We start from the raw sequence: 140775 nt of genomic DNA, 5'->3' as shown, positions 1-140775 counted from the left end.
TGGAAACATTTCAGGACTTGTCCTTGCCGATTCCAGGGAAAGAGGACCTAGCCAAGCTGCACTCTTCCATCCACCAGAATGCCCCAGCCAAGACAGGCGTATGCGCAGACACCTACGGCACTCAGGGCTGGATCGCCTACATTATGGACTCCATACGCAAGTCAGAGGGCTAATATACACACATACACATGTGTGCATACACACACACACACACACACACACACACACACACACACACACAAACACAAACGCATGTGTTTACAAACAAAAAAATAAACACATACAGGACACATACTATGCATACATATGCACACAAGCACATACACCGGACATGTCTACACACTTATACACACATGTATTTGCTAGTTTCTCCATCATGCACATCCCCATTGATACTCTCTCTCTCTCTCTCTTTTTCTCTCTGCCAATCTCATATGTTTGTCTGTGGTCTGTGGCAGGTTTGTGGTCTCCTGCATCCCCAGCTGGTTTTGGGGGCCTATGGTGACCCTAGAGGACTGCCTTGCTGCCTTCTTCGCTGCAGACGAACTGAAAGGTGTGAGGAGGACCAACACTGACTAGACTGATAGACATAAACACATACCAGTGGCTAGGAAGAGTAACACACAGGATGAGAGAGAGAGATTAGACAGGGATGGGACTCCTAGCGTGGGAAACAACCAAATGCAGAGAGTCGAGAAACAATTACTGAGATTGGGAAATAATGTGAAGAGGTGGTTGAATGAGAGAATGAATGAGCATACTTTAATACTACTCGGCATACTTTAATCCTACTCAGAATACTTTAATACTACTCGGCATACTTTAATGCTACTCCGCATACTTTAATGCTGCTCAGCATACTTTAATGCTACTCACCATACTTTAATGCTACTCAGCATACTTTAATACTACTCAGCGAGTGTAATCATTTACCTGTTCTTCTCTGCAGGTGACAACATGTACAGCTGTGAAAGATGTAAAAAGTAAGCACCCAGCCTTTTTTATGTCGGCTTTTGTGCTGATGGCAAGACTGTGCTGACTGTGTAGCGGTAGACATCAGGTTGACTGGAGCTCAGGTGAGAGTTCACCTGCTCTGTCTGATAAATGAGTGATCATCTGTTTCCACATCTGCAGGTTAAGGAATGGAATTAAATACTGCAAAGTACTAAGACTACCTGAGGTGAGTGTGCATTCATCGTCATTATACAGTTTTGTGCAGTTTTTTTTTTTATTAAAATGAAATTAACTTCTGTCGTGTGTGTGTGTGTGTTGCACTTGGCACTCAGATTCTCTGCATTCACCTGAAGCGCTTTAGACACGAGGTCATGTACTCCTTCAAGATTAACAGCCACGTGTCGTTTCCGTTGGAGGGCCTCGACCTTCGACCTTTCCTGGCCAAAGATAGTCCCTCTCAGATTACAACCTATGACCTCCTGTCTGTCATCTGTCACCACGGCACCGCAGGCAGTGAGTGAGATGTATTTGGATGTCAGATTGTGGTTTGTGTCAGCTGATGCAATAAAAAACCTCAAGGGTATTTGAGATGCTTTGAGACTGACATCTGTAGATGTGTCTCATCAAATCTGGCCATAGTTCCTATTATGTAACATTTATATTCTTCTGTCACTCTACCCATTCTTTCTCCTTCATGACATCTACCCCTTTGCTTCCTTCCTTTCGGTTTTCTTCTCCTCTGTCTCTCTCCATCTGTCTGGCGCTCTCAGGTGGTCACTACATAGCCTACTGTCAGAATGTGATTAATGGTCAGTGGTATGAGTTTGATGACCAGTACGTTACTGAGGTGCATGAAACAGTGGTGCAGAACGCAGAGGCCTACGTCCTGTTCTACAGGTGAGATTTCAGAGGCAAGCAATCACACACTGATACACACATGCGCACACACAGACACACTCTAACTGTCCTGAGAACCTTAGTTACCAGCCTTTACACGTAGCCCAAACTGCCAAATACGAGCACAAGATAATGACATAAAGTAGCCAAGACCGCACATTTGCAGCACAAGAGGCTGATATTTCACCAGCTTTGTTAAATAGGCTACCTCCAGACATGGATCAGAACAACAGCCTACTTCCTGGATGAACATATTCCTATTGCTCTCATCAATGATAGTTGTATTAGGTCTGGTGGCATTTGTATCATAAAACACAGACATCTGTGCATGGCACACTGAAAACATTTGAGGTTTAACAAAGCAATTAGTATGGTGGCTGGATGTTAGATTTTTATATTTTATATAATGTCCAATTAATAGAAATTGCAGCCATTCAGTATATGTGACATGGATTCTGTTATCTGATCTTGCCCATGGTGAATAATAGCGAGTGGGAGGGAGAATACATAATGGTTATGAGTTATGACTACGCTATCTAAATCACACCGTCTAATTTGTATTTTAGTATATTTAGCATATTCTTTATCTTCTACTGTCCTTACTGCTTAGTTGTGTTTTTATATATACTTTATATACTTTAATTACTCTTTCTGCTGTTAAAGAATGTGTTTGTGTTGTATGTATGCTGCTGCTGAGACCTTGAATTTCCCCTGGGGATCAATAAAGTATCTATCTATCTATCTATCTATCTAAATCACTGTGTAAAGTCACGCTATATTTTAATGTCTACCCAAATATTGTGAAGATTGCAGTGACCTTCCTAGCATCCTCCTGCTACAGCCTTGATCTTTTGCTTCAAGGAAAGGGATGCAAGAGTATGCAGAGTCAGTAGTTCACTTTAGCTCCCGTGATTTGTGTGGTTGGCAGTGCCCCTCGATGCTGCCCACTGTGTTCCGGTCCTCTGCGTCTGCTCCTCTGCTTCCTCTGAGCTGGCATGCGCACGCTCACTGTTGAATATTGGGTCAAAGCCCACACACTCACCAGTCTGACCATCTGTCGTCCTCTACCTCACTCCCCACATCTGTCATGGACTCTCTCTCTCTCTCTCTCTCTCTCTCTCTCTCTCTCTCTCTCTCTCTCTCTCTCTCTTTCTCTCTCTCTCTCTCTCTCTCTCTCTCTCTTTCTCTCTCTCTCTCTCTCTCTTCTCTCTTCTCTCTCTCTCTCTCTCTCTCTCTCTCTTTCTTTCTCTCTCTCTCTCTTTCTCTCTCTCTCTCTCTCTCTGTCTCTCTCTCTCTCTCTCTTTCTTTCTCTCTCTCTCTCTCTCTCTCTCTCTCTCTCTCTCTGTCTGCTCTCATTTCCTCTCGTCTCCCTCCTTTTCCTTTTTTTTCCGTTTTTTTCCTCTTCCTGTCTGTCCATGTATCACGTCTTCTCTCTCTGTCTCACTGAATTGTGATCCCTCTGCCATTGCTGCTCTTAACAAATTGATGGAAGGATCCATCAGCTCCTGCTGTTATGTTACTCTGTGTGTTCTGTTTGTCATTTGATGTGTTTGTTTGTTCTTCTTGTGGAGCTGGGACTGTTGTAGGGAGTTGTTGTTCTATGTGGTGCTGTGCCTAGCTTCTGTTTCTGCACTGGGGAACATGTGCTGATGTGTGAAAATGAATATCCCTTTAGGACAATAAAGTCCATGTATGTGTGTATGTGTGTGTGTGTGTGTGTGTGTGTGTGTGTGTGTATCTGTGTGTGTGTGTGTGTGTGTGTGTGTGTGTGTGTGTGTGTATCTGTGTGTGTGTATGTGTGTGTGTGTGTGTGTGTGTGTGTGTGTGTGTGTGTGTGTGTGTGTGTGTGTGTGTGTGTTTTAGGAAGAGCAGTGAAGAGTCGGTGCGGGAGCGTCAGAAGGTGGTGGCCCTGGCCAACCTGAAGGAGCCCAGCCTGCTGCAGTTCTACATCTCCAGGGAGTGGCTCAACAAGTTCAACACCTTCACCGAGCCCGGCCCCATCAGCAACCACACATTCCTGTGTCAGCACGGAGGTCAGGAAAACACACACACACACACACACACACATACATACATACATACATACACACACACACACACACACACACACACACACACACACACACACACACACACACATACAGAGACCTACAAGCAAAGAGGCAAACAGATACCCTCCACACATATAAAGCATGTACCACAGAAGCATACACATATATGCTGTATGCTCTCATGCACTAATAGTTTATTTTTTCGACCCATTTTGTTAACAGCACTCTGAGCTGATGCTACACGTAAAAATGTAAACATTGCATGGATCTTTGACCCAACCCTAATTAACACACATAAACACAGAAGATTTTGGTGATTCAGGCTTTATCCTTCCTTTATATCTTCCCATATTTGTAATGTTATTGCTAACTGAGCTTGTCCTATTGTTCAGGAATTCCCCCCACAAAGTACCACTACATCGATGACCTTGTGGTGATTCTTCCCCAGAATGTCTGGGAGTACCTCTACAACAGGTAACACGCTGGTGTGATTGGGATTGGGAAAGAGCTTAATTGGTGGTGTTATTTGACAGTGTTTGTGAATATAATCTGACTGCGAGGACATGCTCTCTTCTCCACATACCCACCTAATCAGTAGCCGTTTCTGTTTTCGTTTTTTCTCTCTGTCTCTCAGTTTTGGTGGCGGGCCTGCCGTGAACCACCTCTACCTGTGTGCTGTCTGTCAAATCGAGATTGAGGCTCTTGCCAAACGCAGGAAGATGGAGATTGACACTTTTATCAAGGTAGATATGCATCCATATGTGGGTGTGTGCAGGGGAATCTCACAGGCTTTTTCCCACTGTGGACGTATCTGCGCATGCAGATGACGTGATTGTTTTTATTTATTTATTTAAGGAAGGAATGTAAGAGGTGTCATTTCCTTAAAGGAGAATTCCGGTGTGATATTGACCTAAAGTGTGTTGAAACATGATACCGAGTGTGAACGTATGTCTCATACCTCATCTCGGCTTGTCCCCTGCACTCAGAAATCTGGCTCTAGTTAGCCAATGCTACCAACAGTTTTTCGATGGGGGTGCCTCGGGCATCGGGTTAGCCATGCAAATAAATCACTGTTTTACACCATTTACGAGGCTCAAAGTAGCTCCATACTTCATTGGTAGACTTCCGAGGGCCTTGACATTTAAAACGAGACATTGAGAACTTTAAAAAGCACTGGTAGTTTACTTACAAGACAATTTATACAGACAGTATCTTCACCGAGTTTAGCGTTTGCAGCCATCTTGAATTTAGTCACGATAAGTCGAGCGATGAGTATGAATGAACAGGTATGATAAGGGATCAGATTCCAAAAGTAATTCCGTGGTAGTTCACACTTGGTATCATGTTTCAACACACTTTAGGTCAAAATCACACCGGAATTCTCCTTTAATTTCAGTAATTGTGGAGGCCTTGTCTATTGTCATTTTAATGCTGCATATATTTTATGAATGTAATCATGAAAGTGGTGAAGTGGTTTAATAGCAATGTGAAACCTCTTTCTCTTTCTGTCTCTGTCCATCTGTTCATCCACAGCTAAATAAGGAGTTTCAGGCCGAGGAAGCGCCAACAGTGATTTTATGCATCAGCATGCAGTGGTTCAGAGAGTGGGAGAGCTTTGTCAAGGGGAAAGATAACGGTACATGCATCCTCGAGCAGACACATGACGCAAGCACTCACTTGGAACTGACTATCTACTTTAGCATCCCAACAAATCATCCAAATTGCAAAACTTAACCATAAATCTGTGAACTGGTAGAAGTCATAACTCAGATAAGTCATACACCTTCCCCTTTTGTTAATCATCGCCCCCCACCCAGGGCTATGTGCTAGTCAGCCAGACAAACCGTGTACTACGTGGTTAGGGTTAGGGTTAGGGTTAGGACAGTGGTTCAGTCAAATCCCCTAGCCGAGCTAGAACTGTTGCTCGACTTAACTGTGCATGTAAACGTCCTGAGTGTTAGAACAGGCCTGCCATCATCTGCCCTGCTCACTAACTGTGCTGTATCTCTCCCCAGAGCCCCCAGGCCCCATTGACAACAGCAAGATTGCTGTGATGAAGGGGGGCCACATACAGCTCAAACAAGGTTGGATTCTGTGTGTGTGTGTGTGTGTGTGTGATTAAGCTTGTGTGTTTTTGTGAGGGTTACTCTGGTCAGTACTGCTTTGTTTTTGTAACCGGCGTGGTGTTGAACCGCACAGCGCATCATTGCACTCACCTGGACTTGAACCCGCACGTACGCAACACTTTGGATCGGAAATCGAGCTCGCTAACAATCGAGCTAAAAGCCCCGGCTGCTAGCATGACGTCGGGAGGGAGGTTGACATACTGCACAGCTACGAACCAACTGGCTACCATTACATTTGCATGTGTATATATATATATGCATACTGTTATGTGTTGAGTTTAAGAGTAGATCATTATCAAGAACAGTGACTCATTTACCTCTTTCCCCTTGGAGTGTTTTGTCTAACTGACTTTTGTGTATTCAATGGTGTTTGTGTGTTTTGCATAGTACATCATAACAATATTTTCCTGTTACCGTGAAGGTGCTGTTGAACTATCTTTGTGTGTGTAGGAGAGAGTATGATGAGTTTATGCATACGTGTATGTTCCATACGGGTTTGCGTTTCCATGTATTTGTTTAGATAGATAGATAGATAGATAGATACTTTATTGATCTCTAAGGGGATTGTTTGTTTTTTGCTATGTCTTTTTTGAATAGCACATTAAGTAAACATGAAGATACTACCACCCCTCTCTCTGTGTGTGTGTGTGTGTGTGTGTGTGTGTGTGTGTGTGTGTGTGTGTGTGTGTGTGTGTGTGTGTGTGTGTGCGTGCGTGCGTGCGTGTTGTAGGAGCAGACTATGGTCAGATCTCTGAGGAGACGTGGCAGTACCTGCTCAGCATCTATAGTGGAGGCCCCGAGATTGCCGTCAGACAGGCCGTCATTTCCCAGGAGCCAGACGGCCACGGAGAGCGCAAGATAGAGGCAGAGACCAGAGCACTCTGAAAGAGTGAGTACCAGTAAACACACACACACACACACTCACACACAGACACACTCACACAAACACACAAACACTTTAATGGTTTTATTTGATCCTTAACAGAAGGGAAGTATTTATAGATACAAACATTGATGGAAGTAGGTTACATCTGGCTTGCTTAGTCCACACAGTTGCAGTCCACGTAAAGCAAGTTTGTGCACATGTCTAAGACTTCCAAATACAAATACAACGATTAGTTTGCTTTGAAATCCCAGGTTTGTGATACTGTCATCAAGTGGCTGATATTTTATCAGCTTGGAGTTGAAACAAGTGTCCATATACAAGTCAAACACACACACAAACACACAGCTCACCGACACAAACATTTATACACACTTATACATTTAAGAAACACAGCAGACAAGGACACACACAAACACACATTCTGTTATTTCACCCAAATCAGTTGGATCAATGTATCAACATGTTTACTGCAGAATAGCTTGCAGCCGCAAAATAGATGTCATCTCAGTTCCTCAAAAACTCAACAGGGCCACGTCCGGTCCTGTCTAGTATTGATATTCACTGGTAGCCATCCCCTGCAGCTCTATCTGCTGATTCAATCTCCTCTCCTTCCTGTTGGCATCACTCACAGGCCTACAAATGATAGGGATTGCAGAAGAAGGTCTGTTGGAGTTCTTTTCCGGATGATATAAGATTGTAATGAATAATTTATGAGAATGTTTAGGTGGGAAATACATGGATTATGTAGTTATTTCATATTTCTTAGTAAAATGTATAGAAACAGGACAGGGATTTAATTTTAGGGGTAATAAGATGGTTTTAGCAATGTTGTCAGTAGCGAGCAGATAGTTGTATTAGCCACACTCATTTTATGCACACATCACAAACGTTTGGAAGTGAACAGCTACAAAATGAGGTCATCCACTAACCCAGTGGTCATGGAATTGGTCCACCGAAGTTTCAAAAACACAAGGTCTAAGGCAGGTCTGGGATCAGTGAAATCATTGGAGACATCTTTATTATATAGATCCCAGGCCAGTCTGCACTAGACGATGAGTAAGCATTTTCAGAACAAAAGGGTTCATTGCCAACACATGTATCATACAGCTTCGAGTTACTACAAAATGGAAACTGTGTGTGGATATCTCAACTGTGGTTTGTGAATGCATACATTCGTGCTAATGACTTCCCATGAAGGGTCAAGAAAACCAGGGAACATCTGGAGGAGCAATTACACACACACTCTCTCTCTCACACACAGACACAAACACACTTTGAGATGACTCAACAGCTGCTACTGATCAGAGGCCGTTTCCCAGAAGTCTTTACTTCATGATTCAACCGTATCCCACCAACCCCCCCATCTCAGGTTGTTTTTGTTTAAGGCTGCTGACGTCAAATTTCTGATCCCCCATGATTATTCCTTTAGCTCCCCCTACGCTGATATAAACCTTCTGCTGGTAAAACAAGATCCTGGATCCAGTTGTCCTTTTCAACACTCCTGCTGAGAATACCAAGCAAAATTCCCTCAGCATTCAACGTTCCCTACCATTTCAGTCAGCAGAATAGATGTGTGTGTGAGTGTGTGTGTTTGTGTCTGAGTGTGTGTCTGTGAGTGTGTCTGAGTGTGTTTGTGTGTCTAATTGCTGTAATTAAGCCTGTTATTATTTCTTCTGTATTTACTCCATTATAATTCCATTAATGTAATAACATTGTTGTTCGTGATTGATTTTTTCCCCAGGCAGGTGGAGGCATGTTAACCCCCGCCCCGCCCTGCCACCACCACCACCCCTCCTCTCCCTCACTGAAGCCTTCACTCCATAGCATCGCTGGAGCACCCATCCCCCAGGGGGTTTCTCACCTGCACGAGAGGAGAGGAGCCGCAGCTCGCTAAATTACTCCTAGATTAGGCGACGGTATGTTGTTTCATAGGTGATGAATACATGTTAAGGTAGCGAGGAGCATCTGAAACCACACTCTGGGAGGAAGAGCGGAGAGGGAGAGGAGAGACTTATCACGCAGAGGCCAGCATGTTGAAAGTGAGCCGAAAAGAGGATTTCTACCAAGACACTTAAATGTATATACATACAACATGTGGGCAACTTACAGAGCACGCGCGCACACACACACACACACAGTTTCATCTGCGTTTGAGGAGTCTACTGTGAGGCTCTCAGAGGGTGGATGATGTAAGCTATAAAGCTGCTGCCTGATGACTGCTGCGCTGAACATTAACCCCCCCCCCAATGCGTTAAGCATGTCTGCACAAGGGCACAATGGCCTTCAGTTATGAGTGCTTAAGGGTGCTGTACAGTGGGAGGCAAGTAGAGCTACTGTCCTGAGGGGTGTGTCAGAGTACGGGTAAAAATGGAGAAAGGGTTCTGTAGGGCATGGTGGGCTTTTTATTCTAGCATAATTAGGGCCGTTTTCAAAATGGCAAATTATACATTTATTGTGTTGTAAAATGCCGAGATGATTCAAAATCTGGCCTTTCACAGTTGTGCAAGACCCCTTGTCCCATATTGTGGAAGTCTGATTGCGCCACAGGGCCAGTCAAGTGTCAGTTGTTCAGTTCCTCTTGCCCTTTGCTACCAGCTCCGGTTTTGTGGTTAGTGATGGAACGTTCAGGGCTCTCCCTGCATTGTTTGTGTCTTGCTGTCATTTTAATTGAATTTTTACAGAACACTGGAACCTAATGGACACATCATCCTCAGCCATGGGGTTCTATAGGCAGGTTGAGGCTAGTCAATGGCTGACTCAGTGTACGTTTTGATTAGTTTAACTGTTTCTCCGCCAACAATGAACACACCTCAACAAACCAGCGAGACTCAACCAAAATAGAAATTCAAAGCCTCGTTCCTGCCATTTCTGATCTGATGTTGAAGACCGTAGTCAGTTGCTGGCCACTATTTGGTTGAGTTCACCAAAGAAAAAGTTCAACATCTGGTATTGATTTCCAAAACTTGCCTGGAGAATATCTGGTGTTTTCTTTTTTTTTTTTTTTTTTTTTTCTTCTTTTGTTTCAATCACATACTGGGCACGTGCAATGTTGGTCAATATCTAGTATGTATAACTGAAAAGAGTGTGGCACTAAATTCTACTGTTATTAAAGAGCTTAATTAGATTGATCTTTGTTAAACTTATTGAGTGTATCTCTCTATCCATGAACATTGATGACATATGACATAGCCATTACATTTCAAATTAATGTCAAGACTTGACCTAGTGAACTAATAGATATTGTATAACAGTGTCTTTGGTTGAAGTCCCAGGTGATCACAGTTTTAATGCTGGCATATTTGCGTCAAGGTTGACTAAGCTTCTTTTTGAGTGTCTGTTTATTGTCTGTTTAACTGTATTGAAATTGAGAGTGAATAAAGCCTGTTCTTTCATCTCTCTCTCCCTGTCTCTCTCTCTCTGCCTCTCTCTTTCTCTCTCTCTCTCTCCCTGGGTGGTTCATCTTTGCTTTTTTAGCACACTCAGAGTTGTGTTCTGTCTTTTTTGACCCTTTAAAGAGAGTTCCATTATCAGCATCATAGTTGGCCCCACAAGGCTTCCGTTTTAACATTCCATATGTTATCTTAATGCAGAGGAAGTAGATTGGGAACCAAATAGAATGTTCAAGCATTGTTTTTGTTTTTATTATTGAAAGGGTCTATAGCTTGTTTGCTTTGGACCAGGGATGAGCCATACCCCAAGCTTTACTCTGACTCCAGACTTAGCCATACGTGTACGAAAATGGGGAATGTCACAGTTGAAATCATATGAACTGGGTCGGCGCCTTCGCCCCTTGTTTTAATGCTGTTGGAGGGACCCTCCGTACAACATTAACTTTTGTTTATGATTCTGCATTGCTGAGTGCTCGACGCTGCCCAGATGGTGATCTCATTTCAACAAGATCATTTGTTTTTCTCCAAAAACAACTGCCAGCTCTTCCAAAATGGAGAAATCGTACAGACTTTCACAGAGTAGAAGGGACAATCCAATAATGGACTAAATCATTCTCTAAGGGGCAATAAATAGAGATCGTCACCATCTGCCTATTCATGTATCTGGAATTACTTAGTGTCTGAGACTGATTATGTCTGAGCTCATAATGGCAGTCCTGAAATCACATTGATTAAACTCAGCAAGGCCACTGACCTGCATTGCATGCTGGGAACTCCAGCTGCAATCATCCATCTCGTGCTACCCCACCCCCATCACTCTTCTGCTACACACACCACCCCTGTCCCCAGCAGCATCCTTGGAGGATCACGAAAGGGTGTGTGTGTGCACGACTGCGTGTGTGTGAGTGTGTGTTCACTCACACAGTGTGTCTGCTGTGTGTGTGTGTGTGTAAGCAGAACAAGAAGGGGGGCGGGGTATCAGGGTGGTGGTGATGTCATTTTGAGTCCCCTCTCCTCCAGTAGCAGGATATGCAGAGAGAGGAGGAGGAGAAGAGAGCCGGTACAGAGACAAGGATGGAGGGAGGCATCGAGGAGGTCGCAGAGAAAGACGTGTTCTCAAAAGGTAGGACCCGTCCTGATTCTGCAGAGCAGGTGTTAAATATTCCTCGGGCACTTTTTTTCCCTTCTCTTTTTAAATAAAAAAAAAATACTGTCTGTTTGTCGGAGGCATCTGTCTCCCACTGAGTGATCCAGCTGGCTCTCTGCACCCAGTCAAAACATTAGCATGGATGGTGCTAGCAGGCTGCTGCGTGCTCTGGTCCAGACCTGCCGCTCCATGCTCTGCATGAACCCATTTCGTCCCCTGAAGGGATTCAGAATATTTTTTAATTTACCAAAGAGTGGGTGCAAATTGAGATCAAGGATGAAGATGAAAGCTTGTCACCTATCAGAATGTGAAGTATTAGAAGAAAAATCTATACCAGATGCAGGGATGCCTGAATCCCTCTGTTCAATGAAGTCACAGATTACATGGATGGTTAAAAATTTTTTTTTTTCTGGGGGCTGACATGAAACTGAACAAAGACCCTTTCATCTCAACCCAAAAACAGGATATTGCACAAATAGCCTAACCCTAAACTCAAATGTTTTAACATGTCATGGTTGAAGCAGAGAGGGTTGAAACAGATTTTTGGTTGAGGTGGAGCGGAAATCTCCACAGAATGACCTGATTGTGGCAGGCTATTACTGGAAGCTATTTTGGCTGGGTGGGGCGCGCACCCCCATCCCCACACCCTTAAAATGCAAATGATGCACACGAAAAGAGCGCCCGGGACAATACTGTGGCGTGTAGGAAACAAGAGTGTCGTGTGTGTGTGGGGGCAAGGTGAGTCCCTCTATTGTGTCTACAGGGGTGGGTGGGTGTCTCCAACCCATCCATAGCCTGACAGACTCATGCTATTCGGCCTCACTACAATGAATCTTTCATGGGTGTCATTAATGCCGGCTCGCTGGCTCTGACATTTCCTCACAGAAAAAAGGCCGCCGAAGTGCATTGGTGCAGAAGGGATAGATGTTCCAACAAGAGATTACACATGCAGGAGCTGTGTTTGGGCAGCCCAGTGGGTTTGGTCCTGTGGTAGTGGTGACCTCTTTGAAAAAGGTTTTGGAAATGTGATGTAATGAGATTAATGTGAGATAATATATGATTGCATGATGCACATTCTTATGGACATGCACAACAAATGGACATTTTCCACATGCTGTAAATTCTGGAGCTAGTGCAAATATATAATGTGAAATCTGCTGGAAATGTGTTCACCCAAAACTCAACGTTCACCCAAACGTCCACCTATGTTTGCGAATGTGAACGCACCTCTGCTGTCACTCACGCAAGTCCTGCATGAGTGTCCTATTGACCAAAATGTGTGATGTCAAACCAGACACTGAGCTTTTGCTACTACTACTGATAATCTGTATGAAGCCTCATCTCTCTCTCTCTCTATTCTTTCAATTTCCCAGACAGGAACAGGACCTCAGAAAAAACTCTGGATGTCTTCTAAGAGGCTCTCCCTCCACTGTCATTCTTGCCGGACGCTCCATTGACACTGCAGGACTGTTCCTGGGCACCCAACACACAGGAGAGGGGGACACGGCACTCTGAGGGCACCTACAGTCCAGCTACGGGCTGGATGACTCACTCTCATCACCCAGTCCCCACCCAACTACTACTGCAACAGTGAGAGCTTGGATGTGGTGGACGCTGATTTTCTGCACATGGGACAGAGCTGTTTTCCTTCCCTGTCGTGGATGGTGAGTGTGTGGCAGTGGATGTGGATGTGTGTGAACATTTAAACACTCATAGCATTACCAGAGAGAGTAAAAGAGGGAGGTTACAGAGAGAGAGAGAGAGAGAGAGAGAGAGGAGAAGAGAGGGCGTGAGAGATATTTGATCCACAGAAGACTGGAGAAGATGTGGTGGAGGAGGGGATGTTTTCGTGGCAGCACCGCTGGTGGGGATAAGCTCTTGTAAATATTTACCTCGCGCGCTCCGGGAGCGGTGCCACTGAACCCGTGAACTCTGAACTCCCGCCAACCTTCTCCCCCTGGGCGGCCTCAGGCGCTGCACCCAAGCGAGGCGGCTACCTGTTGCGTTGGAGACGCACACAAAGCAAGTCTGCCTGGCTAGCCGCCTACCTTCCTGAGTGACTGATGCCTCTGATGCCCCTTTCATCGTCCCGCTCGCTCACTCTCACTCCTCTTCACTGCATCCCCATTCAGTCACCCGTCTGTGTGTGAAACCCCAGGGCAAAAAGCCATGATGTCAGGAGAGGTCTAATCCCCACTGGTCAGACAGAAGACAAGTCATACTATCACCTTACACCAGTCACTCAGACTTTCCCAGACTTTCACCAGTGTGTGTGTGTGTGTGTGTGTGTGTAATGTCTGAGCGCGTGTCACCGTCAGATCATCAAGGTGTTTATGGCTCAGTGCCGAAGGTGAATCAGTGGGGATGTGGCAGTGGTTGAATGTGTAAAGACTGACAGTTTTTTTTTCTGCTGCGGTATCTTGAACATACTTGTAGTTGTGCTGAAACGGATGCCATTCTCGCCAATGTGCCCTGAAACACCAGATATCCACATAAAAGATGTCTGTGAGTGCTTATCTGCTGCTATCAGAAGTCACACCAGAGGCTGTTTCATTTTCTACAGCAAACAGGAGCATTTGTGTGGAAGGGATCTGATGTGTGTTTAAGACTGCATATCGAGAAGATCAGTATATGTGTGTGCCTGCGGGTGTGCATGTCAGTTTGTCCAGTTGTCCAGTTTGTGTGATCGACACCATGGGCTGTGCCATCTGCACTCAGCTGGTGAACGCGTGGAGCGGGTTCACATGGAAGGGAGGTCGGAGCGTCAGGCAGGCCTGTCCAGAGGTGCCCTCGCAGGAGTACCACCGGCTGTCCGGCCTCCATTACACCTCCTCCTTCTCCGACGCTGAGGACTGCTGCGATGACCTCTCCTCCCTCAGCACCTCCTCGTCCTCCGATTACCTAGAAACTGAATACTTGGACGATTTGGAGGCATGACATACCCGCGTCTGAGAGGATGCCGGGTTTTTATTACTATTAATATACTGCACCAAAGCTTTCCTTGATTCAGTTGCTTGTCATTTGCATCTTTATGCACCTCACTTGATTAAATGCTGATGATGAAGATTGTGAACTGGGTCGGGTTGGTTTTTGCTGTTTGCGCTGATACTGTACGAAACATACAGTAACTACACAAAGTGGATTATCAGTGGCCATTCTCTCTTTTCTGGTAATAGTGGTCCAACTGAAAATGCTCTGTTTTAATTGAGCACACAAAACAAATTCTTTGTATAGTTTTTCTACACATATAGGAACAGCTTTCAAGAGAGGGCTTTTATTCTCACTGAGGGAAGAAGTCCACAGTAGTTAATTAAGGCCAACAGTAGCTTCCTAAAATAGATGATTGACATCAGATTAGTTAGTCCTGAATTAATTATGTTATTCAAAATCTGCCATTGACTTTTACACAGGATTTTGAACATCGAATTTCTTCTTTTGAATTTTGATACCAGTAAACAAGAGATCAAACTTAAATTTGATATTTTCTACTGTAGAAAAGATGGAATCCCCTGAATGACGTCATATTTACACAATAATTTCTCTTGACTTAAAGAGTCATCCTCCCCATTAGTAGCGATAATGTGAAGAAGGTTTTGACATAGCAATGACTAAATAAGTTCTTGAGGATTTAGTGAAATTATCTTCCAGGGATCATCAGTCAACAGAGTATACAGCACTGACTTAGTTTAACATGTTTCCATTTTAAATCTATAATTCATTAATGAATCAATCTATTTTTAAGTGATTGCCTCTGTTAGACCCATTCTGGACAAGTTTATAATAGTTCCATTATAAGCCAGTCTATTTATTAAACAGCAAACAGTAGCCTTATAAGCCTGTCAGCAAACAGTAGTCATGCAGGTAAGTCATGAGATCAATCACAAGGTAGCCTATCTTTCATGCATACATGAAGCCAAACGCGACTGGTGAGAGGACACTCACGGAATCTCACGCCTGGTCAAGAACACCACCTTCCAAATGACAGTGAGCGAAAGTCTATTGAAGAGTATAGCCTATGCATGGACGGATTATGAACTTTCGGGCCCCTGGGCCCAGATGTATTAAGGGCCCCCCACTAATTGTCGTATATGTGGGAGGGGGGGGGTTTGGGGGTCCTCCCCAGAAATGTTTTAATTTGTTTAATGGGATTTCCTGTATTCTGGTGCATTTTGGAGATGGCCAATACTAAATTCAATCAGATTTATAGCCTAAATGCTGATGTGCTGATATTGAGGGAATGATTCCATGCAAAGGCTTGGGCTTCAGGGCCCCCTGACCCCTTGGGCCCCTGGGCCTGGGCCTGGGCCCGGTAGGCCCGTGCAGTAATCCATCCCTGAGCCTACGTGGAATCACTGTGACATGATCCAACGCATTTACCTTACAGTGCAAGAGACGGCAAAATGCCCAAAAAGAAAATATCGGTATCCTTTGAAATGTCACCGCATAGCGTGCACTGTAAATGCCCTCCACTGGAGTGTGGTATAACACAAATTCCAAAAATTCCATGCCTGCAGGATAAAACGTGCACGCGCAAAAACACACACACACACACACACACTTTCACTACTGAAGCGTCATGATTTATCATAAAGTTGGGCCCGTGTCCAAAGAAAAAGTCCGCATTACACAACAAGCGCAAACCCCTTAGCCCTCTGTGAATCCTGTGTAGAAAGGTAGGTTGGGTAAATTAGTAGCCTGCATTTGTAATGCTCACACGCAACAGGAAATGAAATATGAATGGGCAGTAACTAGCCAGAGTCAAATGAAAACTTTGTGAACTGAAGACGATGAGAATGCCACGGCGCGTGCACAGCAGTCATATAAAGTGCGAGTCGCTTCGCCGAGTGCAATCATTTCAAGTCCAATAGCCTTCGGTCAAGATGTTAAGGAACGAGGTTTTCGCGTGTTTTGTTTTCTACAGCACGCTGCTGATCTTAAAGATGTACACACTGGCAGTTATTACGGGACAAGTACGACTTCGGAAAAAGGTGAGCGATAATACCATTTTAGTATGTTTAACGCCAAACGGTTTGCATCACAAGCGTAGCTTAGACTCGTGTTTTCCTTATAATAATTGAATTATTATTATCATCATCATCATTATTAATAGACATATTTCTTGATGCCGATGTTTAAAATCAATTATTATTATTATTGGCCTTATTTATATGAGGTTTAAACGTTTAGCTTTTGAATGAAAATAAACACATAATCCGTTACACAGACTGTAACCCTGAACAATGAATAAACACCTCTCATTTATTAAATTGCCCTGAAAGAATGTGATATTAAATAATTTGGGTAATTAAGGTTTAAAAGAAAGCTTAATTTCTCTCTGTGTATGTCTGACAGGCGTTTGCAAACCCAGAGGACGCTCTCAGGCATGGGGGAATAGAGTATAACCGGGAAGATCCGTACGTGGAACGGTGTTTGAGGTGAGTTGGCTGAAAGTGGGAGTGAATGTTGCAACCGCTTAATTGATGGATTTCTCTTCTCTTTTGGCTGTCATTGCTCTTACGAATTCCTTATTTACTGCGTAAAACATCTGTTTGGTTCTCCAGGGAGTGTGTGCTGTGCATGTGTTGTAGCATGCTGGAGATGATCTTTAAGTCCAAGAGGGGTTAGACAGACATCTGTTTTCCTACCACTGAAAACTCCTTCTCAGAAACACACCACAACACTTAGAAACATAAACTAGGAAGTCACCACAATGGCTTGGTAGACTCACACAATAAACACTTAATTTTGTGCTCATGTGAACGGTTGATAACCAGGGCTGGCCATGGACTATCAAACCTCTGCAGGTTTTCCTCTGGCTGAAATCTCTCCACCTTTTAGTGCGTCTCTGTTCAATCCCTGTCAAGCCTCTGCTCAACAGATCATTTTCTTCATCAGTGAGAGAGAGAAAGAGAGAATCTGGGCTAACTAATGACAAGTTGTCTTAGACAGTGTTGACAGCTGACAGTGGAAGACAATGTTGCCTTACATGCAAATGTATCTGTATGTGTAGTCACTGTAGTGATCCCATGTAATGGACTGGGTGTGCCTTGGTCGGTACATGCTGCAATGCATGTGTACCCTATTTGCGTGCATGCATGAAAGGATTTAGTAGTTTCTGGTTAATATTAGTTAAATCCTTGGGAGGAAACCTCTCATCTAGTGTGTGAAAGGCGTTATCGGAGCCAGTGGAGGTTACTGAGCAGAGGTGTTTGTTTGTGTTCTCTCACCTCTCCTCCAGCCATAGAAAAGGGTCTTGGTGGAGCTAGGGCTAGGGGGCCCCTTTGCTTCCATTGGACGACATGCAGAGGAAAGCAGATTGATATCAAACTGATATGGCGTCCATATTTTTCCCAAGGCAGACAGCTAAGGAAGATTACATTACAACTGACAGGTCTGAACAGAATCATATTGGAGAGAGAAAGAGAAAGAAAGAGAGAGAGAGTGAGAGAGAGTTTGAAAAGTTGTGTTTGAACAGCTTCCATCAGTGGTACAGTACTTTTGACTGATATGAAAACAGAGAGGCACCCGTGTGCACGTTATTTTTTATTTTATTTTGATTGATGTTTGATTGATCTGTGGATTTTGTAATGCACTATATAGAGGTGCAGACTGAGGAAGAGGCCCTATGGAATGTGTAGGGTATGGCACAGGAGGCCTATAGCGAGAAGTAGACTACACATGCAGAAAAGATATGCGTAGCTGAGAGACAGTGTGAAGCTGAGAGTGAAAGTTTCCACAGCTGTGAGCGCTTTACCACAGGAAACAGGAAGTCACATTGGGCAATGCAGGAATTGCACATGTAATAAGTGGTCATGATGAGGCTTATCCATAGAAGTGAAAGGGCTCTGGTATGATGATGTAGAGTTCTGATTCACTGTGTCTTCCACTGGTCCTGAGTCAGTGGGAGTAATTAATCATGCTTGCGCACGGCCACATATGTTTGACATTCTAGATTGTTGTAGTTTTTAGTGTGTAAATCCGGTGGATGGTTCTCCATGGTACTGTTTTCAGTGGGGCATATTAAAGTTGTTTTGGCCCCTGTAAAGGTTGAGTCAGACACAATATAATGAAATCCAGATGTCTTGGCTGTGTGTGTGTGTCTGTGTCTGCGTGTCTGTGCGGTATTCTTAATGGGGGGAACTTATAAGGAGTTATGTAAGTTGAAGTGTATGTGAACCTTCTGCATTGGCATTGCCTATTAGACCAATTCTATAAAAAAAGCTACTTTAATCCTCACACCTCCAGCGGCTGTTACACTAGCTAAATATTTGGAAATATTGTTTATGCTTGTAATGAGGGAATAGAATCATCTCTATGGAATGGAAATATTGTGTATAGTGCATGTTTCCTTTGTTTAAGTTGCATTTTATATTTGCTATTCTGTTGGTGTTTTGTGTTTGCTCGTAAACTTGGATGACCTTCGTGGAGTATTCTTGTCTTGGTTTTAACTTGAATTTTTTTTTTTTCTTTCTCAGAGCGCACCGAAACGACATGGAAAACATCTACCCTTTCCTCTTCCTGGGCGCTATCTACTCCATGATTGGTCCCTCCCTGTCAGTGGCCAGAGGTCATTTCCTGGTCTTCTTCCTGGCTCGCATCATGCACACCATCGCATACCTGTTTGTTTTTCGAGCACCGATTCGATCGCTATCCTACACCATCGCCCAGTTGCCTTGTGTCTCCATGGCAATTCAGATCATCATTGCCGTGGCTGCATACGCATAACATCTCAGATCTCTGTAGCGGGATCCCACCTAGTTTGTACTGTTGCCTTTGGAGGCAAAGATCTGCTGCATGATAGACTGAAGATCTCCCCATCGGAAACATGGCCACACTACAAAGCAGCAGATCTTGTCACCATTATTAGACTTGACATTAGGCTAGAGAGTAGGTAGTAGATAGTATCTAGTAGATAGTAGTATACTAGATGTTAGCCTCATCAGCATTGTATCATCCACTGCTGTTTGATTTTTGTACTTGCAATAGAATCCTAACAGGTCATTTGAAGAGACTATCAGAATGTAATGTTGTATGTTGTTTTTTCGATTTTATAGCTTTTATATGATGATATGAAGGTCATATGAAGGTAATTTTTATCTTCTCAAGTTACACTACAGTATTGATGTTGCCACACACATTAGCCAAGAGTTGGAAGTTCATGTTCTTCACGGTGCCAGCATGACCATGTGTTTCCTGTCAACCTGTTTACAATGCACTTACCACCACCTTATGGAAACTCACCAAGCCCATAAATGGCCAGTTACCCTACTGGAGATGTTGACACAGCCCTAACCCCCTGCTTTTGTGCGTCGGGGCTGCTTGGTTTGGCCTGTGAAGTCTGCCCTTTGATAGTCAGTGGAGCATTCAGCCTGCATTCCCCAAACACACACACACACACACGTACACACAGACAATTGCTGGCAGACCTTCATAATGGGACTGAATCATTGGAGTCACACGGACACTCAATGCTCCATGCTAAGCATAACAATACTGCATGGCCATGTAAGGTTTTGGAAAAACCATTTGTATTGTGTCAAAAAGAATCAATCTTGTGGTGTCTGAATGGAATCTTAAACTCTGCCCAACTTTGTTGGTGCAATTGTGTTAAGGTCTGTGGTTCAGTTATGAAGAATCAAGCTTTTAAAATGTCATTCCCATTTCTCTTTTGTGCCTTAGATTGTGGAAGATTTAGGAAATGAACAGACTGAACTAATTCTGTATTTAACTGATATATTTATATGGTTTATATTGTCAGACATTTGTGCAAATGACTCCAATAACATAAATTATTTAATTTTTTTAAACCTGTGATTTCTTTGTTATGACTAATTTTGTTGAATGTAAAAAGAAATAACACAGTTCATGTTACAAAGTTATTTAAATAAAAATAATGTTTGAAAAAGTGAAAGTGAATATGTTTTATAATAATAATAATAATAATAATAATAATAAGTTTTATTTATATAGCGCCTTTCTCAGACTAAAGGTCACTTTACAAAGTCAACACAAACAGAGCCAGACAACACAAAAAGAAAGGGCATTTGCGATGAGTCTAGTTGCCGTGGCGGCAGGTGAAAAGTGTTCCTGAAACAGAAAGGTCTTGAGGTGAGCTGTGAAGAAAGGAGAGGAGGGGAAGTCACAGGAGGGAGTTCCAGAGCTTGTGGCATGGCGCTGAAAGACCTGCCACCTAGGGTAGGGAGTCTGGTGCGGGGGACAGAGAGGAGATTTTGGTTAGAGGATCTGAGGGAGCAGGAAGGAGTGTAAGTGATCAGAAGGTCACAGAGGTAAGGAGGAGCAAGGTCATGGAGGGCTTTGACAGTGAGTAGTAGAATTTTGAATTTAATTCGGGACAGAACCGGTAACCAGTGAATCTGAGAAAGAATAGGGGTGATATGTGCAGATCTCTTGGTATGAGTGATTAGTCTGGCTGCGGAGTTCTGAATATATTGTAGTCTTTGAAGTGATTTAGTGGGGAGGTCAATGAATAGGGAGATGCGGTAGTCTACGTAGGCGGTTGCTAGTTGCTAGTAGTTTTGCTTACCATTGCTTAAATTCATAGTCAGCGATTGCGCAGGAAGTCTGTTTTTTATTATGTTTATGTTTATACTTTAAGCAGAGTGATACCAGAGTGGTAGCTCCCCCCTTCCTTCAACAATAAAAACAAAAACAATGCTTGAACATTCTATTTGGTTCCCAATCTACTTCCTCTGCATTAAAGGTGCGATTTGTAGGATTGTTACCGAACGTTCTGTAGGCCAAAATACTGGTGAACGTTCTCAAGACTACCAGACGCGAGCCTCTTCTGGGTTGCCAGATGTAATGAAGACTTAGCTAACGTTAGTTGACCTGCAGCTGCTTTAACGTTTCTCCAACCATGACCCAGCTACACATTAAGGAAACAATGAAAACAAAAAATACCTCTCTAACCAACGTAACATATTTAGCTGAAGTCAGCGATGCAGATCAAAGTCAAAGTCAAAGTCAGCTTTATTGTCAATTTCTTCACATGTTCCAGACATACAAAGAGATCGAAATTACGTTTCTCACTATCCCACGGTGAAGACAAGACATATTTTACCAATTTAAGTCTACAGACAAACATAACATTCAAGTAAACAAAAAAGTAAGTAAATAAGTAAATAAGAGGGCACATATAATAATGAAAAAATAAGAGCAGCAAAATTTGGTTGAAATTGTGCATAGACAGTCAATAAAATACTAGTGCAAAGTCAGGCCAATAAAAGGCTTGGGTAGTTCTGTTTGACATAAGTAATAAAGAAAGTGGCATAGTGGTGCAAGTTATGTAAGAGCAGCAGAAGTGTTGTGTTTTCAGGACAACAACACCAAGTTGTAAAAGTGTACAAGTGTGCAAGTGTTCAAGTGTGCAAGTGGAGTAGTGCAGGCGGCCATTGTGGGTCCAATGTCCAGGATGTTATGTAGCTGAGGGTGGAGGAGGGAGAGAGTTCAGCATCCTTACAGCTTTGTGTATGAAGCTGTTGGTGAGTCTGGTAGTGCGGGAGCGCAGGCTTCTGTACCTCTTCCCAGAGGGCAGTAGATCAAACAGATTGTGAGCGGGGTGACTTGCATCACTCACAATTTTGGTAAGCCTTGCGGGTGAGGTGGGTGGTGTAAATGTCCTTCAGGGAGGGGAGTGAAGCACCAATGATCCTTCCAGCTGTGTTCACTATCGCTGCAGGGCTTTCCTGTTGTATTCAGTGCAGCTTCCGCCCCCACACAGCGATACAGCTGGAGAGGATGCTCTCAATGGTGCCTCGGTAGAATGTGGTCATGATGGCTGGTGGAGCACTTGCTGCGCCTGAGTTTCATAGGAAGTACAGGCGGAGCTCTCTTAAGCCAGTGATGCAGTGTTGGTGGTCCAGGAGAGGTCTTCACTGATGTGCACTCCCAGGAATTTGGTGCTGCTCGCTTCCTCTCCACCACAGCACCGTCGATGGTCAGTGGCAGGTGTTGGGTGTGACCCTCTGGAAGTCAACAACAATCTCTTTGGTCTTGCTGACGTTCAGCAGGAGGTTGTTGTCCCTGCACCCACGTGGTCAGATGGTCGACCTCCAACCTGTATTGAGTCTCGTAAGCCCTTGGTGACCAAATTTCACTATGTGATTGTTGCTGTAGGTTGCAGTGCAGTCATCGTCCAGCAGGGTGAAGAGCAGCGGACTGAGCACGCAGCCTTGGGGGCCCCTGTGCTCAGTGTGATGCTGCTTGAGGTATTGTTGCCAACACGTACTACTTGGGGCCTCTGACAGAGGAAGTCCAGTAGCCAGTTGCAGAGGTAGGTACTGAGTCCCAGTTTGTCAAGTTTGCAGATGAGTTGTTGTGGTATTATGGTGTTGAATGCAGAACTGAAGTCTATAAACAGCAATCTCACATATGAGTCTCTTTTTTCCAGGTGGGTGAGGGCTGGGTGGAGGGCAGAGCAGATTGCATCCTCTGTAGACCGCTTGGCTCGGTATGCAAACTGGAAGGGGTCCAGGGTGGGGGGGAGAATGGCTTTGATATGTGACATGACAAGCCGCTCAAAGCACTTCATGATGATGGGTGTCAGTGCCACAGGGCGGTAGTCATTGAAGCAGGATGGAGCAGTTTTCTTCGGCACAGGTATGATGGTGGCAGCTTTGAAACATGATGGGACGATGGCTTGCTTCAGGGAAGTGTTAAAGATGTCTGTGAAGACAAGCTTCCTTAAGATGAAGTTTAGCCTAGGCTACCTGTTGTGGAGAAATATGGCCAGCTCTGCGTCAGACTTGATATTCTTCGTTTGGATCTAAGGCGTCACCATCTCAGGAAGCTCCTCCGATGTCCACTTAATTTGTTTCTTGTTTTAATTTTGGAAATTTGCCTGCCTCTCGTAGGCGTTCATGACTACAACTGACAGCTGTTGACAGTTGGCCTTTGCTAATTTGGCAACCCAAATAGGAGGACGTGCTAGCCCATTATTAATACGCTATTCTAAATTGAATTGTTCAAAACATAAACGAAAATTCCAAGAGATTCCGCCCCATAACTCATTTTTCATGGGTTTTACGGCTTAGAGTAATGTTGTCAAATAAGCCATTACTTCAATTCATCGTGTTTCCTTACTCTCTGACAACATATGGTGATAATTTTTGGAATAGTTACAGTTTATTTTCCATTATTTCCTACATACGGGACCTTTAAGATAACATATGGAATGTTAAAATGGAAGCCTTGTGGGGCCAACTATGATGCTGATTATGGAACTCTCTTGAAAGGGTCTATTCCCAGAGAAACTCTACACAGGGTTTTGTTTTTGTTTAGGGGACAGGCTACCCCCACTTGTTTGTTTGCAGTTTTTTGGAGTGTCTGACAAAAACATTTATGGGCTTGAAATTGTGCGCAATCACTGACTGCACCTTTAAGTCTATGATATAGAGGATACTGATGCAAAAATCATAGTTGGGGATTTGTGTGTGTATGTTGGTGTAAGTTTCACAATAGAAGGTGTGTGTTCAGTCAAGTTGCAAGCTCTCTTTTCAGTAGGCAGCCATTGTTTCTTGACCTGGGAATCCTGTTTTGGTGGTCATTCCATAAAACTGAACTGTGCAAAGACTCGTCAAGATAGATCTTTTCCACCTGACTGGTCGGTAAGGGGGCTGAAAGGGTCGGTTTGACCACTGCTGTTTGTCTAGGCACCAGCAGAAGAGGAGGCCAGCATACCAGCATACCTCTGTCAGTTATGACACAAGGGCAGTGAAATATATTAACCCACTCTTAACCTTAAGGGGTACAGATCAGCCGTTGAAGATCATGTTTGCTTTTCCTCCCACGTAACAACTTATAATACGGATGTTTGGATGTCATCACAATGACAGTGCAGTTTAAATTGCTTGGTCACAGGAAATCGATTAATTACTGTGAGGGAAAGCATTTCCATCATCAGTTCAACAGGCCAATGAATGAGAGTTTTCGAAAGAATGGCTGTGAACATGCTCTAACCTGTTATGACTGACATTTTATGCTCTCCTGGTGTGTCAGTAGGGTTACCACACGTTCTGGTTTTCCCGGGATTGTTCTCTTTTTTTAATGTCTGTCCCGGAAAATTGATAATCTTTGCCGGGACACCAAATGTCCTGTTTTTTGGTGCAAAGGCACTTCTATTTTTTTTAAGTATTCCCTAGTTTCACTTTCAAGAAAACCTACGTTCCGCTCCTGCAATCCTACTATTTTTCTTAAGTTATCTTGATTGTATCCAGCTGTCGGAGGCAGAGATGCGCTTATTTGATTGGTTGTAATGCAGACCTGCGAAACGAAAGTTTACCTTAACCATCAGCATCATCTACAACTACCGGCCGCGCACAGCAAGCATGTCCAAGAGAGTGAGTGCGTGCGGGTAGGCAACAGATTGGAGAGGGTAGCCTAGTAAGAAAAAGGAATTTCGGTTCGATTTGGTTTGATAAAATGGGGCGCGAGACGGAGGAGGATATAGGCCTACAATCAAAGTCAGGGCCAGCGGCGAAGAACACAACGCCGACAGGGTGAAAATGGGTATAGTATTGGTGCATAGTATTGTTAATGTTTTATGGATTAGCCTTATATCTTAAAAGAGCTGGTGAAAGAGCATTATAAGAACCGTTTACTCAGCAACCTTAAAGTGACAATGAATGCACCGTTTATAGTTAAACAATGTAACATTTGCAGCATTTGTTAATAAATTATTATTTATTTAAAAATATTTATATAGGAAGGGAAGTGAGACCAGATACAAAGTTGGCTGGTTAATTTCACTTTCATCATGCCTGCAGCAGATTTTTAGTTGAATGAGGAAGTTACACTGATAAACTGTGCTGTGATAAAGTGCTAAATCAGTTCTACCAATTATAATGTCATTCTACTATAGAGTGGAACAAATAAAAAACAGAAAATAATCTTTCTTGCTTTCATGAGTCCTACTCTGTGACTTCCTTTATTTCTTTCTGTCATGCATGCAGGAAATTCCCACTCTCTGCCTGCTGAGTACCGTTTACCTTAAGATAGCCCTATGTGGATTAAGGTGTGAAAATCAATGCAAAGGTATCTGCTTGCAGCAGCTCAGATTATAGTGACATATTCACCATAAGCAATATCTGATGTCTTGATGCCAACACTGACAAAACTGCAATATATTTATTATGACCGCCGCTGTGGCCGGCGGTCATATATGTTTTTTTTTTTTTTTTTTTTTTTTTTTTTTTTCTTAGATGCCCAAATTTCCGTCAATGATTCCGGGACACTGAAAAACCGGGTACCGCGAAACTTGGTGGGCATGTAACCCCACATGGATAGCATAGCCCCCAGCTGGACTGGACCCCGAAAGGAGGGTGGGGCAGACACAGTTTTCTGTGAATATCTCGAAAACCGTAGGGTTTAGGAGGACCATTTTTTTGTATGTTGATCTCAAGGGGCCATGTCAGCCCATTCCATAACCACTCATTTCATGTATAGCACCACCTAGTTAAACACAAAAAGTAAAATGAGGTGTTGTAATTGAAGGTATCTGTGACCTAACATAGTCAAAACTGCACGAAATTGGAAGTGTAGGATCATTATGACACCCTCTGTATGCATGCCAAGTTTTGTGGAATTCCGTTCATGGGGGGCCACACAATAAATTAATTTATGTTACTATACCCCAACTGGCCTGTAGGTGGCCGGAGACAGTTTTCTGTGAATATCTCGAGAACCGTAGGGCCTAGGAGGTCCACCTTTTTTATGTATGTTGGTCTTAAGGGGGCATGTCAACCCATCCCATTACCACTTATTTCATGTATAGCGCCACCTAGTTAAAAATTAAAAAGCAAAAAATTAGGTGTTTTCATAACAATATCTCTGGCTGACAAGGTCAAAACTGCACGAAATTAAAAGTGTAGGATCATTATGACACCCTCCGAATGTTTTGTGTACTTTCGTTCATGGGGGGCCTTACAATAAAATAATTGATGTGTACATTTAGTGACGTACACCAACAAGGATTCCCGGGACACTGAAAGACCGGGGTACACAAAACTTGGTGGGCATGTACCCCCACATGGATAGCATGGAACCGTCATTTTTCGTTTTGATCTGTAGCCCCCACGCTGAACTGGACCCCCCGAAAGGAGGGTAGGGCAGACACAGTTCTCTGTGAATATCTTGAGAACTGTAGGGCCTAGGATGACCATTTTTTTCCGTATGTTTGCCTCCAGGGGTCATGTTAACCCATTTCATGTGCACACATGTGCACAAACAGATACACACACACACACACATACATTCACAGTAATCATACGTATGACACATACTCACACAGTAGACATATGTACGCTTGCATGCACAGGCACATACGCAGGCACACACACATGCACAGGCACACACACACAGGCACACACACACACACACCCACACACATAACATAAACATAACACAAACAATCAAGAATTTCTCAGAATTATGAACAGGCAAGATGGAGGTGGGGTTGTATAAAATGAATTTTACATGTGAAATCTATGAACTAATCATGTTTTGGTACTTGTTGTCTAGCAGATACCAGTGAGAATTGAGTGTGGATAATGCAATTTAGTGAGACAGTTAGAATCATATAGGCCTTTCAGCGTGATTTCTTTTTGTGGAAAAAATGTGCTGGACTGGGCGGCGGCCATATTTTGTACCGCTCTGCGGTACATCTAGTTTAATTACATATATTCTAGAACTACTAATTCTAACAAGAGGTAAGTGATTGCAAAAATAGCCGAGTTCAAGAAAGGTGTGGCTAATTCGAAATTAGTTTTAACTTGAAGAAAACAGCAAACTGATGCACTCCTTATATTGGTGTGACATGAAAGACAAACACAACAATACCAACCTGACCCTTTGTATTGTGCAAACTGTCAAATTCTGCACATGTAAGAATATTCATTTTCATGAGCAATAATGTTGTTTCGTCGGAAGACGGTTAGCCACATCAGACTGCCTTCATATTTTTCCCTGACTTGTTATATCACGCTGCAGGAGTTTCAAATGGCATTGTAGTGCCATAAGTCCTCCAAAATGCTATCAAATGACTGAGATGTTATTACATGAATGTAACAGGAGTCCAGTTGGGCAGTCAACATCCCGAGGAAAGCTATTAAAGCAAATTATTAAACCTATTTATTTGATTGGCTCTGCTTGCATATGGTCAGATGCAATTAGGAATAATTGAAGGGTTTAGGAAACGTTTTAGAAAAGTGAGCCGAATTGCTGCCTGCCGGTCTGTTCTGCACAGAGGGTTTTGTGTAGAGTTCATGGTGTCACTATGGCCCGCTATGGGGAGTTGCTTTAAACATGAAGAGATGGGCAGTGTGGCACGTAGGCTGTGTGCTTAATTGATTCTGAACTGAGGCATCTATGGAGCCCTTCAGACGCATTATTCCAGCTCACTAATGACATGAGCAGACACAACCGGGAGGGTGGACATATTATCATGGAATGGAAACTTGGCTGAGACTAAAACGATTTTTTTTTTTTTATTGGAGCAAGAATATCATTGAGAGGAAATGTATCAGCACAGTGGAAAGGAGATAAAACAGTAAAATGTTTTAGATGTTGAAGAGGCATAACTTTGTTGCCGTGGGAAAGGGAAAGGGAGTCAGTTAGTCAGAGAATGCAGTAAAATATTTTGGCTATTTTTCCATTTTCTCGCCTAAAAGGTTAGATTTGAATGCCTCTGCTGGTGCTGAGATGGTATTATCTAAGCAGTTTTATCACTAATGTAAACTCTCCTGTCAGGAAAAGCAGTGAAATTGGAATTATACAACAGAGGCCAGACTGCATTAACTCAGGCCTGGCTTTAGCGGCGGTCTCGTTGGAGGAGAGCCCAGGCTAAACAAAGGAGGTAGAAAAAATGAGGGGCGTAATGAACTGAGTTATCTAACTCCAGCGAAAAACATGGTTGTTTACTCAATGAAGTGCATATCATGACAAAAACATAACTGTACCCTTTGAAATTGTTTAAAGGACAAAGTTATTTTTTGACAGCCCAGTGTTGTCAACATAAATAGGAGTGTTGAATGTGTAAGCCCACATTTAGGTCCGCCCATGGGTCCGATGTTTTTCATGGCACAATGAAGGGAAGTTAAGGACAAGGGTGATGAAATACAGCATTAATAAGCAGTCTGCTATGTTAACTCACCTTTTCCTCCACCAAGGCAGTAGTGCTATGGCAAGCACACTCATCCTACTTCATCACTTATCAACCATCTGCCATCTTTCTCAGTGGGGAGTAAATGGGAGGTGTTTGCATGGTTTCATTGTACAGTTACCTCTTTCAGCTACCCAGACAGAGACCTTGTCACTTTGTCATTCTGCAGATTCAGAACCTGAAGTTAAATTTGTCAGAAAAACAAAACAGTTTCTAAACAGTAGTGTAATTCTGAAGGCAGGACTAAGTGATGTGTGCCTTTTATTACATGTATTGCATTTGTTTACAATTATCTGGACCAAAGAAACTGAAAAAAAGAAAACAACTATTATCTTTCTTTCTGGGTATAAGGGGAAAAGACATTGCAATACTTTATCAGGATTGGGTTTAAAAAACATTTCAAGTTTATGTCAGATTCTGTAAATTTCTATCTGTGGCTTCACTTAAGCAAGGTCAGACAAGTTTATTTAGCCCCAAATGTGTGTGCACACACATATATTCCTTAATGGCCCAAAATGCCAGAATAGAGCCGAATAGTCTCACAAGCCCCAATGGGACTTCAGAGAAGCCTGATGGAGCCGTATTCTTTGTGGAATAATAGGAGGCCTACTCCACAGAACCCTTTTGTCTAAGAAAAGCAACCGTACTACAAGGAGCAATAGTAGCGTACTCACCGAAAGAATGCTCTTTTAACTGTGTAATGAGGTTCTTACCAAAAGTATCTAGATTTGAAACAGTCTACAGTTTATGTCAACCAGAAGTTGATTCCATAGCTGAACCACATACCCTACATAACCTACGTTTTCCGGGCTAAAACATCCCACCTGTCAAAACTCCCGTAATTTGCATATAAAATCATTGATCCATTCATTTTTTGGTCTGACATCTCCCAGGTTGCCATTTCCTACAGACTTTTTGTGCCTCCCATGCACCCTCGCCATTCTGCCTTTGTGTGTTTTGTTATTTGGTTAATGGAAACCCTTCTGTGATTGGAGGATTGGATAATTGGGGTTGATTGCCATATTTAAATCCTGGTTTTTCTTAGTCTTTGCTGAGTTTTTGATCCATTAAGTACCCGTTCTTTGTTTTCTAATTAGTCTTGTTTTGATTTTGACTTCTCCATTTTTGAGGCCTATTTTTTGTGCGAAATACCTTTTTGTTGGAACTTTGATTTTTGATGAAACTTTTGTTGTCATTGGACTGCTGGCTGTGAACTTTTGTTTTGGGACTTCCACTGAACTGAACTGAACGGAAGAACTGCATTTGTTGTATCCTGTGTTTTTTAAAATTTCTTAACTCATTGCTTCTCTGCATGTCTGTCCAAGATCCACCACCCAACAAAGTTCCTGACAGCCAGATTGTGTATGAAATACACCCTACACAAACCCTTAGTTTCAAATAAGGCTAAAACCTGGCAACCCAAACCCCAAATAAGGAAGCGGATGCCGAGGGAAAAAAATATTTCCAAAAATAATTCCGTGGAAATGCATGGATTCTAGTTGTTGCTACTGGAAGCAATTGAATCCATGCAGAGAGGTGCACAGGAATTTTGAGGGGCAGTTGCTCTGACCTGAAAAAAAAAAAAAAAAAAAACCTCACGGGCTATATGCAGGACTAAGAATAGAATAACAGCGTCTTTTTTTTTAAAATATATTCACAAAGAAGTAAAACACTGAAATACAGCACTCAATCACCTTAACTTATCATTATTATTTTCATGCCCACTAGTGGTATTTATGTTCTGCTCAAGCAAGATCTTTGAAATTACCTTTAAAATGGCCTATGTTTTTTTTAGATTACAATTATTTAGCATGCAGCTCTTTAATCCTGTACTTTCTAGCATGGTCCTCTCATCCAGAGTGCGAATTACCCCACCATAATTGGGGGGTTCTTCTCATTCACCTCTTCTATGACTATCAAGTGCAAAATGTGTTGTGCAACACACATACAAGGTCTAAACATGCGACAAACTGATAATCAGTAGGCTACAGAATATCTCATTGTTATTATCCAAAAGAGAACTGTTTTGATCAACTCCCAAAAGTTAGAAGTTAAGTGCACTGAAATACCATTCTGTATAGTAAAAGAAATACCTTTACAAAAAGCCACCTTTACAAGAGCTATGAAAGAACAAAACATGTTAATACATGAAGGTTGTAAAATAGCACATTTTCAACGAGCTAGACGTCTGCTAGCAACTTACATTTACCCATGCACGTCAGCAGAATTTAGCCTACTTGAGGAATTTACCTAGCGTTTTGTCATTCAACGTTGACACTTGAGACAACTTGAATTTCCCCTGGGGATCAATAAAGTATCTATCTATCTGACACTTGCTTGAGAAGTTAAAGTCGTTCTCTATCTCCGTTGCATTGCGCGCCACGGTGGTTAAAAATGGTACGGTCCATAATAGGGGTGTCTGAAATCGCTTTACATTAAAATGTTCCTACAGTGAAAATAAGAGTTGACTTGTATTGTAGCCAACTGTAATGATATTTTTCATAATATCAGAAAAATTATCTGACCCCCCAAAACTGATATTTCTGTCTCTTTGGGGGGTACTGGGTCTTCATTGGGGGGTATAGTACCCCCCAGTACCCCGAACTATGCTCTCATCTCATCTTGTGATCACTTAGGCCTTACTGTCCTCTGTGCCTCCTCCTGGTCCACATTTTCCTCACGTACAGTAGTCTGGAGGCTTATGACTGCTCCTCATCTTAAATGTAATGTAATTATGAAACATTGCCATTAGTAGGCTAGGCTAAAATATGAGTCTGATTAATTAATCAATTCGTCTACACAGTGTCATGTCATCTTTATCACAGTGCAAAGTCTCTGTCTCACCTACTGGTTGGCTTTTTCGCAGCCAACCCTGCAGTGATTGCCTCTCTGAATTGTCTCTCCCTCTCCTGAATCTGACTCTTTTCAGTGGGCATCTTGGCTTCAAACAATACCCAAAATACTTTTAGGATTTAGGCATTTAACCATTTTTAATAAAATAATTAATGTGATGCATTACTTCCATCATTCATTCTTCTTGCTAAAACGAAATGTGAGAAACTATCAGCTTAGTTCGCCTAATGCCTACCAAAAAAATAGTAGCCTATAGGCTATGTGATAACGGACTGCTTTTCTGCAAGCTATCTGTCTGATTATTTAGGCAAACTCAGCCTGGATTTATGAAGATTTTAATTCATTTCATAAAACTTGATGACGATAATCGTTCGTTTGTTATACATCACAAATTCACCTTTTCCGACAACGTTGAGTCGTCTCATACGACAACCGCGACAATCTCCTTAGGGCCGCTTAAGCAGGCTCAGCTCAGGTGCCGGTCGCGTGCAGCGCTGCAGCCACAGAGTTTGCCCTTCCCCTACTGACTTTCACTTTCGGTGGCCGAATTGAATTGTACGATTTATTTATTTATTTTCCCTATTGGAAGGGCAACATGAGTCAAGAAGGGCATGGGCAACCTGAGCAACCCCCCTGTGCACGTCCCTGAATCCATGCATTTCCACTGAATTATTTTTGGAATCTGATCCCTTATCATACCTGTTCATTCGTACTCGTCGCTCGACTTATCGTGACTAAATTCAAGATGGCGTTGAACGGTAAAATTCCTTAAGTTGTAGGAATTGTCTGTAGACCTCCGAGAGTCTTGAGGCACAGATCTGGGGAAGGGTACAGAAAAACAATCTGCTGCTTTAAAGGTCCCAATAAGCACAGTGGCTTCCATCATCCGTAAATGGAAGAAGTTGGAAACCACCAGGGCTCTTCCTCTTAGAGCTGGCCATGGAAATTCTGGTTCCAGAAAGTAAAAGTCCTGCCTTATATTCTTTCTACCTGTGCACTTAACACAGGTGATATCACTAATTATCTGATCTACCTGGCTGTTAATTAGGATGAGCTGGTTTATTAAATGGTTGGATCAAAAACTTGGCAGGACTTTTACATTCGGAACCCGGCATGTCCACCTCTGGAGGTGACCAATAACCTGATGGTCCCTCTGACAGAGCTCCACGGTTCCTCTGTGGAGAGAGAAGAACCTTTCAGAAGGATGGCCATCGCTGCAGCACTCCAACAATCAGGCCTGTATGGTAGAGTGGCCATGACAGAAGCCACACCTTAGTGAAAAGGCACATGGCAGTCTGCCTGGAGTTTGCTAAAAGGCACCTGAAAAACTCTCAGACCATGAGAAACACAATTCTCTGGTCTGATGAGACAAAGATCGATCTCTTTGCCATGAATGCCAAGCGTTATGTTTGGAGGATACCAGGCACCGCTCATCACCTGGCCAATACCATCCCTACAGTGGTGGTGGCAGCATCATGCTGTGGGGATGTTTTTCAGCGGCAGGAACTGGGAGACTAGTCAGGATTGAGGGAAAGATGAATGCAGCAATGTACAGAGACATCCTGGAAGAAAACTTGCTCCAGAGCGCTCTTGACCTCAGACTGGGGCGACCGTTTATCTTTCAACAGGACAACGACCCTAAGCACACAGCCAAGATATTGAAGGAGTGACAACTCTGTAAATGTCCTAGAGTGGCCCAGCCAGAGCCCAGACTTGAATCCCATTGAACATCTCTGGAGGGATCTGAAAATAGCTGTGGACCGACACTCCCCATCCTACCTGATGGAGCTCGAGAGGTTCTGTAAAGAGTAATGGGCGAAACTGGCCAAAGATAGGTGTGCCAAGCTTGTGGCTTCATATTCCAAAAGACTTGAGCCTGTAATTACTGCCAAAGGTGCTACAACAAAGTATTGAGCAAAGGCTGTGAATACTTATGTACATGTTATATTTTCGTTCTTTATTTCTTAAAAAAACTTTCCATTTTGGAATAAGGCTGTAACATAATGAAATGTGGAAAAATTGAAGCGCTGTGAATACTTTCCATATGCACTGTACTTCCCATATGTACTTTCAATATGACATTTGAAGGCCGATATATAAATATATAAAGATATATAAATACACAACGAGAACCTGAATTCAGAATGCAAACAAACATGTTTGGTAGCACGTGACTGCTATGCTAAACCCCCACTAGCTAGCGAGCTAGCCATCAAGAAATCAAGCTAACATCATACAGGGCTCACAATAAAACGGTCGTGCAAACACATTGTTCCAGAGACTATCGAACCACATTACAAAGACGAAGTTCACCCAAGGGTAGGCTACTTACAATTTTCAACAGCAACAAAGCCAAGTCGGCGTCAGTTTTGTAGTCTTCAGAGTCTCTCACTTGACGGCATTCCTCAAAAGCTCGCCCTATGTTCGCTCGTGTCTGGTCTCTTTTTTTGTCAAACTCCCTTTTCTTCTTTCTGTTCCTCCGACAGTCGCTTCCTGTGTCTCTTATTTGTCAATTGATGCATGATGAATGCAATTTTGAGGCGTGATTGGATACTTCCGCTGAGACTATGTTTACACAAAGCAGGGTATTTTCCTAAACGAATATCTGGCCATCTACGTTTGCAAATAAAACTGCATTTACACAAGACCGTTTTTTTTTTAAATGTGTTTACACGAACCCGTGTACATACATGCTGTCTGAGCACGCCAAACCACAGTGGCAGTCTAACGATAAGCTCAAGCTCACATTAACCAATCAGAACCCTGAAAAGTCGCATGTGAGAACATGTAAATGTAAACATTGGTCGCACATTTGGTGTACTTCTGTCGCATACTGTGACGTTGGCTGCCCAAAACTCCGTTTACCACAGTTTACAACCAAACGCATAAACTAAGTTTTCCAAAAAAAATCACTTTGGCCGGAGTTTCTTTGGGATAACCGTTTTACGGGGCGAATTCTCCGTTTGTGTCTAAATGAAAGGCTCAAACATAGGGAAATGTCTTAGTTTATAAAAATACACATGCTCGTGTAAACGGGGTCTGAGTCACATCCGGATTTACCTGGACTGGGTCCAGAAACATGCATATTTGTTTTTTCCGCGGAGAGGTGATGGGGAGAGACGAAGCACCCCTCAAATGACCCAGAAAGTGTTGTAGAACCATCAGAACGACTCTCAACCTGCATAATTGAGGTCATTTTTGCTAAAATTGTTGCATAGTGCTTCTTTAAGATACAGCTCTGTGAAATGTGCTGCAGGCCAGGGTTGGATTGGCTGTCATGGCCTCTAGGGGGCGTCATTGCTTCAGGTTGAGAGCACAGTTAGAGGAATGAGATAATGGATAATCAAGAAATGTGCACTCCACATTCATGCTCACAACAGGACATGAGACTGTGGATATAGCACACTGTCTGCCACAATTCAGCAACTGGACTGTGTGTGTGTCAATAGAGAGAAAACAAACCACAGTCCACATCATTGTAAATGATCTACAGGTTTTATTATGTGGTTACTTCAGAGTCTAATACATGACATGAATTATTTATATAGTGAACCTAATCCTGCATTTTAGATTTAAATGTTTTGGGAAATATCTGTCTATGGTGCTTCCTAAATTAAGTCTGTTCTTAGAAAAAGTATAAAACACACACATTTGCACTTCACACGCACATAACACACACACACACACACACACACACACACACACACACACACACACACACACACACACACACACTCTATCTCTCTCACTCTCTTCCTCTTTTTCTACACACACGTACAGACACAAACATACACATACACACACACACACACATAAAGACAGACACAGACTGGACCCAGATACACTCCTGGATCTTAGAGGGGCATGTGCTGAGCGCTGAATGCTTGGAAGTCATCTGGGATGGTGTCTGCAGATGAGAGAGTTAGAGAGAACAGGGAAAGAACAACAAAGAAAGAAACTGTCAGGTGATTCATGACATTTGGTCTGGATGTATATTGATAAGCTCCATCCTCCTTTTGGATGCATTTCCCCCTACGGTAGTGATAGACAAGGCGATTGGCCTTGCTTTGTTAACCATACCAGTTATCTTTGCAGTTTGTGGCAGTTAACTCGAACTAACTACCAACTGAACAGGTGTTGCTAACTAGGTGGTAGAGCTATATTATCACTATAGGTGCTGAACAAAGGTTTTTTTTCTAGGTGATGTGCTTCCATGCACAGTCTCCATAAGAAAACAGCTACTATTCAAGTCTTATACAAACAAAAGAGTAGCAACATCAGGGATAAGATTCTGAAAAATGATGTAACATAACAGCGTGGGGGTGGGTTGAAAATGTATCGGTAATGCAGTTAGCATGTAGCACAGAGTAATGTCAACACTGGAGAATGACTCATATCCACGGCAACTCCAGACAATGTCTGTGCTGTGGCTAGAAGATGGAATATGATCGACACTAATGCATACTCAACACCTGCCAAATGTATCTGTACAAGTTAGTGTTACAATAGGGATAATTATATTTGTTTATCTATTTATTTTATCCCCAAGAAATCCTCACTGCTGTAACTGGTGACTTTAGATACAGCTCTGGAAAACATTGAGACAACTGTACATTTTTTGATGTCATCTCTTAATTTTGGATATGACCATCAACTCGTTTAAATGTCAACCGTGGGATGACATCAGAAATATGTGTAGTGGTCTCTTCATTTTTTCCACAGCTGTATGTCTGTAACCCCCTCCAGTTTGGAATGGATGGAATATGATATTCATGTGGTGTGTGTGCGTTTGCGTGTGTGTTCTGTTTGTGTTTACCATTGCAGCGGTATCTGAGGTTGGACCAGATGATGTTCTCCTGTGAGAAGCAGAAGACGCCCAGACGGCCTCCTCGCATGGTGGTGTCAATCATGACACCTGAGTCTGCCACCAGCTCAGTGCCCTCATAGAAACGCACACTGTCACACCACACACACGCACACACACACACACACACACACACACACACACACACACACACACACACACACACACAGTTAACGTTAACAGAGAATCAAAACACACACACACACACACACACACACACACACACACACACACAGTTAACGTTAACATAGAATCAAAATAATACAATATACAATATATACAATACTACACTACTATACTGTATAGACTAGTATAGAACTACCAAACTCGACTATACTGTGACTCACCGGATGTAGCCCACTTGTGGTCTGTGCTGGAGATACCAGCGGTAGGAGATCTTGTCCTTCCAGCCGACGTTGCGTGGGTCTTTCCAAAGAAGACGGACCTGGTCGTTGGTGTCTCCTGTGTGCCACAGAGAGTTCCTCAGGTGCTCTCCAGGGCCCGACTTAGACTTCACTGCCTACGAGAGGAATTAAGGAGGAGTGAGGAGACAAAAATCGATTTCATTCCGTTCAGGTGTTCTGGTAAGACATTATAGTGTATAGTTAAGCTCACATTTTCATAACAATTGATCATGATAAAAGCATCAAATTTGGTAGAGAAACTCACAGGGTTTCTGATCCGATTTAGAATCGTAGGCACCTCAGATTTAACCTGACTCTCGCCAGATGAATTTCGTTCCGCCTAGCTCCACTCATCCATCTGGAATCGCTCCATTGGAGAGGTGTTTCAGAAGGCTGGGCCTTATCAAAAATCCTTGCATATGATTGGATAAGCCACTTGTCCGTCATCTTTATTGACGTGCTACTTCAACCACTCACATCGAAGCCAATCCGTGACGCTGATGACGCTTGCTTCCTCGATGCGAGCCGCAAAACCGTCTCACAGTCGCTTCTCCGCTACGTCACATCTATGAAACTCCCGCCCTGCATCCTGATTGGCTCTACAATAAAATCTGGTGCCGAAATCACTCCCAATGGAAGCGATCCCAGATGGATGTGAGTGGAGCTAGGCAGAACTAAATTCATCTGTCGAGAGTCAGGTAACCTCAGATTTGGCCCCTGGGCCCATATTTCATTTTTCAACAATTAGCTTCCACTGTAATCAATGAAACTGGTTTCAACAGCGGTGCGTACGTTCGAAAAAATTAGTCATCTAAAACTATTTTTACACTACACTAACAGAACGCTTCAGTTACACGGCCAGTGTAGCCTCCCTGTAAGTCGCTTGGGATAGAACCGTCTGCTAAATGAATAAATGTAAATGTATTAGCACATCAAGTTTGTCACTTACAGCAACTTAAAGCTACATAGCGTATGATTTATTGTTCAGTTCTGCACTGGACTTGAATTGGGAACCTCAGGCACAGATATTTTAGGGGAAAAAAACATGATTTCGGCCTATTGATTATAATGTGGTTCATTGAAAGCTTTGGAGTTGGAAGCATCTGATATTCTTAATCTACTTTTAAAATCTAAAATTACCGTTCCAATGGTACCAAAGATGCCTTTGCTATACTTACTTCCATCTTCAACCTTAACTTGCTTAGACTAAACTGGACCCCTGCTGGTCCTCCCAGCCAAACCAGCTATACACCATAACATTAACATCAAAATTGACTCCTTATCTCCAGCCCCTACCAAAGTGGTGACCATGATCGGTGACCAACTAACCTTTTCTGACCACGTTGCATTGATTGCCCGCCCAGTCAGTCATGTCACTTTGCACTTCACAACATAAGAAAAATCAGGCAATACCTGACTCAATATGCTACCTAACTCATGATACAGGCCATGGTTATCTTGCGGCTCGACTATAGGAACGCCCTCCGATGGGCCTCCAAAACCCTTCTAGTTGATCCAGAATGTGGCGGCGCACATTTTTAATAATGGCCGCCTTGGCCCCCAGGGGCCCAATCCGAGGCGCCTACGATTCTAAATCTGATCAGACCTCCTTTGTGAGTTTTTCTACCAAATGTTGATGGTTTTATCACAAAGTGATACATTTTGTGCTTAACTGCCACACCATTACCAGGTGTTTAGGCTAATCATTTTCCTGAACACCAAAAATCCTGGAATTAAGAGTGAAAGCAACGTTTAGAGGGCTCATGGTCCAGAGTAGTAGAGAATGAGAAAAAAGTTAAAAGTTGTCACTAAGGAAGAAATGCAGTCACAAAGTGGGATTAATGGTAATCTTTCAGTGGAAATGAGATTGAATTATGACCTTCAGCTGGATTCCAGGTTCAGCGACTGCTCTGAAGGGTGTGGCCTGCCAGTACGTCTGCTCAGTCTGTTTCCACATCACCACGTAGAAGCTGGAGGAGTCCTGGTACCCGAAGATGAAGCCAGCGTAGTCGTCATCAGTCACTGTGTTGACATGGAAGGTTCCTTCGAAATCCACGCCACTAAATGCAGTGTAACCTAAACCAAAACCACAACAATATTATTGACTGGAGATAATGTGATGCAAGGAATTGCTAGGAAAACACTGACAAAACACTGACACAATAGTTCTCTCTTGAGCCATTGCTTACTGTATGTGAAAGTTGTAGAAATTAGAATACCCTAGAATTATAAAATACCAATTGAAAAAAGCAGATGCACAGATTGGTCATTATTTCTGAGAAATTACATACTGCCTTCTTCTCTCTCCATTTCATGTGATCATGTAAACAATATTTAAACCAAAACAATTGCACCCTAGACTAAGCTATTTTAGACTAGTTAAAGCAACACCAACAAGTTTTTTGTACCTTAAAATAATGTTTCCAAAATCGTTTCAGTGGTTCATCAACTCGTAACAGGGTAAACGGCACTTCTGCATTTGTTTCGCGGCCCTCTATCGGCTATAACCACACTATGTAAGTTTGCCAGATCGGGTAGCGGATCTGTAGTTCGATGGAATGAGACATAAGAAACTACAAATTTGACTTGCATCTGACGTCGTACTTTCATAAAATCATGCAACATATTCTACCTTGTCTGTGGACATTGTTATTTGCAAAGCCGGTGCTGAATAAACAAATACTGCGTGCGACAGAGGAAAAGTTCTTTGGTGTTGCTTTATGTCCGCTCCTTTACTCACCCCATGCCCAATAGGCCTCATCATGCCCCCCCTTCCCTGTTCTTTATCACATGGAACCGTGGTAATATTAGCCTGGCTTCCGCCGTTTATGAACTTCCGCTCAATTTCGTTTAGCTTCAGAACTGAGACTGGCACGGATGAGCTCTCTTAGGATGTCTTGTGTAGAAAATCTACCGAGAGCCACCAACCAGCCAGCAAACAGAGGGCAGATGGATGGATGACGACCTTAACTGTGATTTGTTTAGTGGCTTCATTATACATCTATAATGGTGTAATACATGTGATATTATATTATAATAGTTACTATACTATAATAGTTTGCTTCTAAGAAACGCTATAACATTAACTGTAGAATTCCAAGGCCTAGTACTGATGGAAATCACCAGAGAATGACAGCAAATGTAATTTATTTTCTTATTAAATTCATTTCACATGTATTATGCACATGTATGTCATTATGTTAAGCTATTCAGTTATAATGGATTGTATGTTTTGAAACTCAAGCGTGTGTAAGGCATTTCAGTCCTTCACAACAGCCCTGTTGTCTCATACACATCACGTGTAAAAAGTTACATGAGCACTACTTACCCACGGCCAGGCCAGGATCACTGTTCATGGTCTGCACAATCTCCATACCCTACAGAAAGCACACAAACATAACAACCTCAATTCATTACACAGAGAGCCATGCATGCCAGCAACCTCATGTGTTCCCTAAGACATGAATGAAGAAGTTGTAGGGAACTGGTTTTAAGGTGCATTTCGCAATGCTTTTCACCAAGTTGCTCGACACAGTCCTCTAGCTGTCTGTTTAGTGTTTGCGTTATAAAAATATGCTGGTGTTTGTAAATTAGAAATAAACACTGTGGCTCATGCTGAGCCATAAAAAAATCCCAACCAATCAACTGAATCAAAACCATAGCAGGGAAGGCTATCATTTTGTTGGCTGTTAAGCTCAACAGCAAATGTCAACAATATAATGCAAAACCGTGGGCTGCATCTTTGAGGTTTTGCATGGAATGAAATCAAGTAATGGCTGACCCTTTGCCCAGTGAAGCATACCATTAGTTAGTTTGTTTGGCTGAAAATGTAAACAATCCTGTAATCTAACAATCTAATCTTAACTGTGTATGTGCCTGCAAATTTATGATGTGTATATATACTAGGAGCATTTGATCTGACCTGATTGAGAACCACCCAGTTGGGGTCAATCTGGGCGTCTCCCTCTGGGTCCAGAACTACAGTCTGATAGGCTCTGAAGTCTGTCAGTGTGATCTCGGCATTCTCCGGGCAATTGTCAATCCTGTCAATCACTTTATCCTGGTCAAAATCAGACTCACAGACATCGCCCACGCCATCATCTGGACACAAACCAAAACAACATGGAGGGATCAGTCAGTGGAATGTGGAAAATAGAGGAACAATTTAAACCACAACACTTTGTTCTTTATCATTCAATGTATGGAGTATCACTGGCTGAATGCACAGCAGCATACAGTATATAATAGCATATATAACGCAGTGTAAGGATAAGGAGCAGACACCTACACATGAAGGCTAAGGAGTTCCACCTAGTGGGAGGTATCTATTATTTGACCAGAATAGCCATATTATATAACTTGACTAAGACCTCTCACTGCTCTGTGTTTTTCTGTAGCAAAAGTAGAGTCAGTGAAAGCCACACAAGTGGCTCATGTTCAAGTGTCTTTTTCCTCCTTACAGTGGTCTGTCTCTCTGCAATCCAGTTTTAGTGAAACCACAGTTTATAATCTGATGTATGTGTATGTGTGTGTGCATGCATACTGTATGTGCATGTGTCCCACTCATGTGTCATGCCCATATGTATGTGTGTGTGTGAGTGTGTGTGTGTGTGTGGGTGTGTGTGTGCATATATGTGTGTGACTGACTGTTGTCATCCGTCTGGTCTGGATTTGGCACCAGCCTGCAGTTGTCTGGACCAGGTGACAGGACGTCAGGAATATTGTCATTGTCGTCATCATCGTCACACTCATCTCCAAGGCCATCTTTGTCTGTGTCCAGCTGAGAGCTGTTCATCACTAATGGACAGTTGTCATTGTTGTCTTGGTGACCATCTCCATCACTGCACAACACACACACACAGGCCATTAATGCACTAAATCAAATACCAGATGACAGATATGTAAACAAGGGGCTCCCTTCACTGATATGAACTTAATCCAGTGTTTATGCATGGAGAAAGAAGAATGCATTGCAATAACAGTTGACGCAACTGTTCAAATATTTTGATGATGCTAATATCTACGGCCAAGAAAACATTTTCATGGATGAAACTAATCCAAGCATGCATTTTATTACAACCCCAAAACAGAAAAAGTTGGGACATTGTGTAAAATGTAAATAAAAACAGAATGTCATAATATAGAAGTCTTGTAAACCCATATTTAGCAGCAAAAAGGACATAGACAACATATCAAATGTTGAAAATTAAAATTTTGACTATTTCATGGAATACTGTATATATAAGTATATGTTCATATTGAATTTGATGCCAGCAACATGTTCCAAATAAAGTTGGGATGGGAGCATGTTTACCACTGTGCTGCTTCACCTCTTCATTTAACACAATTTTGTAAATGTTTAGGAACTGAGAAGACCATTTGCTACAGTTTTGAGTATGAAATGTTGTCCCATTACTCCCCGATATAGGATTTCAGTTGCTGAAAATGTTGCAGTATGGGGTATTCTTAGTCATGCTTTTCATTCCATTATGCACCTAATTTGACAAATCTGGACTGCAGACATGCCATCTTAGCACCTGGACTCTTTCTCTATGGAGAAATACTATTTAAGTATGTGCAGAATTCATTTTGGCATTATTTTCCTGAAATATTCAAGGTCGTCCCTGGAAAAGACATTGACTAGACGGCAGTATATGTTGATCAAAACCTGTATACATCATTCAGAATTGATTGTGCTTTGCCAAATGTGCAAGATGCCCATGCTGTTGGCACTAATGCTCCTCCACACCGTCATAGATGTTGGGTTTCGAACTGAGCACTAAAACAAGTTGGATAGATTGGATACATGGATAGGCCCTCTCCTCTTTAGCCCAGATGAGTCCATGATTTCCAAAACGAAAGGCAAAATTTGATTGGTCTAACCACTGGACCTTTTTCCACGTTACCTCAGTCCATTTTAAACAAGCTCAGGCCCAGATAAGAGGGTGGTATTTTCTGTATCATGTCTCAATACAATTTTAGCTGTTACAATTTTGGCTGTAGTTTTGGAATTAAGTATCAAACTGGGCACATAGACAATGGTTATCAGAGATTGTCTTGAGCTAATACAATGACAGGTCTGGTGTTGATGCAGTGCCATCTGAGGTCTAAAAAGACCACGGCCATCAATTTGTTTTCAGCTATTTCCCTTGTTTGCAAAGATTTCTCTGGATTCTCTGAATAATATTATGTCCTGTAGATGATGAACTCTCTAAATACGTCACAAGTTCATGTTAAGAAGCATTAAAATGACATTGTTTCATCATTTGTGCACACAGGTTTACACAGAGTGATAAATACCCCTACATCTTTACTTCTAAGAGACCCTGTCTCTTTTGGATGCTCTTTTTCAAACCCAATCGTGTTGTCAGTTTCCCTAATTAGTTGTGAAACATTCTTCCTTTTGTTTTCTTTATCATTACACAACTTTTCCAGCATTTTGTTACCCCCGTCCCAACTTTTTTTGAAACATGTTGCTGGCATCAAATTCAAAATTAACATATATTTTCCATGAAATAGTCAAATTTCTCATTTTCAACATTTGATATATTGTCTGTGTCCTTTTTGCAACTAAATATGAGTTTAAGAGATTTGCAGATTATTACATTCTGTTTTTATTCACATTTTACACAATGTCCCAACTTTTTCTGTTTTGGGGTTGTATTACATATTAATCTGAAGCCATGAAGTCCCTTACCTGTCTTGATTTGTGTCACATGAATCACCAACAAGATCATTGTCAATGTCTGACTATAAACAGAAAAGAAAGACAGAATTGAATCTGACAGGGCGAAAATATGCATTTTACCAACACAGTTGTACCAAGTCAAGGCATACAACACATGGTATCTGCGTCGTATTCCCTGATACCCTGGTGTGTTTTTCGCTTTGTTTGTGTGTACCTGGTTGGGGTTGGGTATATCAGGACAGCTGTCGCACGCATCTCCCACTCCGTCAGCATCTTTGTCACGCTGATCCACGTTCTTTACCCGCTGGCAGTTATCCAGAAAGTTCTTCAGCCCTGAACCAGAGATGCTTCAACTTAGCCATGAAGACAGTGAATGTGCAAGTTCACATTAAGCATCTTGTGGGTGGGAGGGGAGTCATTTCTCACCCTCTGACCTGAGTTTCCCTACTTGTGTGTGACATAGCTGAACACACACACACACACACTCACCATCTCCATCCATGTCATCGTCACATGCGTCTCCCAGGCCGTCTGAGTCCGTGTCTCGTTGGTCAGGGTTCTCCACGTGTAGACAGTTATCACAGGCATCGCCATGGCTGTCCCTATCACTGTTCAACTGGTTCACATTTGGCCTCAACCAGCAGTTATCCTATGTATGGATGACAAAGAGCATGTATAGACTGACCCTTCAAACAATCCTTTGCATGCAAATGCATTACATTTTCCCTGTCAAACTCACAGTCAACCTGACATTAAATTAAGCATTATAAATGGCATGAATATTATCTACCAGTCCAGTACAATCAGCTGGTTGTATATTCCAGCATTGTAGTGCTATATGACTTGCCCAATTTGAAGATTCAGGAGCAATTAAATACATTTTAACCAAAAATCCACCACGCAAAATGTCCTGTTCTTGAAAGTGGAATAATGGGGTACACAGATAAACAATTCTTTAACTGCATGAATGTATGTGCATGTTTCTGTGTGTGTGTGTGTGTGTGTGTGTGTGTGTGTGTGTGTGTGTGTGTGTGTGTGTGTTTACCTGCTCATTTAGTATCCCATCTCCGTCAGCATCTTCATCACAGGTGTCTCCAAGGCCATCCATGTCTGCGTCCTCTTGACCAGAGTTCGGAACATACATGCAGTTGTCCTGTAAAGCACACAAGCACACACCAATGCCACCGCCTTACTGAGCATGTAGTACCATCTAGTGGTGTCATGAGGTCAGTGTTCTGAATGGCTCAACCAGGCTAGATTTAACACACACACACACACACACACACACACACATGCATTTCACCTTTTGGTTGTGAGAGATTACCTTTTTACAGTTTGCGTCTTTACAGCGTAGCTTCTCATCTGGATAGCCATCAATGTCAGTGTCCTTTCCACACAGGTAGCCATTGCCTGCCCAGCCAATACCACACTAACATGGAGACAGACAGACAGAACCATAAGCCTTTCTGAGAGAGCAATCTGTATGGCAAACAATGTTAAACACATACTGAATAGATCAAAATATCAGTCAATATATGCTCAACTGTAATAGATCTTAATTTGTGTCAATGTTACAGTAAGTTGCTAATCCATAATAAAAGTATCCATATGAAATGTACTGTAAATGTTAAATGTAATTAAATGAAAATACAGCTCAGTGATATGGTTATGGATATGGTATTTCACTAAACTTAGTATAAGAGGTGATATGGGCGATGGGTGGATGTTGGTGTAGGTGTTGTTGGTACCGTGCAGGTGATGGTTCCATCTCTTTCCTCCTCACAGAAAGCGTGCTCATGGCAGGGGTTCTGCAGGCGATTACCACAGCTTCGCTCCGGCCGACAGCCCTTCTTCTGATCCCCCACAAAGCCCGGCTTACATCCTCCACACTGGTATGATCCCTACACACATACACACACACACACACACACACACACACACACACACACACACAAAACACACACACACACACACACACACACACACACACACACACACACACACACACACACACACAGAAACACAAAACACACACACACACACACAGAAACACAAACACACACACGCACACACACACACACACACACACACACATACATATGGTATACATATTCATACTTCAAAAGAATCTTATAGCATGTTATTGCATTCTGTTTCATGACGCTGATGTTTTGTTAAGACATTTTAAAAAGATTAAAGTCTGTCAAGGCATGACAGACTGCAAACGATTTCCACAGAGTCCCTATAGACAGGACAGGCAGAGAGAGGAGGAGAGAGTACTGGCGTGTACCATAGTGTTGACGCACTGTGAGTTCGCCGCACAGCCTCCGTTATCTGGTCCTTTGCACTCATCCACATCGTCGCAGACCTAAGAGACACAAGTACCTACAGTATTTAGGCACATAGACAGACACACACCGTATCATAATTTAAATCTCTTTCTCTCTCTCTCTCTCTCTCTCTCACACACACACACACACACACACACAAACACACACACACACACACACACACACACACACAAACACACACACACACACACACACACACACACACACACACACACACACACACACACACACACACACACACACACACACACACACACCAACACTCAAACTCACACACAACATCCAAGTATGCATACAAAGACACACACACACACAAACCACACACAGATGAGAGAAAAGGAAAACTGACCTGCTTATGAGTCTGTGCGAAAACCGCACCCACTCCCTCCACTGATTGGCCAGTAAAGCCCAGAGGACAGACCTCACAGCGGTAACCTGGGGCCATGTTCACACACTTCACTCCAGGGTAGCAGGGGTTAAACTGGCACTACACACAGACAAACACACACACACACACACACACACACACACACACACACACACACACACACACACACACACACATCACACATAATCACACACACAGAGAGAGAGAGAGAGAGAGCGCACACACACAGACAAAACACACACACACACACACACATCACACATAATCACACAGAGAGAGAGAGAGAGAGAGAGAGACACACACACACACACACACACACAAACACACACACACAGAGACACACACACACACACACACACACACACACACACACACACATCACACATAAGAGAGAGAGAGAGAGAGAGAGCACACACAGACAACACAAATGTCATTACCACTGTTTTACTGTGCGGGATAAAAAAGTGGCAATGCCAAGTCAAACATAATCATTGGCACCGACACAGAGGGAGTAGGTAATGATATGCTTCTGGGACACGTGCATACCTCATCCACATCGTCACAGCTGAAACCGTCGCCCGTGTATCCGTCCGGACACGGCCCGCACTCCACCCCGTTGTCTGTCTCCACACACGTGTTGTCACGGAAACATACTCCCGGGGCACATCGCTGCTTGTCAAAGTCAGTGCCACCCAAGCCTGCCAACAGCCAATCAGATTGCTTCTTTTTTACTCCTGCAGTCATGGTAACAACCAATCAGCTTTCTCCTCATCCTGAGAGAGAGGGGCTTCATGCAGGATTACACACACACACACACACACACACAGGATAACCTCTGATATCACTCACCACAGGCTTGACACTCGGAGATTGTGTTTCTTAAAAAGGATGTCTCCTTGACCTGCATCCAAGAAACACTCATTAAAAGGTTGTCTCAGCGGTGTTGATGACGACAGTGTGCATAATGAGTGTTTGCTCAGTGAGAGAGGTGAACATGTGAGATGAATTTTAAGGAAGAGTGTGAGGAAACTTTCCACTGAGAAGTGTCTGTGCATTAAGGGGTCATTGAGGACACCATTACCTGTTGAATAAGGATGTCTTTCAGCTCATTTATTACTTTGGTAAGCTCCACCATCTGGCCTGTTAGCTGCTTCGTGCTGACTCCTATGTGGGCAAAAATACATAAAGGCATAAACACACATACTCACACATATTTATTCACATCATGTTCATCAACTGAAACAGAATCGTAATCATCGATCGTAATGTAATCATGAGGGGAATCCAAATGAAACTGCCTGAAATCCAGCTTTTGGTGGTCACCATATTATTGTAACTAAGGGTGTATCATCAAACAATACAATACATCTTGGATACACTTTGATAAATGACATAATCAAGCTAGTTCCAACACTGTCTCCGTAATGACCAGGAAAAAGTACATCATGTGCAGGCTCTCTGGGAAGACTGACAAAATTCCAGAGAACCTCAAGAGGGAATCCCATGGGTGTCATCAACACAGCAGCAGTTGTTGGAAAAATGTTAATTGTAATTATTGTCCATGTTAGGAAGTGTCGAGTGACAAAAGCAATGCCCTGAAAATGGGACTTTGAGGTACTCCTGTTTAGACATGCCATACACATATTTCTGCATATTTTACCCCATCACAACACCTGGAATGATCCCATTGCAATATTACAATCTACTTGTGTGGACTCACTACATGGAATACAGTACATCACTGCAGCCTATAACATGGGGATTATGTAAGAACATTAGATAAGACGGTTTGAGTTTCATGTTTCATGCTGTCGGACATGATTTCCCCCAAGAGTGTTCATCTGACTCATTTCTTCAGACTTTGTAATTTCGGGGAGTCTGGTGGTTTTACAGTTGATTGGCTGGTTATTACAGTATGTATCAGGTAACTGGTTCTGCTGGATCCCTTAAGTATTTAGCTGACTCTGTATAATTCTGTTACCACATTATCAAATGCTACCAAGGTTGAAACACAGAGTCCAAACACAGTTTGAAGATCTTACAGATATGTGGTTACTTTGTCTTGTTTTCATGTCTTTAAACGAGTGTCAGTAATGAAGCTGCAGTGGATTTGTTGGGAGTGTGTTCAATAAAGGTTTTGCGTTGCTGTCTGGCTTTATGCTGCAGGAATATATGTTCTCAGCCGCCTGTGCTGTTTTCAAGCTGGGCATTTGTAACTATGTCTGGCTTTGATTTAATGGACACCACATGAGTTTAATAGCAGGTAATTTGCAAGGTCTCATGTGGTTGTGATACGTGCTATTTAGCTGACTGTGTACAGCTTTGATGCTGTGTGCCTTAGCTCATTGTGGTAAATCGCTATGGTAAATCCAAATCCCAGTTCCTTCTTAGGCTATTAATCTAACACCAGTGTTGCTGGGGCAGGGTAGTTCCTGCCTTTTTGTCACATTATTTGTTTGTTCTTCTCAGCGTGTGTCTGTGATTTGTGCCCTGACGTTAACCTGTGTGTTTGGACAGGCTTGTTGTGATTTATTTGTGTGTGTTTGTGTTACCTAGGGTCTGGATGGAGTCCATCTGGTGCGAGTGGCAATCCTGCAGCGACTGCACATTCACCAGAGAGTCTCCAAATGCTAGCTTCAGCTCCTCCAGCGACTCCTGCTGAGAGATGCTGTGCGTTACTCAGAGTTTCCCTTGAAAAAACACATCAGGCTTCCGTTCCATTAGCACTTTTGAGCCCTCTGTAAGCAATCATTTGAACAATTTATACTGCTTCCCCTCCACACTGTTATGAAATAGAAACATGTGGGTGTGCAGAAACAACAGCTTTTGGGTTATTCTTGGTTAGCAAAGAAAGGTTTTCTGTTCTTCCATAAACTTGAAGGCTAACTACTTCCTCAACATGATACTTTTCATAAATCACCACTCTAAAGCCTAATGGCTAACATATTAAGTAACACTTTACTTCAGACAGTCATCAAATCATGTAGACCCAAATATACCTGTCAACTGGGTCTAAATATCACCTACCTGTCGCTTAAATTAAGCCTGTACCCTCATCTTAACCATCATCTCACACAAACTTCTAAACTAAAAGTTAAATTAGTTGCTCTCAGTCTTTGTGTATCTAAGAAAGGACAGTTGAATTAACTGTTCCCTCTAAGTATGGGCTGGGCACAGTCTGTTGAGTTTACAAAGTCAAACCACCTTGGTTAGAATAGAATTGTACTCGGACACTATCCTGTCCTTGCACTGCTCATTGCTTGATGCTAAGCAGAGGAGATCGACCTGGCTTTATGGGGAAAACTCTCCATCATCAAAAATTAGAGCTGGACAGTTAGACAGATGTAATAAAGGCCAACTTGCAACCTCAGGAATACATGTGTGATTAATCACACTTATATAATAACCTGGAGGACCACCAGTTAACAGTGGAACTAATAGGTTCCATGATAGTTCACTCACTCCATGAAGTCCATGGAAATTGTGCTCAAGACCCTAAGAATGCCATTATATTACTGTAAACCACAAAAAATACAGAAGTATTCAAACTTCTTTAATAAAACATCAGGCAAACAATCAAAATGTTGAAAACCTTTGAAAATTAGCCATAATCATGTTCATTCAAAAGAATTATTGTTTTATGGATCCTGCAGCATGAGTTAATGAAAGTGGTTGTTTTACAAGATTCAGTGTGGTCTTGCGTGTGTGTGTGTGTGTGTGTGTGTGTGTGTGTGTGTGTGTGTGTGTGTGTGTGTGTGTGCGTGTGTGTGGATGTGTGTGTGTGTGTGTGTGTGTGTGTGTGTGTGTGTGTGTGTGTGTGTGTGTGTGTGTGTGTGTGTGTGTGTGTGTGTGTGTGTGTGTGTGTGTGTGTGTGTGTGTGTGTGTGTGTGTGTGTGTGTGTGTGTGTTGTGTGTGTGTGTGTGTGTGTGTGTGTGTGTGTGTGTGTGTGTGTGTGTGTGTGTGTGTGTGTGTGTGTGTGTGTGTGTGTGGCCTGTCTTGGTGTACCTGTGCTTTGGGCTGCATAGTCTTGAGCTGCACGCCGCGGTGGGGAGCCAGTCCTGTAAACACCAGCGGCAGATCTGTGATGGTTTCCACCAGCTTGCAGTCCACATGCAAGTCCACGCCAGGTATGCCCTGGTCAGGTCCGCCAGGAGCTGGCAGCCCCTTCAGGTGGAAGAGAAGCTGATGGCGCATGTCGTCAGCCAGACGCAGGTTATTAAAGGTCACGGTGCCCATTCTGCCATCGCTGCGGAGATACCGTAGTGATGCTGAGGGGAAAAGCGAGGAGGAAGCCGATAAATAAGGAAGCACCGGTAATACAGAAATGGGTTAGTGAGTAAACAATGGCAAACTCTTCATTGAGCTACCTTCATTTTTTTATCCTCATGCATTTCGTCTTGAAGTAAAACTTTGAATGGAGCAGTCAACATTAGATATCAAGGTCAGATAATCAGTTACAACTGTTTAAAATGACGTAAATAGCTTTGAAATAAATGACTAATCTAACTCTCATCAGCACTGTTTATCCTCACTGCGTCTTTATTTATTTACCGCAGGCTATTGTATACCCTTGAGCAGTCAGTGAACATGTGTGTCTCCGTCCACAGTCCATATGGTTGGTGTTTGTCTGTCTTTGTGAGTCTCTGTCTCTGTATTCATTATGGGCAATGGGCTCATATGGTGCGTGGTGTTTAAATGTACCTTTATTCATCTTGCCAAGTACAGTGAACTCCATGTACTTGCTGTTGTCTTGGGGGTTATAGAGGCTGAAGACGGTGGTTCCACCCTTGGGCTGGAGCTGGAAGGTGGTGAGTATGAAGAGCTCCTTGACCCCCTGGTCCTGAAGACCCCCATGCAGCAGGTCTGGCAGGCAGTCCGGTGACGTCAGCAGGTTATATACTAAGGCAGCGCAAATTAAAGGAGAAAGCGATAGAGGAGAAATGAGAGACAGACATATAGTCAGCGAGATGAGATAGACTAGAGGAACTGGCTTGGCCTTGCAGCTGGATTCGGCTGGATTCCTAGAGGTTCCTGATTGAATTTCAAGCGCTCCAACAAAGTTGCCAAAGGTAAGTCAATATCACATTGAAGTGATCTTTCAGGAATGTGTGACAGAAATCGCTTTTGGAGGGAGTTTTGCCGTAAACAGGTTTTGGGAGTTGTTGGCATTGAAGAAGGGAAAAGTCATGTATGAGAATTTGACAAGAGACCAAAAACATAATTTGATAATTACCTGTAACTGGAGTTGTAAGACTTTCTGATAAAGAATATTTTTCTCAAATGTCAAAAAAATGATCAAGGAAGAGATTAGGGGTTATGATTACACATAATTTGATTTTTAGGTTCAATTCAAGACAAACAATTTAAGACATTCAATCATATTTTCTCTTTGGGTTAATTGAATAAATGTATTTAGATAAGACTTTCCAGGAAATGTTTTTGAGTAAATTTGTTGAATATTGAGTTATATATATGTGTGTGTGTGTGTGTGTGTGCTTATCCATTACATATTTTCAGTAGTATCATTCTTCAGGTGTTTCTGTTTATATTTGTGTGTCCAAAATAAAGTGACTTAATGCTTTCTTGCTGATTTTTTAATAATTGCTCCCATATGTTTGTGTGTCTATCTGCGTGTGTGTTTGTTAGTGTGTGACCAGGGCCAGATGGCTTTGATGCCCTCAGGAAGAAAATCTCTGAAAGTTTTCAGACCCAGACACACACACACACACATGCACATGTACACACACACACATACACACACCATTCCGTCATTTTTGTGGTCAGCTTACTGTTAGAGGTTGTATGTGTGTGAGTAGGTGGATAGTGCAGTGTGTCTGTGTGTTTTGGATTCAAAGCATATGAATACGATCACATAGTCTCTGTGAAAGTAATCAAGGTTTCTTTCTTTGACTTATGTGGACACACACACACACACACTCACACACACACACACACACACACACACACACACACACACACACACACACACAAAAGGAAGTCAATGGACCCGTGAAATTACAACAGCTTCCGGACTGACAAATAGCAATACAATAAATCGCAATGAAGGTAGACAAATTTTACAAAATGTCAAATAATGAAATATACAGCCTATATGCAAGTCCAAAGAAAAAACACAGAGTATATTCATACTACCATACACAGGTAGACAGACCGGAAGACAGATAGACAGACAGGTAGACAGACAGAGAGACAGTGAGTTAGACAGAAAGACCGGTGGATAGCCAGACACACAGTCAAACACACATAAACAGACAAATAGATAGTGAGTTAGACAGACAGACAGAGGTAAATAGTCAGACACAGTCAAAAACACATAAACACAGAAAGATAAATCACTGAAAGATAAATGAATGGAGGGACAGAGCGGAAAAAGACAAAAAAAAGGCTTACCTGTTGACTGCGCTCCTACTACTGTTGTGAGACTCAAGAATACTTGAGAGAGGAGACAGAGAAGCCAGACCTCCATTCTGCTCTGCATGAGAGTAAGAATTAGGCTATGGGTGTGTGTGTGTAACTTATAGTCTCCGACACTCCACACTGCCCTCCTGTGAGGCTGACTGAGCTCTGGGAGTGTGTGTGTGTGTGTGTGGGTGGGTGGAGGTTTCGATAGCTGTGGATGTGTGTGTGTGTGTGTGTGTGTGTGTGTGTGTGTGTGTGTGTGTGTGTGTGGATGTGTGTGTGTAACGTGTATATACAGCTGGAGTGGGTGGGTTTCAGCTTTGTAGCAGCTGGCCCCCTGTTAAGAGGGCCTGATGTGGTGCTCTGGCAGCCGATTGGCTAAGTTGAGGTCCTTGAGAACTCTTATTAGTATTTCTACCTTTTAAGTAATGTCAAAACTCCACCCTCACCCTGTCCCCAAATGTCTTTTCATTCAGATTATTTAACCTGTGTCTTAACATAAAAACACATGTTTTTCATCTTAATGTAACTGTTTACCTGTTTATGTCCTTATTGATAATATTTTGTCTGTAATGAAATACCTTACATGAAGCAATGGAAGATTACAAAAACATATGGGTAGATCAATAACAATGAAAGGTTTTACGAGTACACAATAGACTATATGTCAGTAAATGAGTAAAAGGGACAAGTTTATCACACTTATTTTCTATCTCAAATGTCAGATATGCTTTTTTATATTCAAAGTGCCGTTTCTTTGAGGTCTTCCAGGAAATCCCTGTAGCGTGCTTTTTAGAAACTGAATAACACCACCATCTGTCTGTCTGTCTGTCTGTCTGTCTGTCTGTCTCTCCCTCTCTCTCTTTCTCTCACACACGTACACACACACAAAGCATGAGATAGAATCACACATGAAGTGTGATGGGTGGGGGGGCACTGTATGAATGACAAAAGTGTGTGTGTATGTGTGTGTGAATTTACGTAATTACAGTCCTCAATGGACTTGATGTCTGCTCTGTTATTAGTCTGCGGCAGTGTGGGTATTATTCGGTGAACATCTGAGGCCAGGTGGCCCCACACACACACACACACACACACACACACACACACACACACACACACACACACAGAGGCACACATGCTAAGATCATTATCAGTGTTCTCTTACTCCATCAGTCAATGAGAGGATACATAAACCCATTTGTGTGTGTGTGTGTGTGTGTGTGTGTGTGTCTGTGTCTGTGTGCCTGTGTGTGTGTGTGTGTGTGTGTGTGTGTGTGTGTGTGTGTGTGTGTGTGTGCCTGTACACAGTGTTCTGGGCAGATCACTAGATTAAACTCATTCCTGTTTGGTCAATATTATTGATGTACTGAACCCATAATAAACAGCTATGTACAAATAACTTGGAATGGTGGGGGGGGGACAAAGAACAAAGAACAGACTATCGGTATGAACCAGTAGTTCAGACTCTTTTGACTGACACAAACCAGCTGGGAGCAAAGGAGGCCGGATCCACCATCATAAAAAAAAAAATAGGAAATCTGTCCGGAAACCTCTATAAAAGAATAATAAATAGACTTCCAGCCTTAAAATCCATTCCCCTTCCTGTGGGAAGTAGGGGTGAGGGTTTAACATGCTTCAGTGGTGCTGGCCAGTCCCTAGATTAGCCACTGGAGGGAGATAAAGCCCTCTGCACGTAAGCCTTTATAATACAGAGTGAACAGGTAAGTGCATCAGTGTTACAATTCTTTCTCAAATGATCATATTTGCAATGTCATGAGGGGTAGCCCCACATGAGGCTAGTTATCTTTTCACATATCATGAATTGGAAAGTGGAAAGTGGAAAGGAAAGTGGGGCAGGAACTGAACAGCAATGCCACCTGCACACGGTGAGGTGAAGCACACACTAATCCCGGCGCAGTGAGCTGCCTGCAACAACAGCGGCGCTAGGGGAGCAGTTAGGGGTTAGGTGCCTTGCTCAAGGGCACTTCAGCCATGAAGGTGCCTTGCTCAAGGACACTTCAGCCGTGCCTACTGGTCGGGGTTTGAACCGGCAACCCTCCGGCAACATGTCCGAAGCGCTAACCAGTCGGCCACGGCTGCCCCATGGTATGAGAACCAGTTAGAACACAGCAGGGTTAATCCCATCTCCCCACTCTCAGCGTCTAATGACATTATGAGCTTTGGTCATTTACACTTAGAATATTTGTTTTTGGCTGTGTTTGAAATGGACAGTAAAGATAGCAACATCAGAATGTGATACTGTAGTCCATGCACCAAGAGGAGGAGATGTGGGGTGAAAGCTTTAGAAGCATGATGTCAGGCCTTGCACTCAGTCACCTCTGCAGTGCTTTCTGGCAGGATATGGGCTGTAATGTATCCTCTCTACCAGAGGAGAACAGCAGCACGCCCACTATCAAGACCCACAAGAGACCACATATCCAGGGCATTCTAATATATTATGGATATGACTATGTTGTGTAATCAAGTATCATAGGCCTACATTTAATTATAGGCCTACGATTAATTTATTAAAATGTAGGCCAAAGTGATAGTTGGCTCTGGTCTTATGACAAGAAGACACACAACCCATCACAACCCATCTTTTTTTTTTACATTAGATTTAGCAGACACTTCTTGACCAAAGTGACTTACATATGTCAGCTATATTACAAGGGATCACATTGTCCCTGGAGCAACTTGGGGTTAAGTGCCTTGCTCAAGGTCACAACGGTGGAAGCCGGTGTTACATGGCAACTGGCTCCCATGTTAACTGGCTGCATTGATGACGTTTCATGATTGATGACGAGTCTTAGACAGATGTGGCCGCTTGCAGATTTGTCACTTTCTGATATAGAGACGCACACAAATATGCATGACATGTTTAAAAGTCAAAATTGTATGTAGTACTACATGCATTGGACCATGAATATCCCACCCAAAAAACAAACACCTAAATTAACTCCACGTGGGCCTTTACATTGCTTTTTCATGCAGTCGACATGGGTTCAATCCTCCTCATCACACGTTTTTTGTATTATTATTTATTTATTTTTAGACCAGCAACGCTTCCTCAATTTAGGCTACAGATACTAGGTGGCCACAGAGAGCCTGACCAGCAGTCAGTGAAATGTTTGAAAACTTAACCATGATACTTTGAAGACCTACTGGCTTGGGCAACTGCTGTAGCAAGACAACACCATCAGCCGTGTTAACTTGCTACAATCATCAGCTGACTTCTTCTAATTGTATAGTCTAAGTCAAGTAAATTTCCCTTTGAAATCAGCTTGTTCGTGGTGGCACAAGTACGTAGATGAATGGTTATCATGTAGGAGGTTTCATTTAGGACGCCGGTTCGATACCCACGTAGCGTTATTATTTGGGTATTTATTTTTTTGGTGGCATATTCATGGTCCAGTGTATGTAGCGTAGCCTACTACAGACAATTTTGACATTTAAATATGTCATGCATATTTGTATGACATCGACGGTGCTGTGGTGGAGAGAGTGAGCAGCACCCAAATTCCTGGGGGTGCACATCAGTGAAGACCTCTCCTGGACCACCAACACTGCATCACTGGCGAAGAAAGCTCAGCGCCGCCTGTACTTCCTGCGGAAACTCAGGCAAGCAAGTGCTCCACCAGCCATCATGACCACATTCTACCGAGGCACCATTGGGAGCATCCTCTCCAGCTGTATCGCTGTGTGGGGCGGAAGCTGCACTGAATACAACAGGAAAGCCCTGCAGCGCATAGTGAACACAGCTGGAAGGATTATTGGTGCTTCTCTCCCCTCCCTGAAGGACATTTACACCTCCCACCTCACCCATAAAGGCGACCAAAAAAAATTGTGAGTGATGCAAGTCACCCCGCTCACAATTTGTTTGATCTACTGCCCTCTGGGAAGAGGTACAGAAGCCTGCGCTCCCGCACCACCAGACTCACCAACAGCTTCATACACCAGGCTGTTAGGATCCTGAACTCTCTCCCCCCTCTACCCCCTCTACCCTCAGCTACATAACATCCTGGACTTTTAGACCCAAAATGGCTGCCTTGCACTACTCCACTTCCACTACTCCACTTGTACACTTGCAACTTGTTGTTGTTGTCCTGTTGTCCTGAACACTTCTGAACACACTTCTGCTGCTCTTACATAACTTGCACCACTATGCCACTTGCATACTTAGGTCAAACAAAACTACCTCAGCCATTTATTGGCCTGACTTTTGCACTATTATATTGACTGTCTACTGTATGCACAATTGCACAATTTCTACCAAATTTTGCTGCTCTTATTTCTTCATTGTATGTGCCTTCTTATTTTTACTTTTTATATTGTTTACTTGAATGTTATGTTTGTCTGTGGACCTAATTGGTAAAATATGTCTTGTCTCCACCGTGGGATAGTAGGAAACGCAATTTCGATCTCTTTGTATGTCTTGACATGTGAAGAAATTGACAATAAAGCAGACTTTGACTATTTGTTCGTCTCCAGTTTCCATCAGAAAGTGACAAATCTGCAAGCAGCCACATCTGTCAAAGAAACGTCATCACCGCAGCCAGTTAACATGGGTGCCAGTTGCCATGTAACACCGGGAATTGAACCAACAACTTTCAGGCTACTGCATGCTAGCTCAGCTCCTTAACCACTACACTATACCGCCCATCAGTCATGTTATTTGATTGTATACGCCTATTTCAGGTAATATCAATAAATGTGCAGAAATTTCAATTTCGATTGAGTAAAGATCAATCAAATAAAAATAACCCGATTACAGTTCCACTGAATTTCCTTGGAAAACAAAAAAATAAAAATAATTTAGGGCTATGAAAATGCATAATGGATGCTTTAGAAAAGAGCTCTTCATATGGAACTGGACAGTTTAGGCTAATCGATTCTGTTCTATCCACCAAATTAACTAATTGACATTCGTGAACGGTAAAACATTTGCGAGATTAAACGTAAACGTGAACGGCATTTTCTCAAGTTTCTTTTAGTAGGCATTTAGTAGGCTAAGTCAGCACGTGCAAGTCTATTTCTGCCGAACGATGACTTTTAGGCTACCTCTCTTTCCACCTGCCAGCGACTGGACTACCGACTCACAGACGCACCTCATAGCCTGCTAGCAGGACTTTCCAAGATGATCTATTCATAAAATCATCATTTCGATGTCAGTGCACCACATTATATATTTAGCCGACTGAATAAGTAATTGCGTTTCTTTGCATTCATACCATTTGGCATTAAAGTTATATTTTTAAAGCATTTTACAGTAGGCTATATCAAATAGCTTCATCCTATTAGTTGAAAAAATATGTACGTTAGAAGAAGATAATAGAAGATAATTTTGTACAGCTTATGTTTTTTTTTCTCAATAGGCTAGGTTAGAAATAAAATCAAGCTTGTCTATAATTAATTCACTCATTCAGCATGAGCACGCCTAGCCCAATTCTTTCAGGCTACTATGAATGCCAGATTTATCATTTTACTCTTACGCCCGTCAGTTGGATGTCCCTGTGAAGATTCTCGCTGCATATACTATCCTAATTTGTCCTCAGTTCCGGTTGGAATGGAGCCTCTCTCGCGTCGGCACCTGATTGGCTGAGTTCAGCTGAGGAAATATGTCCATTTTAGTATGGATTCACCTGCCACTACAAATTACATAATTTCACGCACACCAGTATACCCACAGTGATTGTGTATGTATCAAGATAATAAGCATCACATTGACACCCCATTTCCTTAGTTGTATAAGCATGTACAGGGATTAGAAACATACAAAAGACAGAGCGTATGGGGTAAGGGAACAAGAGGTGTCCTGGAGAGAATTCCGGAAGCACTCCTCTACATGGTGAAATGGGCTGCCACATCCGTGCACCGGCTGCCAGGCTGCCTATGGCAGGCAGGATGATGCGGTGTTCCTCCTCACACGTAGTGGGGGATGTCGAGGGACGCTCTGTAGTGAGCGTGGGAGGTGAGCGTGCCTGGGCTGTATAAAAGCGCCGGCTGGCGCCTCAGCAGACACAGACCCACAGTCAACAGTCACAGGCACAGGCTCTCTCTATCTCTAACACACACGTACGCTCTCGCGCTCTCACAGGCAGGATGGTGCTCATTTGGACTCAGTTTGGCGTCAAGCACAAGAACGTGAAGTGCAAAGTGCGGGTGATCCACAGCGAGGACAGTTGGAGCTCTGAGGTAAGAGGAGCATCTTTATAATCATCGTGACCTTTTCTCCCTTCCTGTCTCTTTTCCCCCTTGTGTCTTTCTCTTTTGTTTTGCAGAATTCTTCTCACTGTTTTCAGATCAATGTGTTCTATTCTCCTCTCTGAGCACCATTTTGCATCCTCAAATCTTCCTCTCCAACCCTCCAGGATTCCCTTATTTCCTCTGCTGTCTCTTCATCTCCTCTCCCTCTGTCACTCTCTCATGCTCTCCCTTTCTGTCATCGTCTGCTGGTTGTGTTTTTTTACAAACTCTCACAGAATTACAAAAAAAAAAAAAAAAACTGCAGGTACTGTGATCTGACATCGTGATTGTGTTTGTGTCTGTGCAGGAGACGGCAGAGGAATGTGAGGTGCCGGTTCAGTCGGTGACTCAAGTGAAAGACTACTACTCTGTGCTCGGCGTGACGCCAGAGTCCAACGAGGATGAGATCCGGCGTGCATACCACAAGCTCGCTCTGCGCTACCATCCCGACAAGAACTCGGAGGAGGATGCAGAGGAGAAGTTTAAGGAGATCGCCGAGGCATACGATGTCCTAACAGACTCACAGAAGCGCAACCTCTATGACAGGCGGGGTGAGTACACCTGCATGTGCATCACACACAGTAACACGCATGCGCACACACACACACACACACACACACACACACACACACACACACGCATACACACTCATGCAGACACAAACACACCTTAGCACTCGTGCAGAAAGCTGCAGGGGACATGAATAATTTAGCATACACTCCCTTTAATCTTACTACACACATGCGCAAAAGGTACTCACTTCTTACAACTCAGCACACACACACACACACACACACACACACACACACACACACACACACACACGTGCTCACACACACACAAATAATCAATTTTTACATGATTATGCCACAGATTTTGACCAATCAATCTCATCAAAATGTTCATTCATTCCCTATATCAGATATGAAGAGGCCTGCATCCAAAGGAGACTCCTCTCCACCAGCGAAGGCCCACTCCTCTGCTCGCTTCTTCAACATCGACATCGACGCCGGTGACTTCAGTGACCTCTTCAACCCTTTCCTGCACAGGCAGGGGGGTCAGCACGGACCCAACCCCTCCGCCGCCACAGGGGCCACCGGGGCCACCGGGGCCTCTGGTACGTGTAGCAGCAAGGTGTGCGAGCTGGAGGTCTCGCTGGAGGAGCTGCTGACCGGCGTGACCAAGCACGTGCGCCTGTCCGGTAGCGGCGGCAGTGGCGGGCACTCTCAAGAGCACGTGATGAATGTGGAGGTGAAGAAGGGCTGGCGGGAGGGCACACGGATCACCTTCCCCGGTGCCGGGCTCAAGGCGGGCAGCGGGCACGCCACGCAAGACATCGTGTTCGTGGTGAAGGAGAAGAAGCACTCACACTTCCGGCGTGAGGGCTCCAACCTGGTGTTCACCGCCCAGATCACCCTGCGGGAGGTAGGTTTCTGAGCTTGGTGCTTTTGGAGGTGTGAGTGAGCGTGTGTCTTTGTTCACCCCTTTAGACTGCAGAGAACAGTTTCTAAATATAGCCATTTGCTGCAGCCACCCACCCACCCACACACACACTGACACACACACACACACACACACTTACTCTGCACTTCCCACGCAGAACATTCAGTCATTCAGACTTCTCTTCTTTCTTTCACCCACACACCCACGCACAGACACACAAGACTAGATTAGCTCATTTGTATGGAGAACAGTCTGCTCCATATTCTGGTGTGATGCAACAGCAGCATTATATAAATCAGTCAAGTGGAATAGACAGATACTTATCCCTCTTCTCTTTCTCTCTCTCTCCCTTCTTCATTCTCATCCTCCCCTCTTCCCTCTCTCCCCCTTTCTTCTCTCCTCTCAGGCTCTCTGTGGATGCACTGTTACCGTGCCAACTCTGGATGGAGGAAAGAAGCCACTCCCATGCAGTGATATCATTAAAGCCTGGCTCCACTCGCCGCCTGATCGGGGAGGGGCTTCCACGGTCCAAATGCCCCATGCAGCGAGGAGATCTATTGGTGAAATTCGAGGTGCTGTTCCCTGATAGGATCCCCCCGCCCAGCAAAGAGATCATCAGGCACAGCCTAGGACAGTGTTAACGGACAGAGGCACACACACTCACACGCACAGGGACACGTGCGTACGTGTGAAGCATGGGACTACTTTTGAACCGAGACTGAGGCAGAGTGTCTGCTACTTCTCTCGACGACAGAATGAACTGTCTTTCTGTCACACACTCAGACAGACACACACACACACACAGAACACACACACACACACACACACACATTAACTGATGAAAGGTGCTACTCTACAGAGATAGATTGTGTGCAGCCTTTTATTTTGGTGACCAGGTGTGTTCCAGATTTAGAACGTCTAAATCAACGCACATGTCAACCAGCCAGTTAGGCTTATTTTTGGTTGACGAGGCTCAAGTTGAGCGCTTGGTTCTTGGTGGTTTTTCTCTTGAAGTCATTCAAGCGACATTTGTTTGGTCCTGAACAAACAGGAATGCTCGGCGGGTGTACACTTGTACATGTGTGCACGTGCTCTATTCTCTATGAGAGAAGCCCAGTGTCATGTTTCACTGAACTATATGTACGTTTATTTAAACAACCACTGCATGTGGCATGTGGGACAAGATGACAATATGTATGTTTTATATTGAATATAATAAAGGTTTTAAAAAACGACTTCTGAGTTTTTGTCTGATGTTTCATTTAAGGATAGATTCTGGTGGTCAGCAGAGGTTACAAGATGTTTTCTAAAAAAATTTAACACGTACAGGTATTTATACTGTTGAGTTTATTCATAGTTATGCCCAGGTTGGTTGGTCTCAAGCTAAAAACTGAGTGTAGGAGGTATGTAAAAATGTACAAGTAGGCTGAGTGGATGTGCAGGTAGTGAAGAGTGGAAAATTGCATGGGGTGAATACATGAACCCTGAGGAACTCCAGCGGGGCTACTTCTGACATAACCTGGCAGCTCCAGCAAATGCAGTACATTAATGCACATCACAGTGTGGGTACAATGTGCATCACAGTCAGAGTTCTTGGGGTTTTTTAAGTTCTTGGGGGTGTCCAGTAAACTAAGCCTGAGGATGGACAGCTGGGGTGATAGAGGGCAACACAGTGAGAATATAGACCCTTTCAACAAGGTAAACAAAAACAATGCTTGAACGTTCTATTTGGGCCCCAATCTACTTCCTCTGCATTAAGATAACATATGGAATGTTAAAAAGGAAGCCTTGTGGGGCCAACTATGATGCTGAGAATGGAACTCTCTTGAAAGGGTCCATACTGACATGACAGAGGCAGGATTTGAAGCTGAATGCAGGTGTTTCTTAGGTTGTTGTTTTTTTTATCAATTAAATGGTTCACATGGAGACAGCTTCATTGGTTTAATTCAATCCTGAACAAAGTATTCTCTGGTTTGAAGTAGACAGTGTGACATTCACCAATTCCCAGCCCACTTAACGCCTCAACATAATTCGGCCTGTCATTGCGGAGGTGGGTTGCATGTTCAGTGAGTGCTCATTCAGAGTGACTTGTCTGACCTATCATGCCGAACCGCCTCGGAAAGGTCACCTCATTCTCCAGACAGATCACAACAGCTTGTAATATGTTTTGGGTGTGTGTTAAACACTTTATTGTAAATGCACTGAGAATATGTGGCTGATCCTTTCAAGATCCACGGCTCTTGCTCCTAAACCATGGTGAGAGCATTGCCTCCAGCATCTGCCTGTCCTGTTCATCCTCCTCAGTCTCGTCCTCATACGCTCTAAATCCAAACGTGGACTGGCTCCTCGGTTGGGTCAGCCTGTTATTTGGCCGTCTTGGTGGGCAGGGTCCAGCTGGAGGGCGTGGCTGAATGGTGGCAGAAGGGCTACTCTCTGTTTCGGCAGGTGATGAGGCCTTAGAGTTTGAGGGTGAGCACTCGTCCACCTCTGTGATGAGCAGCAGAGTGGGGGACTGGGACACCCGCCTGCTGCCCGGCAGCTTTGCCTTGAACCTACTGCGTTGCAGGAGAAGGGGCCTCTCGCTGTGCTTTCCTGCCCTTCTGCGCTCCCAGATATCCTCCGGACTTGCTGCGGGATGTGGCTCTGGGTACCATCCTGGTAGCCACCGAGTCACCAAAACTGCATGTAGCCGCTTCAACCATTTTCTTGGTCAGTGTGTGTTGACCAATGGTCTTTCTAACTGGTATTTTGGAGGGAGGCTGGGGCTTCCTGGTGCCGACATCCTGGTTTGAGGCAGGTGGGAATACAGTCTTTTTGGTCTGAGCTTCCTTCTCGTTGTTAATCAGCTCAGTGGACGGCTCGACTGCCTTCTGGGACTCTTTTACCTGAGGGACATCTTTCTTCTTGAGGTCTTTCTTCTTCTCACAAGTAGCCACAATGCCAAGATCCTCAGCAATCTTTGCATCTGGAGTCTTGCCATCAGCAGAGACATCAGCAATGACCTCTACATTTAGAACCTTTAGTGCATTGGCGGCAACTTCAGCCATTTTCTTGTTCAGTGTGCGTTGACCAATTGTTTTTCTAACCGGCAGTTTGGAGGGAGGCTGGGGCTTCCTGGTGCCGACATCCTGGCTTGAGGCAGGTGGGAATGGAGTCTTATTGGTCTGAGCTTCCTTCTCGTTGTTAATCAGCTCAATGGACTGCTGGACTGCCTTTTGGGACCCTTTTACCAGAGGGACATCTTTCTTCTTGAGGTCTTTCAGAGGAGTCACCTCCCTGCTGCTCACAGTGGAGGCTGTCTTAATGGATTCTTCCACAAGCAGGGGAGACAGTGTTTGGAGATGTCCATCAAAAAGTCTTCAATATCGTTGTAAAGCAGGGGCAGCTTGCAGCAGTGGACAGCTGCATCGGCTTTCTTGTCATTGTTATTCAGCTCAGTGGTGGACTGCTGGACCGCCTTCTGGGACCCTTTTACCGGAGGGACATCTTTCTTCTTGATATTCTTCAGAGAGGATGCTGCCATGTTGGATTCTTCCACAAGAAGGGGAAACACCTTTTGGGGATGTCCATCAGAAGCAACCCCCATTTTGTAGTTGTTTGTAACAGCAGACACCATCTTGATGTTCTCATCAGCGTGAGTCGCAGGATATTCAGGGCTGAGGAAGTTGAGGGTATGGGGAAGTGGGGGCAGTTTGCAGCAGTGGACAGCTGCATTGGTCTTCCGTGGAACAGCATTGGTCAGCATTGGTCCAGGCCGTCTGTGCGTTGGCAACAGGGGGTACCTGGTGGGCTCTTCCAGGCCAGCCACATGTGAGCGCCCAGCAGATTCTTGCATCACTACCATGTGACTGAACTTTTTGTCACTTAAGACCTTCATCTCAGGGATGGAGGATCTTCTCTCTCGCCGGGACAAGAGCCTACCTCCAGTCGGTCTGCCAGTAGGTGGCCTACCGTTATTCATATTGCAGAAGGCCTAAAAAGCAGGAATTCCACAGAAAGAATTAATGTAGGCCTGTAGGGCACATGGAATCAGGACATATTCAAATTATCTTACCTAACTGCTACTTCAGTAATGGTTTTTTTTCATAAGGACTTACCTTTTTTCTCTGTGAAGAGTTGCTTTGGGAAAAGTGTTTAACAAGATCAAAGATCATTCAGTCTTTGGCTTTGAAATCTGACCAAATATCTCCTGTGCATTTAAAAGCATGTGTTAACCAATGATTATAGAAGTTTGTGTTTACTGTCAATCAGGTATGGCAATTTATACTCACAAGTCCATTGTGACGTAATAGCTTGGCCACCTAGCTACGACGCCATTACGTCATAATTTCATTCATGAAAAGTTTCAACAATGTTGATAAACTGAGAAAATACCCATGATAATATGATAACAATGACATATGAAATTGAAACAATAAAACGAAATGTCCACTCTGTGGCGCTGCAGACCTAAAAAATCTTTAAAAAAAAATAAACAGATCTATGAAAAGTCGTGAAAAATTAGAAATCACGATCACAGCTACTTCCAAGAGGTTACAGCCCTCTTTAGGTCATCCGGATGGTTATCTATTCGTAGCACTTTGTTCCCTTCACACTAATTCCCCTTATTTGTACAGAAATTCAATCTTGGACATTCGTTTCTCCAAATGGTCTATCGTTTTGGATTTGAGCAATCACCCATCTTATTCATGACCTAACATGTTGCTTAAATGTACTTATGTACTTATTTTTAAAGAAGGTAGGTATATTGTAGGCTAAGCTACGTGAATGTCATGCATATTATGTCCAAAATACAACATTTCTACAGTAAAGTAAAATCAAACATTGGCCAAACAGCAAGTACACTTTTTTTTTATTTCTAGTGCAGTCAACAATACATCGCAACACATCTCATGTAATTTACAGTACAATAAAGTGCCGCGGGTATACATTTCAAGGCGTTAATAGTCCATGAACATCCCTGATCCCAGGCAAAGCATAACAACATAGAATACAAACAGGAAATGTTCGCCACCACAACACTACACATAGTAGCTACCACATTGTTACACTGTGACAGAGGAACACGTGGAGAAGCCCAAACATCAAAGCCCAATCAATAAATTAAAAAGAAAAAAAAAGAATTCTGCTTATCACCATATCATATCAGATGAAAGTGAAAGCCAAGGCAACATGGGTCAATTTAAAAAAAAAATGTCTAGACCTATGTCATAGCGCATAACATTTACATTCTGTCATGTTGAGCTGGTGCTAAACCACAGAAAAGGCTCCTTACTCTCTTTAGAGGGTGAGCTGGTATTTTTATTAGAGATTTTCCTCCAATTTAGCCTAACGAGGAGCAACAAAGGGGGCGTGGTTTTTAAAATCAATAATTGCTGTCAGATTGTTCTTAATTATGCTACTGGCAAGGAAAGATGACAACGCAAAGTTTGCAAGCAAGTAAGCGACACAGTGCGTTAGGTACAAATAAACTGTCGAAAAGTAGCCTATGACCCACTGTTATTTCTGTTTGGATGTAGATATGATTATAATAGCCTACAGGCGAAAGCAATGGGATTTTTGAGGGATCATGTCGAAAACGTGGTATGGCATGGCAGCAGTCCTAACACACCCGTCAGCTGCAGCACCTGCGGATGCGCCATTTGAAGACACACCTGTGCTCTGTAGGCATATCATCTGGGAAATCGTTCGTCAATCACAATTAGGCTACCTTTAATCATTTCTCTATCAAATCGTACGTCAATCACAATTACTTCCAATCATTTCACCATCAATTCAGTGATATGAAAAGTCTGAAATGGATCAACCAGTGTCTGCGACACCTTCAGTGACGGCAAACATTCCTGGTTTGACCATAGTAATTATTCTTCTCGTACCGTGCCTACTGCTAGTGCTGCTACTCAACTGCCTGCTGCTTGGGCACAAGTTGCTACTTTTAGCAGGAGGCAAGACTCGGGTGCGCACGAGCTCGCAGTGCTCACTGCTCCAATCCACGCGTCAAAGGGTCTCCCACTTTACAGATGGACCGTCATTCTCGTATCCCAATGGGAGGACTTATGGCCCTGTCTCCAGGCCGATTTTGGCCATGCCCGTTACGTCGTCGCTTACCTCATCACAAGAGCGCGTGGCCGGTTGTCTACGCTCTACGCAACCGGACGGAGCCACTTGCGCTGGCTCTGGATCTCTGCCTGTGCCAAGCACGCTCTTGGCAGCAACATCAACCACCGGCTCAGCAGCAAGGGCAGGCCTGCCACGTCGGGCACGTGCTTATTTTAGCAGACCTGTGGAGTGGCGAAGATTTCCACTGGAACCCACACAGTCCAGCGACTCCGACGTAGAACGTGCCAACACTGTACCTCCGAACTCTCCTGCTCCAAGGGTAAGGATCTTTACCTCATAATGCGTTGATAAAACATTGGTGAGTTGGCCTACTGATGTCCGGTTAACTGGTGTTTGTGTGAATGTGTTTGTCTGTCTGTCTGTGTCGTGTGTCTGCCTTGTGTTGCAGTGCTGTGGGCCCCTGCGACAGAGCAGCACCTTGGAAGTCCACAGTGACGTGGAACTTGGATTTTTAAACCAGGTACATATGGAGTGTGAGTTTGCCAGCAGTATCCCGCCAGAGAACTCCTATTTCATTCCATCTGTAGGATCCTCTGCGGGCTCCGCTGTGGGACCTGGACTGGACAGCGACTTTGGCGCAAGCGCAGGCAAGGGGCATGGCAAGACTTCCACTTGTCAGGGTCTGGGTAACAACTATTTTGACTCAATATGAGTCAACTGTTTTGACTCAATATGCCCTAACCCTATAGAATTAGATTTCTGAGGTTGTGTGTGTGTGTGTGTGCAGGTGTGTCTCTGCGCATCTTGTCTGCAGACAGTGAGGCTATGGGTTGTGGACTGTGGGCATCAGCGTTGGAGTGGGATTACTACGACCCCAGCTACATCACACAGAACCAGCTGCGGCCTCCACGTACACACGCCCCCAGCATGGCTCCCAAACAGTACTGGATCTGACCCTTTGACCAGTACTGGCCTCGAATTTCCACTGCATTATAAATAGCATCAATAGTGTCACCAGAACACGTGCACCCACACACACACTACTGGTGGCTGCAGCAGGAATCACTTTACTCACTATGTTAAACATACTTCTCACATTAGCCTGTTTTTATTGTGGTGTTTTGTTTATTTGTGGTTTTGGAGCACTGTTGTATCTATTTTTTTTGTTCATCACTGCTTACATGTTTTGTCACTTGTCATCCATGGCACCTTTTGAGCAAGTTCATAGTTTGTTACAAGGTTCACTTTTTCCACATTTATACACCATGTACTGCTGAAACCTTTTGTAATACTGTTGATTATGTGATTTATTAAATATTTATGAAGAATTTGCTTGCCTTCATTTTCTTAGCCTCTCTACATAACTATTGGACTCCTAGGTCCTATGGGGTAACCTAGGGGTTAAGGCATGAGTCCTTTTCAGTTAAGGATGCAAAATGGTGACCTGGCTGTAGTATTGAGTAAAACAAATCTGCCATGTCCACAAACATAATTGCCCCATAGTGAAAATGGTCCAGATGCAATGTTTGCCACTGACACCATACTTGATTTTTTCAACAAAAAACAGATGGAGATGAACAACAAAGTCCACACTTATTTTATGCAAATGTCCAAGGCAATAAAAGACCAAGAACAAGAACATCCTGTCATTTTAAGTTCTTCTACTAGAGCCATAAAGATCATTCAAGAACCAAGACTTGCCATCACAGCTGAGAAACTTTATTTGGTACAGAGTAATGGAACGTCATTCAGGTTCGTTTGGAGAGTACCAGTCCCTTTCTGCAGTTAATATATGACTGTGATATATATGTGACAGTCAAATGCAGTGGGTCTATTACTGAAGACAAAAGCAGTTGTGTTGGAGTAGAACACTTTATTCTCTGTTGGGAGACTTCTGTACATTAAAGATCAAGTGCTGCATATTTTTTGACGTCGGTAGAAACAAAATTGGAGCACTATGCAAATATGGACAACACAAATAGCGGAAACTTATTCGAAGCTGGACAAGAACTGGAGGACGAGTGCCTTCAGCTTAGCGTCTGATGCCTCTGAGATCTGACCGTCCGCCCTGGAAAACAAACGCATATTGAATTAGACTGGGGGTTGGAGGGGTCAAGGAAGGAAAGGAACACCAAAAGGACACTTGTTTACCTGATGGCACCAAGAAGGTCTTGGTGCTGGCTAAGAATGTGCTGCAAGAAAGCCTTCTCGAATCTTGTGATTTTGCTGGGCTCCATCTTGTCAAGATGTCCCCTGACACCGGCATAGATTACTGTGACCTGCTCCTCAATGGCCATGGGAGCTGCAAAAGACAGCCACAATTACTCATGGAGTTTATTCTTTATGCAGTTAAGACAAATTTATCAACTGTTGTTTCCTTCAATAACCCGTCCTTCACCATTGTTTTTAACTGCAAAAATAATTCATCCTAAGACAGTCAAATTCCAATTGAACCTAATTTTAAGTTTTGTGTTGTCTATTAATCAAACTAAGCACCCATGGCATTATGGGTACCAAGTGTAGACGTAGACCCTTTCTCTATGCCACCTCCCAACACAATCTCGACCAAAAGCAGTCGGATTGCAACGCCTCAAGGGGCAATTCTTAACACGCGTTTTTATATTGTGTAAACATGAATGCTTGGAGATGTGTACTTACAGTACTGTCCCTGCTTCAGCAGTTCAGTCAGACGCACGCCCCTGTTCAGCAGCTGCTGGGTGGCAGCATCAAGATCAGAACCGAACTGAGCGAAAGCAGCCACCTCACGGTACTGGGCCAGCTCCAGCTTCATGGTACCGGCCACCTAGCGAAACAGGCAAGACACATGAGCATCCCCATCCTAATAGCAATTACAATAAAAGAGATGACCTGATGGAGATATAAAAGTTCAGAGAGCTCACCTGCTTCATAGCCCTGGTCTGGGCAGCTGAACCCACACGGGACACAGACAGACCCACGTTGATGGCTGGCCGAATACCCTTGTAGAACAACTCTGTCTCCAGGAAGATCTGAGGAGGAGAATGAATATCAGTAACCAGTAACAGAACACACACAATCAGGACACGTCTTGTAAAGAAGCCGATGTACGACACCGCACCTGTCCGTCTGTGATGGAAATGACGTTGGTTGGGATGTAGGCGGACACATCACCGGCCTGTGTCTCAATGACTGGCAGGGCAGTCAGGGATCCACCTCCGAAGTTGTCGTTCATCTTGGCGGCACGCTCAAGCAGACGGGAGTGGAGGTAGAACACATCACCGGGGTAGGCCTCACGACCAGGGGGACGACGCAGCAGCAGAGACATCTGACGGTAGGCAACAGCCTGCAAAGGGAGAAGGGGAAAGGTTATGGAACACAACCAAACACAATTCAGGTTTGCATCTCAGCAATGAGGGACTATGACCCAACACCAATATACATTCCAATTTAAATCAGACACCATATTTGAATACATCCACCAACACCTCAGTCCAATCTCAGTTGACTACATGGGATGAGCTACTTCTGAAAAGTAAAGGACAGGCAAGGACTTACCTGCTTAGACAAGTCATCATAGATGATCAGGGCGTGTTTGCCATTGTCTCTGAAGTACTCTCCCATGGAGCAGCCAGAGTAGGGGGCCAGGTACTGCAGGGGGGCAGCATCAGAGGCGGTGGCAGACACCACGATGGTGTACTTCATGGCATCAGCATCGGTAAGACGCTTGACCAGCTGTGCCACGGTGGAACGCTTCTGGCCGATAGCAACGTAGATACAATACAGCTTCTTCTTCTCGTCTGTTCCTTCATTGAAGCGCTTCTGGTTGATGATTGTGTCGATGGCAATGGCAGTTTTGCTGTATGCAGGGGATATTCCATTTGTTAGCATCATGGTAGATTCTCTTTAGAGAAACTTGAGCTTAGTCAGCCATGCTGCCAATCTACCAAGCTTTTCACATCAATTAACTTTTATAATTGTAGTCCATGTCTTACCCAGTCTGTCTGTCACCGATGATCAGCTCACGCTGTCCACGGCCAATGGGCACCAGACTGTCCACGGCCTTGATTCCAGTCTGCATGGGTTCCCTCACAGAGATACGAGGGATGATGCCAGGGGCCTTCAGACCCACACGCCTGCGTTCATTAGAGCCAATGGGACCCTGCGTGCGAAATGTACACAGTAAGTGATCACAAAATTAACACCCTTCACTACCAAAACAAGCAAACGCGTACACATGCAAACGCCTTTACCTTTCCGTCAATGGTGTTACCCAGGGCATCCACAACACGGCCCAGCAGCTCCACACCGACTGGGACGTCCACAATGGCACCGGTACGCTTCACGATGTCACCCTCCTTGATCAGTTTGTCGTTACCAAACACCACAACACCAACGTTGTCAGGCTCCAAGTTCAGAGACATACCCTGAGGAGAAAACATTTCATTTTTAGTTCCAGTTAACAGACTGAGGACTTTGCATTCATGCAATCACCATGAAACATGTGCGGCTCCCACAGGAGGGAGAAGGTCATTTCACTTTGGCGTTCAGCTCACCTTAAGGCCAGAAGAGAACTCCACCATCTCTTCTGCCTGCACATTCCTGAGACCATAGACACGGGCAATACCGTCACCAATGGACAGCACACGGCCGGTCTCCTCTAGCTCAGCCCCTGTGTCAGCACCCAGGATCTTCTCCTCCAGGATACTGGAGACCTCAGCAGTTCCTGTAAACCATTCAGGTTAACAGTTAGCATCAATAACATGTTACTGTAAACATCTGAAGTTGACCAAGCCCTGCCCAAGCCGCCAAATACATGCCCTCTTATCTACACCATCTCCACTGTAGTCTGCTAGAGTAGTCTTGCCATACAGTCAACTTCCAGAAACCTGCTTGGAGCTGCTCATTGGCACCAAACTGACTGATATCCACAACTTCCATTCTGCTTATGAGGCATGTTTATACATATTGTTGCCTGCCCATTTCCTAATTATATAAATGAGTGCAATCACTGACAGTTTGTCTCTTCATAGCCCTTATGCTTAAGATGTTAAATTGAAGAGCACATGGTACAGTAATGTTCTGCAACTTAAAATGCTGGTGCTCCCATTTACAGCTCGAATCAATCATACTGAATGTTGCATACATCAAGCAATCATGTAAGAAACAAACTATAACTTAATTAAAGGGAGTTTGCTGGCCAGTCTTAGTACTTGCTCTAAGGGACTCGTATGCTGTTAATCATATTGACAGTTTCAATGGTTATAGGCGCTATACAAATGACAGAATTAAATTATGTTTGTTATAAACAATGACCTTCCTGACATTGACTTATCTGACAAAATTAGACCTGTGCATGACATCTACTCCTAATGCCATTGCAGACAATTACACAGATATGACACATTTCACTCTTTAAATTAAGACAGCTCCATGATCCAATCCAATCTCAGAAATCCAACCTCACCAATCTCAGAAATCCAACCTCACCTGTTTTCGCCAGCCATGGGCTGGTGGTGTGTAGATTTTTGGCCCCGACGCAAGCTGCTGCGACATTTTTAGGGATCTGAAAAAACAGGAGAACTCAATATTAGTGATAAGTAGTCACGACAATTACAAGAAAGGTAAGCTTAGATCGTTGTCTTCAGGCTGTTCAGGCTCTGACCTTCAGATGCTTATTTCGGTCTTCGCGCTACAAGGACACCTTTCCGCACACAAAAGGGTATAAACACCCTAACACTAACGTTAGTGCGTCAACCTACAGCTAGGCTACGGTAATCCACGACTCTCAAATCACCAGTTTAAAGCTAACTGGCAATCTAGCTCACCAATGTCACCTGCGCCACGACCTAGTTCTTAACGTTCGTTACATGCAAAGCCTAGTGCTAAACACAGAGCGTTGCTAACGTTAACGAGTTGTACAAGTTGTGCTAACGAGTTTCGCACAAAAGTAATACACAGCACACACATCACCAGGTCCTAGCCTGAGTAACATTAACTAACGCATAGCTAATATTACGTTTTAAATACTTAACTGCCATCGGAATTGTTCCAAAATGCAATTCAGAAAATGGTGTCTTAAGTTTGCTAACAGTAACTAGCTAACTACAACACGTTAACATTATGATCAGACACCACCTCCCACAAATGTCAGCTAAAGTTGCTAACATTAGCATCTGACCTTCACCGTCAAATGTCAGCCATTGAAAACACAATGCCTGCTGTGACCGAACTGTCGAGCTACATTCAACTGTATCAGTGGCAGTCTATTAATGCAAAGATCTAGATAACGCATTGTTATCTACGATATTCACATTAAATAATGTTGCACTGACAGGCTGCGCGTGCAGCAGGCCCGCTGTGTGCAAGATGGCGGTCCGCGGCAGACCGTCCTCGTCATTCAAGTGGATGACATTCATTTTAATAAGTCGAATAAAATCTTCCAAACATTAATCTAATGAAACAAATATAAAGTGTAGAATACTCACGAATCCGGCTCTGCGGGGAAGGGTGCGGGCCAAAGCCGCAGCGACACGAACCGACAGCATGATACCCTGACACACAAGCTAGTCTTCCACCACAAGCCGGCTATTTCGCGAGCAGCGGAATGAAGGAAATGGAGGGCACAGCATCGGCTCATATAGAAAGGTCATCGTGACCCGGAAGAGCTTCTAAATAAATAACTTTTCTCCAAACGTAAAATTTTAGGTTTCGAATGACAGCATATGAAATATATATATAATATGTATGCAATACCAGATTAGAATTGTGATATACCTTTTAAAGTAATAATTAGTAGTCTAAGAAATTATGTGCCAAACAGATGTTGGAACAGATAGAGGTTTATTTCTATTAATGGCAAACAAAAATTGTTTTACGATGTATTCAGTTGATAGCCTACTTGAGGGAAAGACTACGCTACAATGAAAATCTTACACGATAGGCTATATTTTGGCCTACACAAATTTATTTTGTCCCGTTAATGAGAAGGGCTTGGTGGTGGTGGGGTTACTGCCCAGGCTCCTTGACCTATAGAACATTAAGTCCTGTTGGCCTGCCCAAGAGTGCAGCCTAAGTGATTGACTGCACACACATGTTGATTTAATAATACCTATAATAAGCTGTTTTTAGCTGTGAGCACCAAGGATGACCTTACTAATCCATAAACACAGGTTTAATTATTTTTACATTTTGAAGATTGCCCAATCCCACCAGTTAGATGCTTTTTTAAAAATGTACTCCCAAATTGTGTTCTATGAAATATCATTATCAAAAATGTTGTTTTAGTGTTTTAGTGTGATTGTAACAGTGGTAGGCCAACAGTCAGATGCTTGGTAAAGGGTCACAGTCTACAGCAGGGGTCTCCAACAGCTTGCGAGCTACCAGTAGCCTAGCTCCCCACCTGTTTCAGAGAAGCTCTCAAAATAAGGTTCAAGGAAAATGTTTGCGAATTTGATAACAAAAGTCTCTTGGTAAACCTGATAAAATTCCTATCAAATCAAATTAACAATCTACAAAGACAGAAGGTAAGGCATTGAAACGAGTGTGAAAATGCATACAAAACTTATTCAGCTGTTTTGGGTAGAGATCAGCTATGTGAATACATGCTTCTACCCTATAAAATATTAGTAGCTCTCAACCATATTCATTTTGTCAAAGTAGCTCTGGGAGGAAAAAAGGTAGACCCCTGGTCTACAGTCTAGAGTGACACAACAATTGACTACAGTACATCACAGTTCTTATACAGTAGTATTGCTTATTGCTGCACTAACAATATCCTAAAAGCACTGTACTTAAAGTATTAATTTTAAAGCCCTGCCATATCCCAAAATCTGGTGCATTTTTGTAAGCTATTCAGGCTAGTTCATCTTAGCAGAAACAGACAACACAGTATATCAGTAATGGGTAGCCGAATAGCCTGTGTGAAATCTCATTTATGTTCCCAACATTTTTCAAACCAAAGAGACACACCTATGGTGATCCTTGTTGTTTAATGGAAGAAAGTGGTTGTGGAGGACAGGCAAAAGTGAGATATTGTGTTTAGTGAACAAACTGAGGGGTAAAACAGGTGTGTCGAAGATAAGGCCTGGTGGTGAAGGTGGTGGTGGTGGTGTGCGTGTGTGTGTGTGTGTGTGTGTGGGGGGGTCCAGATTTGGAAGCAGGTGTCATTCGGCCCCTCCGCACATCCATCTGGAGTATTTTCTGTCCCATCAGGTAGGGTTGCACACAGTGTTAAAGGCACTTGAGAAGTCCACGAACACCATTGTAATGTATGTTGGGCTTCTCCAGGTGGGAATGTTGTTTGTGCACCAAAAATTACATTACATTGATGTAACCATGTCATCTTTATGCTGGTGAAAAAGAGAAAGACTGACATGGAAGGTGGAATATTTAAAAAAAGAAAGAGCAGTAGGCCTACATGACAGTAGCACATGATGAACATGCCTTGTTTGCTCATGTGTGTAGTAAAGGAGTCAAACAACAATCTGATACCTATTTTATTTACATTTATTCATTTGGCGGACACGTTTATCCAAAACGACTTAAAGCAATGGAATCAGTTCAGCTAACATTTAAGCATTTTAACATAGCTACAGAGCTACAACTACAGCAATATAATAACTTTTAAGCTATTAAGATTGAAGTAGTACAGAGTTAATAGTTCATAAACTACAAAAGTTAATAGTTCATAAACTACAGAGTTATAGCTACAGCATTAGAATATCATTTAAGCTACAGTGCAGAGGAGATAGGAATTACCACTGCATCTGTCAATATATGACATGTATGTACTATTGGAGGACCTACATATGTACCTGATTGTGCTTCCTTTACTTAAGTTCATTTTCGCTAAGTTCTTGTGTGCACATTTTCCCACGCCTCTGGTGTACAGTGGGTACAGTTGGTTCCTACACTGGGGACCCCTCAAGTTTTCATGTAGTTTTCATGTAGCCCCCTCTGCCTCTTGTGCCATATTTCTTTTGTTTTTTTTTAGATTTCTTTTGTCTTTTATATTTGAATTCTATGTTATGTATTAGTAATGAGAGAACTGTTCTAATGTACTATTATGTATTGTACACCTTTTGTATGAGATGCTTGTTTCAATTCCATGTTTATAACAGTGCACAATGATAAAGATTTATCATGCTACAGCTTGTTAGTGTGGCTGCAGGTGTAGTGGAACTAGGCTAGCTTGCAGACAGTATGCTGAAGTACGTGTCGATAGCTTAGTTTGTAAACTTTTGTGTACCGTATTTTGATTGTGGTTTACCTGTTGGCAGGGACTGACTGTGATCAGAGGCTTTCTAATGAGGAGACACAGCACTCAAAAAATCCTCCATAGAAATGCATGGGGTTAGTTTGTAACGCCAATATGGCCGTTGTCTACACATATCCCACCCTTTCCTCGGCAAAACGTCGACATGTGAATACATTGAGCCAATCATGTGGTGTGATGTGAATACATTGAGCCAATCATATGGTGTGTTGTGAAGACATCTTCCCAATCATGTGTTGTGAACTCGCCGCTGGAGCAAGACTGGTGTCGTCAAGACTTGTGCACACGCATTTCTGCTGAATAGGATGCCCGATGAGTGCCCAAAAAGCATTGCTATATGGCCGCCGAGTGGAGGGACTTGCCTAAAAGGACTTTGCTGTGATGCACCTTGCTCGTTTCCAGCCTGATGTATTTTATTTTCTTTCTCGTGCTTCAGGTATGCCACGATTTATTCCATTATATTATGTGTTGTAATTGCTGTTTAAATTGTAATTGTTGTTTAAATTGTGTTGTGTAGGGTCATCTCTATGTTCCCCGGGTCCTATGTCCCCGCTCGGGGTTAGGGTTAGGATTAGGGTTAGGGTTATGGTTAGGGTTTTAAAAAAGGGTCCTATGTTCCCCGGTCCCATACAAAGCGGGGAACATAGGTACAGTACACTCCCCTTTTACCACTGTTACAAGGCAGAGGAACTGTGATGCGCCTAAGGGAGGCCAGTGGAGCTCAATGAACAGCGGGAACAGCGGGGTGACATGTGCCCTTTGTGGACGATTGAAAACCAGATGGGCTACAGCGTTCTGGACCACAAAAGATGGAAGACCCATGAGGAGGCTATTGCAGTAGTTAAGGTGTGATATAACCATGGTCTGTAGGAGCTGGGTGGTGTGTTGGGTAAGGTACAGTCTAATTGTCCTTATATTGAATAGTGCGAAGCGGTACAACCGGGAGACAGAGGCAAGCAACATGATCAGATGGTCATCAATCATGACACCTCTTTGCCATCTTGGTATGTGCAAGAGGGAGGGTGTCAGTTTTGATGTTGATGTTGTGATATATGGTTTGTTTGGCTGGGAAGACCAGTTGAGTCTTCGAGAAGTTTAGCTGGAGGTGATGTTCTTTCATCCAAGCAGACAGTTCCAGATCTGTGCCAAGACTGTGGCATCATCAGGCTGGAAGAATAGATAAAGTTCTGTATGATCTGTGTAGTAGTGATATGAGAAACCATGTGAGTGGATGATTGGGCCCATTGAGGTACACAGCAAAAATAAGAGGCCCCAGCACTGAACCTTGGGTCACCCCTGTGGCAAGGCAATGAGATGCGGACTTGTGTCCTAGCCCTGACACATTAAATGAACACCCAGTGAGGTAGGATTCAAACAAGGTCAGCACTTTGCCTGAAATGCCCATGTTTGAGAGTATATGGATAGTAGACCCGATAGCCTAGAGAGAAAAGGTAGGAGTGACACCGGGTGACAGTTCTCCACCTGGGTGGGAGCAAGAGAAGGCTTTTTAAGTAACAATTACCTGAGCCAGTTTGAAAGCAGTTGGAAATTAACCAGAAGTCAGTGTTAATTACATGTGTACCCAGGGTTGGGTAGTAATGGATTACATGTAATGTCCAGTGGATTACGTGGAATGTCCAGTGGATTACGTGATCGGATTACAAAAATTCAGTAATTATAATCAGCCAATATTACAATAAAAAAAATGTGTAATCAGATTATAGCTACATTGTTGGGGATTACTTGATTACATTTTGTCATGCAAACAATTTCTTTTATGATAGCCTAATGTTTTAATTTGACAAGCAGCCCATTTGTTCATCCACTACATGTCACTATCATCCAATTGCCTCTGTAGTTTCTTGACAAGAAAACCCAAGACCCAACCCAAGGAGCCGTTGACGTTGACGTTCCATTGAAAAATGTGTAATTACGTTGCCATATTGCCACAACTCTGATTTAAAGACAGTGGAAAATAAGAATGTATGTGTATGTCATGTTCAAGTTGTGTCCCGCTGCACAGCGAGAAATTGATATTCGAGTCAAGCTTCATGATGAGCAGGGATGCAGTGGTAAAATAAGAGGTGGGTAAACTATGAATTATGTGATCTTAATGAGGTGGACTGCGCCCTGTGGTATCAGATTGTTAAAAAAGGCATTCCGAACATGTTTGATGATTGTGGAGGTTATTGCCCAATGTTTATAACAATACCATTATGGTTCCTAGAGTGTTGATGAGTGTACATATTGTGAATGTGTGATTTTTGCATGTTGGTTGCAATTGGTGGATAAACTCTATTAATGGAATTTCAGAGGTGGATAAACTGAGTTTACTTGTGTTTGGCCACCACTACATCTCTGATGATGAGCACCATTGTGTTAAAAGCAGAGCTGTAGTCGATGAACAGCATCCATACTTTTTCTGATACAGGTGAGAGAGAGCAGTGTTCAAAATGAATGCTACTGCATCACCTGTTTGGTCTGCAGGCTCACTGGAATGGACTTTGTAACACAGTCCACCCACCTGCACACACCACTTATTTATTTACAGTGGTTTTGCATCATTTTTATTTTTGCTCTTTTTAAAAACTAGCCACTCTAGTTTCTCTTACTTCTTTGTACAGATATATTTAATCATTGTATCTATGACTGTAATCATTGTATCTATGACTAATTTACCCTGTGAAGTTGAGCTGAGTCTTACGAATTTCATAAATTGTGTTGCATCTTTATTGTGTAGGCCTACATGAAAATAAACTTGAAACTTGATAGCATACTACTCAATCAACACATGCATCCATTCATTCACCCGAAGTGTTGAATTAGGCCTAGCCTAGGCGCTGAATGTCATTGTCATCACCAGCAGCACACATTGTATACTGTATTGTTGAATGCAGAACACCGCCATGATTCCAGAAACGGCGACGTTAATTTTATTCTTTGACAAAGGCCAGAGTAGTAGAGAAAGTTCTCTCTTTCCCTGGCTCTGACTTGAGCGAGTGTTTGCCACCTGTCAAGATGTTATTTTAAAGCAACCCTTTTGTAAACCACAAGAGGGCAATAGTACTGTCTATCAATTTCCGGGTGTGAACTCAGGGTTCGAACTTATCAAGCACAATCCGTGTAAAGTACTAACATATACAAATAGTGAAGAATGTTACTTTTTATTTTTTTAGGCACAGATATGCATTAGGCCTACACTGGTTTACACGGATAAATCATTTCGCTGTTCGAGAGCGAATATGACGCAACGGTGTTTGTGATAGTGACGTTTCAGGTACACGTCGCCTAGCAGGATGTGCTTGGCAAAGATGGCGGTTGACTGCCAGCCTCACTGCCCTACACATTAGTGAAAATTCATAATTAATCTTTCCGCAGATTGAGATTCAGTTCTCAACAATACACGAGTGGTAAGCAGAATCACTTTTCGAATACCTTTGTTTCATTCTGATGTGTTCTAAGTGTGTGGTTAAGTGGTAACTTCCATGTCGTAACTTTAACTAGCCTTGATAGCTAGTGCTAACCGGATAGCGAACTCTGGATTGCTGTTTGCTAGCGTTGTGTCAGCATCGGAGTTGTCAATTTCATGGTTAGTTTGATTACTATATCCTACCACAATAGGAGTGGATGTCAGTTCTGCAGAACAGTTGATCAAATCAGAGTTTCTTGAAATGTTCCGATGTTGCAGTTAAAGTGTATGCGATGAACATTAAAGGAACAGTATGAAAAGAGGTCTTTTTGGCTAACTAGCTTGCAGGCTAGCTTAACATTACTGTTATTTGACCGGTAGGTCCTTAGAGTCATACTTAAACATTTGTTTCACTCGCTTGACATGTTTATTTTTACCTGACAACACCTGCCAGTTTTTATTACCCTGTAATCTGGGAGCTCGATGCTGATTGAACGTGATAGCTAGTTTATCACCTCTTTTGACGTGTGGTGATGTCTCCCATGTCTTAGCTTAGCTGCACCGCTACATCGAGAGATAGCCGTACTTATGTGTTTTCTAAAAGGTTTGATATTGCGGCTTTTGGTAGCTACCATGTCTCTCGCTAAGAATGCTATGTAGGCAGGTGGTTTGTATTTTTTGGCACTTGTAACGTTACTAGACAATATTGCGCTTTCAGTTACATACTAACTGTTGTGAAGAGAGGGGTAGCTAATCTGTAAGCCATTTAAAGGTAGATGTGCCTTAGTGGTATTAGGTTTGCTAGCTAGATATACTAACAATAAGCATCTTGTTTGCACATCTAGTTCTTGTAATGTTATTGACCAAAGACACGGCTGTTCGGACAACATTTTTAAGTGCCAAATCAGCAGCTCGCTATGCTTTACACTACAGAAGCTGACCGCATCAATGTCAGTGGCCTCAGACGGACCCTGGTGGGGGTGTAGATAGAAGCTTTAAGTGAGCTGCCATGTGACGTTTTTAATAGTAAGGATTTGAGTTCTCCGACCGGCATCATACGCAAACGCTAGTGAAGAGAGCGTTGATATTTCCCTGGTGATAACAACTCAGGACGTCCACTGATAAAATGGCATTGGGTTGAAGTAATTCTATTGATTTAGAAGAGAGTAGGCCAGACCTATGTTTGGGCGTTAGATATATTGTGGAAATGGAGAGAACACCTCAACTATGTCACAGTTTAATGGCTGAGAATAATATGGGCAAGGGAGCCAAAACAGCGTGTATCCTGTTTAGAAAAGGAACCAAGTGGTGCCAAAGTCCAGAGCTAGATTATTCAGCGTTCTGCTTTTGTGTTGCGTAATGATGTGATTCACATTTAAACACACATAGCAATGCATCTTAAGGCAGTTAAAAATGTGTATTTCTGAATAATACATATAGTCATTAACCGGATACTTACCTAATCTCACCCTCCAACATCCTGATGTGAAAACATTAGTAATTAATCTGTTATGTTTCCTTCAAAAGATGCCATATGCCATTGTTTAAACAAAATTATTGTTATGTTGGTCTTAGGCAAGCATAGAGAGGGAGTCAGTGTAGGCTACTTGGCCAACCAGATTTGCACCACAAATGTGACAGCTGGCATACTTCACATGTTTACTTTAGGTTTATATTTACTGGGTGTTAAACCAAGTAACAGGAATGAATCCTGTGTGTTCATTGTCTTGAATATTGTAAACTGCTACATTGAGGTGCATATTGTTGATATATCTGGCTAGTGCTGGAAGATTCCTGACATTGATCTACAGTAAGGCCCAAATAGCACTCAAGATGCACAGCATGTGCATAGTCACTTTCTTTTAACTGTTCTCATAAAATTATATAATTAGTAATTATGTGTTGAGGAATATTTGTTTTTGACAATAATTTCTAACTTCACCTCATAATTGGCACTTTCTGTTTAATAATGTAACTCTTAAGCACTTTGGCTGAAGTGCCTGACTTAAGAGCGACGACATATCCTTTGTGCATTTACGTTTATTTCCCAGAGTGTGCGTGTTTGGAGAGGAGTGTTGAAGAGGTCATGCAGCCCCCTCCTCGCAAAACCCCTCCAAATGCAGTTGGAGGCCCTCCACCCACGTCCGGGCCCAACGCCTTCCGGAGGAACCGCCCCCACAAACATGGGGCTGCTGCTGCTGCTGCTGCTGCTGCTGCTGCCTCTGCCTCCATGGCAACGGCACCACCTACCCAACCAATGACTGATCCGTTTGCCTTTGGGAGACAAGCCATGCCTCCCATGGCCAGTAATACTCCACCTCCCAGCAGCAACCACCTTCCAATGCAGCCCCCTAATGCAGCAGCCTTTACCCAGAATTCCCTGCTGTTGCAGTCTGCTCCACCTTCCGCCTCGGGCGTTAGCGTGTTCACCCCGCAGCCGCCCCCCACTGAGCAAGCCTACTTCAACTCCCGCGAGCCTCCCGCCTACGTTTCCCACAATTCCCCTCCAGATCCTCCCCAGGCGGCCTCGCCCCCCATGCAAAGTGGCCCGTTTCAGCCACAGGCCTCTCAGCCTTCGCCCTGGATGTATGACCACGGAAGCCGTCCTCCGTCTGTACAGAACTACTTCCAGCCGACCAGTGACCACTCGCAGCCTTTCCCGCCGCCTCCCCCCGGCCCCTCGCCACACATGCATCAGCAGAACATGGGCCTGCCTGGACACTTTCTCCCGCAGCACCAGAACTCCGCGTCTTTTGAGGCCCAGGGCTATTTAAGCCAACCCCTTCCCCAGGCCGAGGCCGTGCCCTACAGCCAACCCTCTGACACCGGAACCCTGGGCATGTTCTTTCGCAGCAATGACGTGGAGAACATTGAGACGCCGTCTGGAGACGCGCAGGTTAACGGGGTCTCTCACCTGCCACACGCTCCGGAGCCGGTCCAGCTCGGGGCTGCCGCCGGCGCGACGGCAGGTGCCCAGTTCGACACCGTGGAGAACTTGGAGTGCGTCCCGAACCTGGAGGTGCTTCCGAACGAGCCCCTGCCGCACCCGTATGAGACCGGACCCAACCTGGAGACCCCGGATCAGGTCCCACGGCCTGCGCGCTCCGCTAGCGTCTCGTCGTGCCACAGCAACGTCAGCCACCACAGCGGGCGCCACCAGAGTGGCGTCATGGGCACCTTCATCCAGCAGGAGAGCGCCCGGCCCCTGGATCCTGGGGCATCGCCCTCGGCCGGGTATTTCGAGCAGATCGACTCGGCCCCCTCCGGTGAGGCGTGCGCCTTCCCCACCCCGAGTCCGCCCAAGCCAGTGGGAGTGTTCCAGTCGAGCGCCAACTCTTCGTTCGAGCCTGTGCGCTCGCACTCGACACACCCGGTCGCGCAGATGCAGCCGGTGGCCGACCGCGCACGCGTAGTGATGGAGAGGTCAGACAGCATCACCACCGCTGTCGCCCCCACCGACACGCTGCCGGGCAACCTTGAGCAGCCGCCGGACGACCAGGAGACCCAGTTCCTGCCCGGGAGTGTCGCCGTGGTGGCCGGGGATCGCGGCCAGCCAGGGCTGAACAGACCGGCACCGAGACGCCTGTGCGACAGTCCCGCCACCACGCTCTGGGCGCCCAACAACTCGGCCAACCTCAGTGGGAACATCCTGCTGGCCCCCGCCGCCCCTCCCTTGGCCGTCTCGTTGGTCACTGCGGCGCCAGCCGAGGTCATCCAGCCCCCCGAGGACGGTCCCCTGGACCTGCAGCACGCCAACCGACAGCCGGCACAGCCGCCACCACCACCACCCTCGGAGAACCTGGAGAACCCGCCTGATCATGGTCTTCTGAGCCCGGCCCCCCAGGCAAGTCTGGGCTACGCTTCGCTGCTCGTGTCCACTCCCCCTGCCGAGGCGCTGAACCAATCTGTGCTGATCGCACCACCTTCCTCCAATTACAGTGTGATTCCCCCGGCGCAAGGCCTGGCCTACGCTTACCCCAACAGCTTAGCGGAGATGCCTCTGCCGACACGCCCACCATCTCTGGCCAATCCACAGTCGCCTCTCGCAGCCAATCAGCCGCCGATTTTCCCTCAAGGTTCCAGAAATTTCCCCCCTAATCAGAGTCCACTGAACTTGGCGCTAGAGACCAAGGAAGCTGCCAAGCCCCTCCCTCTGGTCAACAACAACCAGTCACTGCGAGGGGACAGTCAATCCACACCACCTGTTAATTCCCAAGCTTTACCTTCTTCCTCTGCAGCCAATCAGAATCAGCCTTCAAATTACGCACTACTTGATTTCTCTATGCACCAATCGCTAAGCTCCAATCAGGCACCGACTCCGCCCCAGCCGCAGCTGCCCAATCCAGCAGCACAGGTGGGTAACGCCCCCGGTTCCGGTTTCTACCTGCAGGTTACCAAAGACGCCCAGCAGGGCACGCAGGGAGAGGGCGATGGTTTTGCCATCACTGAGCGTGGCGCCCATCCACCCTGCGTGCCCATGGGTGTTGCCCAGCCAGCGCCCACGCTGCCGGCAGCTGCCGCCCAGCAGCCTCCCCTGCCACGGACAACCTCAGCCGCAGCCATCGCCACAGCCATGCCCTCAGCAGTGCCTGCAGGGGTGCCCGCGGCTGTGCCCACACCTACCCCAGAGCCTCCACCTGCTATGCCTCCTCCGGCTATGCCTCCACCTGCTATGCCTCCACCTGCTGCCCCTCCTGGAGGTCCTGCTCCCCTGCCCCCACCCTATGGCGACCCGGCTCGTCCTCCGTCGGTGGCAGGTGGCGTCCCTTCTTACGGGCCACCCCATCCACAGGCTCAACCCATGCCCGGCCCCGGAGGATACTACGGCGCAGGCTACCCAGAGTACTACGACGGCAGAGGACAGTATCCTGTGCCGGCCTATCCGATGCATGACCCCAGAGCCCAGCCATATCAGCAGGTGAAGTGCCCGTTTACAATGCTGTGTCTGTGCGTGCACCAGAACCTGCGTAGAGTAGTGAATGACCCACTGCCTTCACCATATTACAGTCCTCCACTGTGTGTAAACTAAATCAGTCATGTGTGTGGTGCTCCGCTATGTGCTGCTCATATTACCCATGTGACTGGTAAATGACTATCACATAACATCTCTGACTTGCAGCTCAACTGACATCCAATTACACCACACATCTGAAGGGACCATCTTATTACATTAAGATTAGGCCACCCCAGAACATACTTAATAGTAATGCAATAGTGTATTTCAATACCGTGTGACTTAATGACTGTTATCAGGTATCAGTTTATATCAAGGGTGGGCATTCATATCTGCAATGGCCCAGTGAAATAACAAGGTATCAGTCCATCTGAGCAGCTGTACATCTGATTCTGTGTTCATGAGATCATCACAATTGTTAGTTAGTTGTCCTTGAAAGTAGTCTACAGTTCTGTTGCTGGAAATGCTGCAGTTATGCTGCCTTCTTAAGAAAATGTTTCCTCGCCACACGTTATTGATCTCAACTTTACTGTTTCAGCATTGCTGAACACTATCCGGTGTTGCTGTTGTGTAATGTATTGTGTAATAAATTGCTTTATAATGCTGACTTTGTGTGCCTTTCACAGGATGACCCATATCGCAGGGCTGACCCACGGTACGGCCGCTATGAGGCAGAGAGGCAACCCGAGAGACCCAGCTCCCGCTCCAGCCAGTACTCCGAGAGGTCCCACTCCAGGTACCTGGACTCAATCACTCTCTCGCACACACACACACACACATACACACACATACACACACACACACACACACGCAAATCAGCCACAAACTCTTGAGCCTTCATGGAATGATGGACTCTCACACAGAGACACAAATAGACGTGATGATGACATGATGATGACGTCTCTTTCTGTGCTTCTCTCCACCCCCACCAGCAGGCAGGGCTATGAAGAATACCAGGCCCCCCCTCCTAGGAATGCCCAAGATGAATACTATGCCGAGTACTACAAGAAGCAGCAGTATGATTATGGTGATTATTCTTTAAATATTCTGCCTCGTTTTACTTTATCGGGCATCCTCACTTTTTTGTACAGAAAACAATCTGTATGTGAATAGCTGAATAGTTGATACTGATAACTGAATGTGTGATGCTGTGTGTGTGTTTGTGTAGAACGGAGTCGTTGGTATGATCCAAATGCTGCCTATGACCCTCGCTACAGAGGATACTATGATCAGGCATCGTACAACTGGTACAATTACAACCCTGAGGCATATCGCAGGGGAGAAAACTACAACTACAACTATGGTCAACAGTACCTGAACAGGTGCATGAACTGTCATTACTACATATCTATACTTACTCCCACCAATACACACAATCCTTCCCCTCCCCACAACCCAGATACACACACACACACACACACACTCACACACACTCACACACACTCAGAAACATATGTACTATTATACCCTCATGAACACAGGCATGCTCATACTTGTTATAGGCCCGTCCTCACCTGTGGCTTGATGGCCTGGTTTTGACTTGCGTGTTTGTATTGCAGCAGTAAACGTGAGGGCTATGACGACCCGTGGCGTTACTACCCCGGTTATGACACCAGCTTCGAGGAAGACTACCGGCGGCAGCGCGACCCCTATGGTGACGAGTTTGACCGGGCGGAGCGTTGGCAGTGAGCGCTCCTCGCACAGCGTCCACTCGCACAGCTCGCGCGACAGAGCCGCAGGAACAGCTTCAGCTCACACTCACAGCAGGTGTGTGTTCTGTGCCACTGACCAAGAGTGCGTGCGTGTGTGTGTGTGTGTGTGTGTGTGTGTGTGTGTGTCGTGTGTGTGTGTGTGTGTGTGTGTTGTGTGTGGTGTGTGTGTGTGTGTAGGCATGTAACCATCGTCTTTCCCCTGTGTGTGTGTGTGTGTGTGTGTGTGTGTGTGTGCGTGCGTGCGCTTGTATGCATGTAACCATCGTCTTTCCCCTGTGTGTGTGTGCGTGTGCGTGTGTTTGGGCGGGCATGCATAACCATCCTCTTTCCCCCTGCAGAGTCAGGTGTACAGGAGCCAGCCTGACCTGGTTGCGGCGACCTATGACCCCACCATGTCTGGCCTGCCCCTGGATTACTCCAGCTACAGTCAGTATCCCACACAGCAGGATACGCAGCAGTACACCGACACAAACAGCTGGCCCTCCATTGAGCAACGTTAGTGTCTCTTCTAGTGTCCAACTGTTTCTCTGTGTGCAAGCGTAAAGCGTACGTGAATGTATTGTGTTTGCCTGTGTATTGTGAAAGTATGTGTTTTGTGTAGTTTTTGTAATATGCTAATATCTGACGGTATGTAGGCAGGTCTATTATAATAAACATTCTTGTGTCTTGTAGCACCCCCACGACCCCTGACACCAGAGAAGTACTCTGTTCCCCACCGCTGTGCGCGGTTTGGTGCTGCCGGTCAACTGATCATAGTCCAGCCCAACATGCCTTCGGCTGGCCAGCCGGCCCTCATTGAAGTGCACAACATGGAGGTAAACATGGCAATGACCTCTGACTCGCTTCACCCATGATCCTTTGCTGATCCCATGATAAGGCTGCTTGTGGGAACCCTTAACATTATTACTTTGCACACAGTGTTGTGCGGTAGGCAGTCATTGTTTCAGACAGACACTCTCCTCCGCCATCACAGTTGCTGTGCTGATGCAGCTTCACATGTGCTCATAGCATCATTTTCTCGCTAATGCCTCCCTATCTCAGGGTACAAGTTCCCTGTGTTTGGACTGGTGGTAGTATTGGTGAGGTTGACTGGTGATAGTATTGGTGAGGTTGACTGTTGAGGTCTTGCTGGTGTAGGAGCTCACGTGTGCAGGTGCACCCAATGTTGAGTTGGCATTAATCCCTTATGAAACTCCTGTCTGGCTCCTAAATGGCTTTAGGTAGCACTAAGAAGCTAATGATGATTAGCTGTGCAGCTGCAGTAGTAGTAGTAGTGAATAACACTAATATTCTGTAATACTGTTAATCTGTAATGTTAAGGGTTTTCCTGTTGCTTATGCAGTGTAAAGCCAATAATGCGGTTCTGTTGTCAGTCTGGATTGGTTGGCTGGCTGATTGTTGTTGGCTGACAAGCCCTGGTTGTCGTTTCAGACACTGATGCAGGATTCTCCGGAGCAGACAGAGCTGCGTGCGTTCCCCGGACCTCTCATCAAGTGAGTCACACAACAGCAGTAAGCCTCACAGATACTCACACATATAAACACACACTACAGCAATAACCTTCACAGATACTCACACATATAAACACACACTACAGCAATAACCTTCACAGATACTCACACATATAAACACACACTACAGCAATAACCTTCACAGATACTCACACATATAAACACACACAACAGCAATAACCTTCACAGATACTCACACATATAAACACACACAACAGCTGTAAGCCTCACAGATACTCACACATATAAACGCACACAACAGTTGTAAGCCTCACAGATACTCACACATGTAAACGCACACAACAGTTGTAAGCCTCACAGATACTCACACATGTAAACGCACACAACAAGCACACAAAATAATGATCCAACCACACAATGGAGGCAACACATCAACACAGATGACAGGCTCATATTACTTACTTAATCTTTTTCATTCTCTGTGGAACAAAATGATGGACACTGGCCATATACGCACACCAATTGTTTTACCAGGAGCCCTCACTATTTCTCTGACTACACTTGGTGTTGTTGTTGCTTGTATGTCTGTGTAGGGAGGAGACACATAAAGTGGATGTTATCAAGTTTGCCCAAAACAAGGCCATGGAGTGCATGCGCAGTGATAACCTTATTGACAAGTATTCCGCCTGCCTTATCTGGGAGTTCATCACCTTGATGTGCCGACAAAATGGGGTAAGGTTGTCCTAGGTATTCCACTCATAACAACTCTACTAATAACAGTGATACATGGAACAAGTAACAAGAGTAAAGATTTTCATATTTGTATTCCCAGAGCAGTCATTTGCAAGATAATTAGTTGCAGTAAGACTAACAATTGTTAAGGTGTGCGTGTATGAGTATCTAAACCTGTCCTTTGTAATTGTTCTGCCCAGACCGTTGTGGGCACAGACATTGCTGACCTCCTGCTTCGCGAGCACCGCTCGGTGTGGCTGCCCGGCAAGTCTCCCAACGAGGCCAACCTGATCGACTTCACCAACGAAGCCCTGGAGCAGCCTGAGGAGGCGGAGCAGGGCGCACTCTCCCTCATCTCTGACACCTTTATGAGTGTGCCCGAAAACATCGGCAAGGAGACGGAGCGCTTCCGCGAGCTGCTGCTGTTCGGACGCAAAAAGGTAGCTTAGTCGTTAGATTTATTGCATCCCTGCTGATCAGGTTTTGCCTGAAAGGGCTTATTCTGTTGCCATTATTTTGACCGCTGCTAGTGTAGCATATAGAAATAATTGTCAAAATTTTTTTTTTTTTTTTTTTTCAATTTTTGGTCACCGAAACACCGGGGAACATGACACTTGGTGGGCATATAGCCCCACTAGGTTTATTTTAGAAAATAAGCGTTTGGTGCGCAGGGGTTGCGGGGGTGGGGGTTGTTGGTTGTGGCCCCCGGGCACAAAACACTGGTCTTCTGGGACCCCTGAAACCTGGTAAAAATGCAGTTATTGCTCTCTGCCTAAACCATAGCACCCAAGATAAAAATGTTTATGGTATGTTTTGTCTCTAATGCCCGCATCAATCTAGTCCATAATCACTCATTTGTGATCTGCAACTGCCAGTTAAAAATGAAAATGCAACAACATTTCGCTTTAATCGCCTCTATCTTCAGTTGAGATATTCTGAACTGCACCAATTTCATGAGTATGATTACGAACACACACACACACACACACACACACACACACACAAGCAAACACAGACTCCCACAGTAGCACAAACACAGGTACATTGGAAATGGGCTTCAATGGCCTCTTGGCCAGATGGACCTGCAGAGCAAATCCCAAATTTGCCAAAGGTTCGTATGGGTATTCCCAGGCTAGGATATGAGACAAAGGCTAGGAGATGGAGACAGATAGACAAGTGTGATTTAGCTTTTTGTGGAGACAATGTGCAGAACTGAGCGGCGGTCATATAATGCACCGCTATGCAGTACATCTAGTTAGTTTAGGATGCGCTGGAAATCCATCATGGATGACTGCCAGTGACTCAATCCTCAGCCTTCTCAATGTGTGTGTGTGTGTGTGTGTGTGTGTGTGTGTGTGTGTGTGTGTGTGTGTGTGTGTGTGTGTGTGTGTGTGTGTATCTGTTAGGATGCCCTGGAGTCAGCCATGAAGAACGGTTTGTGGGGTCATGCTTTGCTGTTGGCCAGTAAGATGGACAGCAGGACTCACGCCAGAGTCATGACCAGGTACATACAGTACATACGCTCCTATACATTACTGCTATTAGAAATGCGAATAAAGACAATAAGAATGTATGGATGTTTTTGTGTTTCTCAGGTTTGCCAACAGTTTACCCATCAATGACCCACTTCAGACTGTTTACCAGCTCATGTCTGGTAGGATGCCAGCTGCAGCTACAGTAAGTGTGGTTGTGCGTGTGTATGTGTGTGTGAGAAAGTCACAGTGTCATGTAACATTTTCTCTTTAACCATCTGTCCCCTCTTCTTCTCTTGTCTCCTCTCTCTGCCCTTCAGTGTTGCGGTGATGAGAAGTGGGGCGACTGGCGCCCCCACTTGGCCATGGTGCTGTCCAACCTCACCCACACGGTGGACCTGGACATGCGCACCATCGCCACCATGGGCGACACGCTGTGTGAGTGAGCCCGGCCCTGTGCTCTGGATGCGCCGCAACACAATAGCACTCACACAGGCTATTATTTATCACCATTATTCTCCAACCACGACTCAGCAAATTGACAGCCATTGCATCTAAATAGACAGTAGGCAAAATACGCTGGACCAAAGCACATGTGTATTATTTGTCTGCATGTCAGAAAAGTGTGCATTTGGATTGAGCGTGCCTGTTTTTTGTGTGTGTGTGTGTGTGTGTATCTGGTTGTAGCCTCCAAGGGACTGGTAGATGCGGCTCACTTCTGCTACCTGATGGCTCAGGTGGGGCTGGGAGTGTTCACCAAGAAGAGCACCAAGATCGTGCTGATTGGCTCCAACCACAGGTATGCAACTGGCTCGCTCAGTCTCACACACACACACACACACACAAGCACACACACACCCACACAAGCACACACAAGCACACACACATGTAGGCTGTGGGAAATTGGTGGATTGCTGATGAAGACGGTGATGGTTGGCTGGAGTGACCTAGAGCTGTCCTCTTCTGTCTCCTCCTCTCAGCTTGCCGTTTGAGAAGTTCTGCTCGTCCGAGGCCATCCAGCGCACGGAGGCGTACGAGTATGCCCAGTCCCTGGGCTCTCAGCCACTCTGCCTGCCCAACTTCCAGGTACGTGTGTGTGTGTGTGTGTGTGCTTTGTGTGTGTTTGCGTGCGCTAGTGTGTGTGAGTGTGTGCATGCTAAGTATGAAGATAGTTGACAGTACTGTGCCACACATTTATTTTCTGAGAGCTGCTATTTGGAGAATAGCTAGAAAGTATAGTCTTTTATGTGCTGCCAACATTATGTGACCAGCATAGTCGGTGTTGTACTTAATTTTGAGTGCCGAGTTTCTGCTTTTGAGAGTTTGGGTGCTTGGAATGTATATAGCAATCAGGCTCACTGTACTAAGTGAGTTACATACTCTTTACCAGTTTCATAGCATACCATGCTTTAACTAATTGGGCTTGTGTTGAACGTGCCTATGAGACATTACATTTTTGAGCTGTTTAACCTGTGTGTGTATGTGTGTTCTCCACCAGGTGTTCAAGTTCATCTATGCGTGCCGCCTTGCTGAGACTGGGCTCTGTGCCCAGGCTTTCCATTACTGCGAGGTCATCAGCCGAGCTCTGCTGACACAGTCACACTACCACTCAGTGGAGTTCATCGGCCAGCTCATAGAGGTACACACACACACACACACACAGATATGCATCAGTGGACCACTGACCACCACTGAGTTATACAACTCTCACTCACTCACTCACTCGCTTGCGCGCACACACACATACACCGAGCACCATGTATCACTTATCCATTAAAACGTCATCACAGGTATACACTGTCAGATATTTAATCCGTGCTTGTTGGCAGATGTCCTGTGTTTGTCTGTTCGTGGTCTGCTCGGTAACAGGTTCCTGGTTGCATGTGTGTTTGATTGCAGATGTCTGCTCGGCTGCGGTTCTATGACCCTCAGCTGAAGGAGAAGCCCGAGCAGGAGCTCTTCCTAGAGCCGGACTGGCTGCTGCACCTGCGGCAGCTGGACAGACAGATCCAGGTCAGCGTCTCTGTCCCTCTGCCCCATGTCCCCTCTGGTGGAGTCCTCCTGGGTGTTTACATCCGAGCTGACAGCAGGATGTTTGTTTATGATTGTGTGTGTGTGTGTGTGTGTGTGCGTGCGCGGAAGCGTTTGTTTGTTTGAAGACTCTCCTTTTGTGTGTGTTGGACTAATGTGTTGTGTGTACCTGCAGGGAGGGGAGATCACGTTCAGGGACCGGGGGACGCCCCAGCTCTACCCCTGCTCCTCCCCCAGCTCTGAGGAGCCCCCTACCCCGCCCAACGCATCCACCCACACCCCCGACTCCTCCAACCCGCTGATGGCCACTCTCATGCCCGGGGCTCCAGTGCCTGCTGTCCAGCTCATGCCACCAGGTACGACACACACACACACACACACACACACACACACACAAACACACAGTCTTTCATTCTCACATTTCTCCATTCATACACACCACGGCATGTCATCTGTGTTGCCATCTGTTGGGTTAGGAGGAAAGTTGGTTGCATACCCTTGACCTGAATGGAGTCGGCTGCATTTTACCTGAAACAAAGTGTTGAAGAAAAAGCCACTAGTGAGAGCGCATTGCTACTATTGGATTTGGGGATTGCGTCTCACAGTACCCATTACAAATCTTTATCATGTCATATCATTTACACCAGGGGTGGCTAACCAGTGCAGCATTAAGAGCCAATTTTTTTTCCCACACAACTCAAAAGAGCCGCACAACAAAAAAAGATGCCCACACTACAACAGCGACTTAGGCCTACAGTTTAAATAGATCTTCTCTTTTCATTTAAAGTGAGACACTTGGCACACATGACACACATCACAAATTCCCTCTCACTGAATGACTTATTAGCATGAGAAATGCTCCAATGTAACAACTGATATGCTACCAATGTGACCGTCAAATGTTCCGTCTAGTGTTCAGTACATTAAAAGAAAATACACAAAAAGAAAACGAGTCTGCTTCTGACCTTTACCTTGTCTTGCAAAGGTCAGTGCCTTTGGGAAATGTTCAAGTTTGAAGTTTTATGCATCAGTTAAGTCTGGCATACCAAGTACCAAACTAACGTGTAGAACATGTTTTTTAACGGTGTTATTTAGGTTACGTTGACATTTTAACCAGAAAGGCTATGCTAGCCTACAAAAAAGATGAGTCCTCCTTTTGAATGTCTGTGTTCCTCTTTCTATTTACACTTAGCGTCAGGGTTTTCCTGATTGCAACAGTATCATTACACCTGGCTAAAGAAACAAAGTCTGCTTCTTTTGGGGCTTCCTATCCATAACATGACGGTAAAATTATTTTAATTTAAACATTGCAGTCTAACTATTGGCAGTACTATCAACTTATGAAAAGCATTTTCATTCACCAGAAATATAGGCTATTTAAAAAAAAAAAAAATTAAAAAAAAATCTAAATCCAAGGAGAAATGAGAACATCAGTTGAGCAGCCGCGAGCCGCACGAGAGGAGGCAAAGAGCCACAGGTTCGCCACCCCTGATTTAGACTCTCTCTAACTCTTCTCTCGGTTTTCCTGTCCCAGCGCCAGCAACCATTCTGCAGGAAGGTGCGCCCTCTGTAGCCCAGAGCCCCGATGCGGGCGGCTTCTATCCGACCGTGCCCACGCCAGCCGTGCCCACGCCAGCCGTGCCCATGTTCTCCACCACCTACCAGCCAGACAGCAACTCACCACACGCTGGACCCCCACTAACAAACTCTGAGCAGATGACTCCTCAGATACCCGGTCAAGTACCTGGTCAAATGGCCCCTCCTATGCCAGGGCACATGCCAGGGCAGATGCCAGGCCACATGCCGGGTCAGGTGCCGGGTCAGATGCCGGGTCAAATGCCAGGCCAAATGCCAGGACAACATCCCCCTCAGATGCCCGGGCAGATGCCGCCTCAAATGCAGGGGCAGATGTCTCAGCCTATGCCTGGGCAAATGCCAGGATACATGCCTGGGCAAATGCCAGGGCAGATGTCTCATCCTATGCCCGGTCAGATGCCTCTGCAGATGCCTGGAGGAGAAGGGCATGCTCCACCCTCTCCTCAGATGCCTCCCTCACAGCCTCCCCAGATGGACTTCTTCGACCACATGGCTCACCTGGTACGGACACCGTAACTGTGTGTGTGTGTGTGTGTGTGTGTGTGTGTGTGTGTGTGGATTTGCGTGTTTGTTGCGGCTGTGGTTGTACTCATACTTGTGTATGCGCTTGCAGTAGCTTGTGTGTTGTGCATGTGGAAGAACTGAACGGAAACTTGTTTTCTCAGGGTACGGGCAGGAGATCCAGGACCACCTCGCAGTCTTCTATGCAAATGGTTAGCTAGACTCCTGGATGTGTTTCTTTCTTTGAGTGTGTGTGTGTGTGTGTGTGTATATGTTTGAGCAATCGCTTTGATGGTACATTTTCGATTGGGTGAATGTTGCACTGGCAGCAGGATGCTGTTTTTTATTATTATTATTATTATTATTATTATTATTATTATTATTATTATTATTTTATTCTTTACTTAAAACAATCTAATGTGCTAGTTGTAATTCACAACTTCCCCTCTCATTGGCTGTCTTTGCATGCAGGGGCCAGGCCGTCGTTCGCGGACAACATCCGAGTCGTCCAACCACTCGACCGGACGTGAGCGAAGCAGCTCATTGGTTAACCAGGGCTCTCCCCCCCCACCCCCTATCCCAGAGGCGCCGCCTGCACAGGAAGCTTCTAAGAAAAACAAGAAAGAGTCACCAAAAAAGGTACTCACGAACACACATTCTTATATAGGCAAGCCATGCACAGGTTGAAGATTGATTGATATGTTATGCTAATGATTTAGACTTCCAAAACAATCATTCAATCAATCAATCTATCAGTTGATAGCGATCTATATTGATAGCAGTATGCAACATTGCCCTGTTTCACACTGGCATTATACAGTAGTGGAAAGGCAGCTGTCTGGCGTATGAACATGACTTTATTAGTGTGTCTTATGTTTGCTGTTAGGGCGGTGGATGGTTCACTTGGCTTTACTCAAAGAAGAATGAAGCCCACCTCCCTGATGACAAACATAAATCTGTGAGTTCTTTCTTTCTCTATCTGCTTGTTTACTTTTGTCACCTTAGCAACAGTTTCCATGGGACTCTGCATCTGTCTCCAGTGTCTCTTTTTTCTCATGGGATTTAATGTTGTTTCAGATCGTCTGGGACGAGAAAAAGCAGAAATGGGTGAATCAGGATGAGCCGGAGGAGGAGGTGTGTGTGTGTGTGTGTGCGTGTGTGTGTGCATGCGTGAGTTTTGGTTCATCAGTGTTACGTGTTTAGTTACCATGCCATTTTTTGTATTTATTTATTTATTTGTTTGTTTGTTTGTTTATCTGTTTATTTTTTCTCTGTTGCAGTATAAGCCCCCTCCTCCACCGCCATCCAGTTTTCCCAAGATGGCTCCAGCCGCAGGGCCTGGTCCTGGACCTGGTCCCGGTCCTGGCGCCAGACCAGGCTCTGGGCCACCGGTCAACATGTTCTCCAGGAGAGCTGGTGAGACCCACACCAGAACTCCTCTCATTACACACAGTATAAACACGGCTGTGCTGGCTAGACTCTAGGTGGATTAGGAAGTGAATTATTTGTGTGTTTTGCTGAATTACTTTGATCTCATGTATGTGTATTTAGTAGTAGATTAACTGATAATTAATGATTAATCTGATTAATCCTGTGTGTCTGTGTGTTAGGCACCAAGAGCCGCTATGTGGACGTGTTGAACCCAGGCAGAGGGGGTGTTGGTGGTGCGCCTGCTCCCATGCCTGCTCCTATGCCGGCTGACCTTTTCGCTCCTCTTGCCCCTATGCCCATACCACCCAACCTATTTACCCCAAATGCAGGTGAGTGTGTGTGTGAGAGAGGGAGAGAGTGAGTGTGTGCTTTCAAGAGTGAGGGAGACCGAGAGAAAGAGAGAGTGTGTTTCTATTAAATCTGCTTGTATTTCTGCAGCTGAAGAACCACAGCCAGCAGAGGGAAACACAGCTGATGGTGTGAACCAGAGTCAGCCTCAGGTAAATATACGGTGAAGATAGAACATACATACGATTTACCTAAGGCACTTGTGCTGTTTTCGCTGTATTTGGTGTGTTGAGTCATCCCTCCCCCTCTCTCTCTCTCTCTCTCTCTCTCTCTCTCTAGATGTTTAATCCCACTCTGCTGCCTCAGTGTCCAGAGGGATCTCAGTCTGGGGAGGTGAGCTTGTGTGAATGCACCCCATCTGCTTCCTTTTACCACACAAATGCTGACGCTCACACACACACACGACAAAGTACTTGAATCAGAGCATGTGTGTGATGGCCTGGATTGTAAATCTGAAATGCTATGAGGTGTGTCGGGATGAGCATGCCATTGATTTGGGCTTGTGTGTGTTTGTGTGTGTGCGCGTACGTGTGTGGTTGTGTGTGTATCTTTTAGCTGTCCAGATCTAGTTCAATGAGTTCTTTATCACGTGAAGTGAGTCAGCACTTAAATCAGGTATCTAAATCTGGGTTCCCTCATTTACATTGTCTGTCAAACACACACACACACACACACACACACACACACATTCAACAACATCAGTCTATGGACATAACACCCTCATCCCTAACATCCACAAGCTTGGTGCTCCTATATCCAACAATACTCCATTAACTCACCTTTACGCCTCTAACACTGTTAACCTGTGCTTTTAACGCTCTATGGTGTTTTAAGCTCCCAACATCGTCTTCCAGGCAGCGCTGCCACCATCGACTTAAAGGCCCCTAACCCTAACCTTAACCCATGCCTAACCCTAGCGCATTCCAGGCAGCGCTGCCTTGAAAACAACGTTGGAAAACACCAAGAAACGCTTTTAACTGGCTGAGTGCTTAACCAATAAGCTCATTCTGTTGCTCTGCTCCTGTCTCACCCCTCTCATCAACAACCAATCACCTTATGCATGCGACATAATCATAACCAGTGTGGGAGTATGAGGATCAGGTGGTGGTTGTATTGTAACCGTTGCTATGATAATTCTGTTTCAGCAGGCCCCACCAGCTGGAGGCGTTACCTTCTATAACCCCGCCCAATTTGCACAGGTAATTTGTGCAAATGATGGAGAATTTTAGTGTACTAAGCCTGCTAGCATGGTCAAAGGTGGTTGAATCTAATCTACAGAAATGTATCAAACTGCATGTAAGGGTTGACGCATAATTGAAGTTGTAATCATTGCAGAGAGCCCAGACAAGGTAGGTGTTGCGTAATACATATCCACACACATTTAAATACAAAATCCTCTGCTTTCTTTCTTTCCCCCTGTCTCAGGCTCCAGTGCCCACGCGTGTCGGGGGACGCCTGGGTGGACAGAGAGAGTACCCCACCCTCAAGTGACCGCTGCTGCTCCTCACAAGGGCTTCATAACGCTGCGAAATATTTCATTCATTCGTCAATTCATTTTAAACCTTAATCATCATGCCTTCCCCTCCCCGATACTCGTGTCCTGCTCATCTGTGTCTGCTTTGATTTAATTTTTTTTTTTTTTTTTGTCTGGAGCCATGATGTGTGTGTGTGTGTGTGTGTGTGTGTGTGTGTGTGAACGAGTGGGTAGAGCCTGCCAGTCAGGGTTTTGTTATGTGCAATAATGATCACTAGTAGACTGCATTCTTTGATTATTTTTTTTATTTTTTTCCTTTCTGTTCTGTCTGGCCATTTCAGGTGTGTGAGTGTGTATTAAGTATGTGGTGGGTTAAGACAGCAAGGGCTAATGCTCCTGCTGTGCTTACAGTGTTGGGAGTGTTAATCTCTTTTTACATATTTATAAAACGTTTTGTCCCTGGGAGAAAGCTTTGCCATGTCTTTCTCACCTAATCACAGTCAAAAGGACTTCCATCTCATCCAGAAGATTGTTTTATCTTCCCATGAACTTTCTCTAATCACCTCATCACTGCTCCTTTCCTTTCATTTTATTTTATTTTTATTTTATTTTATTTTGTTGATTGTGATTTTTTGTGTGTTTGGTGTCTCAACCCCTCTCATCCCTGTATTTGAGTAGAGATGGATTGTGGTATTCCATAAACCCAAAGTATCGCTGTGTTTGAAGGAACAGGAGATCAACTTTCTTAGATGTTTAGAATTGACTGTAAAATTATTGACAAATGTAAAAGAAAGTGATAATAAAGATATTTTTGCTCTTTAGTACTTTGAAAAATGGGCTTGTGCAATTTCTCATGTCTGGTTTTGTAAATATACTGGTTAATATGGCCAATTGGTCAGTAGAAAACCTTGATGTATTGCTTATTTAGAACCCCGGCTTCATAGCTTAATATCCCATTATGCAAGAACTTTATTTACCCTACATCGTCACTTTTAGACATACTAGGTAGTCCAAAAGACATTTTAATGGTGCTACCTCAGGCTGGAAAGTACACAACATGTAGGCCATTCTTACACACAAATTGTGACCAATGTCCAGGGTTCCCACGGGTCATGGAATTTCTGGAATATCATGGAATTTTAGAAATTCTGTTCCAAACATGGAAAGTCAGGGAATTTTATCATTTTTGGGGCAAAATCATGGAATGTTGTTGTAGCAGTTTAAAATGTACTTAATACATGAATACCAAAATACATGAATACAATATATTTCCACACAGAATTGGTGTATATCTGTTTATTAGCTTTACTGCTTGTTTGGGTAGCCCAACTATTCAAGGCCTATTTATTCATCTCCCGCTCTAAAAAAGTAAAAGATCCTTGAACGCTACGCATGTGCTCTGAAATCATTGGTCGGTATATTGTACTATTCATTATATAGTAAGTCATGGAAATTCAGGTCAGGGAAAAGTCATGACTTCTTGTATTTGACAGAGTGGGAACCCTGAAAGTCACAAAAAATGTGAGCGGGGAGGTACCGAGACGAGTATTGACTGTTGGTGTAACACACCAGAAGAGCTAATAACTACTGGATGTATTTTTTATTATTATTTATTTCCCACACAGCCTCAAGTTGAGTGAGCTTGTGATGCAGTTGTATTGTAGCTAATGATGAAACTACCTTCTTCTGTCAGCAGATATTTACTGTCCAAACAATGCTCTAATAGGGGACATTAGGGGTATGTATACTTCAGACAAAACATACAACTAGGACAAGGATTAGGGACATGTTCAATAACAAGTCCATATCAACAGTTGAGTACCCTTAAGGACAAACTGTAAGTTCTTTTTCTACTCTTTCACAGAAGAAATATTTCTTGAGTGACCCAGGAGAACAGTTTTTCAGTTGTGAACTTGGAAAAGAAAAAACATTCAAGCAATCATAGTAAAAAAATATAAGCATGGTATTGGATCCATAATGTTATAAAAGTTCACAACATGACTAAACCATCTCATCAACCAACATGGCTTCCTTCCCACAATTCTTTACCCGTCGTTTGGGTTTGAGTCCTCTCCTTTGTCCACATACAGGAACTGCGTAAGGAAGTGTCTGACTCATTTGTGTTGGCCTGTGATGGCTGGCAACTGTGCAATTCAGCTTCGATGAATGAACACATCTCATTATTCCGAACTGTGGGTGTGGGTATGTGCTTCCAGAGCACTCTGTGCCCTTTTAACTGCAACCTCAAGCAGGGAGCGGTCTTTCAGGACTTGATTCAAGCTCTCTGAGTCCATCTCCAACAGCATACCTACAGATACACACAAACCGTACACATACTGTACATTACAAAAGCTCATAATATAGCTCAGTAATCAACACATATTCATAACATAGAATATTTTTGTGTGCTGTCTCTTTAAGAGGGGCAGCAACATCTTAAAAAGAGTGACATGTTCGGTACGGTTTTGTGCAGGATCTTAAACACAACAAAGGTAAAAGGTAAGGTTGACTTTCAAATATTAGCACAGAGTTACAACTGGCCAGCTCACCTGTGATGTCAGCTGAGTGGGTGTGGTCTATCTGTTTCACAAGGTTGAACAGTTTTTCTCCAATGGATTCGGATTCAACCTCAGAATCAGAGCTTTCAGTCATGTTGGTCCTCTCCTCCCCCTGCCTACTTACACAAAAACAAGGGGACATAAAATTATACTCTATAACTAGAGCAGACAGCAACAATAGTACAGAAATTCATGCATACATACTCAAGGAGCGTTTTTAAGGCAATGTTGATCTTCTTTTCCAGTAATTCAGGATCTGACAGGATTTGAAGAATGGCCTCCTTGTTCTGTTCCAACAGCATGCCTGTGTACACAAATCACAAGTGTAATCATTACCCATATGTTACTGAATGGCATGGGCTGTGTTTCATCACAAAGAAAGGTTACCTGTGATTTTGTGCGTGTGGCCGGTGTTGTGAAGGTCGATGAGGTCGTAGAGTCGTTCACCCAAAGAGTCCGAAGAGGCAGATGCCTCCTCTACCTCACACACCACCTGACTGAGAGACAGAATCATGATCGTGAGTGCATGTCACTGACACAACATCTGTGTTTGAACACTGAGGCTGTGGCTTGATTTTGTATGTTAAAAATGACAAAAAAAGTCCGCACACTACAGCTCCAATAATTTTATCTTTTTATTCACCACATGTGACGTTTCGGGACACACTGCCCTTCCTCAGACTTTGTTGAGTTTGATTTTGTATGTTACCTGTCTGGGCTGAGAGCCTGTAGTGCTCTGCTTATTCCATCGTTAAGGACAGACTCATCTTGTAGCATCTGCATGATGACTTTGTCAGGCAGTTCTAGCATCATCCCTACATGTCAAAACAAAAGGGTCTCACCACATAACCAATCATAGCACAGATCTGCATATGGATACTCCTAAGACTAAGACTATTTTAGCATAAATTACAATTGCAGTTTAGAAACAGGAAATACACTGCTGGCAATAACTAAGTCTAACAACATAGTGTAAACAAATGGCAAGTGATCTACATAATTCCTCACCTGTCAGTTTGCCCGCGATTTCTCCATGTTTAGAAAATATTCGGTCATACAGTTTCTCTCCAAGTTCGTCCAGATTTTCCTCCTCATTCATGATGATGCATCAATGTATCTAGCAAGTATTTTGTAACATCTGACTGAACTGCAGCCAGCTAGATTTGGACTGTATTCCTGTTTTACTCTTTATAAATACAAGTTATCTTGGTAGTATTAACCAAATAAATAATAGTAAAGATGTAGCGTTTCCATTACAATTTCCCGTAAAGGTTAAATATCCTGAAAAATGTACTTGCAGATGTGGACAAATCATGGGACAAATCCATAGTTATTTATTTTGGCGCACAAGAGTGACGTAATTAATCAGTGCCGAAGTCATTTTTTGTACAGACGCAGCCAGGACGCAGCGCCAAACCGTCGGCACCAAATAGTGCACTCAGAAAAATAATAATATACCCGATTTCCTTTATACTCAGTACTAATAAAACGAACAGTGTGCTACATTGATGAAAAATAAATTTTTGAATTAATTTTAGTTTAATAATTTTGCCGCTTTTCCCAAATAGCAATAACAGACATTCTCTGGCAATAAGATGCAGGGGCGTAAGGATCTACAACATTTGACCGGATGCGAAGGTAGTTCCTTTTCCTCCCCCTTCCTGCGCTGAAAGGTAACGTGGTCGGTTTTTCTTCGCTTTAACCTGTGTAATTTTGTATCTATTAAGATATTTATCGTTGCTTTCATGTTCTTTTTACACCGCAAGAAGCATAATAACATTTCAGTTTTCTAAACTCGATTGTATTGTGAGTACCGGTGCTCTTAATTTAATGTAACACTTCACGAGGCTGTCGGTGCCGCACGTTACTGAAGACTTGAGGCCTTGCTTTCTTGCTTACTCGTTTGCTGAATGGGAATTAACGTTAGCATAGCCATTTTTGGGACCATACATACTACTTGTGTTTCATAGTGCAGATGTATTTTTAAAGTTACGTCATCTTTGGTTTAACAAAGTTATAAAGCTGTTTGTGGTGTTGTAAACATCTTCCGTTTTGTAACGTATGCTCAAAGTTAGTTGGCATATTTGTTAGCTTATCTTAGCCATTAGGAGCTAGCGTAGTGTCACCCGTCGATATAAGGTAATGCTTATGGTGTTTGTCTACTGTTTTTCGTAACATATATTATAATTTTGGCTGTAATGGTAAACTACGTTCATATTAACATTTGTAATGTGTTAAGAATTACTACAAGTGTGTCAGCTTGCGGAACTCTAATCAAACCTGGTGACAGTAGAAATGGTCAGGCTCCCTCCCTGCTGCCATCACTTCCGCCACTTGTTATACGTTATATTGGATTGATTTAAATCCACTTTTTCGGATAAACCATTGGTCTTAACCTTTTAGGAAGTCAGTGTCACACTACATATGGAAATGAGTGATGCATGCCTAACTGTTTCTCCTATTTGCATTTGCAGGTAAAGATGTCGTCTCATCTGCAGTGGATGGTCATCAGGAACTGCTCCAGTTACCTCATCAAGAGGAACGGACAGACTTACAGCACTGTAAGTAAAATGTACACATAATGTGATCCTTTAACATGCTCTGCCAGGTGTGTTTGATCAGCATCACTGATAGAAAACTGCTGTCTTATGGTGTAGAGCTGAATGAATCTGAACTGTGATTAAGTACATAATAAAAGATTTGACTAGCAACCTGAACATTGGTCTCTTATATACAATACTGAAGGTGAATTGCACACTGTAAGTAATTAAGAGTAAGTCCATTTGTTTACCCTTTGCAGGAGGCCAACAACCTTAAGTCTCGCAACTCCTTCCGCTTCAATGGTCTTGTGCACCGCAAGTCTGTAGGAGTGGAGCCTGCAGCTGATGGAAAGGGTGTGGTCGTAGTACTGAAGAAGAGAGCAGGTATCAAGCTCGATTACAGCTCTACTCATTGGTGCACTGTGGCATGTGACTAGTGTTTTGGATGTGTAAGTTGATTGTATTCATGGGTGTGTGTTTCAGGCCAGCGTAAACCTGCCACTTGCTATGAGAAGATCACTATCAACAAGAACGCCAGAGCCACACTGAGCAGCCTGCGTCACATCATCCGCAAGAATCACTACAGGAGAGACCTGCGCATGGTACGCATATCTACACATTTCTTGCCTTGAGCATGCGTGGAATGAGAATGATGGTTACATTCATGTACACTCTGCAAAAGTTTGATCATTGTGTTTTTGGAACAATTTGTGGACACACAGGTTAAGTCTACCTGGTTAATAACTGCATTGCATTTCCAGTCAAGCAGTAGGCATAATTGTAAGCTAATTTACACACAGTGCCGTGGTGTTTTAAGATGACCGCCAGCTACACCTGCACAGGGCTTTCAGTTCTGAGGCAATGTGCCTGAATTCATGTGTGGGCAGTTTTTAGGATTTGAAAATGGGACTGTTGTATACCTTACATGGGCATCAAATGATGTGTGCAGTATGTACTTTTGACCAGCTGATGCACATGGCATTGTGGCCATGATGACTGATGGTTGTGTTGCTCCCTCAGGCTGCCCTGCGTCGTGCCAGTGCCATCCTGCGTAGCCAGAAGCCCGTGGTGGTGAAGAAGAAGCGCACCCGTGCCGCCAAGACTGCATAAGCAGCCAGTCGTGCACCATGTGTTCTCTTCAAATAAAGACATTTTGTTCAAAAACATCCAGTTTTTTTGTTCATTTCTTAGCACACCCGCAATGGTCTAATTGTTTTGTCGTAACCCCCTATATTTTGGGGTATTGCAGTGGAAATGGAATTAAAATGGTTTTGTAAGTGGTGAGGTGATGCTTGTCATATGACAAGCACTAGACACAATCCAATTGCAGATACTACAGGTACTTACATGCAGCACCATGTGGTCATATTAATTACTACTATGCTGTACCTAGTTTGCTGTCTCTGTACTTCCAGACTTTTGAATCAATTTTTAATTTGTATTTTAGGTTGTCAGACCTGAATCAATGTTCTGAAACGTGACTGTTCAGTAGACTTTGACAGTGCATCCATTAATTGTCTTTGCCCATGAATAGATGGCTGAATGGGCATACTGGGACCAGGGGGCTCTAAAACCCAAGCCTCTGGGTGTAGTCTACTCTTTACCACTCATAATATCTGAATGGGGCCCCTTAGTCAACTACCATAGGTATTCGCTTAAGCAAGTAGCATTGTATGTCTTAGGACCCCTCAATCATATACCATGTGGTGTTTTCTTTACCTCTGATATCAGAATATCCTGACTGTTTTTTTTCCGTCTGTGAAGGTGTAGTTCTAGCATGCTCACTAGCCAACCGCTAAGGCCAAAACTAGTGATAGTCAAGATATAATGTTAAACATGAATCATTTCACTCATCTGAATAGAGTGAGGGCAATTAAGTGTGAGGTGCACTTTTATGATCTTTCATAAGTCGAATCAAATTAAGTTTCAGTAACCTTTTCCATCAGGCTCTGATTTGCATAGCAATGTGCTCTAATGTTTATAATTCTGCCATTAGGGAAATGATGTCCACATCAAATTTACTCACTGTTTCACATGGCAGGAGTAAACCTGGTTGTCTGCTGGACAGCAGTGATCTATTTCTCACAAAGAATCATGGGAAGGGCATAATGGAAGCACTGTTAATTACACAGCAGAGTGCTGATGGCCTGTTTGTATTGATCCCTGTGTGAGAGGAAGCGGTGATGCTTGTACCAATCTATTCTGTGCGCACTCTTTTAGCTCAACTGCATTGTCACAAGCTGAAACCTTTTAAACTAAATTCAAATGAACTAATAGGTACAAAAATGAAGCACAATATGTTGTATGCATTTATAAAAAAATATATGCATAATGTGCAAAATATAGAAAACTAAAATGAAACCCATGTTACATCACACCCCCTATTTGTGTGACCATGTGGAATTATTGAATCAATCAGTTCACAGTTGAGCCGCTGTGAACTGAAGTGCATATGTGTGTCTGTATGGCCAGGATATTGACCAGTATTGTGGGACCTCTGCACATTGGTGCACGGTTGAGTGTGATCGAGGGCCCCACTGCTCAGATGCGCGTGTGGCTGTCCAAGCATGCGGTGGTGCGTGTGTGTGCTGGCGCTGCTGCATGTATGCATGGCCTTTGAGCTGCAGGACACCATCCATGCGCTCATCGAGGAGAACATCCACCTGCACGACCAGCTGGAGAACCTGACCAAGGCCCTAAGAGAGCTGCGACAGCTGCTGTTGCACAATGCTGGAGGTATGGCCATGTTTCTCTCTCTCTCTCTCTCTCTCTCACACACACACACACACACACACACACACAAATCCTCTCTTATTCTGTGTCCTGGACATGTAAGATTTGAGTAAGAGTTGTATGCCATACTAGTTATTTTTTGTGTACAAAAAAACCCCATATATGTTCTGCTCCCTGCCCCTGTGTGTATTTCTGTCTTTCTGCGCCCCATTCTTTTTCCCCCATTCCCCTACGTTCCTCACTCTCTCCACACCCCCCTTGTTTTTGCTCAATCTGTCCTCCAATCACATAACATCTCTCAGTCTTTTTTTTGTCTTTGTCTTTGTCATCGTCTGTCTTTGATCCATCCAATGGCACGTCAATATTCAGCTTCACTCAATCTTTTACATAGAAGATTATTATTTATTTATGATACATGTATTTACCACAGCACTTGTTCCTTTGTGTGTGTGTGTGTGTGTGTGTGTGTGTGTGTGTGTTTGTGTGTGTGTTTGTGTGTGTGTGCATTGCTCAGACTGTGTAGAAGAATTGTTATCTTTTTATGACTTACAAACACAAAAATGCTGTGTGCATGTGTTGTCATCTATGCCCTCCAGAACAAACTACTGTCAACCAGGAGGAGCTTCAGCATCTCTGGGAGGAATGGTCTCTACATGGTAAGGAAATCCCCATGATCTTATCCCCATTCCCCACTGCTCACACTAACACTGACACCCAGCTTACTTTGTTATTATTTTGCTGTTTTTTATGATGGAAACTAGAGGGCATAGGATCACATTGATTGGTGATGTCACATTTCCTCTGCCCATATAATGCATGCTGAGTATTGACATCCATGTCAGCACTGGTGCATCATTTGGAGGGTTCAGCCATAGGGTGCCTGCTGTACAGGGTTGGGTCAGATTACTTTGAAATGTAATCCATTACTGACTACAAATTACATGGCAATTTTTGTAATCAGTAACGTAATCAGTTGGATTACCAAAAATATGTAACGTAATCTGATTACTTTAGGATTACTTTTAGATTACTTCAATAAATATGTACCTTAAGTAAAAGACACCACCACTGAATTGATGAAAGAATTCTCATTCTATTTTTCTCTTTATTATTTCATTACATCTAACAAATCTCTTTGCTCTGAGTAAAACATTCCTGTGTGAATTAACTGATCTTTTCCTCCAAAAATCTTAATGTAGCCCTTTGTTTTAATGTTACCATTTACTTTGAGGTCACCAGGTCCCATTGTCTGAAAAACACCCAAAACTTATACATTTCTATAGCTATTCTCCACTTTGGGGGTGGTGTTTTGGTGGTTGAAATGTTCACCCCATCCCAAAACTGATCACTTAGTCATCATGGATGTGATCAGGGATCACTATTCTCCAAACATGCACAACTCAGCTTAACCTTTATAAGGGCACACCTGGACAATGAATTTAGCTTTCGTTGGATTTTTTTGACCCAGGGACATGGCCTGAGATTGAATGACACCATGTCCATTTCAATTGTGGGGGTGAGAAAATTATTCCTTTGGGATGTTTTTCAACCAGGGGGACCTGGTGACTTTCTCAAAGTAAACAGTAACACTAAAACAAGAGGCTACATTAAGATTAGGAGGAAAAGATCAGGCAGTGCCGAGAGACCTGCCCCAATAGTAAATAAGTTTGTAAGTAAGTATAGATACTCTTTTGATCCCGTGAGGGAAATTTGGTCTCCCAATCCGTGAATTAGTGAAGCACACAGAGCACACAGTGAACACACAGTGAGATGAAGCACACAATGAGCACACAGTGAGGTGAAGCACACACTAACCCGGAGCAGTGAGCTGTCTACTACAGCGGCACTCGGGGATCAGTGAAGGGTTAGGTGCCTTACTCAAGGGCACTTCAGCCGTGGATGTGGGCATGGGAGAGCCCACATTTTTTCTACTGGTCGGGGATCGAACCGGCAAGCCCGAAGCTTGTCAAATTAAAAGATAGTTAGGCTATCTAAGTTGCATTGTTTGCATGATAAAATGTAGGTATGCAGGTAATCCCCAACAATGTAACTGTAATCTGATTACACATTTTTTTTATTGTAATTTGGCTGATTATAGTTACTTGATTTTTGTAATCTGATTACGTAATCCAGATTACATGTAATCCGTTACTACCCAACCCTGCTGCTGTATAACATCTTTATCACAACAATCCAAGAGTTCATTGGCATTTTCATTTGGTACCCAAGCATCAGTACCCTGTTGTCACGAAGGGAGTCGGATGAGATAGCAATGAGCTCAATGAGATGGTGACATATCAGACAATATTTAGGTGCCCAAGTAAGCCTATCAGTTTTAATAAGACATAGTATTGTTTGACTCTAAAGAGTAAAAATTTGAAAAAATGTTTACCATAGTCATTTTGTGTAATATTTGATTTTTTTTTTTAAATGTGTCTATCTTGACATTTATCTTAGTGCCTGCTTTGTGTGTGATTTGTTTCAGGCATCAGCCCTGATACACACTTCATAATGGAGCAAGCCCTCTGCCATGACCCCCATGACTCAGCCGCAGACCTCAAAGTCTGTACCCCAATCCTGCTCCTGGCTCTTCTGTTAGCCACCCACCTGCTGCTCTGATGTGCCCCCCTCCCAGCACACTGACACTGGGAGAGAAGAGAGAGTTCCCCTAGACCTCAGGAAATCATCAAATTTGAGCCTCTGGCTGTCTAATTGCTCTGTGCACGTGAATCTCTGCAATCAATAATTGTCTAGCCACAGCAACGTGAGGGCATCAGAGGCTCACGGGGAAAGCTTTTTTTTTACACAGCTTTTCCCCCCATCTTTTATAAAGTCAGTGCCACATTTCTGGTCCATCTCCTTTGAGTAGGTGTACATGACATCTTGACAGGATAATACAGTATCACCTACCTGCTGCTCTGGGGGTTTGTTATGTCCTGCAACAACTGTGTTTAAGACCAAATCTGCTGTAGAATGAGTGGGGTAATCAATGTGTCATAGGGATTAGGCCAGAATGAATGCTTTGTACATAGCCTTTGTATTCATCTGTTCTTACTTTGCTTTGTTTGTGTGTATGTGTATGTATGAGTATACATCTTGTGTGAATGTGTGTGTAGGAGTGTGGTAATGTAATGTATGAAATCCCTTTTCTGCTACGTGCTTCAAAAGGATATGTGGAATTAGTGTTATGCCAATCAAATCTTAATTTTATACATAGAACATTTATATATAAGAACTGGAAATAAAATATAAATAAAGTATGTGAAATATTTGTGACGGGGACATTTACATGGACTAGTGTGTATACGTTTGGATGATATCCAAGGAATTTCTCTGGTATATTTTTTCATTTTTATTTGCACAAACACATCAAGGTTAAAAATACAAAACTGAGATATCAACCACACATTATAGCAGGGGACCTAAAGTCAATACAAGATATTTCAGGAACTAAGCACATGCTTTCAGGAATAAATACTTTACCTAATTTACATAAGGAACATATTTGCATTATCAGGTAATGAATTCATATTTCTGACTGAGAAACCGTCACACACATACACTGTCAACATGGTGGAGAAGATCTCACAGGGTTGTGAACTCGTGCTAAGATGTGCCATGCTGTTACTCTCTGCCACATGAGTGCTTGTGCTTATGTCTGTCAAATGAAGAATGGAACCATCCAGTATGCTCAATAAACAGTGATATTTGATATGTTCTCATATAAATTCTCTGATTCTAAGAATAGTACACACAAACACACGCACACGGGATGGACCAAATTGTATTACTGTTGATATCCTGGTTGCATTACTCCCCATGATCAGAATTTGTCATATCCCAATATAGGTGATGGCATGTTTATATGTGTTGCAAGGTGGGCAGCTCTCGTGTAGAAGGAGAACAAGCATGACTGAATGCTGAGTTCAAACTGTACATGAGGAAGTGGAGTTCATTGCTGATGATGGTCAGGATCAAGTTTTATTTGTTGTGTTTATGCAGATTTCAAACCTGTAAGCTGATGTGACTTGTGGCTGTGGAAAATATTAAGGTGAATAGTAATATAACATCATTTATATTATGGTCGCAAAAAAATACCATAAAATATGTTATTGTAAGTCTATAACGCCCATCCCGAACGAACACACACACACACAAAAGATTTGCTCCTAACACATGTAAATGACCAATAGCAACTAGGCTATGCACTTCCATACCAATGTTAGCATATAGGTAAACACATGAAGTAGAAAGAAAATGTTCCTTGAGCACTGAGCATGTGTATTGCTAGTGGAGAAAATCCCAAACAAATAGATTCATGTCAAGCTCTGTTAAAGAATGAAATGAACTGACAGCTTATACCTAACCTTACTACTGGTCTCTGCAATGCCCTTTGTCTGCAGGTTTAGCAGCTCTAGGTATAACATCATCACTATGAGGTCCCAGTTACTATTACAGTAAACAGTTAAGAGCTCATTCAAACCATTATTCTTAATTATAGGAATGACTATAGGACTTACAAAAACAAAACAAAAGTTGCATTTTTCATACTACACATCCAAAGGGCAATACCAGGCAACTGTCGCACACAGAAACATATTGGTAGCTGACTTTTACCACCTCCAGCATTTAATGGTGTGTTTATTAATATGTATGCTTGGATAAGAAAGCTAAAACGAAAAGCTGCATTAAATATCATGTTAGTAATGGTCCCCCTGGTCTCTGCAGCTGCAGAGATAACAGCTTAGCCAACAAAGACTGACCTGACAACCATGTCTGCTTGTGGTTGGTGTGCATATGTGTGAGTACGTTTTCATGTGTACATGTGACGTCTGAGAGAGTGTCCAGGTATGGTCAGGTATGGAGGGTATCTAGTCTAAGTCCAAGTCACTGTCGGAGTCGCTGAGCTGCGGGAGGTTGCTGTTCCGGATGCTTCCATTGGCAGCCGGCGTTGAGTGTTGAATGGGCGTACTTGTCGGGCAACAGGCCGTACTCCTGCAGCATGGCCTCTACGTCTGTGGCGTAGAAGTCTTCGCCGAGCTGGTCGCTGACACGCACCAGGTTGCCCACCAGCTCGCCGTTGCGGTACATCAGCAGGGCGGGCAGTGCCGAGGTGCGGAACTGCTCGCTGGTGCCGATGTCGGAGCCCAGCACGCGACAGAACTTGACCAGCGGGTACTGCTGGGCCAGGCACAGCAAGCAGCCTTCCATGGCCTGGCAGGCCAGCACCTCAGGCTCGTAGATGTGGATGATGACCAGCGTGCCGCGACCCTCCTCGTCCACCGCCTGCAAGAACTCCTCACCGCTGCCAATGTCCACCACCTGGTTGAAGCGCCGGCCACCGTCCAGGGCCAGCCGCATCTCGGCCATGCGCTGCTGTCGGTACTGCTCCAGGAACTCCTCATCGTCTGCGTCCTCATCCTCGTCCTCATCCATCTCCTTCACTCCAAGCTGAGAGCACAGAAGACATACACGAACATTGGCAAGGACAGTAAATATATCTATTTAATAGTCACATTCTGGATGACTATATAAGGGTAGATACGTCAAGATACATCTTCCACATCTTCCAAACTACCTCACTCTACCATGCTCACACACCTTGCCACGGATTTTGTCCTGCAGCTTCTTTTGTTTCTCTTTGTCCTTCTCTTCATCCAGATGTGACCGGCAGGTAATGCTCAGCTTCTTGATCAGTTTCTCCATCTCTTTCTTCTGCTCCTTTTTTTGCTCTGTCTCCAACTGTTTGTACTTCCGCCAGTCATTTATCACACCCTTTGGTCCTAGGCAAAACAAACAGAATGAACAAGACCGCTTTTCAATGGCTTTTTAAAAAGAGCCCAAATCCAGAAGTACCACACAGGTGATGTATTCATTCAGAGGTGATGGGAGTGAGACAAAAACTTAATAAAGGAGCAACAAACAAGGGTTTCAGCACAGGTCTCATTTTGGTTCCCCTACCCCCACTTCCCAATTTACACCAATATCATCCAATAATATTTAACCCCACTCTGGTGACTGGTGGTGGGTCTGGATCTAACAAATCAGGAAGGTCATTCATTAACTTACCTGTGTTGACAGCAGAGCCATCCGGACTGTAGTCCACCTCTGGCTCCACCACTGCCTGGTCACGGATGGTTTTAGAGCCCATTTCATCTTCCTCGTGGTCGCTATCCTCATCCTCACTGCTGCTGCAGTAGTACTGCAGCTTCTCGCCCAGGAGCCTGTCATCCAATGTAGTCATGGCTACCTGAGATGATGCACAACAAAGTTGTAAAATTTCAGTTCAGTGATGTTCACGTTTGAAGCTCCAGAATGACAACAGATTCAAACACAAAGGTCGTTGGAAAATGGCACAATAGAAGAGGTCAGAAAATAAAGCACTGTCTAGCTACAACTTATCCAAATATTAATAGTATAGCAATAGGTATATAAACTATCTGTGCACTAAGCTCTGTCTTCACTTGCATATGGATTTTTCTGAATAAACGCTACGTCTACGATGCAGCTTACATTAATTGATCTGCCAGACAAAGCAAAAACAAAACAACTGTTAATCCCCCTGCACAGATGGTCTATCAGAGATGGATGCAGACATAAATTCTAAAGACGGAGTAGGCATGGCTCTATGCAATTCAGAGTAGGGCTCCCCATTTAGCTTATGACTACAGGACACCAATAAGGACCGGTGAATCGTTTCACATCTACCATGAGATGACACAAACGTAATACTAACAAAACTGCACACACACTGTTTACTAGTAAACAAATTTCGCTAGAGAGCCCATACACAATTTGCAAGAAGATGAGACCATAAATGACCATGAAAAGCGATTTACTAATGACAGTAACGATAATGGACAGTGGGCCAAAGCTCACTAACGTTAAGCTCATTAGCCTAAATTTGAAGTCTTCTTATCTAAACTTATCTGGCTATATAGGTCGATTCAGAATGATTCCATTTCCTCCTTGTCAATTTGACACATCTAGATGCTATCAAGTTAGATTTACTTAACGATGGCGTAATGTTTAGAATTGCGTACACCTCATTTGGTGTCTCTGCTAATGTTGTAACGTTAGCTAGATAGCACTTCCTTAACTAGAAATGTTACCACTAGCACCGCTAACCATTTATAAACATGTAATTGCAATGTAGCACTACCACATTCATATTGACACCCAACGTACTACAGCTTTTTCCAAACATATTGCTTGCAGTCGGCATACAGCCAAAACATCCTCTTGAGTTATTATTAGTTAACGTTAACGTTTACTTACTAATTTAGCTGTGTGCTAGTGATGGCTACCTTTAAACGTTATATCGATAGTAGTGCTAACCTTCTAGTGCTTTCGCCAACGAATGTCTCTTGTCTGTGTGGCATTTACCATAGATAAGGTTCACAACATTGATCACAACATCAGCATTTGAATAACTGTCTTTTACGGAAAAACCGGCGTCTTACCACAATATATATTTGGAAATATCCACAGTAATCCAACTGCTGTTTTACGACGTCCAGTCCACCTCACAAGAGCAACGCTACACTTCCGGACACAGAGACCTAGAACCTAGAACCTATCTAAATAAGAGTTCGGATTTAATGTTTATGTTTATGGTATGGTTGTTCAAAGGGACATAGGCCTACAATAACATCAATACACATCACATTAACATAAAAACGAACAGTATAAAGAAAAATAAAAAAGCGCCCCAAAAATAATATTATTAATAGACTTATATAGTTTGGGAAGGTTAGGCTTTTTTTACTAGCCTACGTGTTCAGTTTCACTTCAGGGGTGTACTCACTTTTGTTGCCAGCAGTTCAGACATTAATGGCTGTGTTGAGTTATTTTGATGGCACAGTAGGCTACATTTATACTGTTATAGAAGCTGTACACTTTAAATTGTAGCAAAGTGTCATTTCTTCATTGTTGTTGCCCCATGAAAAGATATAAGAAAATATTTACAAAAATGTGAGGGGTGTAGCCTACTCACATTTGTGAGATACTGTAACTATCAAGCCTGAGAAACTGCCTCTTACAGGAGCTGCAGCACAGCACTCTCTGTGCATGGGCATAGCCTAGAGATTGGCTACTACAAAGTCCATCACTGGATGTCCTTGTAGTTAGGGAAAGTTAGGCACCTATAATAGGTGTCTAGTAACATCTCTGAATTTATCCACGGCCAAATCCTCTGGGAAACACCTGGAGAGGCAATCAAGTTTGGGGTGCCCCGAATAATTGTTCAATAAATACACTTTATATAGATTTTTTTATGGACTTGGAGTCATTTTTACTCAAAACGAATGGCTATGATAGATTCAGCACCCCCAAAAAACCATAGTCAGACATCTCAAAAGCTAATATTGGAAAAATGATTTTCATTATTTTCGCCCAGTCTCTCTGGGCACCCCAAACTTGATTGGCTCTCCAGGCGTTTTCCCGAGGTTTTGGCCGTGGATAAATTGGGAGGTGTTACTAGACACATAGGAACACATAGTAAAAAAAACTATTGGTAAGAATTGTTTTTGCAGATTGGCAAAAAAAAAGCCTAGCTTTCCCTAACTATTAAAATGCAGCAGCTAAAGGATTCTCACAAAAACTAAAAGAACTGACCACATTACTGGTCCCTGCACTGGCTTCCAGTAAGTCACAGAATTGACTTTAAAGCACTACTGCTTGTTTATATATCAGTAAATGGAGCAGGACCTAAATACCTATCAGACATGCTTCAGCAGTACACACCTTCTCGTCCTCTCAGGTCTCAGGAGAAAAACCTGTTAGTAAAACCTGCTGTTAGAACTAAAAATGGTGAAGCAGCTTTTTGCTGCTATGCGGCTCAGCTCTGGAACCAACTTTCGGATGACATTAAAAAGGTCCCAATGGTAGCCAGTTTTAAATCTAGACTTAAGACCAAACTGTTCTCAGATGCTTTCTGCTAACTGCGCTGAGTTACAATTTCTAAATCTGCCATGAAAATGACTGCCTTGAAAATTATTCTAGCTGTCTTTTATTACTTTTATTACTACTTTTGCTTTTTTGTCTTATTAATTATTATTTTATTTTTAAATTATTTTACCTTGTGCATTTTATGTTTTCTTTTTACACATAGAAGGTGTAATACGTTTAAATAGCTCAGTGTATGCAAAATAGGTTGAATTGTAAAGATTATAGCAACATTTTGTGTGTTTTTGCCCTAAGGACTTTGGGCTTATTTCAGGGTTGCACCAGGAAAACTGTCGGTGGATATTTAACGCTACACAAAACAAAGTTCCGGTCTCTTTCGATTCCTCTTCGGTGGAAAGATGGTGAGTGTACCTTAGCTGTTGAATGAAATCTTTAAACATCTGTTTTAAAACTATCTGGTAGTAGAGAAAAAATGTCTATTTTAATAAAACCGAATATCCGGGTTCTGTTTTTGTGAAAATTTCACTTGTACATTCAGTGGATGTTATTATAAGGCTGATGTTAGCGTTTTAGCTAGTCTCACATGAAAGTGGCAGTCATATAATATGTGCTGGAACCCAGTAGTGTAAAAGGCAGTTTCACGCCATTAACATTATCTGCTTGTTTATGGTGTAGTGAAGTAAGACTCAAATACTTTGATTTTGTTTCGTGTAACATAAGAAAACAAGTAATGATCGTATCAAACTAAGGGCCGTGTGAACTGGTGGCTAGCAGTAGCTTGCTAATCCATTACTGGTTGTGCTTTTAAGATGCGTTGGAACAGGGGTCTAAACTGGGGAACGTGAATGACCATCTAAATGTTTAATCTGTGTCTATAATGATATGATTTCTTGTGCTTCAGACGAAGGGTACGTCGTCTTTTGGAAAGCGTCGCAACAAGACGCACACACTTTGCCGCCGATGCGGCTCCAAAGCCTACCACCTCCAGAAGTCTACCTGCGGGAAGTGTGGTTACCCTGCCAAGCGCAAGAGAAAGTGTAAGTTTTTACTGTGATGTCACTTAAGGATTTGGTCTTTAAACCAAAGAGGTTACTTGGGTTGCCATCTTGTGCACAAGAAAACATGCATGTATTGGCGTTCTTAGTTAGGGCAATTTATGAGGGAATGCTCACCAGTGATGTTATAAAATAAATGTCTGAACAAATGAGATCCTGTGATATTAACTTATTATCCTGAGGGGAGCATCCTAGTATGTGCACTGCCAAATTGTGTTTGATGTATGAAATATTGAACGTGTGTGTGTGTGTGTTTACAGATAACTGGAGCGCCAAGGCTAAGAGACGTAGCACCACTGGCACTGGCCGCATGAGACACATGAAGGTCGTCTTCCGCAGGTTCAGGTGAGCAACATTAGTTATGAATGAAAAGCTATTAAAGGTTCCTCACTTTTTTTGGTTTGGGTGAAGTTGGTGCTGACTTGTTAACAGTTCAGAGCAGATGTTGTAGGCATATCTTCTGATAACCTTTGCAGTTTCTCAGTTTTTTTTTTTTTTTTTTTTGTATCCTGGGGCTAAAGTGATTCGATATAGTTGTCAGATGTCAAGTCTTTCTTTTGTTGTTCATTTATATGCTTACATCCTCAATTGTGTTAAGTTTGTGTCCAAAGCACACACAGATGCTCACCAGTGATGTCAAAAAACATAAATGTCTGAACAAATGATATCCCATGATATCAATGTTATACTGAGGGGAGCTTTTTCTGGTGTGCTGGTGAACCACAGTTGATCAGTATGTTTTGTTTTTAAATTGCTGTTGACTGGGATTATATTAATCTGATGGTCCTAGATTTTGTTTCATTGGGTAGTCATTTAATGTAAAGCGTAACCTTGCTTTATTGGATTCCATTCCATTAATTACTGCCTTACTCTAGTAATGAGCTTGGTATAAATAAAACCAAACTGGCCAGTGTATTTAATTGGAAAACTAGAAGGATTCACAGAACAAGTGGGCATCATGCTGCAGTGTGTAAGGTGTCAACCTGTGTAGAGATCCCACTGTTTTTCATAATGGAAGGTTCCTTGTGCACTTACGCATGTGACTTGCATTAAGTGTGCATGCAAGGTCTAGGTCTAAGTATTTATTTGAATTTAGTTAGGCTTGTGAATCCATTTGTGAGACAGTGCCATACCATACAGTACCATCCATTTGGCACTTTCCTTCTGTTATTCCATAAGGTTCTGAGATGTGGATTAGTTCTGTATTGCCACTCTTTGACAGTACCCATGCTAATGCGTTGTTTGCTGTTTTTACAGAAATGGATTCCGTGAGGGCACTGTTCCCAAACCCAGGCGGTCTGCAGTGGCAGCATCCAGCTCGTCCTAAAGTGTCGAACGTGAATAAAACTGTTCTGTAAAACTACTGTTCTGGTGACCTCATTTATGCATCCCTTCAAATTGGATTGCATTTATGCAATATTATAAGTGTTCAAGTTATCGAGTATTTTATTAAGTGGCAGTAGTTGTTAATTGAACACTCACCTGCCGAAATTAATCTTCTCCCTTTGACTCAAACAGTAACTCAAAAGTAATCCAGACCTGCTTCACTGGGATGTAAGTGAGGAACAGTTGAACGTCCTTTGCCATTGCTCATCATGCACAAAATAGCACAGCGCCTGCTAATGGCCTTACACCAAACAACGTTTACAAGATTTGGGAAAGATTCTTGAAAGATTGGAGTCTTGAGGAAAGCTTGGATGGGGGCCATTAGTTAAGACTACAATCTTCCAAGAATCTTTACCAAATCTTGTCAAAGTTGTTTGGTGTAAGGTGGCCATAATTTGACACTACCTGACCAGGAAGCCATGGAATTTTCTTCTTAGATATAGGTCTTTAAAGGTGTAAAGAAAGGTTTTTTTTTTTATGAACTCCTGGTACACTAAGTTATTGATTCTTTGTTTTATGTGTGGGGACCCTATTCATACTACAGAAGTATGGTGCTATTTTGCACATGAGATGGTTCATTTTTTTTTTCCATTTTATTTGGATTATAGATTGTTGCACAGTTTTCTGTGTAGGCTTGGTTGAATGCAATGTAAAATGGGTAAGCTTAGAATCCAACAAAAGTACTTGCCAGATGTCCAAAAATGTGTAGTGATGCATGCCAAACTTTAAATTGCTGATAAGACCAAACCGCTACTGCAAGCTTTAAGCACACTGTACTTCAAAACCCTTTAATTCAAGCTCTGAAGCACATAGGCCTGAGCACTTTGCCATGTCGCCCACCCATAATTTCTTCCAGCCCACCCAAGTATAGTAGGCTAGAACCGGCCCTGGGTGTATAGCCTTAAATGTTAAGTCAACTGTAGGCCTACCTGGCAAGAAACTTGGCCTGATCGAAACCTGGCAAGATCGCCGCCACACCATACACACCTTCCCGTGGCTCAGAGGTATGTCTACTCCTTTCATCAGATTAAATTGACCACAGGTGCTGGATTTCTTAAAAATATTGAGTCCTTATGCGTAATTATTTCCTTCTAAGTAGCCTAGAATACTGTTACAGTATTCTAGGCTTCTTAGAAGGAAATAAATTGATGAAGACAAGTTGGATATTGTTGCACAAGGTTAGACAAATTACAGTTAATTTACTAACCTTGTACTAACTAATTTATCTGACCTTGTGCAACAATATTTGACTTGTCTTCGACATGGGCGGATTATGAACTTTCGGGCCCCCCACTAATTGTATATGTGGGGGTTGGGGCCCCCCCCCCGAAAATATTTAATTTGTTTGTTGTGATTTCCTGTGTTCTGGTGCATTTTGGGGATGGGCAATACTAAATTCAATCAGATTCATAGCCTATGTCCTGATGTGTTGATATTGAGGCAGTGATTCTATGCAAAGGCTTGGGCTTCAGGGCCGCCTGGGACCGGTAGGCCTGTGCAGTAATCCATCCCTGGTCTTCATATAGCAATGCATAGATTGCTGGCTTGCACAGCTCTAACCCTCTAGGAAATCATTATTAATGATTATTTTCATTGTAAAGATCAGGTTTCCCACGTGTCATGGAATTTTGGCAAGTCTATTCCAGACATGGAAATTTAGGGAATTTTATAATTTGAGGCAAAGTCATGGAATATCAGGGAATTTTGTTGTAGCACTTTAAAATGTACTTGCCAAATTACATTAATACAAATATTTCCACGCGTAATTGGTGTATATCTGGTTATTACCTTTACTGCTTGCCCAACTTTGTTTATTCAATGCCCATTTATTCATCTCCCGCTATAAAAAGTAAAAGATTCTTGACCGCTACGTGGCTGCTCTGAGATCATTGGTCGGTATATTGTGGCATTCATTATATAGTACATCATGGAAATTCTGTTTTTTTGTCAGGGAAAAGTGAAAAAAAAATTTTTTTTTTTTAGTACATTTGTAAATGCTAAATAAGTTGCATCTTTGTCAACATAATACATTAACTTAAAACTACAATATCTTGTGCTGTTTACAAAAAGTATTCAACTTGGAAAAGATCCCCTTTGGTATGTATGATAACTTCTTAACTTCTTAAACTTATTTGATGTGAGATCACCACCTTTTGTACATTTTTTGCAGTGTTTCCCCCAATTCCTCTTCATAGAATTTAGTCTGATGGATAATGCTCTTCACTGTTGCACTTGCAGTTGGATCTTGAGTGCTTTGGTCAGGGCTTGAATCATTCTAGGATATTCTCTACTGTTTTTGAGAGACTCCAGTGTTGCATTAGCAATATGCCTGTAAGGTAATTGTACTAGTGGGCAAAACCTCAGTCCCAACTAGCTGACAACACTAGGAGTGGAGTTTCATAACAATTGATCATTTTATGAGAGATTTTGCAGAGAAACTCACAAAGGGGATCCGATCAGATTTAGCATTGTAGGCGCCTCAGATTTGGCACCCACCCAGGGGCCATAGTGGCCATTTAAATGGCTGACAAATATGGATTCTTATTAGGAGGGTAAGGGTTGAAAACAGAAACTAACAATACAGTTAGCCTACACATTGTAAGCAATGTGGGTATTTTGATTAGCAGGACTTGCAATAAATACAAGAGCCTGTAAATGAACTCAACCAATAGAAAAGTATAGCAATCTTTATATAACTTCACTTCCATCCAATTTCAGGGATCTTCATCAAACGTAGCATAGCTCACCAATCCCCTAGGTTAAGGCCAAAATGTATCAGCCATAGACTTCATTTACGAATTTACAATACAGGATCAAATAGTGTGCATGCTGAACCACACTCTAGGAAGGTGGGACATGTCTTAATTCATGGGTAGTAAAAATTTACATCATGTGTGACACAAATCATATGGTGTGCCGAGAAAACCCTGTAACACAATATGATTAGGTGTCACACCTAATTATATCATTTATATAATTAGGTTTCATATGGTAACATACACTTAAAGATAATATTGACAAAAATATAATTTATTTGGGGCATTTTTATGTAAAAGGCATCACACAAAAACAATTAGAAAGGGTACTGAAGTGGGAGTGCTGACAATACTTGATTTGTTGACCGTATCCACGAGATCACAGTAACCTTTTAATGTCCTTGATGTTTTCATACTTCCAGAATGAAGGACTCACCATCTCCAAGGGTTTCCAACAGGGCCAGTTCTAGCCTACTATGGCTGAAAGAAATTTTGGGTGGGCAACATAGCAAAGTACTCAAATGAGATCAAAAATTGACATGCACAAACAGCATGTTGAGATGGGTGTTCAGGCTTATGTGTTGAGCTATAGTACAGTACGCTGTGTTTGGAAAATAGGCTCCCGCTAGATTTTCATGTAAAAATGGATTTTTTTGCATATTTTGCTAAAAGAGTCTAAGGAACAAGATTTTTTTTGTCTTCAAATTTTCACGATCCATCTTTAGTGTTTTTATCTATGTTTTAAAATAAGCGATTATATCTAGTCCGAAAAGTGATTTTCACATTTTCTTCTAATGTTTTGACAATTAATTCCACTTTTTGCACACAAAACCCACAGATAATGTAGAAAGGTTGTTGGTTCTAAAACAATAACCATAGTTTTCAAACTTTGAGTGTCTGAAAGGTGTAAAAACACCTCCTCCCTTGTTGCCTATATGTCAAAAACGATTTCTTAATCTTTGCTTTTCTTGAAGCTTTCCTTGACCTGCCATGTCATTCTATTGTCTGCCTTAAGAGAAATTTGTCTTGGAAATAATCTATAATAGTACAGACAACACAGTACACCACTAGGTGTTAGGCATGGGTAGTTAAGTAGCAGTAGGCAAAATTAACAAACAAAAGAATATAAGGTACAAACAAACAGACAAACCACGGATGGCCCTCTCACAGCCTGAACTAATACAAATAACTCAGGGGAAAACATTGGTCAGACACTAAACCATGTGCATTTGCTCTCTTTAATCTGGTATGCCCTCCAAATGAGCCTGGGACAGTTGGTCAAGGCTAAAGTTAACACCATATTGGTCACTGTGATGGTAAGCAGTAGTCCTGGTGTGGACTATGACTACCCTCAACCGGGTATGGCTCCCTCCCGATACCCCCATGAGGCTGTGGAGCAGCCAGTGCTGAAGGGCTGGATGAATCTTGACTGGTGGGAAAAAGTTTAAGCTCGGAGCGATGCATGGTCTTAAGGGGGCCCTCCTCCCCATATGGCCCGATCTTATAGTGTGTGCCAATTCCATCCAGACACTACACAATTTCATAATGGACCGTGACCGGTGGTGCCCATGAAAATGGTTCTTGCAAAAGAGTGTACATGTACATTACATTTAGCAGACACTTCTTGACCAAAGTCTCTTACATACTGTATGTCAGCTATATTAGAAGGGATCACATTGTCCCCGGAGCAACTTGGGGTTAAGTGCCTTGCTAAAGGGCATAACAGTGGAAGCCGGGAATTGAACCAACAAATTTCAGGCTACTGCACGCTATCCCAGCTCCTTAAGCACTACACTACCACCGCCCACTAGAAAAAGATTATAGAGTGCCAGTTGGTAATATGGGTACGGTGTCAGGACCACCATGCCTACGATATGCCGCAGCCTCTTCTAAGTGTCTCCTAGCACTAGCATAGACAGTAGTCAGGTACTCTTGATGTTGCACCACCCAATCAGTCGGTGGATTGTCCCTGTGGTCACCTCCAGTATTTCCAAGTAGGTGGTCGACTGGTAACTGGCTTCTGACCGAACATCAGCTCGTATGGGGTGTGCTGTGTGGACTGGTACATGGTGGTATTATAGGCGAACAGGAGCTGAGGGAGCAACTGGGGCCATTTACGCTTCTTTTCAGGGGGTAAGGTCCTGAGCAAGTCATGAAGTGTCCTGTTGAAATGTTCACATTGACCGTTCTACTCTTTGTTATGCTGTAGATGTCACACAGGTGCTTCATCAAAGCTGCGCCCCTGATCAGAGTGGATTCTCCTAGGCACGCCATAAAACCATCTCAGTTAGAATCTTAGCTACGGTGGAAGCTCTCTGATCAGGGGTGGGAAAGACCTATAGGTCAACTTTGAGAAAACATTTGTGATGCCAGAACATTCTCTTGTTCTGTGCTAGCCCAATCCAAGAGAGTAAAGTCAATGGAGATGATCTACAAAGGCTTAGTGGCTAACAGATTTCCGAAGAAGGTTCTGGCTTGGGTTGTCTTGCTTTAGCAACCACACAGTGCTCACACTCAGAACACCACTTTTGTACCTCATGCCACATCTGGGGCCAGTAGCACCTCTGGCATATCAAATCTGTGGTCCTGTCCACCCCCAGATGGCCATGATTGTTGTGTAGGCTAGTGAGCACTTCGATTCACAACACCTTGGCCAGTAAAAGCTGCAGCACTGGATCCCTGGAAGGAGCAGCCTGGATCGCTCGGGACAGGGTCCCATCCACTTCCTGAATCTGGGGCCACTGCTTTATCAGCTGCTGGACCAATATGGTGTGTACATCTCAGATCCTCACTGATGTTTATAGCCAGGAATCTGAAGCTTTTGACTCTCTCCACAGCTGCACTCCCGATGTGAATGGGTGCGTGTTCTTCTCCCTGCAGCCGCCTGTAATCCACTATCAGCTCATTGGTTTTTGTTACATTGAGCAGCAGACTGTTATCCCGACACCAAGATGTCATTGTTGCCACCTCTGCTCTGTAGGCAGACTCATCACCATTCTTGATGCAGCAGATTATGGTGGTGTCATCAGCAAACTTAATGGTGTTGGAGCGGTGTTAAGAGGGGGCTTAACACACAACCCTGTGGAGCACCAGTGCTGAGTGTTAGACTGGAGGAGGTGATGTTACCTAGCCGTACTGCCTGTGGCACCTGCCTGTCAGAAAGTTTAGTATCCAGCTGCACATGGAGGGACTGATGTTTAGGTCTTGCAGTTTCATGATGAGCCTAGATGGTACTATGGTGTTGAAGGCGGCGCTGAAGTCGATAATGAGCATCCGTACGTACGTGTTGTTCTGATCCAAGTGAGAGAGAGCGGTATTCAAGGCCAAAGCTACAGCATCATCTGTAGACTGTTAGACCCATAAGTAAACTGGAGTGGGTTTAATGCAGTAGACAGACAGGATGTAATGTGGTCTTTGACTAACCTCTCAAAGCACTTCATCACAACAGAGATTATAAGAAAGTTAAGAAGTTAAAAAGTTTGTTTTGTCAGTTCATGTCCTGCAAGTACTACAAAAGTTTTGGTTTTGTGTGTATTTTATTCTATTCAGGTAAAAAATCGACCAGAACACAACCGAAAAAAGAACAGAACAGAATTGCAAGTGAGCTGTCTGATATTGAGCGAGTGATAGAGCAAGTGAACAGTGATTTCTTTATTTTTTTTAGTTCCCTGTGGCCTATGGAGTTAGGATTGTCTCAAAAAGATTTGTACATACTCGAAAAGATATGCACAAATAGACATGTATTTGTAAATACACAATTACAAATATACAAATGTGACCTACAAATACATAAAGTAATAATATGCTAACTCAATACCGTTTTAATTACATTTCCGTGGTAAAGATACTGATCTTATATCAGTGTACAGTGTGTAAAATAATGCAAAATGAGTCATACTTACTGGATCTCTGAAATCCAGCTGGTGCAGAACTAGGCCCAAATAGAATGTGATTACACTCATAGAGGCCCCAGGGTGTGATAAAGGCTGTGATTTATTGTTGGTATTTTTATAAGGCTGTGAATTATTTTTGGTATTTTTTAAATTAACTTGTCTGTAGATCCTGACTGATCTCCGGCTTCTTCCATCAAAAGGCTTGGACAGATTAGCATATTAGCAGGGAGATAGGCTCGCTCCCGATAATATATGTTCCCACAGCCCTATGTTCCCAGACCCTAACCCTAACCTAGACATGTGGGACCATTGGTCTGACCCCATATTTATTAACTGCCTCAGTTGCTCACTGACATATTGCACAACACTGCCATCTACTGGTTGTCCATGGGTGGGTGTATTTGTGCACAAAATTCCATGGTATTTGTTTGTGGATCGCTGTGCGAAAAGAATGTCTCAAAATTATGTCATCCACAAATCCACAAATGCAGAATCCAACGCCTCACACACACAAAGTCAAACATATTTATTTCAAACAGTGTTGGGTGTAATCAGGGGCGATTCTAGACCTAGAGCTTTGCTGGGGCACAGGCACCCAACACCCAATACATAAAAAAAAAACATTTAAATGTGCACGCAATATGAAATAAATGGCTTTGACGTCTAGCCCACATCATGTCCTCATCCATTTCTTGCCTGTCTCTCTCCTCCTCCTCCTCCTCCTGTCTGGTACTGGACTGCCCAGCATGTGCTCTTTCTCCCCTCTCTTCTTCTTTTCGACCTTCTTCTCCTCCTCCTTCTCCTCCTCCAGCACTCTCTCCCTCAATTGTTGTAGCAGCCACTGCAGCAACATCCAAACACATAGGCATGAGTAGGCCTAATGTATACTCACTGCATGAATTTAATAGGCTTTCCTACACAAGGGAAGCTTATTTTTAGTCAAAATTGAGATATACTTCCCTCCCAGGCAAGGGTCCTTCCTGGCAATCTGAGTCTGATTCTGTGTAGATTATTATAGGCTACATTTACAAATGCAGCAAACTTATTTAAGTTTGCCATTTACCATTGATCAAATTACAGCACTGGCTATTACCAGCATAAATGTTACCTTCAATGTGGGCAATTATCATACCTCCCTCGTCCTCCTCATCTCTCCTCACTGTTCCTTTCCCTCTGCCTGTTCAGGAAGAATTGTCTGATGTCCATCTCTGAATAGTTTATCAGAAGGCTATGTTTAGTTTTAAAGTAGGACAGCTTCAAAAACAGTATAGGCTACTTTTACAGGACTCTCTCTCTCCAGTATACGTATAAATCATTATTAATTGTCCGCATGTGTGCATGCAGCCTACACATGGTGAGTGTGTGTGTGTGAGGGAGAGGGAACAAGCTGGTAAACTGTTGCTAAATTTAGGCTACGACGCATTGAAAAACAGATGCTAATTATGTGGGCAACATTCTCTAACAGCGATCAACTTGTCATTTTTTTCTGTCAAACAAGTTGTGAATTTGTTGTAACATTAAAACAGGGGACGACTTACTCTGTGCTCAAAGGGATATGACGAGCTCCAGCGGACGAAATATTCAGAAGAATCATGTGAGCGATTTTCATTGGTTGTTGCGTTCAATCTTACCCAGCTACAGAGGTGCTATTTCCTGATTGGCTATTATGGTCCCTTTCTCTTTCCTTGTTTTTTTTATTGGCTGGTAAGTGACAGGCTCAAGTCATGACTAAAGCAGACACGGAGATGCGCTCATGAATGCCATTTCCAGCGAGAGCAGTGCTAGAATTGTACTGGGGCACTGGAGACTTTTACTAAGGCACGTGCCCCAGTGAATAAGGTCTAGTGACGCCCCTGGGAGTAATGCGTTACAAAGTAACGCGTTACTGTAATTCCACTACTTTTAGTGGTAACGAGCATGTAACTAAGTATTTTTGAAAATCAAGTAACGCAATTACAATTACTGAAATTTCAAAGAGTTCGTTATTTGCGTTACTTTGTTGATCTTGAATGAATGACTGCAGACAAGATGACAGATGCACCTTTGCTGCTTCTGATCTAAGGTCTCCCGACATTAGCTATGTTTCCAGCGATTGTGTACATGTTTAGATTGCAGATGCATTCTTTACAGTTAATAGGAGCCTCCTCACATTCCTCCTTATTTCGTATTTATGCTAAAACACACAAGAGTGCACTAGGCTACAATTTAAATGGGCATCTTAAAAGCCTTTTCCCTTTCGTTTCCATCTCGTAAGCTCCACTACAGTAAAAGCGCATTGTTGTTTATTTTATCTCTGCTCTTTTTCGCCTATTGCGCAAAAGCCTCGTTATATCAATTTCTCATTCTTACAACATAGCCACGCCACAACACCAATAGGCCTACATACAGTAGCCTATATATAGCCTTGGCACAAGCAAGCACACGTTTAACTCGAGAGGAAAATGCAGATTTCACTTACCACATAAAGAAACCTCCAAATAGCCTACCGTACATACTACAGCGACTTGAGTTATTTGCACAGTATGTTTACATCGGAATTGACGTCCGTGGTGTTATGGATTCATTTGTCTGCGACAGAACATGCAACTTCTCCCTGGAACACCTTATCAGCCGAAGAGTAACCTTCTGCATAGTGCGCGACAACCCCAAACCCTCGGATGCGCATTAGAACTTATTTCGGTAGGTCAGCACTTGTGAAGCGCAGGCTTTTCCCAAACTGGTGGTGCTTAAAATGCTATATAATACAACTGTGTTCAAAGCAGGATGAGGATAACCTAAGGTTGTATGTGTGTGTGAGCAGACAATAACTGCTTTGAAAATAAGCCATTTAACATTGTTTCACATTACATCCCATTGAACTCATTCCATGTAGCCTATAGGATTGCAATAATAAAGATAATAATAACTTACTATATTGCAGAATTCAGTGTCAGTGCACCACCATGCATACTAGTAGTAGTAGAAGGCAAGCAGTAGGCAGTGTGCTGTACATATCTATCAAACCACCTAGATGGTGAGGGTGGCACAAAACAAGGTCAGGGAAGCCTTCATGCATTGTAGAATGTTTTGTGGTCGGAAAAAGTTTGAGAACTCATGCACAAGGCTATTGATTTGAAGGCCCGTTGAAACTACAATAAATAGGTCTACAAATTAGGTTTATTGTGTGTGTGACTTCAGTACTGTTCATATTGACATTTTAAAAGCAGACTTAAAAGTAACTCAAAAGTTACTTTCTCTAGTAACTAATTACTTTTGATATACAGTAATTAGTAAGGTAATTCAATTACTTTTGAAAGAAGTAACTAGTAACTTTAACTAATTACTAATTTTCAGTAACTTTCCCAACACTGTTTACAAATGTCCAACATATATTTACAAATACATTTCAAATGTGGGGGTGAGAAAATTATTCTTCTGGGATGTTTTTCAACCAGGGGACCCGGTAACACTAAAACAAGGGGCTACATTAAGATTCTGGAGGAAAAGATCAGGCAGTGTGCCGAGATACCTACCCTAATAGACGGCATTGGACTATTAAACAACATGATCCAAAACATACAGCCAAACAAGGCAAGAAATGGTTAACAGAGAACGATATCAACATTTTAGAGTCCAGAGCTCAATCCATCAAAAAAGTGAGGACAAGACCAGGATGATGGCAAAGAATCGTTCCTGCCTCAAAACCTGGATTGCTGCTAAAAAGGTGCTACAATCATTGTGGAGACATGGAGAGACTTGGTAGGTATTATAAGAACCATTTTGAGAGCTGTGAATGCAAATAAAGATGTTTCCACTGATTATTTAAAAAGGGTATGAATCATTTTGGACATGCCATTTTTCATAAAAATGTTAAAAAAAAGATGAAAACGCTTCTTTTTTTGTTTCTATGTTTCTACCACATTGTCTTACCTGTGACATGTGACAGCGTCATCACTCTTCTTGAATACCTCACATTTTCTTGCTGTAAATTTTACTTCATGCTCTTGATATCTTTGGAGTACCATCTGACGGTGGACTAGGTGGTCTTCAAATGATCGGTTGTGGACTAAATTGCTGTCAAGGTAGGGTTGTCGGATCTCATCCCTCAGTCCTATTAAACACACTTCCTTCTCTGAAATCCAGCTGGTGCAGAACTAAGCCCAAATAGAATGTGATTACACTCACAGAGGCCCCAGGGTGTGATAAAGGCTGTGATTTATTGTTGGTATTTTTATAAGGCTGTGAATTATTTTTGGTATTTTTAAAATTATTTTTATATACCATTCAGTAACTCCGGCTGTTTACATTGGTAATTAAATGACTGGACAGGCTTTTACCTGGCATGCCCTCTAAATAATCTATTAGCAGTGAGGTCACTTTTGAAAGAATTTTGGGGGACTTGGTGACCCCAAGATGATACCTTTGTTTGTAACTCTCCAACAGTGGTTACCATCCTCCATACAATGTGTAGGGGCAAGATAACCGTTGTGTTGTGAATTTCGTAGCGCGTTTTTGAAATGTAAATGTTGTCTGAATTTGCAGCGCATTTTCTAAATGATGTGCACGTCTCAAATGAAGATGAAGATGTTTTCTTAAGTTGGTTGTGTTTTTCTATTTGCACTTGTTTTGTTGATTTAATCTGTTGTCATAAGTTGCACGTCGTTTGCACCAGTCGGCCACCATAGATTACAATAAAATGACTGTAATTACTGTAAAACGATAACGAAGGAGGCGGTTTATCACTCAGTCGTTTACTCTCAACTCTCGGTGCAAGTACAAGTGTACAGTGTCACACATGTTTTCTGGTACTACCATACATACCATAGCATATGCACAGGCGCATTTTAACTACCGTATATGACATCTCCCCCTTCTTCAAAAAGGGGCTTGTATCATTAACAGTAAACATTCTAATTATGACTGGCGTGCAGCGAAGCGGTCTGCGGTCTGCGGTACATCTAGTTGACATTAAAGGAGAATTCCGGTGTGATATTGACCTAAAGTGTATTGAAACATTATACCGAGTGTGAACGTATGTCTCATAGCCCATCAAAATAATTCAGTGGAAATGCATGGATTCCAGTTGCTGCTACTGGAAGAAACTGGAATCCATGCATTTCCACTGAATTATTTTTGGAATCTGATCCCTTATCATACCTGTTAATTCTTACTCGTTGCTTTCGACTTATCGGTGACTAAATTCAAGATGGCTGCAAACGCTAAACTTCATTGAAGATACTGTCTGTATAAATCGTCTTGTAAGCAAACTACCAGTGCTTTTTCAAAGTTCTCAATGTCTCGTTTTAAATGTCAGGGCCCTCGGAAGTCTACCAATGAAGTGTGGAGATACATTGAGCCTCGTAAATGGGTGTAAAACAGTGATTTATTTGCATGGCTAGCCCGATGCGAAGCACCACTATTGAAAAAGCTGTTGGTAGCATCGGCTAACTAAGCGCCAGATTTTTGGAGTGCAGGGGACAAGCCGAGATGGGCTATGAGACATACGTTCACACTCGGTATCATGTTTCAATACACTTTAGGTCAATATCACACCGGAATTCTCCTTTAATATCAACTCAACTTTCTTGTATAACCACAATTAGACATTATCAACATTATTCCCCGCCCCAGCCATAGGATCAGCACATGACTACAGGTCGAGCCTGTTGACTGGCTTACACACCCGTCCAGATCTGGTCACAGTCTGACCGGGTATGGGGTTTGCATCACTCTGGCTCTAACGTATCAGAGTGGGTGTCTGTTGCTGTGTTCTCGCTGGATGCTGTTGGGGTGGGCTGCGGAACCGGCTCGGGTTGAAGGGAACGGCGGTTCCGCCGAAGCTCTGCTCCATGCTGTGTCTTGACAACGGAAGATTTTGGGGTGACGCTCTCGCTAGAGATCACTGCTGGCAACGTCCACACCTTTTCATGATCCAACTTGCATCGGACTGCATCTCCTGGCTGCAGGACAGGTAAGGACCGGGCTCCGTGGTGACGCTTGTAGTAATAAGCCTGCTTAGCTTTCTCTCTCCCGTCCTTGTCTTTCACTGCACCTCTGTTGGGCCATTTAGGTCAAAAATGCAGTGAAATTATGTCTGGTGTCAGCCTATTTGTGCATTTATGGGGGGGGGGGTAAAAAGTGCAGTAGAAGAGGGGTTTAGTAGATTAAGTGGCAAGGGCTGCATAAGAAAGGTGGGGGAGGATTGGGATTGGGGGGGGCACCAACAAGGAGCACCCAAGAGCAACAGGGGCAAGGAAAAACTCCCATACCAAGGAACAAACCTTGGGCAGATCCATGGCTCAAGGGGCTAACCCAACTGCCAGGGGTCTTGGTGTGTGTGTTGGGGGGATGACAAGGGAGATGGGATAGTGTGCTGTGTATGTGGGGAGAGGGCAGTGTGCAATATGTGTGTTGGAGAAGCTTCCTCATGAGACAATGTGCTGTGTCTAATTCTGGTTAACTAATTCAAACTCAGATTTCAAATTCAGATTTTGACAAAGCGAAAGAATACTGAAGAAGTGTAGCTTTATTGCATTCCAGAGCATGGGTTTGCGAAGGAAGCTGGCTCTACCATCTTGGTCTTCACATGGCGTCATTTGTTTTTCTCACTCAGAATAGACAGAATATCCTATATCTCCTTCTCCATACTTGGCAATACATACCTTGAATGTTGCCTAGTTGTTCCATCTATTTGCTTCTTTTTGACCTCTAACCTTGCTGACCATACATTCCTTATGGCTTGCTCATCTCTCTTAGTCCCAAGCAGGGGCGGACTAGGACCAAAAATCGGCCCTGGCATATTTGGCCCAAGCGGCCCTCAAATCAGTCGGGCACACCTAATTAAACACAAAATCTTTGCATTACCCTTAAATATGCATATATTTCCAACTGTCATGGAGCACTGAAAGTGATGTAGGCCTCATTGACTGATCAGAGGTAGCCATGGAGCACATGATCTCCATATTCTATATGTAGCTATACAAGCAATTATTAAAGAGTTTCTGCTTGAATTCAAAGTATCATTTCAAATTATTCAATAGGCTAAATTTAAACTATACAATGCTCAACTGACAGCAGCACCAAACAGTTACTGAAGCCTATGTGTAAAGAGCTAAATTACCTAGATTGTCGTAGACGTTAATCACTGTAGGACAACTGAAACAACACAAAATAAACAGGGCTGTTTCTGAAAATATTTTATTCCTGTTGGCTATACGACATTGTGTCGTGGCAGATATTCAGACTCGGGCCAGAAATTAAGTCCAAACATCTTGCCTACAACGTAACAAAAATACACCATTATAAGTGCTGAAGTCAAAAACTTCTCCCAAAAAGAAGGCACAAAAGTCCAGCAGAGTTCCGTGCAAAAATTCCTTTAATGACTACATAGCGCAAAGCCTGAGTGGATCGCACGATCACACTCCCGAACAAAGGTAGAACTCTCTTACTGATACCCCTCCAAAATGCTGACACAACACTACCCCGAACCCACAGATGGCGTTATGAAAGGATCGTTGTTCGTTCTTATCTTCGCAAGTCAGCAATATTGCTGCCAAGGGTACGAACTTTTCACCTTAAGTTTACAGAAAGTTCAGGGGTGTACAGTATAGAGTGATCACAGGTCATACATTGTGCATGGGTTAAATATCGTTCGCCCCCCTGCACTCTCCTACTGGTTGTAATGAGTAGAGCTCGCCCCTGTGTACACGTTATCTTGCAGCTTCAAGGCCGACTTTGGTTTCTTTTCCCTAAAAGCATGAGACACAGTGCAACAAAATGAGACACAGGGCAGCAAAAAGAGACATTGGGATACAGAGTGCACATTCTGGTAGGATGGCTTCGTTATGGCTTCGTAATATTGATTATGATTGAGGTTATATGAATACATGCTTTACAGTTTCAAACTCGTTCTCTCATCATGATGTCTACAAACCATAGTGATAATTTTATACAACAATGATTTTGGAACACATTAATTAACTATTTTTTTTCTTTAATGTCTTCCAGTAGCCTATCGTATAGGTTACTGTATAGCTTAGTTGGCTTGTGCATGAATATGACTTGATGTTTTGTAGCCTACATTTCCGTCAGTCTACAGTCTTTTAGGCCATCTTTACCATGATAACCCTTCCAAGATAGAACCCTTTCAACGCTCTACTTTGAGAGACCAACCACCACTCATGCCATCGATGTTGAATTTTGGGCGTCTGACGGAAACTGATCAATCTGACCAACAATTAACATCGATTTGACACTCTTTTGCTATCCGGGTTTGCAAATCATTCATTTAGAACATTTAAGTTGCGCTATTTGTTATTATAATCACAGCACGGCCGTACGTTATCATTACCATATCATTACATTATTGCAATTAATAAGTCATCATAATCATCATCGTCAGCATGGCATATCACACATAGCCTACCTGCTCCACCACTGAGTTCTTATCATGTAGCCTCAACTAGGCTCCACCACCTGCTCACTGTCCCTCTGCTCTGTAGCCTACTGTATGCTTGCTTACATCCTCGTTCAAACTCAACAAACTTCAACATGCTGACATATGCTAGCCTACTTGCAATATTGTATTTTTGAAGCTTCTACATTGGTGTTACTTTTGCACTATTGTCACTACCGGCACCCGCCGCAATTTCGTGTAGGCAACTTCGACTAACTTTTGATGCCCTCACAGAATCCTGGCTCTGAGCCAACATGCGAGGGGTGTGGCCTGATGTGAGCTGTTATTGGATCAGTCAAGTGTCAATATGGAAATGTAACCAATGGGCCGCTGATTGTGCATCCTTTGGGCCGATCGTTGGCCAAAATGATTAAATTATATATATAGCCTATTCTATCGGCCCAAAAGGTGCGTCGGCCCACCGGGAAAATGCCCGGTATGCCAGATGGCCAGTCCGCCCATGGTGCCAAGCCTTATTTGTGTGGCTAATATTAGTCCTCTGCCATCCACAGGAACTGCTGCCAGCCTGCCCCAGTCACAGTTGTGACCATAAACTGGAATGCCTGCATGTTTAATTCTGATGAAAAATATGATGTCTGCAGAAAGTAATAGAAATACTGTAGAAAGGAGAATAAAAAACCTTTTGGATTTTTGGAACTTTGAACTCAATTCACACACTTTGATCCAAAGACAATAGTATGCATGTGACTCCAAACAAATGACTCTCGCATTTTAGATATTCTGTTTTTCCATTTGAAATATAAGGATAAAAACAGATATTTTCATGACTACAATGTGAAATAATGCAATTATCATTGTCACATACAAGTATCTTAATTCCCACCTGATGTCGCGCAAGATGTAAAGTTGACCTATGTTCCCAGGGCCCTATATTCCCAGGGTCCATGATCTCCTGTTCAATTTTTTGTTGTTAACACACATTGAGCAGTGTCATCTGCAAACTTGACAATGGTGTTAGAGCCATTTACAGGTGTGCAGTCGTAGGTGAAGAGGGAGTAAAGGAGAGGGATCAGCACACACCGGTGTTCAGGGTGAGGGTTGAGTAGGTGAGGTTATCTAACTTAACAGACTGTGGTCTGTTGGTGAGGAAGTCCAGAATCCAGTTACAGAGGGAGGTATTGTTGCCCAGTTCACTGAGTTTGGTGATCAGTTTGGAGGGGATAATCACAGATATATATAAAATGGCTAGATGTCTTATGGCGGAGTCTCCAACAGCATCACCAGTGGCTATCTTGTCACAGGCAAGCTATCTGGTGGGCTCTGTCAAAGATAATTAATGCGTAGCAAGATGGGTCGTCCTAGTTCATGTCTATGAGGGCAAAGTGGAGTTCAGTCAGAGATGGCTCTGGTTCAGTTCCCGCCTGCACAGGGGCGTGTCACTGACGTATGACTGACGTTTGAACGCCTCGGTTTCACGCCAGACCGAAGCCGGAGTACAAAGCAAACTTGGTGTACACCTTCATTAATGTTTCTCCCGACTGGAGGGTCATACTGGCACGCCATTCTCCTGAAATGGGGAGGAGGGTTTGGAGATCATGATACCATGTCCGAAATGTGCATCCATTGCTCAGAAAAATAAGGTTTTGACAAATTCTGGGAAATTCTTGGATTCTGCCATAGACCTCAATGTTAAAAAGGGAGCCAGATCACTGCATAAATGTGTGGGGCGTATACTACTCCTACCCTATTTGCATACATTTCTGGGCACAGGAAATGGCCTCTCAGGAAGTATCTTCGTAATCAACCATCTTTGGCTCTGTGGTACCTAATGTAAGGTAAAGCAGAACAATGCCCCTAGGCCAATGACGAATTCAGGTCGCTACCTGTCATTACAGTGCATGATTGAAACACAATGTTATGAGTTAGCGAGCTGACTGTGGCAAGATGGCCGCCGATCTCCATTGGCCAGCAGCGCGGACAAGACATCTAGCCATTATATATATATATCTATGGGGATAATGACATCTAGCCATTCTATATATATCTATGGGGATAATGATGTCTAATGCTGAACTGAAGTCATGGACAGCATTCTCACATAGGTGTTGCTATTGTGAAAGTGGGACAGAGCGGAGTGAAGTGCTGTAGAGATGGTGCTCCTGTTCTGACAGTAGGTGAATTGGTAGGGGTTCAGTGAGGGTGGTAAGCAGATCTTGAGGTGGGCCAAGACCAGCCTCTTGAAGCACTAGTTATTATATAGTTATTCATCTAGTTATTAATTCACAGGACATTAAATCATTTTACTAACACAACAGTTATGAAGAAATATGTATATGTAACTGACTCATGCCGAGACTACATACATTACCAACCTAATTCACTTTCAATACCAGTGTAGAGGACTAATTTAGCTTGTACTGTAGATAACACACACACTTACCATAACCTCCAATGTAAAAGCGTTACTAACTAGCTAACTGTGGAACTTTAGTATAACCAAAGATCCTTGATTGCTCTGCTTTAACCCTCTCTGGTATAACATAGCGCTCATCTTAGTTGTAGGGAAATATGTTTGTGTTTTCAAGTGATAGAATTAAGGTATGTCTTATGTTATGTTTATGTTTTGCCAAACCCACATGCAGCTCAGTTGTGACTTTGTTTGTGACACTCCTGTTAATGAAAAATTGTTGTCTGGCTGCCTTTCAGTGTCCTTTTCATCGTTCCACATTCAGTTAGCATGCACCTGTCAGCTTTCTCCAACCATTCATCCCAGTTAGCATGCACCTGTCAGCTTTCTCCAACCATTCATCCCAGTTAGCATGCACCTGTCAGCTTTCTCCAACCATTCATCCCAGCGAAATAGTAAACAAACTTTCGGTAGAGAAAGCAGGTTGGGTAATACCAAGTAGTCGGTGCAGATGATTTAAAACAGGGGTGGGCAAACTGCGGCCCGCAGGCTGGATCCGGCCCGCCAAGCACTTTCATCCGGCCCGCCGAGCATTTAACTTGGTTATCAGACTTTTTTTCAAAACCCAATGTCCCTTGAGCCAAAAAGTTTGTCCACCCCTGGTTTAAAACATGATACTATCTTGCTGGCAAATGAAATTAATAAAGAAAACAAAAGTTATTCATTCAGAATATTTCATATTTTTTTATCTGAATGATGTGATGATATTGGGGATGATATATTCAGGCCTATACTAAATGGCTAGTTGCCAAGGCTACATGAAAAGCCCAAACTACCTAAATCTACATATTTTATTATCGCAATTTCTATAGGCCTTCCTTATTTGGTGTACTGACTAGACATTATTGAACGAACATATTTATCTGTATTTCAGTATCTAAGTAAGCTAAAGGGATACCTCCCTGAAATTACTTTTTTCAGGTTGTAATGTCTGCTATACATTGTCGACATTACTGTTAAAATGCACTTCCAATAAAGTGAGTATTGGCAAAACTGGTTGTCATTTCTATGTGGAGGCGGTGGGGGATGCAACTAATAAAGTATCTTGTAATCTAACTTAGTTAGTTTTAAAATCAAGTAATCAGTAAACTAACTAAGTTACTTTTTAAAGGAGTAATCAGATTACTTTTTCAAGGTAGCTGTGGCAACACTGAGAGGCAGTGGATTGCCCAAATAAAGCGAGATGTATCATATTTTGACGTGTTGCAGAGATAGCAAATCAATAATTATCTTTCTATATGGGCGATAATGTAGCCCACTATTCTATTGATATATCCTTTTATGGGCAATTCCAGGCAAAGGTCATCCTTACCATGGAAAAAAAAGTTGTGCATACGGAAATAGAACTGTTGTTAAAATCTAAAATCTTCATTTAGATCTATATTTTATTGTTTGTAACTGATCTGATTGAATTAGATGGAGAATGTGTGGTCGTTTTATTTAGTTATGTAGCTTTATGAAAATATATTCTTATTATTCTTATTATTATGTATGAAAAGATATTCTGTAAATTGTCTGAGGTCCATGTGATGAAACAGCAGGGGTAATTATAGCTATGCTTAGGGGCCAGGAGTTTACGTATAAGGACAGGTATGCCTAAGAGAGAATGGGTAGCCTAGTGGCTGGTCAGAAGGATCAGAGGTCATTAGAAGGAAAATACCTAGGCACATACCGTATGTACTTCCTAATGTGGTAAAAGACGACACAGGAGATATTTTCTATTTTGAGTTCACACAAACAAGTGACGACATGAGAAGGTATAAGAACCATGTACAGAAAGTCAGAAGCAGCTTGCTTCGCGAACCAATGCTCTGGGATGCATTAAAGCCATCATCTGCAGTATTCATCTATGTTGTTTGGAATTCTTTTGAGTTTTCTATTATTTGATTATAAAAAGCCACCACAAATGACACTCTTTTTACATCATAAATATGGTGTGCAACCATACAGAAACAACATTTTTCACATGGTAATATTATACATATTTCAAAAGTGGATAAATGGACCAAATGTTCAAACAAATTGTGTCATTTGACAAATTCCAGATTGACAAGGGAATGGTAGAGTAATGTCTATGGTCAGCTTGCCCAAGAGCACAACTCCTTACATTTGTAAGGCTTTTGTTTTTTAAGTCAGCAAGTTCCATGGCCATGTCACATCCATAACGTTTTATAGGAAAGGTTTATGCTACACATACAGTGTTGATGCGACAATGTCCATAGTGTCTGTGCAAAGCTGATTTATAACAATGTAAAGTGTGATGACCAAATTGTGCCCCTTTCTTACTTTTAAAACCTTTAATGGTGCGTTATGGATGTGACGTTATGGATGTTACATAATGTGAATTTACAAGACTGGGGACTTTATTATACCTCAAAGCCGATAAAACGTCTGTTCTGGTGGCATGTCAGTTTCAACGCATTTCAACTTAGTGTTTACAACTGACATTTCAAAGATTATTAGGTTGATCAAAACCACAGGGAGGCCTTGCCTAACCATTAGCAAAACAAACATAATATTAAAATACCTCCAGTGATTAGCCTAGCCATAGCCTATTTTCAAGTGGCCTAATAACGAAAATCTGAGCGATTATCTTCCTGTAACTGTCATACTATACGGTGACGATGAAAAGAGAAGACGCAGAAGTGGCGTCTCGTCTTCATTTTTTTATTTGCGTTTAGACGAGCATTCTCAGGGGGAAATCTTTGTTTATATGAAGACGCAAGAGTAGGCTATGTGATATTCCGATTGGTGGTGGTGTGATAGAACCCGGCACGCCACGCCGCAGACATTCTAATTTGACAGTTTAGCCAGAGAGGTAATCAAGGATCGTTGGTTTAGCCGTTTAGACGGAGACGCAACCCCGGTCGCCTTCAAAACTCTACACTCTGGAAGGAGTCTTCAGATTTTTATGCCTTCAAGCCCCGATGGCGGGTCGCCGTGTAAACGAAAGGCACTTATGATAAAATATTTTGTTGTCTTCCTTCGCAATCGTTCTCGTATAAATGGCCCCTAATGTTGTACAGTAACTGGATTATCGTGTTAGCTGGTGAAGATGGCTGACTTTGCAGCTGGAGTTAACATAGCAACCTCCTTCTGTTGCAGATCTGTTCAGCCTGCCGTTCACGACTGCTCAACACAGTTTAATTTTAAATGTGACGCGATATGACAGCATTTGAAGTGTCAGGTCCTCTGAAACTAATACCCACAGAGTAACATGAGTAAGGGCAGCAATAAACTAGATGTACCGCATAGCGGTACAAAATATGACCGCCTCTCAGTCCTGCATATTCTCTTCGCAAAAATAAATTACGCTTGTCAATTTGTCTCCATCTCCTACTCCTGCAACTCATGTGCATGTAAATGAGTGTGTGCATATGAGTTTGCTTTTGTTTATAAGAGTGTGTGTGTGTGTGTGTGTGTGTGTGTGTGTGTGTGTGTGTGTGTGTGTGTGTCTGTGTGTGTGCATGTGCGTATGCGTGCCTGTGTTTGTGTGTTTATGTGTGTGTGTGTGTGTGTGTGTGTGTGTGTATGTGTATGCGTGCCTGTGTGTGTGTGTTTATGTGTCTGCATTCATGTGGGTGGGTGTTTGTGTGTGTGTGTGTGTGTGTGTGTGTGTGCTTGCCTGTCTGTATGTGTTTATGTGTGTGTGTGTGCTTGCCTGTCTGTATGTGTGCGACTGTGCGTGCGTGCGTGCGTGCGTGTGTGTGTGTGTGTGTGTGTGTGTGTGTGCGTGCATGTGCGTGTGTGCACGTACTTTATGTGTGCAAATCACAAATGAGTGGGTATGGGTTAGGCTCTTGAGACTAACATACCATAAATATTTCGTCATCTTGGGTGCAACGGTTCAGGTAGGGCTAGTTATTTAGGGGAGTGGCCACCAAGTTTCATGTTCCCTGGTGTTTCAGTAACCCGGGAATCACTGACCAAAATTGATGACGGTAAAAGAAAAAAATTAATTTATTTTTTACATTTTAAATGACTTGTCCTGATTCTTCCTGTGGATCATAGTGGGCACTGAGGAAGCAATAATTTCATCGCTAGTTTTTCATGATTACTATTTCAATTGTTTCATATCAAAATTCACTACTTAATTATGTGTTTTATGTAGTTTGTCGAGGACTGGTTCAGACACGTCACATCCATAACGTGAAACCGTCACATCCATAACGCCAGTTTTTCCTACGAAAATGACGCATAGTTTCTAAAACACACTTTTTGTGTTCATTCAAGTCTCCTTCATGGTACATATATCATAGATTTGGCAGTTTCCTTCAAAATTCACAGAGTTTGTAGAAAACCTGTAATCTCTCACAAAAGTGTGTCCATTTCATGTCACATCCATAACGCTGATAAAATGCCTTGTATTCTTAGGATGAAATTGATTATATGAAATTTGAGGATTTCTCAGTATTCAGAGGACAGAGGTTACATTAAAAGTTATGTAAATTAATTCACTGATACTAATGTTGCCCCCACTCTAAGGCATTTTGTTTATAATTGTCACATCCATAACGCTGGAACTGCCCATAATACTGATGTCAGGATCCGATTTCCTTCATTAGCCACACTTTTCGACATCCATCTTCATGAACATTACTGGTAAAGACTCAAGGTTTTTCGTCCAAGCCATCAGGATTGTTACCAAAGCAGCTCAAATTCTAAGTGACACTGTAAGTGAATGTAGCACAACAGCGAGTTTCCCACCATAACCTTGTTCTAGTGCAGAGAGTGTTCAAAATAGCAACCACATGACACAATAGCAGCTTCGCGTAGCAGCTTCACAGTCACATGGAGATAATAGCAGCTTCATAGCCACAGGGTGATAATAGGAATATTGTAAAAGGAAATAGTAGCTTCAATTGCACAAGATTAGATTTAGATTAGATTAGATTCAACTTTATCATTGTGTAGAGTACCAGTACTGTACAAAGACAACGAAATGCAGTTAGCTTCTAAACAGAAGTGCAAAAAGGCAGAAAAGTGCAATGTGAACAGTATAGACAGGTAGTGCAGTATAAACAGTAGGCTATATGACATAATGCAGTGTGGACAGTATACAGTTAAGCAAGTGGCATGGTTTACAGTAGGGATATGTGCAGTGTATATACAGTAACATTATAAGAGCAGAATAAATATGCAGTATGGACAATATAGACAGATATGTACATACAGATATGTGCAGTGTATAGACAGTAATATTATAAGAGTAGTAAAAATAAGTGTATTTGCAGTATTAACAGTATAGACAGGTACAGTTGACTAAGGAGTATAGTCTACAGCAGTGGTTTTCAAAGTGGGGGCCGCGGTGGGGTGCTAGGGGGGCCTCAGCAAGTTGGAAGGAAAAATAAAAGCAAAAAATAAATACATTTGGAAAATGTAAAATATACCTATTACTATGAGGGTTGTTATACAATGCCATTTTAATAATGTGAGGCATATCTGAACATTATATTTCCCATGATAATGACTGGGAATAATAGTAGAGTGATAGCTCTCATATAGCAGAAAGCCCCAAATACAATTTTTACACACTGTATGCTCCATCGCGAAGTGCTTGTGGCTAAAATAATTATTAGGATTAGCTTAATGTATTTTTACATTTGCCGTAGTATTGTCGATGGGTTTAATAACACATCAAGGGGGTCCTTGGCCAGAACCTAGTGGTATTTGGGGGGCGTTGTTGTGGAAAAGTTTGGGAACCTCTGGTCTACAGTATGATAGCTTTAAGATTATAAGAGCAGTAGAATATTGTATAAGTGTAGTTACAGTATGTACATTTTGTAATAGAAATACAAGGCTATTGAGTGGCATAAGGTAGTGCAGTGCCACCTCCTTGTTGTCCCCCCAAAGAGCTCTCCTCTCGGACTGAAAGCAGAAGCCTTAAAGGTGCTCTAAGCGATGTTACGCAGTTTCTAAGCTAAAGATTTTTTGGTCACATACAGCAAACATCACCATCTGCTAGCTGCCTGTGCCCTGAATCACTGTAAAAAAAAACGTGGTCTCTGTGGGGTACGTTCACAAAAGGCTCTCTGTGAGCTTGTTTGTTTCTGGTAGAGCCAGGTGTGTTTGAACCTGCCGCTATTGTTAATGTAATTAGTGTCTACATGGACCCGGTTGGGTGCACCTAGTGAATCAGCACATTACGATAAAGAAGGATTTATGCATTGTTAAAATTGTAATAGGCAAACATGATATTCAGTGTCGGAGTGAAGATGTATGGAGCCGAATATAACAGAAGATAGCTAGTTAACACTCCACCGGAAATACGTAAATGAGCTACCTGAAGAGCCTTTCGTGTATGTAGCCTATTGTGATTGGTGGCTGGGTTTCTGGAATGTTGGCCTCCTTGCCAGACTGACCTGCAGAGCGAATTCAAATTCACTATCAGGTCATCTGGGTTCTCACAGGCCAGTGTATTTTACCAGTGATGTAACAGGCTGCCCTAGTTCTGACTTGATCCCTTGTAAAGGTTAACATCCCTTTTTCAGTTGAAATTGTTCCCCCAGCACTGAGGTTCATCAAAAGGCAGAGCTTCCTAAACTGACTTACAGTAGAGGTAACAACTTCATTTTGCTGTGTTAAGTACTGTAAACTAAGACATGCCTTTTGCCACTCTTAAATTGAGCCCTAACCAGGGCTAAAATGAAATTAAAATTAAATGGCTCCACATCACATTCTAGTTTAGTGTGCACGGGCAAAGTGCAGTCACTGCACACTCACACAGAAGAGATTTTTTCCTCTCCTCGTTCAGTCAGAATTGGGGCTCATGCTGACTGACATAGTTTTAAGTCCCAAATGATTTTAAATGAACAGCTGTTATGGGTTGCCGGGTGGGTAAATTGACATGGGGCTGTTCTGCTTAAATCTAAGTGGGTTAAGTGTCCACACATAAACAGTAAAGCCCTAGTCTTAAAGCCCAGCAATGACAACCTATCACCGAAAAGCAGATGAACACATCTAAATAGCTATACATTTTTTATTCCTCATTTTAACGACAGTTTCTCTGAACCTGATACTTAATTGTATCAGAAGTCCACCCTGACTTTGTAGACTGATGCAAGTAATGCAACATTTTTAGCACATGACAACACCATATAGCCATGGTACAACATTGTTGTACAAACATATTATGTTTTATGTTCTATGTTTAAAAATACACCTGAAATATGTTGTTTGCTTAAGTACTCAATCCCCAGTGATTTTGAGCTCCAGATGACAAATCTGGCTATCTGGCTCACAACTCTGTATCAATACATCAGGCAGAAGGCAATGTGTGTGTTGGTAGATTAAATGAGTTTAGCTATTCTTTTACAAACAAATTATTCCATTTATTCCAATTATTTATTGATGC

General features: G+C 43.2%; 12 protein-coding genes, 1 long non-coding RNA gene and 3 other non-coding genes across 25 annotated transcripts in view; 10 read left to right on the top strand and 6 right to left on the bottom strand.

Moving 5' to 3' along the window:
* usp20 (ubiquitin specific peptidase 20) overlaps positions 1–10306 on the top strand; it is a 21827-nt gene extending 11521 nt beyond the window's left edge. For all 4 annotated transcript variants that reach the window (XM_048258282.1, XM_048258285.1, XM_048258283.1 and 1 more), the window contains 13 exons: positions 1–160; positions 459–553; positions 950–983; positions 1135–1180; positions 1287–1467; positions 1725–1851; positions 3715–3884; positions 4295–4376; positions 4537–4645; positions 5436–5538; positions 5918–5986; positions 6759–6917; positions 8656–10306. The exon at positions 1–160 is cut by the window's left edge and continues 13 nt beyond it. In XM_048258282.1, the coding sequence (XP_048114239.1) occupies positions 1–160; positions 459–553; positions 950–983; positions 1135–1180; positions 1287–1467; positions 1725–1851; positions 3715–3884; positions 4295–4376; positions 4537–4645; positions 5436–5538; positions 5918–5986; positions 6759–6913 (1331 nt within the window). In that variant the 3' untranslated portion in view covers positions 6914–6917; positions 8656–10306. The remainder of the gene's footprint in view (positions 161–458; positions 554–949; positions 984–1134; positions 1181–1286; positions 1468–1724; positions 1852–3714; positions 3885–4294; positions 4377–4536; positions 4646–5435; positions 5539–5917; positions 5987–6758; positions 6918–8655) is intronic.
* A 749-nt stretch (positions 10307–11055) lies between these two features.
* On the top strand, positions 11056–14519 carry LOC125304757. The gene is made up of 2 exons (XR_007195275.1): positions 11056–11426; positions 12824–14519. It is a non-coding gene; the product is annotated as an uncharacterized LOC125304757 (long non-coding RNA).
* Positions 14520–16137: 1618 nt separating this feature from the next.
* ptges (prostaglandin E synthase) lies at positions 16138–20295 on the top strand. The gene is made up of 3 exons (XM_048259233.1): positions 16138–16438; positions 16803–16885; positions 18926–20295. Exons 1-3 carry the CDS (start codon positions 16331–16333, stop codon positions 19173–19175), a joined length of 441 nt encoding a protein of 146 aa, XP_048115190.1. The 5' UTR covers positions 16138–16330; the 3' UTR covers positions 19176–20295.
* Positions 20296–35185: 14890 nt separating this feature from the next.
* thbs4b (thrombospondin 4b) lies at positions 35186–52788 on the bottom strand. 2 transcript variants are annotated; one of them, XM_048259655.1, is made up of 22 exons: positions 52586–52788; positions 50876–51073; positions 50180–50442; positions 48727–48832; positions 47256–47338; positions 47024–47075; positions 46721–46872; positions 46136–46273; positions 45726–45803; positions 45184–45336; positions 44760–44864; positions 44481–44588; positions 43925–44084; positions 43650–43768; positions 43445–43497; positions 41395–41588; positions 40670–40848; positions 40076–40124; positions 38627–38823; positions 36691–36863; positions 36296–36435; positions 35186–35386 (listed from the first exon to the last, which is right to left on the bottom strand). In XM_048259655.1, exons 1-22 carry the CDS (start codon positions 52671–52673, stop codon positions 35334–35336), a joined length of 2841 nt encoding a protein of 946 aa, XP_048115612.1. In that variant the 5' UTR covers positions 52674–52788; the 3' UTR covers positions 35186–35333. The 2 variants fall into 2 exon arrangements, with proteins under 2 accessions (XP_048115612.1, XP_048115614.1); XM_048259657.1 differs by having other exon boundaries at positions 48727–48829.
* Positions 52789–58598: 5810 nt separating this feature from the next.
* zgc:122979 (uncharacterized protein LOC641576 homolog) lies at positions 58599–61521 on the top strand. The gene is given in 5 exon segments (XM_048258993.1): positions 58599–58792; positions 59151–59394; positions 59766–60268; positions 60693–60767; positions 60769–61521. Coding segments are annotated over 5 exon segments (1074 nt in total). The 5' UTR covers positions 58599–58699; the 3' UTR covers positions 60928–61521.
* Positions 61522–62433: 912 nt separating this feature from the next.
* On the bottom strand, positions 62434–64551 carry LOC125304589. The gene is made up of 3 exons (XM_048258991.1): positions 64384–64551; positions 63666–64259; positions 62434–63630 (listed from the first exon to the last, which is right to left on the bottom strand). The coding sequence occupies exons 1-3, from the start codon at positions 64438–64440 to the stop codon at positions 62839–62841; spliced, it is 1443 nt and encodes a 480-aa protein (XP_048114948.1). The 5' UTR covers positions 64441–64551; the 3' UTR covers positions 62434–62838.
* Positions 64552–65565: 1014 nt separating this feature from the next.
* On the top strand, positions 65566–67674 carry hwa (huluwa). Of its 4 annotated transcripts, none has more exons than XM_048258988.1 (4): positions 65566–66665; positions 66795–66866; positions 66934–67026; positions 67134–67674. In XM_048258988.1, exons 1-4 carry the CDS (start codon positions 66084–66086, stop codon positions 67344–67346), a joined length of 960 nt encoding a protein of 319 aa, XP_048114945.1. In that variant the 5' UTR covers positions 65566–66083; the 3' UTR covers positions 67347–67674. The 4 variants fall into 4 exon arrangements, with proteins under 4 accessions (XP_048114945.1, XP_048114947.1, XP_048114944.1 ...); XM_048258990.1 differs by having other exon boundaries at positions 65568–66665; positions 66934–66993; XM_048258987.1 differs by having other exon boundaries at positions 65568–66665; positions 66795–67026.
* A 530-nt stretch (positions 67675–68204) lies between these two features.
* On the bottom strand, positions 68205–72945 carry atp5fa1 (ATP synthase F1 subunit alpha). The gene is made up of 11 exons (XM_048258986.1): positions 72811–72945; positions 71813–71888; positions 70879–71048; positions 70576–70749; positions 70318–70484; positions 69881–70181; positions 69444–69668; positions 69247–69354; positions 69005–69149; positions 68498–68648; positions 68205–68414 (listed from the first exon to the last, which is right to left on the bottom strand). Exons 1-11 carry the CDS (start codon positions 72868–72870, stop codon positions 68336–68338), a joined length of 1656 nt encoding a protein of 551 aa, XP_048114943.1. The 5' UTR covers positions 72871–72945; the 3' UTR covers positions 68205–68335.
* LOC125305311 lies at positions 68815–68948 on the bottom strand. Its single transcript, XR_007195403.1, has one exon. It is a non-coding gene; the product is annotated as a small nucleolar RNA SNORA17 (small nucleolar RNA).
* A 5935-nt stretch (positions 72946–78880) lies between the features above and the next one.
* On the top strand, positions 78881–97552 carry sec16a (SEC16 homolog A, endoplasmic reticulum export factor). The gene is given in 33 exon segments (XM_048259749.1): positions 78881–79009; positions 81060–83926; positions 84589–84698; positions 84895–84989; positions 85131–85284; positions 85522–85633; positions 85635–85685; positions 85688–85729; positions 86013–86169; positions 86347–86489; positions 87106–87167; positions 87740–87878; positions 88079–88318; positions 89285–89382; positions 89474–89555; positions 89671–89788; positions 90038–90149; positions 90331–90436; positions 90849–90989; positions 91250–91363; positions 91557–91737; positions 92916–93478; positions 93643–93690; positions 93950–94117; positions 94365–94436; positions 94556–94612; positions 94759–94894; positions 95089–95238; positions 95348–95409; positions 95537–95590; positions 95813–95872; positions 96403–96456; positions 96683–97552. Coding segments are annotated over 32 exon segments (6579 nt in total). The 5' UTR covers positions 78881–79009; positions 81060–81094; the 3' UTR covers positions 96749–97552.
* Positions 97553–97926: 374 nt separating this feature from the next.
* LOC125305135 lies at positions 97927–100648 on the bottom strand. 2 transcript variants are annotated; one of them, XM_048259746.1, is made up of 6 exons: positions 100298–100648; positions 99999–100104; positions 99677–99786; positions 99494–99593; positions 99281–99408; positions 97927–99039 (listed from the first exon to the last, which is right to left on the bottom strand). In XM_048259746.1, the coding sequence occupies exons 1-6, from the start codon at positions 100386–100388 to the stop codon at positions 98912–98914; spliced, it is 663 nt and encodes a 220-aa protein (XP_048115703.1). In that variant the 5' UTR covers positions 100389–100648; the 3' UTR covers positions 97927–98911. The 2 variants fall into 2 exon arrangements, with proteins under 2 accessions (XP_048115703.1, XP_048115704.1); XM_048259747.1 differs by having other exon boundaries at positions 99281–99405; positions 100298–100647.
* Positions 100649–100837: 189 nt separating this feature from the next.
* Positions 100838–102995, top strand: rpl28 (ribosomal protein L28). Its single transcript, XM_048259748.1, has 5 exons — positions 100838–100962; positions 101764–101850; positions 102090–102213; positions 102313–102431; positions 102850–102995. Exons 2-5 carry the CDS (start codon positions 101770–101772, stop codon positions 102937–102939), a joined length of 414 nt encoding a protein of 137 aa, XP_048115705.1. The 5' UTR covers positions 100838–100962; positions 101764–101769; the 3' UTR covers positions 102940–102995.
* Positions 102996–107901: 4906 nt separating this feature from the next.
* Positions 107902–112129, bottom strand: pdcl (phosducin-like). Of its 2 annotated transcripts, none has more exons than XM_048259742.1 (4): positions 112026–112129; positions 110632–110812; positions 110164–110345; positions 107902–110013 (listed from the first exon to the last, which is right to left on the bottom strand). In XM_048259742.1, the coding sequence occupies exons 2-4, from the start codon at positions 110804–110806 to the stop codon at positions 109450–109452; spliced, it is 921 nt and encodes a 306-aa protein (XP_048115699.1). In that variant the 5' UTR covers positions 110807–110812; positions 112026–112129; the 3' UTR covers positions 107902–109449. The 2 variants fall into 2 exon arrangements, with proteins under 2 accessions (XP_048115699.1, XP_048115700.1); XM_048259743.1 differs by having other exon boundaries at positions 110632–110808; positions 112026–112096.
* A 1640-nt stretch (positions 112130–113769) lies between these two features.
* rpl37 (ribosomal protein L37) lies at positions 113770–115887 on the top strand. Its single transcript, XM_048259745.1, has 4 exons — positions 113770–113870; positions 114371–114506; positions 114785–114869; positions 115782–115887. The coding sequence occupies exons 1-4, from the start codon at positions 113868–113870 to the stop codon at positions 115849–115851; spliced, it is 294 nt and encodes a 97-aa protein (XP_048115702.1). The 5' UTR covers positions 113770–113867; the 3' UTR covers positions 115852–115887.
* LOC125305314 lies at positions 114635–114713 on the top strand. Its single transcript, XR_007195406.1, has one exon. It is a non-coding gene; the product is annotated as a small nucleolar RNA SNORD72 (small nucleolar RNA).
* Positions 115146–115224, top strand: LOC125305313. Its single transcript, XR_007195405.1, has one exon. It is a non-coding gene; the product is annotated as a small nucleolar RNA SNORD72 (small nucleolar RNA).
* Positions 115888–140775: the final 24888 nt, after the last annotated feature.

This window comes from Alosa alosa, chromosome 12 (assembly GCF_017589495.1).
Source record: "Alosa alosa isolate M-15738 ecotype Scorff River chromosome 12, AALO_Geno_1.1, whole genome shotgun sequence".
NCBI lineage: Eukaryota > Metazoa > Chordata > Actinopteri > Clupeiformes > Clupeidae > Alosa > Alosa alosa.
This window is presented reverse-complemented; position numbering and strand designations above follow the sequence as displayed.

What these genes read in the sequence shown, in the direction of transcription:
- ptges (XM_048259233.1), top strand. Translation starts at nt 16,331, where the DNA reads ATGTTAAGGAACGAGGTTTTCGCGTGTTTTGTTTTCTACAGCACGCTG. An exon ending in AAGTACGACTTCGGAAAAAG is followed by an intron (nt 16,439 to 16,802) that starts GTGAGCGATAAT and finishes TATGTCTGACAG; the next exon opens with GCGTTTGCAAACCCAGAGGA. An exon ending in TACGTGGAACGGTGTTTGAG is followed by an intron (nt 16,886 to 18,925) that starts GTGAGTTGGCTG and finishes TTTCTTTCTCAG; the next exon opens with AGCGCACCGAAACGACATGG.
- thbs4b (XM_048259655.1), bottom strand. Translation starts at nt 52,673, where the DNA reads ATGCAGAGCAGAATGGAGGTCTGGCTTCTCTGTCTCCTCTCTCAAGTA. An exon ending in GCTGTGACGATGTGGATGAG is followed by an intron (nt 46,274 to 46,720) that starts GTATGCACGTGT and finishes GTCTGTGTGTAG; the next exon opens with TGCCAGTTTAACCCCTGCTA. An exon ending in AACCTGGAATCCAGCTGAAG is followed by an intron (nt 36,864 to 38,626) that starts GTCATAATTCAA and finishes TTCCTCTCGTAG; the next exon opens with GCAGTGAAGTCTAAGTCGGG.
- LOC125304589 (XM_048258991.1), bottom strand. Translation starts at nt 64,440, where the DNA reads ATGATCTTTGATCTTGTTAAACACTTTTCCCAAAGCAACTCTTCACAG. An exon ending in ACTCTTCACAGAGAAAAAAG is followed by an intron (nt 64,260 to 64,383) that starts GTAAGTCCTTAT and finishes CCTGCTTTTTAG; the next exon opens with GCCTTCTGCAATATGAATAA. An exon ending in TCCACTGCTGCAAGCTGCCC is followed by an intron (nt 63,631 to 63,665) that starts CTGCTTTACAAC and finishes CTTTTTGATGGA; the next exon opens with CATCTCCAAACACTGTCTCC.
- hwa (XM_048258987.1), top strand. Translation starts at nt 66,084, where the DNA reads ATGGATCAACCAGTGTCTGCGACACCTTCAGTGACGGCAAACATTCCT. An exon ending in CGAACTCTCCTGCTCCAAGG is followed by an intron (nt 66,666 to 66,794) that starts GTAAGGATCTTT and finishes CTTGTGTTGCAG; the next exon opens with TGCTGTGGGCCCCTGCGACA. An exon ending in CAAGACTTCCACTTGTCAGG is followed by an intron (nt 67,027 to 67,133) that starts GTCTGGGTAACA and finishes GTGTGTGTGCAG; the next exon opens with GTGTGTCTCTGCGCATCTTG.
- atp5fa1 (XM_048258986.1), bottom strand. Translation starts at nt 72,870, where the DNA reads ATGCTGTCGGTTCGTGTCGCTGCGGCTTTGGCCCGCACCCTTCCCCGC. An exon ending in GTAACACCATTGACGGAAAG is followed by an intron (nt 70,485 to 70,575) that starts GTAAAGGCGTTT and finishes TTTCGCACGCAG; the next exon opens with GGTCCCATTGGCTCTAATGA. An exon ending in GCTGAAGCAGGGACAGTACT is followed by an intron (nt 68,649 to 69,004) that starts GTAAGTACACAT and finishes TGTCTTTTGCAG; the next exon opens with CTCCCATGGCCATTGAGGAG.
- LOC125305135 (XM_048259746.1), bottom strand. Translation starts at nt 100,388, where the DNA reads ATGAATGAGGAGGAAAATCTGGACGAACTTGGAGAGAAACTGTATGAC. An exon ending in CAGGCTCTCAGCCCAGACAG is followed by an intron (nt 99,787 to 99,998) that starts GTAACATACAAA and finishes TCTGTCTCTCAG; the next exon opens with TCAGGTGGTGTGTGAGGTAG. An exon ending in GCCTTAAAAACGCTCCTTGA is followed by an intron (nt 99,409 to 99,493) that starts GTATGTATGCAT and finishes TTTTTGTGTAAG; the next exon opens with TAGGCAGGGGGAGGAGAGGA.
- rpl28 (XM_048259748.1), top strand. Translation starts at nt 101,770, where the DNA reads ATGTCGTCTCATCTGCAGTGGATGGTCATCAGGAACTGCTCCAGTTAC. An exon ending in ACGGACAGACTTACAGCACT is followed by an intron (nt 101,851 to 102,089) that starts GTAAGTAAAATG and finishes TACCCTTTGCAG; the next exon opens with GAGGCCAACAACCTTAAGTC. An exon ending in ACAGGAGAGACCTGCGCATG is followed by an intron (nt 102,432 to 102,849) that starts GTACGCATATCT and finishes TTGCTCCCTCAG; the next exon opens with GCTGCCCTGCGTCGTGCCAG.
- pdcl (XM_048259742.1), bottom strand. Translation starts at nt 110,806, where the DNA reads ATGACTACATTGGATGACAGGCTCCTGGGCGAGAAGCTGCAGTACTAC. An exon ending in TGGCTCTGCTGTCAACACAG is followed by an intron (nt 110,346 to 110,631) that starts GTAAGTTAATGA and finishes TGTTTTGCCTAG; the next exon opens with GACCAAAGGGTGTGATAAAT. An exon ending in AGGACAAAATCCGTGGCAAG is followed by an intron (nt 110,014 to 110,163) that starts GTGTGTGAGCAT and finishes CTGTGCTCTCAG; the next exon opens with CTTGGAGTGAAGGAGATGGA.
- rpl37 (XM_048259745.1), top strand. An exon ending in TGCCAAGCGCAAGAGAAAGT is followed by an intron (nt 114,507 to 114,784) that starts GTAAGTTTTTAC and finishes GTGTGTTTACAG; the next exon opens with ATAACTGGAGCGCCAAGGCT. An exon ending in GTCGTCTTCCGCAGGTTCAG is followed by an intron (nt 114,870 to 115,781) that starts GTGAGCAACATT and finishes CTGTTTTTACAG; the next exon opens with AAATGGATTCCGTGAGGGCA.